This window comes from Lynx canadensis, chromosome C1, assembly GCF_007474595.2.
Source record: "Lynx canadensis isolate LIC74 chromosome C1, mLynCan4.pri.v2, whole genome shotgun sequence".
In the NCBI taxonomy this organism is placed as follows: Eukaryota; Metazoa; Chordata; class Mammalia; order Carnivora; family Felidae; genus Lynx; species Lynx canadensis.
This window is the reverse complement of record NC_044310.1, coordinates 33,616,126-33,754,425: the sequence shown is the minus strand read 5'-3', so window position 1 is coordinate 33,754,425 and position 138,300 is coordinate 33,616,126. Positions and strand designations below refer to the sequence as shown.

General features: G+C 49.8%; 7 protein-coding genes across 17 annotated transcripts in view; 3 read left to right on the top strand and 4 right to left on the bottom strand.

Annotated features, from left to right (window-relative positions):
• Positions 1-19,968: 19,968 nt before the first annotated feature.
• On the top strand, positions 19,969-22,668 carry HYI (hydroxypyruvate isomerase (putative)). Its single transcript, XM_030327710.1, has 8 exons — positions 19,969-20,206; positions 20,297-20,408; positions 21,431-21,545; positions 21,725-21,803; positions 21,892-21,941; positions 22,055-22,124; positions 22,259-22,393; positions 22,514-22,668. The coding sequence occupies exons 1-8, from the start codon at positions 20,008-20,010 to the stop codon at positions 22,585-22,587; spliced, it is 834 nt and encodes a 277-aa protein (XP_030183570.1). The 5' UTR covers positions 19,969-20,007; the 3' UTR covers positions 22,588-22,668.
• On the bottom strand, positions 22,665-74,255 carry SZT2 (SZT2 subunit of KICSTOR complex). 5 transcript variants are annotated; one of them, XM_030327696.1, is made up of 72 exons: positions 74,167-74,255; positions 63,924-64,049; positions 63,208-63,381; positions 62,738-62,908; positions 58,753-58,884; positions 57,874-58,015; positions 57,374-57,480; positions 53,664-53,874; positions 53,262-53,432; positions 52,613-52,847; positions 52,290-52,419; positions 51,397-51,539; positions 51,016-51,168; positions 50,763-50,877; positions 50,331-50,548; positions 50,019-50,234; positions 49,558-49,636; positions 49,219-49,313; positions 48,572-48,740; positions 48,257-48,371; positions 48,029-48,142; positions 47,694-47,864; positions 47,433-47,527; positions 47,062-47,185; positions 46,794-46,958; positions 46,500-46,704; positions 46,098-46,213; positions 45,741-45,987; positions 44,711-44,852; positions 44,457-44,549; positions 44,227-44,305; positions 43,831-44,121; positions 43,537-43,678; positions 43,242-43,349; positions 43,091-43,154; positions 42,683-42,868; positions 42,169-42,336; positions 41,999-42,077; positions 41,793-41,864; positions 41,409-41,610; positions 40,515-40,614; positions 39,705-39,834; positions 37,787-37,939; positions 37,602-37,704; positions 37,407-37,512; positions 37,209-37,320; positions 36,467-36,585; positions 36,198-36,362; positions 35,861-35,945; positions 35,538-35,702; positions 35,282-35,449; positions 34,784-34,923; positions 34,191-34,357; positions 33,968-34,065; positions 33,744-33,876; positions 33,502-33,632; positions 33,298-33,398; positions 33,048-33,224; positions 32,579-32,846; positions 32,418-32,497; positions 32,205-32,330; positions 31,881-32,080; positions 29,665-29,755; positions 29,439-29,519; positions 29,282-29,356; positions 26,617-26,830; positions 26,058-26,211; positions 25,785-25,907; positions 25,271-25,676; positions 25,021-25,137; positions 23,634-23,702; positions 22,665-23,497 (listed from the first exon to the last, which is right to left on the bottom strand). In XM_030327696.1, the coding sequence occupies exons 1-72, from the start codon at positions 74,191-74,193 to the stop codon at positions 23,354-23,356; spliced, it is 10,293 nt and encodes a 3,430-aa protein (XP_030183556.1). In that variant the 5' UTR covers positions 74,194-74,255; the 3' UTR covers positions 22,665-23,353. The 5 variants fall into 5 exon arrangements, with proteins under 5 accessions (XP_030183556.1, XP_030183557.1, XP_030183558.1 ...); XM_030327697.1 differs by having other exon boundaries at positions 33,063-33,224; XM_030327698.1 differs by having other exon boundaries at positions 47,062-47,131.
• Positions 74,256-74,358: 103 nt separating this feature from the next.
• On the top strand, positions 74,359-79,423 carry MED8 (mediator complex subunit 8). 2 transcript variants are annotated; one of them, XM_032594275.1, is made up of 7 exons: positions 74,359-74,403; positions 75,742-75,860; positions 76,545-76,689; positions 77,216-77,356; positions 77,552-77,633; positions 77,989-78,237; positions 79,025-79,423. In XM_032594275.1, the coding sequence occupies exons 1-7, from the start codon at positions 74,398-74,400 to the stop codon at positions 79,087-79,089; spliced, it is 807 nt and encodes a 268-aa protein (XP_032450166.1). In that variant the 5' UTR covers positions 74,359-74,397; the 3' UTR covers positions 79,090-79,423. The 2 variants fall into 2 exon arrangements, with proteins under 2 accessions (XP_032450166.1, XP_030183569.1); XM_030327709.1 differs by lacking the exon at positions 74,359-74,403 and having other exon boundaries at positions 75,281-75,860.
• A 1,065-nt stretch (positions 79,424-80,488) lies between these two features.
• On the top strand, positions 80,489-96,615 carry ELOVL1 (ELOVL fatty acid elongase 1). 5 transcript variants are annotated; one of them, XM_030327705.1, is made up of 10 exons: positions 80,489-82,817; positions 89,051-89,185; positions 89,360-89,416; positions 94,415-94,474; positions 94,656-94,846; positions 95,021-95,101; positions 95,246-95,302; positions 95,391-95,496; positions 95,586-95,722; positions 95,880-96,615. In XM_030327705.1, the coding sequence occupies exons 2-10, from the start codon at positions 89,176-89,178 to the stop codon at positions 96,099-96,101; spliced, it is 921 nt and encodes a 306-aa protein (XP_030183565.1). In that variant the 5' UTR covers positions 80,489-82,817; positions 89,051-89,175; the 3' UTR covers positions 96,102-96,615. The 5 variants fall into 5 exon arrangements, with proteins under 5 accessions (XP_030183565.1, XP_030183567.1, XP_030183566.1 ...); XM_030327707.1 differs by lacking the exons at positions 80,489-82,817; positions 89,051-89,185; positions 89,360-89,416 and adding exons at positions 89,879-91,887; positions 93,128-93,191; XM_030327706.1 differs by lacking the exons at positions 80,489-82,817; positions 89,051-89,185; positions 89,360-89,416 and adding an exon at positions 89,879-91,887.
• Positions 96,616-96,746: 131 nt separating this feature from the next.
• On the bottom strand, positions 96,747-101,355 carry CDC20 (cell division cycle 20). Of its 2 annotated transcripts, none has more exons than XM_030327701.1 (11): positions 100,719-101,355; positions 100,359-100,547; positions 100,098-100,246; positions 99,904-100,000; positions 99,574-99,702; positions 99,278-99,474; positions 99,070-99,164; positions 98,693-98,921; positions 98,417-98,542; positions 97,371-97,488; positions 96,747-97,005 (listed from the first exon to the last, which is right to left on the bottom strand). In XM_030327701.1, the coding sequence occupies exons 1-11, from the start codon at positions 100,846-100,848 to the stop codon at positions 96,827-96,829; spliced, it is 1,638 nt and encodes a 545-aa protein (XP_030183561.1). In that variant the 5' UTR covers positions 100,849-101,355; the 3' UTR covers positions 96,747-96,826. The 2 variants fall into 2 exon arrangements, with proteins under 2 accessions (XP_030183561.1, XP_030183562.1); XM_030327702.1 differs by having other exon boundaries at positions 100,359-100,588; positions 100,719-100,809.
• Positions 101,356-104,716: 3,361 nt separating this feature from the next.
• Positions 104,717-118,154, bottom strand: MPL (MPL proto-oncogene, thrombopoietin receptor). Its single transcript, XM_030325457.1, has 12 exons — positions 118,027-118,154; positions 117,745-117,877; positions 117,260-117,438; positions 116,413-116,711; positions 115,857-116,019; positions 115,476-115,602; positions 110,949-111,127; positions 110,644-110,786; positions 108,861-109,020; positions 108,600-108,696; positions 106,402-106,489; positions 104,717-106,184 (listed from the first exon to the last, which is right to left on the bottom strand). Exons 1-12 carry the CDS (start codon positions 118,103-118,105, stop codon positions 105,789-105,791), a joined length of 2,043 nt encoding a protein of 680 aa, XP_030181317.1. The 5' UTR covers positions 118,106-118,154; the 3' UTR covers positions 104,717-105,788.
• Positions 118,155-130,907: 12,753 nt separating this feature from the next.
• The window catches only part of TIE1 (tyrosine kinase with immunoglobulin like and EGF like domains 1), a 20,212-nt gene continuing 12,819 nt past the window's right edge, over positions 130,908-138,300 (bottom strand). Inside the window, exons 15-23 of the mRNA XM_030325102.2 lie at positions 137,221-137,431; positions 136,948-137,058; positions 136,578-136,768; positions 135,492-135,605; positions 135,319-135,389; positions 134,114-134,154; positions 133,929-134,025; positions 133,745-133,844; positions 130,908-131,491 (exon numbers count right to left, since the gene is read on the bottom strand). Coding sequence (XP_030180962.1) covers positions 131,420-131,491; positions 133,745-133,844; positions 133,929-134,025; positions 134,114-134,154; positions 135,319-135,389; positions 135,492-135,605; positions 136,578-136,768; positions 136,948-137,058; positions 137,221-137,431 — 1,008 coding nt within the window. The 3' untranslated portion in view covers positions 130,908-131,419. The remainder of the gene's footprint in view (positions 131,492-133,744; positions 133,845-133,928; positions 134,026-134,113; positions 134,155-135,318; positions 135,390-135,491; positions 135,606-136,577; positions 136,769-136,947; positions 137,059-137,220; positions 137,432-138,300) is intronic.

The following is a 138,300-nucleotide window of genomic DNA, read 5'->3' as shown; positions in this document are numbered from 1 at the left end:
CAAATGCTGTATGAATATGTGACGAAAGAATAAATAGGTACCTATAGAAAGACTCTGAAACACGCAGCAAGTGAACAAAATGCGGATTGTCAAATAACATGGATAGTGTCATACCATTCGTGTGTGTGTGTGTGTGTGTGTGTGTGTGTGTGTGTTTATAAAGGAGAAATATCAAACTATTATTGGAGAAGGGGATGAGATGTGAATAACTAGAAACAAGTAAAGTGATGGGGGCACCTAGGCGGCTTACTCGGTTAAGCACCCGACTCTGGCTCAGGTTATGATCTCACGGTTCGTGGGTTCGAACCCCGCTTTGGGTGAGCCCCACTTCTCTCTCTCCCTCTCTCTCTGCCCCTTGCTCCCTTATGCCCCCCCCAAAAATGATGTATTTTTTAATTCCTTAAAAATTGATTTTTCCTTTGATGCTTCTGTACCATTTGACAATTTTTTAACATGAGTATTTATTAGTTGTATAGTAAAATAGATAATAAATACTTTTTTAAAGAATTTATTTTATTTTATTTATTTTTTAAATGTTTATTTTGAGAGAGTGTGTGTGAGTGCAAGTTGGGGAGGGGCAGAGACAGAGGGAGAGAGAATTCCAAGCAGACTCTGTGCTGTCAGCACAGAGCCCGACGCAGGGCTCGATCTCACAAAACGTGAGATCGTGACCTGAGCCAAGACCAAGAGTGGGACACCCAACCAACTGAGTCACCCAGGCACCACAAAGATTTTATTTTATTTTTAAAAGTAATCTCTATAGCCGGGACACCTGGGTGGCTCAGTCAGTCTGGCGTCTAACTCTTTCTTGGTCTCTGCTCAGGACGTGATCTCGTGGTTCGTCTTCACCGGGCTCTGTGCTGACAGGGTGGAGTCTGCTTGGGATTCTCTGCCTCCCTCTCTCTCTGCCCCTCCCTCGCTTGTGTGCACGCACGCTCTCTCAAAGTAATAACTAAATAAATTAAAAAAAACAAAATAATCTCTACACCCAACATGGGGCTCAAATTCACAACCGTGAGATCCAGAGTTGCATGTTCTACCACCTGAGCCAGCCAGGCACCCGGATAATAAATACTTTTTATAACTAATAGAAAGAGGTTAATAGTGCAGGAACAGAGTCCTAACTTTGGGTATTGGCAGTGTGGTCTACCACAGATTAGTCCTCTTGCAGATAAAAATGATAAACTCTCATCAAAATATTTTTAAAGATGACTGGAAGGCACTGGAGAATGACAAAAAGCAGGCAGAAGCTTGAGGGGATTCAATTCTTGGAACAAGGCAACGTGTGGGTGAGATCCACATTTATATGGTTTCTCCTCAGAGAGTACTTCCCAGTTGTTGCAAAACATAGGGATAGAGAGAACACAGAAAGCTGTAGCCTGAGTAGTCACAGGGCAGAGCTGGGGGCTGTCAGAGCAGCAGGACGTTGAGGAGGGAAAACCAGAAAGGAGGGAGTTACAGAAGGGGCAGCACTAAAGCTATATATAAGTTTTTCTAAAATCCTTGGCTGATCCCTAAACTACATGAGTGGAGAGACTCCAAAGAGATTAAGGGAGAAAAACAGCTGGAAGCCTAAAAGAGCTGAACAGAGACTTCAATAGCTGCCTACTTCAGGAGAAGCAGTTCTTAAAAACAAGACAATAGGTCCCCAAATGGAGTCACTTATGCAAAGTCCCACATCGCCAAAATGAGACTTAATTACAGTTGGAGCTTCTTCCGGAAACAGAATCTTAAACCAGCCAATCAGGCTGGGACTGGGGAGGTAACCTGTCTGATAGACCCCTGCCATCCCTCAAAGGAAAGTGACGTTGCCACAACCAACCTGCTACTGGCTATTATCATGTCCTTGTCCCACTCCCTTCTGCTGATAAAGGTAAAAAGCCAATGGAATCCAAAGAAGATATACGAATGGCCAATAAGCACAGAAAAAGATCTCAACATCATCCACCATCAGGGAAGTGCAAATCAAAAGCACAAAGAGATGCACTCACTAGGATGGAACTTTATACTTTGCCAGTGGAATGTAAAACAGGTCACTTTGGAAAACAATATAGCAGTTCATCAAATGTTGAAATACGGAGTTACCATATGACCCCAACACTTAAACTCCTAGGTGACACTCAAGAAAAATGAAAGGACATGACTCACACCCACATGTTCATGGCAGTATTATTCATTACAGCCCCAAAGTAGAAACAACTCAGCATCCATCGACTGATGAGTGAAATTCGTATGTCCACGAAATGGAATAAACGAAATGAAGTATTGATACAGGCTCTAACATGGATGAATCTTGAAAACGTTACGTTAAGTGACAGGAGCCGGACCCAAAAGGCCCCCATGATAAAACATTCTGTTTATATGACATGTCCAGGAGAGGCAAGTCTGTGGAGACAGAAAGTAGATTACTGGTTGACTAGGGCCTAGGAGGCGCTTGGCAGCAGAAAGAAGGGAAACTAGAGGGCATGAGGTGTTTTGGGTGGGATGATGACGATGTTTCAAAATTGATTGTGGTGATGGCTGCACAACTCTGTGAATACACCTAAACCATTGAATAGCATACTTGAAAATAGGCGCAGCAGTGTTCAATCTAAGACTAATTATTCCCCACTCCTGGGGCATTCTACAAAATGCTTGAATACTGTGCCTAATATCTGGTGAATTTAGTTTTCTAGCCTAGCCTTGTGTGAGCGCCAGGCACTCTTCCCTCTAATCCTTTTGGATGATTCTTTCTCTAGCCTCAGAGGTTGTCCTCACACGCGTGTGCCGACGGTGACTCTGTTGAATGCTGGAGCGGAGTCCTCTGTCAATCTTCAGGGTTTTCTCTTTGTGCAGCTCTCTACTCTCTTGTATTCTCTTCTATGAACTCTAGCTTCCTTGTCTCCAGACTCTCAGTTCCATCTTCTCAACTCAAGGCATCGCTCATGTTCTGCTCAAGTTCCCCCTATTTATGACATGACCTAGCAGCTCTCCCAAGGCGATAAGTTTGGACAATCATAGGATTTAAGTCATTTGTTTCCCATCTTGCAGGGATCACTATTTTTCTTTGCCTGATGTTGGCTGTCTTGAAAACTTCTGTCCCATGTATTTTGTTTGTTTTCATTTGTTTGTTTCCAGTGAGAGGATAAATCTGGTCCCTGCTATTCTGTCTTGACTGGAAGGGTAAGAAATCAGTTATTGCTGTATCAATATTAGAAAAGGAATATTATCAGAGATAAAGATATCATTCTTTTTTTTTAAAGTTTATTTGTTTCCTTTGAGAGACAGAGAGAGAGAGAGTACGAGTGGGGTAGAGGCAGAGAGAGAAGGAGAGAATCCTAAGCAGGCTCTGGGCCATCAATGCAGAGCCCAATGTGGGGGCTTGATCTCATAAACCATGAGATCATGACCTGAGCCCAAATCAAGAGTTGGACACTTAACTGACTGAGCCACCCAGGCACCCCAAGATATCACTTCTTAGTGATAAAAGGATCGGCCTTTCTTTTTTTTAAATTTTTTTTTTTTACTGTTTATTTTTTATTTTTGAGACAGAGACAGAGCATGAACAGGGGAGGGGCAGAGAGAGAGAGGAGACGCAGAATCCGAAGGGGGCTCCAGGCTCTGAGCTGTCAGAACAGAGCCCGACGTGGGGCTCGAACCCATGAACTGTGAGATCATGACCTGAGCTGAAGTCGGACGCTTAACCGACGGAGCCACCCAGGCGCCCCAGGATCGGCCTTTCAAGAAAGAGGGTGAAATCTCCAGTGATTGTGGATTTGACTAGTTCTCTTGATAGTTCTATCAATTTTGCTTTATGTATCTGAAGCTCTGTTGTTAGCTGCTGTTATGAACTGAATGTTTGTGTCCCCCTCCCCAAATTTATATGTTGAAGCCTTAATCCACAAAATGATGGTATTTGTAGGTAAGGCTTTTGGCAGATAATTAGGTTTAGATGAAGTCATGAGGGTGGGGCCCTCGTGATGAAATTATTGTCCATATAAGAAGAGGAAGAGACACAGCTCTTCCTTTCTCAGCCATGTGAAGATACAGCGACAAGTCTGGCTGTTTGCAAGCCAGGAAGATGGCTCTCACTACGGACTGAATCTGCTCACACTTTGATGCTGGACTTCACAGCCTCCAGAACTATGAGAAATAAATGTCTGTGGTTTAAGCCACCCAGTTGTAGTATTTTGTTACGGCAGCCTAAGCTGACTGATACAGGTACCTATACATATTTCACATTGTTGTCTCTTCTTGGTGATTGATCAAGGAAGCACTAAAAATAGTAAGGATACAGAAAATTTAAACAAAATTATCAACCAATTTGACCTAATCGACATTCACAGAACACTGATTTCAAAACTTCAGAATACATTTTCGGTTCAAGTGCACAAGGAACCGTCACCAAAGTAGCCTATTTTCTAGGCAATAGGACAAGTCTCAGCGAATTTCGAAGGACTTAAACCATACAGAGTTTGTTCTCTGATCACCATGGAATTAAGTTAAAAACAAACAAAAATAAACGTAAAAGCTAGAAAACACCCAAACATTTAGATATTAGAGGACACACTTTTAACCTGTAGGTCAGTAAAAGATTACAAAGGATATGAAAAAATATTTTGAAGTGAGTGATGATGAAATTATACCATCTCAAAATTTGGGGAATGCAGCTAAAGCAACACTTAGAAGGAAATTTATAGCTGTCAGTGCTAACTCTAGAAAACAAAACAATTATCTAATTTTTCACCTTAAAATGTTAGGAAGAGAAGAGCCAATTAAACTCAAATAATAAAAGAGAAAGGAAATAATAAAGAGGAAAGGAGAAAACAATGAAAGAGAAACAGATAATACAGAAAAAAATCAACACACCCCGAATGAGTAAAAAGGGTAATTGATCAATGCAATAACATGGTTTGAATCTTAAAAGTATGTTAAGTAAAGAAGCCAGATTAAGAGAATACATACTGCATGATTCCACTTATATGGGGTTCTAGATCATGGCCCATTGGTCAAATCTGGTCCAATGCCTGCTTCTGGATGACCTTGAGCTCAGAGCGGTTTTTGCATTTTTAGAGGATTGTAAAGGAAAAGGAGGAGAAGTAGTAGTGACACAATCATAAGTGGCCCACAAAGCCTGAAATAGTTGCCATTTGTCTCTTTACAGAAGAGTTTTCCAATGTATGCACCAGGCAAACTGAGCTATGACAACAGATGTGAGAATAGTAGCTACCTCTGGGGGTGAGGGTGTGGGTGAGGGTGGGGGTGACTGGAACAGGGCATGGGCAGCTTTCCTATGTAATGGAAACGGTTAATATCTTGATTGCAATGATACTTGAACGTACATAAATTTTACCTCAATAGAAGAACCAGGAGGAGGTCCCGCCACCCCACCCATGTATTTCAGTCATTGATTAAAATAAAAATGGATCTTTAAAACGTGTGTTTAACTCCCCCCTACCCTAATATCTTTTCTCCTAAGTGGGATTGATATTTGGAACAAAGAGCTTTCTTCTAGAGGTTCTCTTTGATATTTTCACTTGGGTGAGAGCCAATCAACTAAAAAACTGATTATAAGGCTTCAGAAATTATTTCCTTAAAATTGTGCTTCCCAAGTCACAGTTTAACATGATTGAAAATGTAAATGTGTGGGTTTGCCTGGCTGGCTCAGTTAGAAGAGCATGTGACTCTTAATCTTGGGGTCATGAGTTTGAACCCCATGTTTGGTGTAGAGATTACTAAAAATAAGTAAGTAAGTAAATAAATAAATAAATAAATAAGAAAATATAAATTTATGTTGTGAGAACTGCTGTTCTTTCTAAAGTCTGTCTATACGTGAATGGGGCTGAGCAGTGTGTGCTCTCTGCCTATTTTTCAACACACTGTAAATTATTTTGCAACATATTCCGTTTTCCATCCACTGGAATGAATTTGCCCGATCGAAAATTGACTTGGTCTTTAAACTGATATTAAATTCTGTTCCAGTATGATTTTTGGTTTTGAGAATCCAAAGTTATGAATTCTTCCTCCTTTGAAATTTATGATTTTTTTAAAATGCAAAATGATGCTGACCTGTGTTTGCTTCATCTGTATGTCAGAAGACCTGGCTCCCTCTTCCCTCTGATCAAGTGATAAAATTGGATTGTTAGAAAAAAACTTTGTAATATAGATTTTGAGATACGTGTGATTTATTCATAAAGCAATACACAGGAGCAAAAATCCCAGAGCCCCTAAAAGAGTCAATATTCTTACAATTTTTAATTTTGAGGATATTTCACTTAGAAGTAGGTTTCCATGAGTCTTTTAATGTCCTGCCCCAATGAGCAACAGGAAATAGGGATGAAATGTTTTAATTAATTAATTAATTAAAGTTTATTTATTTATTTTGAGAGAGAGAGAGAGAGCAAGCAGGGGAGAGGCAGAGAGAGAGTCTCAGTCAGGCTGTGCATTGTCAGTGGAGAGCCCGACGTGAAGCTTGATTCCACGAACCGTGAGATCATGACCTGAGCTGAAATCAAGAGTCAGACGCTTAACCTACTGAGCCACCCAGGCACCCAGGATGAAATGCTTTAAAAGTTTAAAGGCTACCACTTTTGCGACTGGCAAAGAGTTTGGACGGGAACCCTCTACGTGATGGCGGGATTCCTTGCATGTGAACTAGAGACATGCTTGAACTGGAAAAACATGACTAACAGAAAAAGACAATGAGGATACCCTGTCTCCAAACCTGGGGCCATCCTCACTTGGAAGTGATGCCCCATAACTTCGTGTTAAAAAACCCCTCAAGCCTAAAGCTTAGCTGAAGTGATTTTAAGTTTGTGGTGCCTCCAGTCAGTTGGCAGAAGCAAATACGGAAGAGTTCTCCATAGTGGGACACATTTTCACCGAGGCCTCACCTCCCACAGATATGTTTCCGAAGATATTAAAAAAATTTTTTTAACGTTTATTTATTTTTGAGAGAGAGACAGAGCATGAGTGGGGGAGGGGCAGAGAGAGAGGGAGATAGAATCCAAAGCAGGCTCCAGGCTCTGAGCTGTCAGCACAGAGCCCAACGTGGGGCTCAAACTCACGAACTGTGAGATCATGACCTGAGCCCAAGTCGGACGCTTAACCGACTGAGCCACCCAGGCACCCCTCCAATGATATTTTTAAGTGATCTTTACACCCAGCGTTAGGCTTGAGCTCGCAACCCTGAGATCAAGGGTCATATGCTCAACTGACTGAGCCAGCCAGGTGCCCCTGCATACATTTTTAAAAGCCCTCAAACATAGGAGGTAAGAAGACACTACGTGTGTATCAGCAGAAACAATGCACGGCAGAATCAGACCCATGCATCCGACAGCTGCTAGAATGATCATACAGAGAATAGAATATATGAACTTAATCTCTTTAAAGAAATGAAAAAGACATCAAAAGTTTGACAAGGGGGTAACAGACCATCAAGAAAGGATTAGGCAGAGTTGAAAAGAAACTAAACAGAACTTCTCGAAAGTAAAAGTAAAGTGGGAAGGAAGACTAAAGTCCAGAAATGGACCTGCCCCTATGTGGTCAATTTGTTTTTTTACAAAGTTGCAAAGGCAAATGTGGAGAAAGGATGCTATTTTCAAAAAAACAGCGCTGGGACAATCGAACATTCACACGCGAAAACTGAACTTTGGCGTACACCTTTCACTTTATGCCAAAATTAACTTGAAATGGATTGTAGGCTCAATGTAAAACCTACCACTATAAAACTTCTTGAAGAAAACATGAAAGAAAATGACTGTGTCTTGGGAGTAGGCAAAGGCTTTTTTATATATGACGCCAAAAGCATGATTCATTTTTTAAAAACATAAATAAAAACTTTAATTAAAAAAGTAAATTAGGCTTCATCAAAATGAAACATTTCTGCTCTGTGGAAGGCACTGTTGAAGAATGAAAAGTCAAGTCACAGACTGGGAGGAAATATTTGCAAAACACGTATGTGACAAAGGATATGTGTCTAGAATACGTAAAAAAAAAACAAACCTCTCAAAACTCAGTAATAACAAAATAGCTCAATTTAAAAGTAGGCAAATACTTTTAACAGACACTTCCCTCAAAAAGATATTTGGAGGGGTGCCTGGGTGGCTCAGTCGGTTAAGCGTCCGACTTCAGCCCAGGTCACGATCTCACAGTCCGTGAGTTCGAGCCCCGCGTCGGGCTCTGGGCTGATGGCTCAGAGCCTGGAGCCTGCTTCCGATTCTGTGTCTCCCTCTCTCTCTGCCCCTCCCCTGTTCATGCTCTGTCTCTCTCGGTCTCAAAAATAAATAAACGTTAAAAAGAAAAGATATTTGGATAGCAAATGAGCAAATGAAAAGATGCTCGACATCATTAGGTCTTAGGGAAGAGCAAAGAAAAACACCACCGGACACTGCCACGCATCTTCAGGATGGTTCACGAAGCCAGGAGATCAGAGCTGACAGCAGTCAGTGGTGATGGTGAGACAGAGAGGCTGGGACTCTCCCAGGGCGCCTACGAGCCTGCCGAAAAGGCAGAGCCACTCTGGGAAACAATTTGGTGGAGTGTCTCACAAAGTTAAACACACACTTAACATGTCTCTCAGCAATCACACACCTAGGTATTTTTCTGAGGAAAATGAAAACTTGTGTTTGCACTACAATCTATACACAAACATTTATAGCAGCCTTACTCATGATTATGGAAAACTGGAAACTCAAATACCCATCAACCGGAGAACAAATCAACTGCAATACATCCGTACAATGTAATACGATGTAACATAGCCGTAAAAACCAACTAGCAACGGGCATTAGCAAGAATGAGTCTCAGGCATTAATGTCAGGACAGAAAGCAAATCCCCAAAGAAAACATACAGTGTAATTTCACAACACAGGCTAAACTAAACAATGTGTAGTATTATATGTAATATTACATAGTAAAATATATATAATAAAACTATTGGAGCACCTGGGTGGCTCGGCCCGTTAAGTGTCTGACTCTTGGTTTCAGCTCAGGTCATGATCTCATGGTCTGTGGGATTGAGCCCTGAGTCAGGCTCTGCACTGACAGCACGGAACTTGCTTGGGACTCTCTATCACCTCTCTCTCTGCCCCTCCCCTCACTCGCTCAAACTCTCTCCCTCTCTCTCTTGAAATAAATAAACATTAAAAATAACACCGAGGCACGTGGGTGGTTCAGTTAAGCGTCCAACTTTGGCTCAGGTCATGATCTCACGGTTTGTGGGTTCGAGCCCCATGTTGGGCTCCGTGCTGACGGCTCGGAGCCTGGAGTCTGCTTCGGAGTCTGTGTCTCCCTCTCTCTCTGCCCCTGCCCCGCTCATGCTCTGTCTCTCTCTCAAAAACAAATAAATATTTAAAAATTAAAAATAATATACATAATAAAACTATAAAGAGAAGCAATGAAGTAATCAACACCTATTTGGGAGAGCAATTACCTCTGGGTTCAGGGAGGACACATTTGCCTTCGAAAAGGGGCACATAAAAAACCTCAAAGGTTCGGGGCACCTGAGTGGCTCAGTCGGTTAAGCATCCAACTTCAGCTCAGGTCATGATCTTGCTGCTTGTGGCTTGAAGCCCCAAGTTGGGCTCTCTGCTGACAGCTCAGAGCCTGGAGCCTGTTTCGGATTCTGTGTCCCCCCCGTCTCTGCCTCCCCCCCCCCCCAAAATAAATAAAACATTGAAAACAAACAAACAAAAAAAAGAACCGTAGGCTTTAGTGGATCTGAAGGTTCTACTGTGCCCAGTAGTAATTCTTCCACCAGAAAGCATGGCCATGGTGCTAATGAACTAGAAGCTGAAATGTACTCTGCTCATTTTAGGTTCCTCAGGTCACTACACAGCCAGGGAAGAGGTTCTCTAGCTGGCCTGGGGTAACTGTTCCTGGTCACCAGGGGGGGAGACTGAGTTGCTGCCCAGCAGGGGGCAAGGATGCAAGGCTCTGGTCGGTGGAAAACTGAGAACACAGCTGCTACGGGAAGGAAGGTACGAGTCATTGCACCAGGTAGGGAAGCTCATCCCGTTGAGGTGCTGGAGGAGGGCAAAGCGAACTTGGATGGAGCGTTGGAAGCAGACCGCCGGGATACGATTTAGGCCCTATGACGAGCTACAATCATGTGGACGGTAACAGCTATGCTTCTGTGACTTTACTGTCTGCCCTTGTTTGGTTTCTATGGCTACCTGAGGAGTTATCACGAATACCATTCATTAGCTCACATTCTGGAGGTCAGAAGTCACCACGTTCACCATGCCTGCCTGGGTTCTCAGCTCAAAAGGCCAATATCAGAGTTAGGTTGCATTCTCGTCTGGAGCTCAGGGTCCTCTCTCAGGCGCACATGGTTGTGGCAGAGTCCAGTTCCCTGTGGCCATAGAATTGAGGCCTCCATATAGCCAGATCTTCTCCAGGAAGAGCTCTCACCCTTTCAAGAACTCATCTGATTAGGTCAGGCTCAGCCGGGACAATCTCCCTTTCATAACTGGTTTGGGACCTTAATTACATCTGCAGAATCTCTTTATAGCAGTACCTAGATTAGGGTTTGGTTGAGTATCCAAGAGAAGGTGTGCATACATCAGGGAGCAGGAGTTGGAGAGGCCATTTCCAAATTCTGCTGACACACGCTCCTCACTTTCACCTGATTCCTTATCCAAAGAACATCAGTGGTAGTAAAGTTTTAGCTTTCAGGAGGGCTGATGCCGGGCTGAGATTGTCTCGTGGTAAAACAGTAGCCAATGGGATTTTGTGCATCCCGTTGACTGGGACACTGAATTTTTCACTCAGATGAAGGGTAAGCATGTATCCTGAGGGAGGAAGAGAGACGAACTGGGCCAGATACACTGTTTGTCCCTCCAGAGCTTATTTCCTCCTTGCTCACTGTCCAAGGAGGCGGGCCTATGTTGATTACATCAGCGGGTTCCCTTTGTTCTCTGGCGACGTGTGGTTTACCCAGCCCGGAGGGAAGCGGGAGATTTGAAGGGGAAAGGAGAGCAAGGTCAGGGTGTGCATTTCTCAGGCTTCCACTCTACAGGCTGCTTCAAGCTGTCAGTGTCCTTCAACTGAGGGCTTCTGCAACTTGGAAGGCGGCTATCTCTACATGACCTTTCCGCCAGATTGGAGTCACCACCCCCCCAAACCCTTCACCTTTTCGGGCCTAGGGATGGTGACAGAGCTGCTGGCACCAGCCCTACCTTGCTGAGCTATCTCAGGTATCTCCCCTACACCCTGCCCACACCTTCCTAAATAGTGCCTTTAAAGAAAACTTCTTGAATTATCCTAATTTGAATGTGCCATCTGTTGTCTGTTTGGACTCTGACTGATACAAAAACCCATCAAGAGATAGACACAGGAGTGTGGGACAGATGGAGATACAAATATTACTTTTATGACTACCACAACCGAGGCTGGACAATATGGCTTAGGTCTGCGAGGCAAGCAGGTTTGCTGATGGCCCGCCCTCGGGGGGACCGGCCCTGGGACACTGGTGGCCTGGGCAGACTGGGATGTGTGCTTTCTCACAGACAACAGGGAGGAAGAGACTGAGCTGAGCAATTTGGCTCCTCCTTTGGGCCCAAGTTACCAAGCACATGAGTCACTCCTTCCAGTGGGGAAGACAGAGAAGGTGGGATAGGAGGCCCGGAGCCTTCCCCATGGAGGGCAGGCCTCCTTCTACACAGGAACAGAAAGCTCCGTGAAAGGCAGGACTCCTAAATGTTGCTTTAAATAAAGTGAGAGATAAGCAAAAAACCTGAAGACATAATATCTGGACTTTCTATAAAGAACACCTACAAATCGATGCATTAGGACACTGGGAATCTGGTTGAGAAGTGGACAGAGGCTACCAGTAAGCAATTCACAGAAGAGGGAATAATAATGGCAAAGAAACATCTAGAAAGATCTTTGATCTCAGTAATAATCAAGCACTTGAGTTTTTAAATGTTTCTTCCCTTTCAGGTTGGCAAAAATCTTAAAAACTGATATTCTGGGGCACCTGGGTGGCTCAGTCGGTCGAGCATCCGACTTCAGCTCAGGTCATGATCTCGCGGATCGTGAGATCGAGCCCTGCGTAGGGCTCTGTGCTGACAGCTCAGAGCCTGGAGCCTGCTTCAGATTCTGTATCCCCCTCTCTCTCTGCCCCACCCCTGCTTGTGCTGTGTCTCTCTCTGTCTTTCAAAAAGCGAATAAACATAAAAAAATTAAAAAAAAAACCCTGATATTCTTGAGTGTTGATGAAGATGGAGGGGAACAGGTACTCTAACAGACTGTCAGAAGGAATGTGAATTGAGAAAGCCCTTCAAAGAGCAATTTAGTGGTGAATTAGAGCTTTAAATGTACATGTCCTCTGACACCACAAGTCCACTTACGGGATAGATGCAAGAAAAATATTCATATTTGTACACAAGCAAAAAAAAAAACCCATATACAAGCATGTTTATTGTTTGTAATAGTGACAATTTGGAGGCAATCTTGTCCATCAAGAGGGGAATGATAAAAATCTTCATATTTGGGGGCACCAGGCTGGCTCAGTTGGAAGAGCATGTGACTCTTGATCTCATGGTCATGAGCTCAAGCCCCACATGGGGTGTAGAGATTACTTAAATGAAAACAGAAAAACAAAAAACCTTCATATTTGGGTGGGGGTGCCTAGCTGGCTCTGTTGATAGAACATGTGACTCTTTTTTTTTTTTTTTAAAGTTTATGTATTTATTTTTGGGAGCGAGAGTGCATGCGTGTGAGTGGGGAGGGGCAGAGAGAGGGACAGACAGAACCCGAAGGAGGCTCCGTGCTGTCAGCACAGAGATCAATGAGGGGCTTAAACTCCTGAACCATGAGATCATGACCTGAGCTGAGATAAAGAGTCAGATGCTTAACCCACTGAGCTACCCATGTGCCCTGAGCATGTGACTCTTAATCTAGGGGTTGAGTTTGAGCCCCACGTTGCGTATGGAGATTACCTAATAATGAAATCTTAAAAAAAAAACACAACTTCATATTTTGGAATCAAATGCAGTTGAAAGAATGGCCAAAGAAAGGGGAAGAGAACAGTAAGGAAAACTGAGTTTATTCATATTTTCCTAAAAAATGACTTCCTACATATATTGGATTATATACTGGAAAAAAACAAGCTGCAAAAAATATACACATAGCACCATGAGTAGAATTCATGTGTGTAAAAATTAAAAATTAAACAAGGGAAGGACAGGATTTTGTAGTCAGAGTTACTGAGATTTTTCAAAAATCCAAATGTAAAAAACACTTTTTTGAATATTCACACCTGTACCCTTTGAGTCACATATAGACTGGTTGTATTTAACCAGGTTTAAAGTTTGCACGTGGATGGGTGTGTAATTAGTTAAGACCCCATTAGTTAAGGCTGTCAAGGCCTTGTGTGTTACTGATAGCATGCATATGTAAGAGAAGGGCACAAGAAAGCGTCTGGGTGTGATCCAACCACCAGGAATAGAATAGAAACTAGGGGCACCTGGGTGGCTCAGTTGGTTAAGTGTCCAACCTTGGATCAGGTCATGATCTCAGGGTTTGTGAGTTCGAGCCCTGCATCGGGCTCTGACTGGTGGCGTGGAGCCTGCTTGGGATTCTCTCTCTCTCTCTCTCTCTCTCTCTCTGACCCTTCCCGACTTGCACTCTCTCTCTCTTTCAAAATAAATAAATCAACCAAAAAAAAAAAAAAAAAAAAGAAACTAAAGGGCCAGTTATAGGAATCCCCTTTGAAAGATAAGGGTCTATAACACGAAACAGCAAATATTATAATACTCTTCCAAGAATATTATATGATCACTCATGCAAACAAGTTTCATAAAATGATTCAATGCTGTTTTGTATAATGATGTTATTCAATGTACTGTGTGTACAAGATGATTCTATTTAAATGTGCTGAAATTTTAGCGATAGAGTCCTAATGTAGATGTACCACGGATATTTCTCTATGATGTGCTTGGATACAATAGAAAACTATGAAAGAAAAAATTTACCAAAGATTTAGTTTCCTTCTTGACACAGTCACAAGCAATCATAAATCTGTGTGATATGGACTGTTGCTGGCATACTGAATAAAGCAGGAAAGTTAAGTTCCAAAGCCTTAGCAATACAGACTCAATGGCTCAAAAAAAAATAATAGAGTAACACTTGAATATCGATATTCTTAAATCTAGGCACGGTTGGATGTGAAAACATATAACATGATATGTGGAGCCCAATCTGACCATACTGTGTAAAAGTGATATAAAGACCAGTAGCTCGAAAAAGAAAGTTAAATAGAAATGAAGATGCTCTTGTATTAGAACAAGGTAGGAAAGAGCTTAATGAAGATTGGGTGAAATTGGGGCGCCTGGGTGGCTCTGTCGGTTAAGCCTCTGACTTGGGCTCAGGTCATGATCTCACAGTTTGTGAGTTCGAGCCCCACGTCAGGCTGACAGCTCAGAGCCTGGAGCCTGCTTCGGATTCTGTCTCCCTCGCTCTCTGCCCCTCCCCCGCTCGTGCTCTGTCTCTCTCAAAAAATAAATAAAAAACAACAAAAAATTAAAAAAAAAAAGATTGGGTGAAATAAAAAAACATCAGCATAAACTCATGACTTTGAAAGATTAAGACTCTGATACAGGCTATATGAAATAATATAAATTTAGAAAATGCTATAAATACATAGTCCCAGTACCCAGAGAAACAAGTATTTCCTGAAATGTGCACTATTCTGGATCTTGGGATGAAAGAAACAAGTTAGTTCTGGGATATCTTGTCTTTAGAAAGAGTTACGATGAAGTAGAAAGACCAGCCTGGTTGATTCCCTTACAGTTTCCAAGCACTGAACATAATGCCTCTTGGTTTTTCTTTGCTACTTTGCTCTGTACGTTCGCTTTATCCTTTCTGGCGGGCTGTCCCCAGGAGCTATGGTTCTATTAGGAAGGAGAAAAGACGGAATAGAAGTTGGGTCGGTGACCTACAATGTCTGTAACAGGTTATATGGTTGATCCAACTTGGGTCAGGTGCCCATTCATTGACCAGCTCATGTGACTTGGAGGAGAGAATCATATCAAAAAATGGCAGCACCCATTTATACCTTACGGGGAAGAAATGGTGAAAACTGTTCTGCCAAACCAAGGAACTCATCGCAGAAGAAGAAAGCCATCCTTTATTTGTTATCTATTGCTGCTAACAAATTACCTGAAAACTTAGTGTCTTGAAACAACGAACATCAAAGAGTTTCTATAGGTCAGGAATCCAGGTGTAGCTTAGCTGGTATCTCTGATTCAAACCTTATCTGTCACGAGGCTGCAATTAAGATATTATTGGACGTATAGTCTTTAGGCTTAATGGCAGCAGACTTTCTTCCAAGCTCACTCACATGGCTGTTGGCAGGTCTCAGATCCTTGCTGGCTGTTAGCCAGAGACATTAGTCCCTTGACTTACAGGCCTTTCCATCAGGCAGCTCACAATCTGGCAGCTGGTTTTCTGCAGAGCGAGTGAGTAGAAGAGCGAGAAAGGGCACCCAAGACAGAAGCCACAGCCTTTTTATAACCGAATCTCTGAGGTGACATTGTACCACTTTTGCTGTATTGTTAGAAGTAAGTTGCTAGGTCCAGCCCGCATTCAAGGGGAGAGGGTGGGAAGACTGGGAGGCAGACATCATTGGGGGGGGCATTTTACAGGCTGTCTACCATAGGTTCTAAGCAGGTAACACAATAAAAGACCACTGCACGGAGCAGTGACACATTGAATCCAAAAAAGTGGTGATTATAGTCTATTACAAACAAGCTGAGTCTATAGAAAAAGCCTTGAGGGGCACCCGGGTGGCTCAGTTGGCTAAACATCTGATTGGTGGTTTCGACTCAGGTCATGATCTCAGGGTTGGTGGGATCAAGCCTGCTTGGGGTTCTCTCTCTCTGCCCCTCTCCTGCTCACACACACTATCTCTCAAGATAAATAAATACATTAAAAAAAAGAAAAAGAAAAAGCCTTGAGGTTATGATGATACTACCAGAAGGATGTTAATATAAAATGTGCTAACAGGTGGCAGTAATGCTTACAGAAGTTTTTAAAAAAAATTTTAATGTTTATTTATTTTTGAGAGAGAGAGAGAGACAGAGCGTGAGCAGCGGAGGGGCGGAGAGAGGGGGAGACACAGAATCCGAAGCAGCTCCAGGCTCTGAGCTGTCAGCACAGAGCCTGACTCGGGGCTCGAACTCACGGACCGTGAGATCATGACCTGAGCCGAAGTCGGATGCCTAACCCACTGAGCCACCCAGGCACCCCATGTGTACAGAGATTCTTAAAAATTCATTTTTATTAAATCTGAAACATACAAAATGGTATTTATAAAATATAAGTGAGATATAAAGAATAGTGATAAAATGGAGGTGCGTAGATGCGTGATCATCTCAGCCAGTAAAAGAGAAAGGGGATGGCCATTACTTCTGAAGCCTCCAATGCGCCCCTCTTGCCTCCCCATCTGGGGTTCACCATCATCCTGTATTTTGTGATCATTATTCACTTGCCCTTCTTCACAGTTCTGCCACAGATGCTTGTATCCTTACACAAGATATTGTTTGGTTTTCCTTGCTTTTGACTTTATGTAAATGGGATCACACTCTCTGTATTTTGCTTTTCACTCAAGATTATGTTTCTGAGATGTATCTAGCTGATATGTTCACACTGATGTTTCGAATTTGACCCAAACTTCTCCAAGCTCTTCAGAGATCACTCGAATACAAGAGCAAACTCCATTTTATTATTTGAGCCACCAGCTTTCCCTTCACTTTTGCATACAACACTGAATGGCTATCCTGCAACTCACATGTATACGTATTAGTGGACAATTGGGTTAGTTTCGTATTTTTGCTACATAAATAGTGCTGCCATGATCATCACTGGTTTCCTGGTCCACCCTTGCAAACATGTCTTCAGGGGATATAGCTGGGAAAGGAACTGTGGGATCAAATGTATATAAAGGCTCAGCCTGAAGAGGTAATCCAGATTGTTTTCCAAAGTGATTGTAGTGATTCACAGGTCTACCAGCAGTGAATAAATGTTTCAGTTGTTCCAAATCCAATCCGATATTTGGTAATGTCTGGCTTAGTATTTTTTGCAAACCTGGGGGTACTTGGGTGGCTCGGTTGGTTAAGCATCCGACTTTGTCTCAGGTCATGGGGGTTCTCGAGTTAAAGCCCCAAGTCGGGTTCTCTGATGGCAGCTCAGAATCCACTTCAGACCCTCTGTCCCCCTCTCTCTCTGCCCCTCTCCCGCTTGCTCTCTCCCTCTCAAAATAAATAAACGTTAAAAAAAATTGTTTTTGCCAACCCGGAAGGTGTAAAATGAGTTTCATTAAGGTTTGGATTTGTATTTCACAGCAGGTGTGTATGTGCATGTGTATATAATTTTTTTTTACCACACTGGCAAGTGCAATCCGGTGATCAAACAAGACTCTGAACTCTACACTCAAATTTTCGCCATCATCCATGTAACTATTTACAAATTGTTGTTACCTTAACTCATTGTCATACTGAGTTCTTTGGATAAAAGTTAGATGCATAGAGTCAAGATCTGTAATAATAACCTAGTGTAATACCTGTGTTGCAAAGTGGTATATGGTAGAAAGCCAAATGGTGAATAAAGAAAATAATTTTCATGGGCACCATACTCCTTTTGCGTTTATTTTGATGTATCATAGGAAGGTGTTGAAGAGAATTAGAGGGGAAAAGGAGTCATACACCTCTAGTTTATACATCATTTCTGCTGCCCTAAACAGTACACATGCAAAGAAGGAGTGGACCATTGATGTTGCTCAAATTTTGTTCCTGGTTAGACCCCAGCAGGTGGGGCTTTTCACATACTCAGAGAAGTGTTACAAAGAAGTGTTAAAAAGGAATTGCTTTCCTTAGATGTTATTCTGTATGGTCAACATTGGACTGTAAACATGCTGGAGTTGGGACTGATTAAAATGTTAAACTTAGGTCACATCCTGATTGGACTATACCCGAGAAACACGTTTCAGGACAAGTCCAAGTTCCAAGTATAACAAATGGGCAAGAGATCAGGTGATCATAATAGCTGGTGGCAGTCCGTTCTTAGAGGCAGAGCTGAAGAAATAGAACTTGCTAGCCACATGATTTAACTCTGATGCTGGCCTGGACCCCAGGTGTCTGAGTGGGCCTGACTTGGGGTGGAGGCAAGCAATGACAGAACAGACAGTGGAGGTTGGGTGTGCCTAACGTTGTACTTGGAGCTTCCTTCTCTCAAAGCTAGCACAGAAAACAGACCAAGGTGACTTCCACTCACGTATTGTTGGAATATAACTTACTATATATATATATATATATACATAGTATATATATATAGTATATATATATAGTATGTATATAGTATATATATATAGTATATATATATATAGTATATATATATATATATATATATATATTTTTTTTTTTTTTTTTAAGGAGGGAGGGAAGCGCAGAGAGGGTGGGAAAGAGAATCCCAAGCAGGTTCCACACTGTCAGCGCAGAATCCAACATGGGGCTTGAACCCATGAACCGTGAGATCAGGACCTGAGCAGAAATCCAGTCAGGCGCTTAACCGACTGAGCCATCCAGGAGCCCCTAAACTAACAGTTTTTAAAAGCACTTTAGCAGAGTATTGAGACCTTAATCACCTATTTGCTGACCATGTGAACCTGCCCAATCATTTGGGTTACTGTGGATGAAATAAACGCATTCGAATTGTCTCAAGAAACATGAAGAGGCTACAAATACAAGAGCCCAGCTAAGAGTCAACATCCCAGCTTGGGAAGTGCACAGTCCCCCCGCAGCTGTGGGGTTGGCTAGCCTGGGGAACTCTACACAGAGGTTCTCAAGTTGCTACCTCTACCCATAGTGCTCTAGTGCTTGCTTACCCCCATCTCTGAGCTAGCTTTCCACCTGACTCCTGCTTATTTTGTTTCTACAGCCACAATCATCTTCTGGCAAGACCACCTCTTAGTTGACTTTCTCCTACAAACCTTGAAGAAGAGAATCTGATTGGCCAGATCATCTTCCCAAACCAGTAAAGTAAGGGGTCTTAGACCAGCGGAAGCCTTGGCTGCACTTGGATCAGATGTCCTCCTGTGGCCCAATCAGCTAGGGATAAGGGGGAACTGCCCGTCCATAGCCCCTCAGTGCAGAGACCACTGGTGGGGCCAGTTTTCCTATAGGACTTTGGGCCGGCAAATACTGTAATGGACATTTCAAAGGTACCTAAGAAAAAGATTCAGAGATGGAACCAAGAGATGCTTTAAAGTACTTTTACAGCATACGCACACACAAATATTGAAAAGCCCTAATGACCATCAATAAAGGATAAATTCTGGACTGCCTGGGTATGCGACAATGAGCAGCAAATGCAAGGACTTTTAAGGATATTGAAGTACACGGGGAAATGCTCACAAAATCATATTAAATTAAAAAGCAGACCATAAAACTGTATGTACAGTATGATCAGAAGTCTCTAAGAAAAAAACCTGCACTTAGTTTATTTTTTAATCTGTAAGGGAGAGTTAATGGGTAGCGGTGCGATGACTGGTGATTTAAATGCCCCCGATTTGGTCTTGTAGCCCTCAAACAGTGCGTAAAGAACAGATACAGTGTTTATAATGAGGGAAAATACTAAGTCTTTGCTAAAGCTCACGTTTCTCGAATTTAACTGGGCTCTCTCGCCCCTCTCCGCCGGCTCTCGGCCCAGGAGTCCCAGGCCTCGCCTGCCCCGCGCAGTTGGGGGGCTGTCCCGCCCACTCCCGGACCCAGCTCCTTCCGCTCGGCCCTCTAGCCTCTCCCCGCCTTTCCCCTTCTCCGGTCTCGAAAAACGTCACTTTTCTGGACCATCCGCGGACTTTCCCCCCTCGCTGCTTTTCTAACCTGAAAAGGCAGGCGCGGAGGGCTGGTGGCTCGGCTCGCGGCGCCAGCGCGCCCCCGCTCGGTCGGCCTCCCGACACGCGCCCGCCCCGCCCGCTTCCGCCTTCCGGCCCCGGACTCTGCCCCGCGAGCGTGTCCCCTGACCGCTATGGCTCCGCTCCGCTTCTCGGCCAACGTGTCGTGGCTGTTCCCCGAGCTCCCCGGCCTCCCCGCGCGGCTCCGGGCGGCGGGCAGCTCGGGCTTCGAGGCCGCCGAGGTCGCCTGGCCGTACTCGGAGTCGCCCGAGGCGCTGGCGCGCGCGGCGCGGGAAGCGGGCCTGCGGCTGGTGCTGATCAACACGCCCCCCGGTGCGCCGCGGGGCCGAACCGGGGCGGCGGTCGGGGGGGACGGGGAGCTCTGGGGACGCTAGCCGCAGCTGACGCCCGTTCTCTCCTCAGGGGACCGAGAGAAAGGGGAGATGGGGCTGGGGGCCGTTCCCGGGAGGCAAGCGGCCTTCCGAGAGGGGCTGGAGCAGGCGGTGCTGTACGCCAAGGCTCTGGGCTGTCCCAGGTATCCTACGCTCTTCTCCTCCACCCCCTCCCCTTCTTGCCCTGTCTCCTCCCAGACCCTGCCCCACGTTTGGGGTCTGGGAGAACAGGACGCCAGGTCAGAGAGCTCGGAGTCCGAGCGCACTGGCCTTTCCACTCCTTCAGTCCTGGTCCTTTGTCAGTTGCCTTTGGATTTTATCTGTCGTGTGCGATTCTCCTGTTTGCTACTCTTTCATCCTGGGATCCTGTGCTGGGGGCTGTCTGACCAGGGAGGTAGCCAGGTAAACATACAGAGATCCAGTTGAGGAAGGGTCAGTTCATGGCAGCTGTGGGAGCAGAGTAGGCACCTGTCTGGGATCAGAGGAAGCTTCTTACAGGTAGTGATGTTGAACAGGGTCTTGATGGAAGGAGCACTGGAGGCAAGGATGCAGCGGAGAGAGACCAGGGAAGGCTTCGTTTGCTCAGCAGAATTCCTAAGGTTGGAAATGTGACCTTTTGGAGTTGAGTGTGGCCGAGAAAGATCAGGTGGTAACAGGAGGAGGTAGAAGGCACACCATGGGGTTGATCAAATAAACACATCCCACCGAGTGCAAATGGGCTGAAGTGGAACTGGAAACTCGTCATTACTGGCGAGTGGTAGGGGCAGAAAGCAGATGGGAAGAATCTAAGGAGCAGATGCAGGAAGTGGAGACAAGCAGCATGGAATACTCATGGGAAAGGGTCAAAATAATTTCTAGAAAGGGAGGCTGACACATGTTCACAGCCTGAGGAGAGGACCACTGGAAAGGAGATGGACAGGGAGAGCCGAGTGAGAGGCCTCTGAAGCAGGAAGATGGGGTGTCTCTCAGAAGGTATCTGGGGAAGGGCACGGCCTCAGGCTGACCATGGAGTGTGAGGGTGCCGGAGGGCATCACTGCCAGGTGACAGATCACCAGCAGGGGAGATGGGGGGAAGGCAGCTGGAGGAGATGCCCACAGGGAGCCAAAGGAGGGCCCTGCTTCCAGGACGGACTCCCCAGCCCCCACCAGTGCTGTCTCCCCCCAGGATTCACCTGATGGCTGGCCGAGTACCCCAGGGTGCTGACCGAGCAGCAGTCAGGAGTGAAATGGAGACAGTTTTTCTGGAGAACCTGAGGCACGCGGCTGGGGTTTTGGCTCAGGTGAGAGACCAAGAACAAATGAACACACGATGCTTACACGAATGCCCATGTGTGCAGAGGGGGCACACGGTGGGCAGAACAGATGAGGCACAAGGCCGGGCACTAGCCCAGCTCACAGGGAACGGGGAGGGGCTTCACCAGTGACTGACTGATGGGACACGGGTCCACCATGATGCTAGGAGAGCCTCGTGGGACTGCTGGAGCCCATCAATACCCGCAGCACTGACCCTCAGTACTTCCTGGACACGCCCCAGCAGGGTAGGACTGCAGCCCTGTGCCCCCTCCAGTCCCGTGTGATCCGTGTGCTCTCCTTGTGTCTCACGGCCCCCTCCCCGCTCTCTCCCAGCGGCAGCCATCTTACAGAAGGTCGGAAGACCCAACCTCCAGTTACAGATGGTGAGTGGACGAAAGGGAGTGCTTCACAGAAGGCCCGTGTTCTCCACATCTGGGAAGTATGGGGTGAGGGAAAGGGCCCTGCAGGGCCTCTGACTGTAGTAATCTCTACGCAGGACATATTCCACTGGCAGATCATGGATGGCAACCTGACAGGAAACATCCGGGAGTTCCTACCCCTTGTTGGTGAGAGGGGTCTCTTGGCTCCTTGTTGTCTGCTGTGTTACTCCCTCTATCCTCCCACCCCTTCAGACCCTCGCATCTGTCCCTCTGGCCCCAGCTGGAGCGTGGGGCCCACATCTGCCCACATCTGTCTCCAGGGCACGTGCAGGTGGCACAGGTCCCGGGCCGGGGGGAACCTGACAGCCCTGGAGAGCTGAACTTCCCCTATCTATTCCAACTGCTGGAGGATGAAGGCTACAAGGGCTTTGTGGGCTGCGAGTACCAGCCTCAAGGTGAGGGGGTGCTGGGGCTCCAGGCCTAGGGCTGGGGAACGGAGCTCTGAGGGATAGGTAGCAGACATGGCTGTTTTTCTCCCCACGGGTCGAGATGCCACGGCCTCCCTCTCTCCTCAGGAGACACAGCAGAGGGCCTGAACTGGCTTCGTTCCTACTGGGGTAGGCGGGGCCGCCCACAGGCTGGCCAGTGAGGTCCTGCCCGGCACCCACCTGCCTCTGGGACAGTGCACCAAGCATCCCAAATCTCCTGAATTAAAAGACCACCTGCTGAACGTTTTCCTCTGTGTGTTATTGGGTGGGGGGAGGACACACGGTGTCTCAACTTCTGTCTCCCTGGGTTACTTCCCTCCTGTTGAGAAGGGACGTACAGCTCACACTCAAGTCCTCCAGTCCGTTGTGCCAGTGTCGCTGTGGAGATGGGGGTTTTCAAGCCCAGCTCTTCATTAACACACCAGAAACCACGGGTCCGAGAGCAATGGGGCTTGCCTGTGGTCACAGGGGCTTCAGAAGCAGAGCTGGGATGGGAACCAAGTTGTCATTATCTCAACAACAATGTTCGGCGATGATGTTCACGTGGGAAATGAAGACCAGAGGGCTCAAAATGCAGGGAGGCTGAAAGCAATCAAAGACTTGGGAGGCAGCATTCAGGCAGAGGAGCTCTCAGGGGTGAGTGCTTGGCACCTGGTGTGAATTCCTGGGGAGGGTCCAGGGGCCTGAGAGGAGATGGGCACCTCAGGGAACTGACCTGACCCTCTGGAGCCCTGGGCCGGTCACCCTGGCAGGTGCTCAGTGGGGCAGCTCCTACTGCTAGGCTGCGACTCAGGCCCCTGAGATCTAGTCACAAAGCCTTCGGTGTCCGTCAGTGTCTGGGCCCAGAAGGGTTGGTCAGTCCTGCTTCAAGTGGACAGTCTCACAGATCCATGGTTTGAGTAAGGATGACATTCACTGGTCTGGGCCTCACAGGAGGCGGGTCCAGAGGGTGAAGCAAGCTGTGTTGATGACGGACTCTAGGTGGTGGTAGGTGGAGACCAGCTGGGCAGGAGGGCTCTCACTGTCCTGGGGCTGCACCGGGAAGGGCTCTCGGAAAACCACTGTCAGAGACTGTGGGGAACATGGTGGGGGTGCCATGGTGAGTGGAGGGCAGAGTGGGTACCGGGGGCAGGGCTCCCCAGCCTCAGCAGGCTCCGGGCAGAGCCTCCCACTGGGCTGACGCAAAGCCCCTCCCCCCTGTGCTCACCGTCTTTCCCAAGTGGGAATCCAGAAACACCAGCACAAAACAGTCTGTGAACTTCTGATTCAGCACAACCTGCAATGAAAGACAAAGTGAGTGGGGAGTGAGGTCTGTCTCACCTGAGGCAGCATCCCTCTTCCCTGAGGGCATTCTGGAAGTGGGACCCATTTGAGGAAGGCCTGCGTCCATCACCAAACCTGCGCCCACCCGCATTCCACAGTCACCCAGGACCTTGTCTCTAAACTGAACCTCAGTCCTCGTCCTCACTGACTCCCAGTCAGCCTGACAGGAAGTCTGTTTCAGAGGTCATCTACCGAGAGGCCGCGCACAAAGCCGAAGTATATCAATGAAGGAGAGTTCTCTACACTTGACACGACCCCTCCTTGCCTCCTGTCCTGGGTCTCGTATCTCTTTGACCTCCGCTGGGACTTACGTCTGTCTGTCCCTATGCTCAGCTCTGCAATCCCTTCCATAGGATTCCTTCTACTCCCACGCTTCAGTTCATGTAGATGCTGCCCAGGTCTCCCTCCTGGGCTCCAGTTCCTGGCATCCATATACCTTCTAGAATATGGTCCTGGGAGCGCCTCACGACTTCAGACTCCACTTGTCACCCGTCCCCCAAGGCTGCTCCTGCTTCAGCGCTCCCACCACCCGCAGAAGCACCCCATCTGCTCACACCCCCTGCACAACTGCAGCTAGACCAACTCACGTCCATATCCAAAGATGCCCCTTCCCACCCTGAAACTACCCTTCTCCACAAGCAGGGTTGCAGGACCCCTCTCTACAGACCAACTCCTACTTTTGAAGCCCTCTTCTGCACGTCTCCTCCCCAGAACCACTGCTTTTGTCAGGCCCACCTCTTCAGTCTCTTAATACCCATGCTCTCGTGAACCCTTTTCTACCTGGCCCAGGCAGTGCTTTCAGTCTCTCACATGCCCCTGGGTATCGGGCTAGGAGGCACATTCTGAGTCTGGGGTGGGGCCTGAGAGTTTGCATTCTGGCAAGCTCCCAGGTGCCACTGCCGCTGCCGGCCTGAGGACCACACTTTGGGTAACGGGGCTTTAAAGCTCCAGAGGTCCTTTCTGGGATTCCTGCCCCTAAGACCAACCACTGATGAAGTTCCAGAGCTTGGCCCTCGGGATCTCTAGCCAAAGGTTTGTGTTTTTGTGAGCTTTTGAGGACAGAGCTCTAGGCTGTTCTCACGAATCCCATGTTGAGGGTCAAGTGCTCGAAGGGTTTTACATGGATCCGGGTAGTCCCATTTCATCTAGGCCTCTTTCCAGAGCAGACCTTGTTCAGGCAGGCTGGGGCTCCTTCAGGGGGACACCTGTCATCTCTCTGATGAAGACTTCTGCTGTGTCTCCCCTTTCAGGGGAGGATCAGGGAGACTTACCAGGTACTGAGTTCCCAAGTCTGGGCTCTGGAAATGGCGACAGCTCTGAGGAAAACGGCTTAGGAGAACCTTGATCAGGCTCTGGTACCAGGAGACCGTCATAGACAGGAAGCAGTCCTAGGGGAAGGTCCATGGGGCTGGATCTGCTGTCCCAGAGCCACCTGAGACCTCTGCACCCTCTACCCTGGCTGCTGGTAGGATTCCTAGTATCCAAACCAGCCCCTTCTAGAATCCACAGCTGCTTGCTTACCAGCTGGGGGTCAATGTCCCCAATGGATTTGGCATGGACTGCTTCTAGTAGCTCCTCCAGCTCAGCCAGGGCCAGGCGCCCCCCTAGCCGTAGCCGGTCAGGCCCTGGAGGCTCCAGCAAAAAGAGGCGCTTCCAGAGGGTGTCCCGGCGGCAGTGCCCTCCAGCCAGCCGGACCAGCTGAGCCAGCCGTGCCCGTGCCACGCCCACCTCCGTAGCCAATGGGGGGAACAGGGGAGCTGGTCCAGAGGCCAGGCCAAGCCCTGAGGCCTCCCCAGGGCTACCAGCTGAGCTCCCGGGAGTTTCCGGCTCAGGGGGCAGTCTAGGTGGCTTCCGGAACCGGCGCAAGTCGGCAGTGAGCCTGGGGAAGAGCTCTCGTTGGCTGGTGAGCACCACGAAGAACTGCAGCCTGGGGGGCGGGAGGGGTAGGAATGTGGTGATCACAACAGGAGATGCTCAGAGCAAGGGCACAGGGGAGCTGGACAACGAGCACAGTCAAGGTGGGGGATCTGCTGACCGCAGAACGTGCCGCTCAGCTTCTCCTTGCTCTTCAAAGGGTGCAGCACAGTGACACACAAGCAGAGACACATCAAAGTCATCCTGGTGACGAAGTCCCTCAGAGTCCAGGTAGGAGCCAGAGCTGTACAGTGAGGGTGGGTGAGATGCCAACACTGAGGCTCTAATGAAGCCAACCCCCTCCCTGCTGCTCGAGACTCTGTCTCCCTACTGCCAGGATGGCCTCGACCTCAGCTTCACCAGATCACATGCTGGTGCCCCCTTGCCACTCTACCTGTGCCACGCTGACACCAGGGCATATTCATTATGTTCTGGGCCTCCTGGCCGCGCCATCCGCAATGGCTTCATGTGGTAGGAGCTGGCATGGTCGGCCACGTAGTTATACAGCTGGTGGGCAGCAATGAGTGGTGTGGAAAGCTCCAGGGTCCCTGAGGGGCAAGTTACAGGAGATGCTGAGCCTGGGACAGACACACTGCATGGGTGGGGCAGGAGGTTAGAAGTCCCTAAGGCTCTGATCGACAAGTGGCCTGGCTCTGTTTTTCTGGGGAGCTCCTGTGGAACATCGAGATGGGACAAAAGTGGCTCGGGAGAGACAGAGGGCAGGGTACACATGACACAGGATCTAAACTTTGATGTGAAACAGCGTGAAGAACTTAAGATAAAGACACAAACCAGACACATGGGGACAGGGTCCAAGTGACCTGAGGCGATTAACAATACAAGACAGGAGGTGCAGAGACTAGGTCTGGCCCCAGGAAGTGGTCCCATCGGCCCTGGCTTGGAGACACCCTGTGGTCTATTTCTGGTTCACTGGCTTGCCCTTGGGCACAGACCTTGGTAAATGTGATTACGACCAAAGTGGGGCCCGTCAGGGTGGTGGGCCAGGAAGTGTCGCAGGAAGGTGGTGAGGTGGTAGCCATGTCGCAGCACTAGGTGGGCACCCAGGACGTGTTGGTGCACCAGGCGCAGGTGGAAGTCGTAGCTGAATGAGTGCACGTGCATCAGGTCCCGCACCTTGTCACATTCCTCAGTGAACAGCATGGACAGCTGGGGAGGTGGCGGCAGGGGACTGGGTCAGGATACGGCACACGGCCCAGCACATTCCCATTTCTCTCCCTCTTCCATGGGAAGAGGAAGTTCAAGATTCACCCTGTTGCTGTGGGCCTGGGGGAACCCCGTCTGCCGGAGTAACTTCTATGGGGAGCCCTCCTCATTACGTCCCCTGTTTCATACAGTATCGTGACTCTGTTGATGTGAAACCACGACCATTTTGACAGATGGGCCTTTTCACTCTATCCCAGATTCCAGTAAAGTCTGAGGCAGATTCACTGACGCAAAAAATACTTGTTCAGTGTCTTACTAGGTACTGTTCCGGGTGCTGGGGATACAGCGGGAAACAAGCAAACCCTACCTTCAAGAGCTCCCGTTCTAGTAAGTGGGTAGGTAAGATGATAACTGTTAGGCAGAATAAATGAGGCAGTACGCTAGAAGGTGGGGTTGTGGAAAATCTAGTAAAGCAGCTGCAGTTTTAAACAGGGTGATCCGGGTAGGCCAGGTGTGTAATTTACTATTAGAAAGTCTTTCCCGGCCCCTCCCATCTCTCCAGCTTTACCTTCCATCAAAGCACTGCTCTTCCCAGTACATCATACATTCTCTTCACACTTTTGTAACTGCTTGTTCTCTCTGCCTGGAATGCTGCTCTCCCTGCTCCCCAAATGTGGCTAACTCCTACTCAATCGTAAAGCTTCATCTGGGATATCCTGCCAAGGCTAGGCCAGGGTAGGCCTCCTCTAATTGATCTGCGAATGAATGAACCACGAACGGAGGAAGGAAGGAAGGCAGAGACACAGAGCTGGTGCTTCTCTTGGTGGAAATCACCATCACTGAGAGTGTTAGCAGCTGGATCTGCGGTGCTGGGATGGCAGAATCTACACGACCATTCCATCAGAAGCACTGGGCACAGGAGTTACTAGGAAAGGAAATAACTGGCTGTCAAAGAAGTGACAGCCTAGGGGCCAGGGGAGCTGTGTGATCTTGGCTGAGTCATGGTCTCTCAGCCTTAGTTTCCTCATGTACATGAATATAACGTAAAGGTCTTTGTAAAGCTAGAGAGCTTGTGATAAACTGAAATAACCAAGGACTATGATTATCATGAGCACCAGAGAGGCGGCCAAAGAAATGTCACAGGATGCTCACGGAGGAGGGGAAGAGGAAGAGAGGAAGGCTCGGGGACACTGGTGTCTGGGACATCACTGATTTCACTGTTAGGAAGGCACACGATGATGTGTTACCTTAGGGCTCACGTCCCACAGACCTAGATTCCAACTCCAGTACTGCCACCAACTGGCATGTGCCCAGGCAATTACTTAATATCCATGCACATCAGTTTCCTCAAGTGTGCAGCAGGAGGAAAACTCTCCGCTGAGCACATACTCCACACTTAATAAACAACAGCAACAAAACAATTTACAAATCTAAGTAGGGTCAGAGATTACACAAGTAGGGGCAAAGCGAGCCAAACTGGATGGAAATCAGGGGCAGAGAAGCCACAAGGACTTCAAGAAGCTCAAGAGAGTCATGGGGGTGGGTCTTCCCTGCCAGTACAGCACTACACGGACAGCGTACCTGCTCGTCCAGAGCTCCCTTCATAGCGCTCTGGCCCAGGTAGGTTCCTGCACGTAAAGTCCCCACGCTTTTCTAGGTCACCTTATCTTGTGATGAGTGGACTAGGGATCCACACTCAACTCAAAGGCAACCACCTATGGGCTGGACGTGAGCATTCCAGATATGAGGAGTCTGACTAGGCCCAGTCAGACCTTGATCTCAAACTAGATGAGAGGCACAGAGAAGGTACAGGCCCTCACATGACATGCCTGATGACCTGAAGGAGCTGAACTAACTCAAGTGCAGAGGGCTTTAGGTCCCTGACCTCACTCAATCCTCTGACTCATTCTGAGCACTCCTGAGTTGTGCGGCCCTCACCGGTATAGGGCTCTGCCCTGAGGCCGACAGGGATGTAAATAACAACTAAGGGCCAGGGGTATGCTGTGTGGCTGGGAACTCTGGTCCTCATTCTAAGTGTTAGTGATGACACTGACAAAGTCTGGCTGTCTCCAGCTCTAGATTAGGCCAGGACTGCCCTTGGCACTGGCCTACCCATGTGTCAGGTTACCCACTATGTTCAATTGTGCTAGCTGACCATCTCTGGTTATGGCTTAACCACAGGGCCAGGCTCCTGTCAGTGCCAGACCAGCCACGGTGCTGGACTGCCTTCTGCCTCCAGTGCTATGGTTGAATAACAGCTCCGGGCCATCGACACAGTGACACTGATAGGTGGATGACCCAGTCATGGCACCAGAATGACCACTGACTTGGCCAGCCCACAGCAACAGATCACCACTGGGCCAGACTATCTGTGTTCCTCTTACTGGCCACAGCACACTGGGGATGCGCTGAGTATGCCCGAGACCCCCTATTCCCTCTGTTCCTACCACATACCTGAGAGTTGACAGCTTGCCCCATGGGGATTCGGGAACATTCTAGGGCGAACTGTTTGACACAGAAGTAACAGCCCTGGAGAGAGGGTGAAGATGAGGTCAGGAGGGCAAGAGACAGATGGATCTGGCTCTCCCTACTCAGTGCTCCTCCTGCTCACCTGAAAAGCCAGCTCCATGAGGATGATGCCCCCGGGCAGTGCCCTCTGTAGGTGGTAGGTGGTGACTGGAGAGCCAGTGCTCTAAAGAAAGGAGAAAAACTGGGGTTCAGGGGCAGGGGTTGGAGATTCACCAGCCTCGAACAAGCAGGGGAGGATCAGGGATGCTAGCTTCGGTCTGGGGCCTCATGGGTTTCACCGTCAGTGAAGGTACACAATGATGCATTACCTTGGGGCTCCCGTCAGTCTTGGTTTTAGGGCAGGAGAAGGAGCCACGCCCCTCTGTTCCAAGGACAGCCATGGCCCGCAGCCGGCTGGTGCTGTAGGAAACAGAACAAGAGGATGAGGCAGGCCAGTGGGTAAGGCGGTATGGCCTGCACACCTAGAATCCATTTCATGGGCGAGCAGGGGTAGAAACAGGGCCAGAGAGGGGATGGAGCTGCCTGGGCTCCTGTGTCAGGTAAGTGGCCGAGACCAGAGTTCAGGTCTAGAGCGTGGGGCAGGATTCTCTCCACAGCAGCTGCTGTGGTCAGGGGAAGCCAGAGGAGTACTCCATGGGGAGGGGGACAGCAGGCCTCGCTCTACCAGTGAGAGAAGGAGGGTCAGGTGAGGGTGCGAGAGAGGCTGCTGGGACTGTGGGGAGACACCGTGATGAGAGATGGAGTGTGCGTACTGGGGGCAGTGGGAGCAGGGGGACGGAGAGGCTGATGCACATCTAAGATTTCAGGAGGAAAATTCAAGCACATGCTTGAGGCCGTAGTTAGGCACTTTTGCTGAGAGGGAAAAGGCTTTTTTTTTTTTTTTGACTAAGAAACGGCAGCTTCAGTGTCCCATAGGTTTGCTCAACTCAGAGGCAAGGGGAGCAGAGAAGCAGGGAAGGTACTGTGAAGAAGGGAAATAGCAGGGACCAGTGGGACACACTCATCACTTCAGGAGCTATAAACTGCCAGAGTTCTTGCTGGCAGTCTGGGGTGGGGAGTGTCAAAGCCTCTGGGGAAAAGCAGCGTCTCATTTAATCCTCAAGGAAATTGGGACAAGACTTAGGCAGCGATTGGAAATGGTTAAAGACTGATGAGAAAGGAAGGCCTGACAATAAATTTTGCTCTAGAAATGTATTTTTCAACCCAGTGTCTTTTGTTTTAAAAAGGAATCCAGGGGCACCTGGGTGGCTCAGTCGGTTAAGCGTCCGACTTCGGCTCAGGTCACGATCTCATGGTTTTTGAGTCTGAGCCCCGTGTCGGGCTCTACGCTGACAGCTCAGAGCCTGGAGCCTGCTTCGGATTCTGTGTCTCCCTCTCTCTCTGCTCCTCCCCCACTCACATTCTCTCTCTCTTCGCAAAAATGAATAAACATTAAAAAAAATTTAAAAAATTAAAAAATTAAAATAAAAAAAAAAAAGGAATCCAGAGTTTCAGGAAGAGCTTCACTGAATGGGAAGTATGGACACTGAAGTCTCTCAGAGACACTCCTTTAGGGGGACCTGTCTAGACAGCAAGCAGAGCTCCTGCTCAGTCCCTGTCACCCAGAAACGAGAGGGGTGAGGTCCCAGAGGCGCAGGCCTGTCCTCTCCTCCTAATGCCTGGAAGAGCAAGGGAGGCCTGGCAGCTGGAACGCTGGTTTCAGAAATGCTAAGGAGTTGGAATTGGCTTTCTGGGCCAAGTGGTGTCTTGAGGAAGGAAGTACAACTTACCGGCTTAAAAACAGAGAGGAGGGAGAGAACACCTTGATAAATTCACAAACGTGGAGACCCAAAAGTAACCGTGCCATGTGAAGAGATACGTTCCCATGGCCACTGGGAAGGGGCTGGGAACGCAGACTCTGGAGGCCCAGATGTTGAGACGAACATAAAGCAGGGGCCACGGAAACGGGGATTTGAGATTTGACACAGAACAGGGAAGGTGGCTGTGGATGTTTCATGTGCTCTGAGGAGAGGAAAGGTGATGACAGAAGAGCTGCCTACTTGCCAAGACTCAGGCCTGTCACAACTGCCCACGAGCAGGCCAGACACAGGGTTCCCTGTTGAGAGAGACCGCTAGCTTCCTGGGGCCACAAAGGGCTTCCTGGGCCACGAAGCATGTGAAATACCAGGAGAGGCCCATGCAGGATCTGGCCAGGAATCAGTAAGCCCCAGATTCAGAAGCCTGGGAGCTTCACATGTGTGGTTGTACACCGGCACGTAAGCAAAAAGACGTAAGCGGGCATGAACCCTGTGAGGATGTACACGGCTCCGCATACAAACGTGGCCGCGAGGTTTAGACGATGTGCGGGAGGCCCGCACGAAAGCGTCCAAGATCCTCATGCATGTGTTCAGCCCAGTGGGATGAACGTGCATGAGAACCCAGTTGTTCCAACGGGACCCGTGTGAAGAGACCAAGGGTGTGTGGGGCCTGGCCCATGGCAGAGGGGAGCGGGGGGGTGGGGTGGGGAAGGAAGAGACGGGCTCACCTGCGGGCGGGTGAGGGGGGCCGCAGCGGCACCAGCACAAAGCCCATGCTCTGCAGATACTGCACGTACTGCTGCAGGAAAGCCAAGCTCAGCTCCTTCAGCCAAGGCTCCTCACGGGCACCTGGCGGAGGCACATCTGAGGGCTCGCAGCCTGTGGGGGCCTCGCGGCTCCCGGAGCCTGACTCGGGGCGATGGCGCCGCTGTGGGAGTGGAGATTAAGGGAGGCTCTAGCCGCCGTCAAACACGCCACAGTGGGGGAGGAATGGAGGGCACTGCAGGTAAACGGAGGTCCCGTGGGAGAAGCCCAGGAGTCCCCAGCCTCACCTGGCCCTCGGGGGGCCCAGAGGTCTCTGGGGGCCCATGCAGCCAGGCAGCCGGGTCGAAGAGCAGGGCTGTCGCACAGTAATGCACCAGGCGGGACGACTGCTTCAGGGTCTCCAGCTCCGCAGCCTGGGGACATGGGGCGGTGAATACCAGAACGGTGGCCAGGAGAGGGTCACAGGATGCTCACGGAGGGCACGGGCTCGGGCCACTCACACTGATGGGCATGCTGGCAGGGGCAGAACGCTGCTGCCAGGTCACGAACAGGTTCTCCATCTTCATCTGGCGCTCCAGCTCTGGGGGTTGCAGGCATTGGTAACGGCCCGGGAGCTGTCAGCCCTCTCTCTCCCACATTCTGCCCGGCCCAGTGCCCTCACCTCTGCGCTCGGCCATCTTGATCTCCAGGAACTGTTGTCCATGGTAGGTGACGGGATCAGGGGGTCTGGGCACAGGACCGAGTGAGGAGCTGGGGCGGGCAGCTGTGATATCCCGCAAGGCCTCATCGAAGGGGAATGTGTCCAGGGGAAGGGGGCCCCCACCCCGAGAGGATGCACTCAGCCGGCCCTGTTCACGGCTCAGAGGGGGGCTTGCACTCCGGATGAGGGTCTCTGCTTCCATGGTTGGCAGCAGAAATGGGTTTGGCTCCTGAGAGAGACAGTGTCACAATGGGTTCATGGCCTTTGCCCTCAGATCCTCTCACCCACCCCATGGCCTCCTTTCTCAGACTCACCCTCCCCACTACCTCTGCCCTCAGTCTGTCCCCTCTCCCCTGCTCTCGGACTGGCACTTCCTTGAACTAATCCCTCAGGAACCAGAACTAGAGGAGGGGGCCCAAGCAACGGGCACCTTTTCATCCCGCACCGGGAAGTCCAACTGGCCGTAATGATGGAAGAGCCCAAGCTTCTGGCTGAGGAGGCAGAAGATGAGATGGGCACGTGAGTTCTGCCACTGCACGAGGCGAACCAGCGCTCGGCCCAATGCCGCTCCCAGGTCTGGAGCCCAGTTGTAGGTCAGCAGCTGCAGCTGGAAGTCAGGGGTCAGGGTCAGGGAGATCACCGAACCCTTTCTCAGACCCAGCCGCTGGCCCCACATCTACCTTCTTGTCCACGACCTCCAACAGCAGGAACCTCTGCCGGGGAGCACTTCGCCCGGAGCTCCCATCACCTCCTGGCTCGAAGCGCTGCATGGCCTTGGCGGCTAGAGGGGGGAGCGGCTCAATAGGGGTCTGGAGGCAGATCCCCTTGAGGCCACCCTGACCCCACAGCTATCTGAACTCACCCCCACTAGGCCATGCCCTCACCCTGCTGGGTTGGTCTTCTCCACTGCAAGAAGTTCCTGCCCAGAAGCAGCAGATGTCTCTCAGCTGCTGGGCGTGGGGTTGGGCCCAGTTGTCCAAGGGAGCAAGGACTGAAGATCTCAGGCTCTGAACCCCTGGAGGGAGGGACAGAAAGCAGACCACCCGTGGCCCTATTCTCTGGCCACCACCTCCCAGGCCTAGCCCCCACCTGCCCTAGCTCAGCCTCCATGAGACCCCAAACTCACAAATGCTGCTCAAAGACACGGACGCTGGTGTCTCCAGCCATGGAGGTAACAAGAGCAGTGAACTCAGAAAGGACAGATGGAAGGAGGAATCGGGACACCATGTGGGTGGAGCTTCTGGACACTGAGGCACAACCTGGAACCAGCGCAGAGAAGTCATGATGGGGCTGCAGGATGGGGACCAGGCCATGGGGTTGAGTACAGGGGAGGGGGGCCTAGGGTCTCACCGATCTGAACCATAAACTCCATCCAGCGCTGAGTCACACGAGCAAACACAGGCTGCAGGGTCCCCACCTCGCCCTCTTCTAGCTGTGTGGTCCGGCGTCTGAAGACACAGTAGGAGTGAGACCCTCACATCCATGTCACACGAGTGTGTTTATACAAACTCGATACTCACCTGTGACTTCACACCCTCCCATGACACAACAGGACACCACAACACACACACACCTTTGTCTCTGGGCTCCAGAATCTGGGCCCGGTGCCCGCTCAGTTCCACCTGGAGTCCGAACACTTTCAGTTTTGTGACGCCTCCGGCCCCGGGTGTCTTCTGGCCGATCCAGGACAATGTCATCCGTTGTTTTGGGGGAACCCAAGTCCCCACATTCTGTTTTACTCTGGGGGCAAGGCAGTGAATGAGGAAGAGCCGTCGGGAAGGGGGATGGCATGAAGGATGGGGGCATCGTGGAAAAGTAACAAGAGCCTGGAGGGCTTGGTGCAGGCCCTGGCGTTGCTGCAGGCTCACTAAGGAGCTTTGGGCAGACTACTCAGCTTTCCTGAGCTTCGGCACCCACGTTGGGAAAAGCCCTACTTATCCTGCAGGCTGCTGTGAGGGCCCCGTAAGAAAAAGGGAAGCGAAGGCACTTGATAAGCTGAGGCTCTCTACGTCAGAGAGAACCTGCCACATTCTGCAAACCCCTAACGACAGGATCGTTTATATGACAGGTGATCTTGGGCGAGGTCTGCAGGGGAAGGTAGGGGGGCTAGGAAGCAGGCAAGAAGGTAGATGCCAACTTCACCACTTCTTCCCATCCTCCCATTACCAGCATATCCCAGAAGCTACGCCGGCCAGCCTTGCTGGGGGGAGTCACAGGCTCCCCAGGGCCAGGGCCAGGGCCAGGGGGAAAGGTGCTAGCTCGGCTCGCAGGGCTCTTGGTTTCCAACGACCCGCTCCTGAGACTTCCTGCGGACATCAGACATTACAGAAGCCTGTCACTGACGGTCAATCCCTATTTCCGACAACCTAGCCCCAAGACAGGTATGAGAGGGACTTGTCCCTTACTCTACCTGTTAGTGAATGACAGTATGTGCAACTGATAGCCACACATTTGTGAGCAGATATCCCTCTCTAAGTGGGTGACCAACTGCATGTGTGCATTTTGCTGGCATGTCACCTTGCTGATGCAGGGAAGATAAAGCACAACCGTGAATCTGTATTTTGGAGGGAGCCTCTGTGATGCCTTCCTGGACCCCCATCTTTGCAATCTCACCAGCTACCACTGTCTTCCCGGGGCCTGGGGTGTTCTCTGGACCCCACGTACCTGGAGATGTGTCCTCTGTACACAGCGAGGCTGGCAGCAGCCGCAGCTCCATAATGCCATCAGCCAGGGCCTGGCGAGCTGCTCCTCGGAGCTTCTCCTCTAGCTGTACGATACTGATGTTCCCCTTCTCCCACACATCCAGTCGAAGCCGTGGGGCCCCATTCTGAGCTGAAGGAAAGAATGGAGGTGACCTGGGGGTGCCTCTTGTTCCCAGAGCATTAACTATACACCCCCTCCTCTGACCAAGCTGCCCCACCTGAAGAACTGTCTGGCACGATCGGGCAGCGGGTGACCTGGGTCAGCTGCTCAAATTCCTCCTCTTGCAGTGGGTCTAGGGGCCCCGGAGAGGAGGGGGGCCATGATGCCAGTGAGATGGGGTTCCCCCCTTCATCCACGAAGGCTAGAGTGATGCAGGCAACCCCTGGGTAGAAATCCACAGGAAGGCTCAGGTCTGAGACCTCCAGACATCCTGTTGCCCCCTCTGGATCGCCCTGAGCTGCAAGGCTGGAAAAGGCCCTGTCAGCCACAAGACAAGAAAGGCTTTCCCACAGTCAGCAGTGGCACAGGCCTGCCTCGTACCTTTGCCCCCGGTGCCCTGTCCGCCAGGCTTGTTATACAAGTAGATGTCTAAGTCGGGGAGGCCGCCCTGCAGTGGGAGCGGGTGCTGGGGAGACAAGCACAGAGCACTAAGACTAAGCGGATGGACAGAAGCCATCAGGGGGTGGTGTCCACAGTGGGGGATGGCAGACAGGCACACCCGGGAGCACAGGAAGACAATAAAGGTGCAGGGGGTGGGGGAGGCATGGGTGTATACAGGTCCACGGGCAAAGGTAAGCACGTGACACCTGTAGAAAACGGTTACAACGGCAAGGGGGTGAGTGGGGGCATCTGTGCACGGGAGGGACTGAAACCTCACCTGGAAGTGGTTCCGGCTGTTGCTGTCCGTGTACTTGGGAGAGTGCAGGAAGATGAGCAAGTTCTGCCGCAGGTACCAGGCCAGGGCAGGAAGCCAGGGCCTGCAGGAGGCAGGCAGGGCCAGATGCAGCACTTCTGAGGGGAGACTTCCGGGGGGCTGGATGAACTGCAGAGTGGGAAGGGGAGTCAGAGCTGCACGGAGAGGGTCCAGTGGAGACGGTCCCTATACCCGAGCCTTGGAGGGATGTTGGAGGCTGGGAGGGAGCTGACCTCCACGTCAGCCGGTGTCAGCTTGCAATTCCGAACCAGCATGACTGTGATGACATCCAGCGTGGCCTCGTCCAGGCGCCGACGCAGAACCCGTACCAGCTCATCTGTAATCTCGGGACCTTGACACAGCCATGGTAAGGTGGAGACACTGACCGAGGATCCAGCAACCCCCAGTACGGCCCTTAAACCCCAGCCTTGAACATTCCCCCACACACTGGAGGCAGCCAGAACTAGTTTCTAGAGCTGCCAAGTTCTAGTTTACTGTGTAACTGTGGACAAGTGAGTCTCACCTCTCAAAGCCTCAGTGTCCTCATCCATAAGATGGGAGAAATAATATCTACCTCATATGTAACAGTCTTAGCCCAAGACCTGGTACACGTGAAACCAGCTATAAATATCAGCTGGAACACCCAGTCACCTACTGGATACCCCATGCTCAACATATCCCAAACCGAACCCATCACCTTCACCCCAGACCTATCAAGAGAACACCATCTACACATAGTCACCCAGGCTAGATACCTGATATCACCTTTAACGGTTTCTCTTCCCCAAGCTGCATTTCATTCAGCTACAGGGCCTACTCTCTAAACATCACCGGAGTCTGTCTGTCCCGCCCAGCTCTGGCATGAGGGAAACCCAGAGCACAGCATGAGCTAGAGTGGGAAGGTACCAAAGGAAGTCTCGGAGAATTCCAGAACCTCATCTGGTTACACTCCTGCCCCCTCCTCACAGTGCGTACCTGCCTGTCCTACGCCATGCACGAGCAGCTGGATATGCCTGTCCACCTGGCCCACAGGTCGAGCAGCATCTGAACCACGGCTAGAAGCCATGTCCAGGGGAGAACGAGGACCCTGCAGGGAAACTTGGTCAGGGCCCGGCTCCAGGGGGTAGAGTATGAGGGGAGCACAGGGCACCAGGATATGGGGGTGATACATGCCGAGGCTTCCTCAGAGTAGATGGGCTCCTGGCTTCGGGACAGAGCTAGGGAGGGGGGCAGGGCATCACCTTCCCAAGGCCGCTCACTGCAGGACGTCTCCAGGAGTCTGGAAAAGAGAGGCAGAGTCTTTGGACATACCTCCTCTGCCTCCGTCCTTGATCCATGCTTTGCCCTGTCTTCCCAGGACCCACATACCTCAGGTAGTACACAGCCTTCGTTGCTCGTTCCTGATAGACAAACATATTCTTCCGGTTCACCACAGAGAAGGCATTGAGCACAGAGCGCAGGGCCTGGATGGCTGTGCGAGTAACAGGGGCTCAGGACGCTCCCCTCTCCACATTCCCTCCCACTCCACCTGCCCTCTCATGCCCATCACACACCCCGAGAGACCCCCATGCTGGGCCCCATTTTCAGGCGCGAATGGACTCGAATCACGGTTTTCCACACAACGTCACAGGAGAAATGGCCAGGGACAAACTGCATGGTGGCTGCTAGGTACCCTCGGGGTGTACAACTCTCGTCAGCAGCGTAATCTGGGGAGAAGGGAGACACTGGATCAGAAGCGGGACATGGCCCTCTGCCCTTGCTACTTCACACTAATGAACTGCCTACTTGTCCTCACTCCCCAGGACTCCTTGGCCCTGTCTATTAGCCCGCAGGGGCAAGACGGTCATTCTGGGCAACAAGGCAGGACCATGCTCTTGGGAAGCCAGGTGACAGCACAGAGGCTCTCGGGAGGTGTGGAGAAGGAGCTAAGAAGAGGCGTCAGGTAAGGCAGAGCACAGGAAAATCCCAAAGATAATGCCAAGACACTCTGACTGTGTTATACTAGAACATGTTATAATCCATCTGTGTGCTCACAGGGAGTGGCAACAAAAACCCCATTAGAACGGAGAGGATGTGAGTGCTGACACACGCTCACAGCAGAGTCAGGGAAAATGCTCTGGAGGACAGCTATCCCAGGGAACCCCTACGGCGGTAGGACACAATGCAAGAGCCCAAGCACACGGTCCAGTGCCTCGTCAGACCCCTGCCAGGTTCCCAGGTTGATGTGGAACCTCCCAGTAGGGCCAAGGTGGCGATTTGGTTTCTCAGAGAAGCTGCTGCCGGGTGTGAGCGGTGTACGGGCCACACAGGGGGCTGCAGAGTTTGAAATGGAATGCTGGTTGCTAAGACCTTCGGCAAAACCACACGGAGAGACTATAACGAGGAGCAGCCATCTCTGGGCTCCAACTGGTCTTACATCTCAGGCTGCTAGAAGTCATTTTGAAGCGAAAGTACTTGGCTGTCCTGGCTCATGCTCAATTTGTAGAAGATGCCATCAACTCCCTGGGAAGTCCGCTAATTAGGGGACTTCTGCTTTGATATGGAGCACATCTCAGGATGTGCAGAGAGATGCAATGTCCAGGACTGTTAGGGACATTTGCCCACAGACTTGTGGAGAATGTTAAAATTAAGAAGCGGTCTGATTTTACTTTTAAACCAGAAGGGAGAACTGCAAAGGAATTCCATGATGTGGCTTTCCCCTCTGAGCTGGGGTGAGAGGTCATCAGGAGTAAGAGAAGACTGCAGAAGTGTCAAGACTTCAATTAGCATCTCGAGAATTACCATGTTTCCCAACCATGACCAGAAATCTGAGGAATCCCAAAGGGATCTCGTACCTGCCTGTCTGGAGGGACAGCCAACTGGAAGACACATCCTCCTGCTGGGCCTTGGGCTCCTCCCCTCTGCCCTTCTCCCCCCTGTGACTTGGCCTATAAGTCCACACTCCCTCACTCCATTCTTCGGCCCTGTCTGTTACCCAAAGGGGAAAGACGGTCATTTTGGAAAAGAAGGTGGGGCCAGGCAGAGGCACGCCCTCAGGAAGACAGGTCACAGCCGGTGCCCCTTCCACAGTCCCTTTTCTCCTGTATTCTTCAACCTTTCCTTCTCTACTGGCTCTTTCCCTGTGGAACATAAATGTGTGAGTCTCTACCTCACTATCAAGTTCCTCCGTTGCCTCCCATCTTCCTCTAGTCTCCACCACTTGAATGAGTAGCTATTCTCTGCTCCGGCTGTATAATTATCTTCGCTTCTGTTTCTCTGGTCCCTAGTCCCACCTCCCTGCTGAAACTACTTTCACTGACAACACAGAGGAACTCTTCAAGAGTCCAACTCAGCAATCCTTTTCTGTCCTATCCTCCCTGCTCTCCTGGCACTGGTGACCAGGTCACGGTGCCTCCGCCCTTGTCTTTTCACCCAAGAATGGATACAGAGAGGGCAGCAGCCCGTGAGGGAGGCTCCTGGGTGGGGTCTCACCATCACTGGGCAGTGGTGCCCGCTGACGGGAGTGGAAGGGGGTCTCGCTGCGCCATAGATCTTCTTCACTCTCGGCCACCAGAAGAGAGTTACACACGTGACTGTCATGGAGGTCCTGCAGAAGCAGTCGCTGGGAGAAGGAGCAAGGTATGAGGGAACCGAAATATTTCTCATAAATTGGTGGTGGTGGTCAGGGATGATCAAAGGCCAGAGCTGATGCCTGTTATTACTGGGGGTCAGTGGTCAGCAGAGCATCAGTAATCACTGGGGTGGGGGTCGGGGTGGGGGGTCAGAGATGTGCCCCATAGTCACTGGGCTCTGAACCCCCGTTAGAACTCATCCCTCTTCTTTGCCAGAACGTGTTCCCCATCCTTCAGGTCTCAGCTTAAAAATCAACTCTTCCCCTGACACTTCAGAAGGTCAAGACTGTCATTTGCTCTCCTAATTCTTCACAATTGTAATGGATACAATTCATACAATTCAGTTGTTCAATGCCTCTCTGCCCCACTCGACACAAGCTCCAGAGAGTTTTCCCTGTGCTGTTCACTATTATATCCCTAACACTGGCACAGTGCAACTAGAAGGGACAGCTCATAGTCAGGGCCTGGGAGAGTAACCCGCGTTACTGGGACGAGTGAGGGAGCGTTCCCAGTTTGTAGAGTCCGTGGAGTAACAGTACCCCGGTAACCAGGTGTCAAAGAAAATGGCCAAGATGGATCAAGAGCCTGTGAAGGTCAAGTTCCTGGAAACTCCTTCCTCATCTGAACAGTGTCCCGTGCCTAGAGAGCCCTGCCCCCAGCCATCCCTTACCTGGTTGACCTCCCTGCAGATCTCCCCAACTCGCCTCACCAGGAGCTGCTGCAGGTGGCGACACTCGGTGCCTGGTCCCCCATCCTCCCGAATCAGGCTCCTAGAGGGGAGGGATGGATCAGACACACTTCTGGGGTGGGGGTGGGGAGCTTGAGAGCTGAGGCCAAGAGAAATCACGAAAAGGGAGTAGGACTGGACAAAGAGAAGCAAATGGTGGGAAAGAGGAGAAACAGAATTCTCGGTAGCAATTACGGCAGCATAGGCTCCACGCTTGCTTTGTCAGCCCTCATGTGGGCAGCACACCAACCCCAAGGCTTCCTTCACACGGTGCACCTCTTCTCCATTCTCCAATCTTGATCAGAATGGCGGTCTTCCCTTCTCAAACCCCCTCCACTCTGTGATGAGAGCCATATTTAACCAGAGGCCTACCTGTGAATTCTGGCTCTGCCCTTTACTGTGACCTTAGGCAAGTATTTAATTTCTCTGTGCTTGAGTTTTGTCATCCATGCCATAAGGAGAATAATACTTTCGAGGACTATTTCATAGATGAAAGGAGCTGATCCAGGTAGAACCCTTAGAACACTGTCTGCTGCATAATAAGCACTTGTGAAATATTACCTATTATTCCCATATCAACTTCTGAAGCTGCTGTGAACTGTAGATGCTCTTAATGCTTGACGAGGAGCCCAAATCCTACCAGCTTTTTACCTCTGTTAGGAAAGCAAAGAGTAACCTGCTTTGCTATATATAGGCTGTGGGAAGTGGTCAGGACCCCCCAGCCTTAGAATACAAACCCTCAGTCCCAAGTTTTACTTTTGAGTGATATTGGAGAGGAGTGTTGTGGGACCAGGGGAAAGCAGCTAACCTCAGAGTCAGGCGCAGGACCCTACTTACCGCGCATGTGCATACACTTCTACACGATCCTGTAGTATGCGGACGATGAGCCAGAAGTCAGGCAGGCAGGGCCCAGGGAGGCCTGAGAGTGAAGGCTGTGGAGGTGCCTGCCCAGGTGGGGTCCGCAACGTGAAGGGAGGCTTCTCCCCCAGAGTCTCATTGGGGCCCTCGCTGTCTGAGCCACTGCTGCCACCATCATAACCTGTTTCAAATGTACCGAAGTTCAGCCCCGTCCTTTGGCTCATCTGAGCCTCCGGGCATATCAGGCTTGATGGGCCCTTCCATGTTAGTCCTTTCTGATGCCCCCTGCCCAGTCCTTCTGCTGCACAGCCCTGAGTCTGCTTCCTGTCAGCTCAGAGCCCTCTGCCCATCGCCCCGGCTTACCTAGGTGGTCAGAGTCCACACTGCCCTGACTGGACATAAGGCTCAGCCCCCGGCTAGGCCCAGGCTGTCTCCCTGGGAAGAGAAGGAAAATCCTGGAACGTCTAGTGATCCTGTTTAGGACCACCCTCTGAAAATGGAAGCAGGGCCAGGGATCTGCAAGTCCCTGGTCCTAGCCCCCAGACTTTGTTGCCCAAGTCTTCTCTTACCTCCCTGTGGCAGGCTGAGGAGGGGCGTGCCATCAGAACCCTCTGGGGAGCCAGGGGCTTGGGGGCTGGCTGTCAGGGCCTAAGGTTAGGCAGAAAGTCAGGACTGAATACAGGCCCCACACACCCACCTCCACTCCCTCCATTCCCAGGTCATCCCAGGAAAGGCTCACCTCCGCTTCGACGCCTTCGGCCTTGTCCTCATGGCTGTGCCAAGCCCAGGCTGCTGAAGGGAGCTCCCCTTGGGACCCTCCTGGCTGTTGGCCAACTGCCACAAAGAAGAAGCCACTGTCAGGATCTTCAAGAAGAATGTGGCCAGGGAGGTGAAGGCGGCGGAACTCCTGGGGAGCAGGAGCCAAGGTCACAGTTTAGGCAGAGGCAGCCCTCCCTATTCACGCCCTCCCCCTCCAACCCCCCGCTTCCTCAGCAGACCCCCACAATCATCTGGTAAAGCAGACACCGGCATCCCCATTGCTGAGGTATACAGAGGTTCAGCGAATTGCCTAAGGTTCAACAGGCCTAGTGGCAAGGAGGGGAGTCGGGTCTCTTCCCACTCTTCCCAGGCATGGGGTGAGGGACAGTGTGGTGAGGAGGCTGTTCTGGAGGGAGGCCAGTCTACTTCCGTATCTGGAGTCCAGGGAAGAATGGGCCCCAGGATGACCAGGGGGTGTTCTGAGGGTAGCATACCTCCTTGAATTGTGTGAGGGAACGTTCTGGCCCAAACACAAAACTCAGTGGCAGGGTCTGGCGAAGGCAGGTGGAGCGTCCAGGAGAGCTATGGATGTGGGCAGCTGCACGGTGCAGGGTAGGGCTCTGGGGGATGCCCCCTCTTCGGAGGGCCGCTACCATCTCGTCCTCCAGCAACCAGTGGATCTACAGTCAGAGAGAGATCAGGGGAGTGGCCAAGGGCACCTCCCTCGCTGCCTGGCACATCACCTCACTCCCAGACTAGAAGGTACTCTGCCTCACAGATTGAGGGCAGCCCTACTCTGATCCCAGAATAAAGGGGCGCCTTAGCTTACTCATATGAGGGAGAGGGTATCGGTTACAGTGCTGAGGGGCTGTCAGTTAGGCTGGGGGAGGGAAGGCCCTCACCTCACTCATGGTGGTCTCAATAGCCAGTCTGTGGGGTGTGGCCAAATTGGACAGTCCAGGGTGCCTAAGTGGAAGAAAGGTTTAGATGTTGGTTTCCAGAAAACAAAACTGACAGGAAGTGAGGAACTCTGAGAGGGACAAAGGGAAGTACCTGTCTTCTTCTGGGGGTGGCATTGGGGGCCCCAGGCCATCATCCGACCTTAAAGATGATGGCTGCCCCGGGGATCGTGGGAAGGAAGCACTGCTTTCAGATGTGGACCTGAATAGAGTGGGAGCGAAGGTCAAAGATCAGCAGCTACGGCAGCTACTCTCCTCCTAGGGCTTCTTTAGCACTCCTTTCTTGGACTCTTTAAGGGGTCCTAGAGCCCTCAAGTACCTCTAGATTCCTTTAAAGGGCCCCTACCCAAACAAGGCCCCAGATCCCCCCACGAGACTTGCTGCCACACCGGTGGTGCTGAGGGTCCGAGGTCGGGGGAAGCTCCACTTCCAAAGGCAATGTCAGCACAAAGACGTCCAGCGTAATACTGAGGTCCCTCAGGGGCACGCGGCCTCCAATGGGGGGGCCCTCCAGACTGGAAAGGACCTGGCCTGGGAGAGGGGGAGAGTCAGGGGTTGCTGGAGCCTGGGGACAAGCACAGACTTCAAGTTCTCAGTGCTAATGAGTTACGTCCACCCACAGACAGACAGGCAGGCAGGCTGTACTGGGACCTGTGGCCTTCCCTTGGGCACCCCAAACTCACCCAGGCAGGTGGGCAGGCTGCACACAGGTACTGAGCTGTGCTGCCCACGCAGCCGCACGGAGCACGTGAGGTGCAGGAAGAGAGGTGGCAGGTCATGTACCAGGCCCTCAGGCCCGGTAGGCGAATCACCCCCCAGGATACTGAAGGAGTCTTCATCAGGGTTCACAGTGTCCGCATCTGACAGCGAGGCAGAGTCGAGCCCAGCTGGCCCCAGGTCTGGTTCACGGCTCTCACGATACTCCACCTCTAGCTCTGGGTCACTCTCAGTGACCACACAGCAGGCTGTGTCTCCTAGACGTGGACGCATGTCGTGTGGTTAATGGGAGAGGCTGGCAGTGGAGGGCCCTGAATCCTGGCTTTAAGCAGCCTTCTCATCTCTATCCATTGTCCACACACCTTCTTCTCCTAGGAGTTCAGCCTCCGAAAACTCCAGGTCACTGACTTTTCTGTCTACTGTGTCCCGGGGGCCTTCATCCTGAACAAAACAAAGAGAGCTTTATCCAACGCAGGACAAGAGCCACATCTGGACCCCAGGGAGCCAAGCGTCAAGAGGACCTGGGTGGGCCCAGTGGGGCCTCTGGGCTACAGGTCGGGGGTACGAGAGAGGAAGGGAGGAAGCCGCTCACCTCTCGCCTGCTGGATGGAGGGCAATAGAAGAAGTAGTGGGGATTGGAGGGCACTGTGCGGAAGTAGAGACCACTGATCTCCAGGAACTTCTCCTGTTTTGGGGTTAGAAAGAGGCTGTTATGTCAGCCAGCCCTCAGCAGAACACTATCCCCTACCTTAGAATAGACAGCTACATACCCCCACCCCAGGAGAGAACACTGCGCCCGGTGCAGGCAGGGCTCCACCCCTCTTCTGCCCTCACCAAGCGTCCCACCTGGATGAGGCTATGAAGGGCATCATGTGCCTCTCCTCGGAGCTGGCAGACGTCTGTCAGAGAGATCTCCAGGCTAGGGTCTGGAATCCCAGGGACACGGCTGCTCTGAAACTCAGGCTCGCTGAGGTCCTCAGTCTCTATGCTGAGTGGTCAGGGAGGGGGTGAAGGGTGTGTTAAGGAGGTGTTAAGAATCAGCGAGCCCTAGAGGAGGCTGCTTCCCTACTAGGCGCAGCCCACACCTGTCTCTAGCAAGCGTGCTCAGCACACTGGCACGGGCAGTGGAAGAGGCGAGGAGAACAAGCCGACCTATTTTGGCTCGAACCTCCATGTTTGTTAACGACCGGACACTGCTGTGACGCAGAGGAATGAGTACAGGTGACTCCCAGTTTTCTGACTTAGACCACTGGGTGGAGGGTGATCTCACTCACCACGGAAGGAGAACAGGTGGAGAAGCAAGGTCTGGTGGGAAGAAGATGCACTGATTTCGGGGCATGAAAGGTGGGGGATCTAGGGCTCCAGACAGGGAACTGGCTGGAGTGCAGACCTGGGTGTCATCAGCACACTCCTCCCTCTGTGTCTGCTGCTTCCCCGATGCTAATATGCGGCAGGCACGGCAGGATGGCAGGTGCCAGACACAGCCGTCTGCCTGCTTGCCTTTCTCCCTTCAGGGACCTGCTGGGCCCGAGGTGAGCTGGGGACTCAGCAGTGAGGGCAACACTCTGCGAAACTCACAGGTAGTTCCAGAGAGTATTACTATTGTATGAGCATCCTCAGAACAAGCTTCTACTTTCACTGATGGCGAGTGGCAACTCCCTACTCCTAACCCAGCTCAATACTCCACACCAGAACAGAAGAGACGGGGAGGAGACTCGGGTCTATGCCAAATGGGTGGGAGCAGGAAGCCAGTGACGAAGCAACTGCCTCCTTGGTGTGTGGGCACGATCGTGCATGGCCATTCCCCCAGATGGGAAGGTCTCTGTTTACAGGACCTTTGTGCACCCCGGACACATCACTAAGGGACAATCCTAACCTGGACTCAGAAGCCAGGACAGCTCGTTCCCGAGGCTCGGGGCCCTCCTCGATGCTGCTGCTGAAAGGCCCAGGGCTAAGAGGCCCAGGGCTTGGGGGTGCCTGAGGCAAAACCCGAATGTGGCCACACAGTGCAAGCAGGAAAGGGGTGATGTCTACTTCTTGTAGTAGCTCCTCGCAGGCATCTACCGCTATCAGCAAGTCCTGTGAGGTGACGCTCTGTGCTTGCTGCAAACTCCGGAACAGTCCTGAGGAAGAGGAAGGGGCCACGACCGGAATGGCCTCTCCAGTTCCCATCCCCGTAATCCTGCGAAGCCCCACTCCTTCCTGAGGCTCCCTCAGGCGGCCCCCTCCTCACCACGGACGTAGCATCGCTGTGCGTGCTCCTGTAGCAAGGCACAATGATTGGCTGCCTCCTTGTGCCTGGGCTCCATCCAGACTGAGGATGGGGAGGGCTGGTCGAGGAACTGAGTCCTAGGAATGGGAGCAAAGAGAGAGCTTGGCCAGCTCTCCTTAGTGACATCTCTAACTCGCCGTCTACCCACACTCCACTGGAGGGTCGGTACACCTCTACTGAATATATTCACGGCCCAGCAAGTTCACTTGATTTGCTGAAGGAAGCTGAGCAAGGGGCTGGCAGGACCTGGCTAAGAAACTGAGTTCTGACCACTGATGGTCAGCCTGTCTGTCCGTGCCCTGGACTATGGTCATGAGCCTTGGCTGGCAGCCACGGTTGGGGGAGGACCTTGAGGGTACTCACCGGAAGATGAGGTCTCGGGGTGCCTGAGGGGGCTGCAGGCCAACCATTTGCTCCTTCAGTGCTTCCAGGGCACAGCTATAGACGTAAACAGGACACCGGGTCCGGGGACCATCTGCACTCTCTGTCTGTGGAGCCTGACGCCCGGCGTAAGCCTGTAAGTCCCGACGGAAAGGTGGGCTTAGGTCTCCTGGAATCTGGGCAGTGTCTGTGGGAAGAGGGTCACATGGTCTCCAAGCCTTCTATTTGTTCCCAATCCTGCTCCTGCTTAACTGACTTCAGAGTCAGCCACCTTACCTCCAGCTGGAGTGACGCTGAGTGTGGGAACCTGGGCCTTTGTAGCCCTCACCCCAGTTCCTCCCAGGTCTTTCAGGCTGGGGGCCCCGCTCCCATCCCCAAACTTAGGCTTTGTCTCCTCTTGAGAGGGTCCCTCCAGGCCACAGGCAGCCAGATGTTGGACATCTGAAGACGAAAAGAGAGACATAAGTTAGAGCTGCCTGGTGGGCTGGTGAGGGAGAAGAGGGGTTTGTATCTGAGGCCAGTGATAAAGGCCATTGGGTGGTACCTGAGAAGGTAGCTGGGAGGAAAGTCAGAAACACATGCTGGGGAGTCACAAGCCTTGCATAGCAGCGCCACTGAGGGGAATGGGTAGAGATGAGAGGCTTGAGAGTCTCAGGAGGGCCTATAACCTTTAAGACAGAAAATCAGAACAATCTGTAAGGGACCGCCCAACCCCTGCTCCCTCCCTCCACCCTGGAGCGCAGCCTTAGGTATAGAGTGCAAGATGCAGGGCAAAGAGGAACTCAGTACCCTGTCACTGGCAGGAGGCATTCAGTATCCCCGGTGATAGAAAGCGGGGGTAGGGGGGGCACGAATATGTGGTAATAGAAGGAGGTCAGTGTGAAAAGGGGCTGAAGGAGACACATCAGTGCTGACCAGGGGAGGAAGCGCTGAGTCTCCAGCGGCCTGGGCGCTGCTGACTGCTTGATCCTTTAGGATCCCGTGGCCCCCCACGGGAGACTCCTCCGGACCTACGATGGGGGTAGAGGTGGGTGGAAGAGGGCAGGGCCGGCAGAGAGGCAGGGCTCTGAGGTGAAGAGAGGGGGAGACCAAAACCCAAAGACAGAAGCCCCCCTGAGGGGTGGGGAAATGGGGCTGGGCCAGAGCGTGCTGTTTGGGAAAGAGGCAGGAGCTCACCTGGACCGTGGCAGGTCCGCCGCAGCACCTCACTCAAGAAGGTGGCCTGGTCAGCAGTGGTCAGTGGGATCTCCCGGTCACTCAGCTCCTGCCCCAGGCAGCTGTGCAGCAGGCACAGCACCATGTCGTTGGTGGGACAGGGCCCCTCGGCGAGAGGGACACCCTCTGGTTCTGCCCGACATACACTCCGCTCAGCACCAAGAGCCTCCTGCCGGCCAGCCCCCTGGCTCAGCCCTGACCATGGCAGCCCTCCTGCGGCCTCCAAGCCTCCTCCTGCCCCAATGCTCCCACGCATGCTGACCCTCTACGTATGGGTAAGTACGAAGTTCACCCACCTCTGGAAAGCAGAAGGAAGAACATCTGGAGCTGCTGACACTGAGGCAACAGTCCCATTAGGTCAAAATGGAAAGGGATCTCGTGGACACAGGTATCTCCTCCCTGGTCCAATCCTAGGAGGCAGGGAAGGAGGACGATAGCCACAGTGAGACCCGGACTCCCCAGCTACGGTTGCCTTCTCCCCACACACTTTCCTGTTCCATCCCAGGAGCCCCTTCCCCACTGACCATTAGAGATCCTCGGCTCTGGGGGCAGGGGACTCCATTCCTTGCTCTGGCACAGCTGTATCAGGTATTCAAAGCTCAGCATGGAGCCTATGCAGGCAGCGTCCCGAGGGTGGAGCTAGGGGACAAACAGCAGAGGTCAGGGGTCAGCCTGTCCTAGCCCAGAGTACTCTGGTGTCCAGTTCTCAAGGAAGCCCACACAGTCACAGACATGCAGAACACAGAGATTCAGAGGGACCAGGAAGCCCACAGCTGTGGTACTCCAGAGGGACGGCAGCTAACCCGGTAAGGTGTGGGGGTGCTTCAGAGGTCACTCACAGCTCGAGGGATCTCAGAGTATGTCAGGTCCCGCAGGTGCTTCCAGCTCTCGGGGCCAGGCCCCACTCGCCCATACTGCGGCTCTACCCACACCTCGGTGACCAGGTTGAGCTCTGAGTCTCCTTCCAGGGCCTCCACCTCCACATCGTTGTCATCATCTGTCGAGAAGCTAAAGGAGGAGGAGCCCTGAGCCTGGCAGAGCGGAGAGTCCGATCCACAACCGAATGGCAGGGGGTCAGTTCACGGAAGACACACAGGTTGAACACAACTTGCGCGTGGCCTCTCTGGGCCCGTGTCTGCCTGAGGAAACGTCTAATAGGGCGCCTGGGTGGCTCAGTTAAGCATCAGACTCTTGATTTTGGCTCAGGTCATGATCTCACAGTTTGTGAGATCGAGCCTCACATAGGGCTCTGCACTGACAGTGTGGAGCCTGCTTGGGATTCTCTCTCTCTCTCTCTCTCTCTCTCTCTCTCTCTCTCTGCCCCTCCCGCCTCCCCCCAAAAAACTTAAAACAAACAAACAAACAACAACAACAAACAGCACCCTTACCCCGACTCTCTTGCAGCCCGGAAGACAGAACTTCAGGGGTAGTAGGGAGAAGGGAGAATGTGGAGAGAGGCAGCTCTCCAGGCAGACCCGGGTCTCACCTGTCTTTGGTGGAGGTAGAGTGTGGGGGGAAGAGGATGTACTGGACAACACATGTGTGCCTCTCCTCGCCTGCAGCCTGCCCCAGGGGCTCATTCTGGGGGCAGAATGGGAGATCTTGGGTAAACCTCAGCCAAGCCAGAGACTTGGCCCGGCCCAGCTCTGGTCCCCAGAACTCTAGCCCCTTGCCACATTGTCCTGGGACTGGCCTCAGGCTCTGGGTCCTCTGACCACAGGGTCCCCATGAGGCACCGTTTCCAGCAGCCTCAATGCAGCTCAGAGGCAAGTGTCCCTCCAGTGACAGACCTTGTTGGGGAGGTGTCACAAGGGACGGCACACACCTGAATTGGAAGCTCCAGGACCATGTTGATGATTCCTTCCCCACTGCAGGCAAAGTGGAACCCTTCTGACAGTCGGACTCTGAAGCCCCGTAAAGGTGGGGGCGGCGACAGGATGAGATGGGAGAGAGATGCTCAAAGTCCGTCCCCCCACCCCATGCCACTTCCATACCCACCTCCCAGCAGCCATCCAGGCAGACCCGTGTGCTGACAGCCCTGCTCAGACTACTGGTGCCTCAGGTGCAACAGCTCTAGCTGCACAGGCCAAAGTGAACAGACCTGGGGGAGGGGCAGGGGAGGGCAGTGGCAGGCGCTGCTCTGCGCTAAATCCTGTGCAGAACAGCAGTGGCTCAGAGGCTTAGAGATGGACGGGCTCTGACTCAGGCTTCCTGCCAGCGGCCACCCAGAGTCTATGCTTGCTCTCTCCCTGCCCTGAGCTGCCCGGCCAGGCTTGGGTAACATACTCAGTGAGGACAGAGAGGAGCTGCGCGATGGCGCTGAGTGGCAGTGCGGGGACCAGGCCCGATGGGATGCTCCAGAGCCAGCGCTGGTGGTAGAGGTAGCGGGACAGCGACGCTAGGCTAGAGGAGGCTGAGCGGCCTGACACCAACGGCAGTGGCCCTGGTGGCTCCAGCGTCAGTAAGAAGGGTGCCCGGTAGTCCAGGGGTAGCTTCTCATACCTGGACAATGGAGGCAATCGCTTGATCTCCGCTCATTCCCAGCTACGCCCCAGGCCTCCCACGTGCCCTGGCCTGGGCCCCAGCCTTTACACCAACCTGATGAGTAGCTTGTCCAGGGGTTTATGCAGGACCACAAGGCAGGGCCGGTCAGACAGGGCCTGCTGCGGGCCCAGCATGGGGGGGGACTTGGAGGGAGAGCTGCCCCCACCAACACCCCCCAGCCCTTTTCGTTTGACCTTGGGTGTTGGCTCCTTGCTTTGCACCCGGTGGGGGAAACGCAGCCGCAGGATCTCTTCCCGCAAGCCCGACACAATCTGGGAAGAAATGTGATCAGATCCTCCTAACCCTGTCTCCTATAGATCTGGGAGAAGGGGTCCCCAGATAAAGTGATTCAGCCCTCTACTCCAAGCATTCCTTGGCCTGGGGGCTCCTTTCTCCACTGGCCCTGGCCTTGTGCAGTTTGTGGGGAAGGAGCTAGTCTACTCTACAGGGCTCCTAGGTCTGGGAGTCAGGCAGTGCCCAGCTTACCTTGTGCCGGGCCTGGGCTGGTGTGCCGATGGGAAAACCCAGACGAAGAACCATGCATGGGGCCTTGGAAATGATGCGGACCATGTAGAAGGAGGAGGGGGGCTGGTCTGGGGCACTAAGGAAAAATGGGGGTGAGTGAACAGCCCTAGACTGGGAGTAAGTGGGTTGAGAAGGAGGGGGGAGGTCTGGGGTCAGAGGAAGAGACATGGGATGCAGTGGAGGGGGAGGAGTGAGGGGACATCATTTTGCCCACCTGGAGAGCAGCTTCACATAGGAATAGCCCTCGACCAGCACGAAGCTGCTCCAGTCCCGGAGCAGAGAGGTCAGCGAGGAGTGAGAGATCCTGCACTGCACGGTGCTGTAGCGCCCATTGCTGCCGGGAGTGTGCAAGTGCTTGGGAATTGGTCTGGAAGACGGGTGCACAGAGGTCACATCTCACAGCCCCAAGCTTGGGGACAAAAACCAGATAAATTGCTACTTCTCTCTTCTGGGTGCTATCTGAGGATGTGGGGGTGGACGAGCAGGAAGACCAGGAAAGGGTCATCGTTTTTCCTTGGCTAAGGTTGGTGAGGGCTCGTCTGCTGTTCCCCTTTCCCATCACCCCCTGTCCCCTCAGCCCGCGGAGGGTACCCACGTGTCGTGCTCCAGGATCAGTACTAGGCGATGCATGTGCAGCCATCGCTGCCACGAATTAGCATCCATGGACAGCACTGGCTTCCAGTAGGCAGCGAACTGGGCGTGGGATGAGTCAGATCCGCTGTGCTGCAGGGAGAGCACCTGGGGACAGGAAGGCCTGTCCTATAGAAGCACTTGTGGACAAAGAGGGCACAACCTCCAAACAGCGAACAGGACCACGGGGCCCAGGGGTCGGAGATGGCAGTGGTTTACGACCAAAGGAACTTAGAGCCCAGCCTGAGACAGAAGCGAAAAACAGAGGCCTCTAGTATGAAGGCCAGATTAGGATGAGCTCAGAAACAGACCGTGTAGCCCTTTAGAGCTAAATCCAGGCAAAGGATGGAGCCTGCCACGTTTCCGTCACTGACTTAAGAGGAATGCCGCTAAATGATGGGAGGAACTCGGGATGAGGCCACCACACGCCAGCATAAACCCCCCCCATGGTTCAAGGCTGACAACTGTGGGCTGAGTGCGAAATAAGCACAGGACAAAGGAAGCTATGGTCTTCAGGAGGCGCACAGTTGAGGGTGGTTGGCACTGGTGGAAAATGGAGTTGCCAGAGAAAGCCAGAGTATGTCACATGGAGATGGGGCGAAGGGGCTCACAGTCAGCTGGGATGCCACCACCTACACGACACCCGTGGTCTGTCGAGGACAGCCTCTCTCTACAGACCCTTCTCTGCCAGGAACTTGGAAGGAGGGAGAATTGCTCTCAAGGATAAAGCTTAGAATTCTGGTCCAGGTGCCTCAGACACGAGGGAAGGAAAGAGAAGGTGGTTCTGGGCTCCAGAAGCTGTGCCAGTCCAACACGGGCGGGCATGAAGCAGGGATCCCGAGCATCAGGGCCACTCACCGGGGTGGTGGAGCCAGGAGGGATATAGAAGAGCGGCACCCCACTCTTGGTGCTGTCAGGAAGCGTGAAATGTTCTGGGACCGAAGAGAAGGACTGAAGGTGGGCTAGCATCTGGTCCGTCTGGTTAATGCTGCAGAACAAGGGCTGGCCCTGAGTCACATCTGACTGTGGCGGGTACGGAGGAAGGCAGCTCGGGGGGGCACCTGGGACCCTCGACATGAGCCTGGTCCTCAGGGGCACTCTCTCCAGCTCCCAGTTTCACACCTCTGTCCCTCCCACACAACAAACGGCATCGCTCACTGAGTGGTGGTGACCTCACTCACCTCTGCAACGTGTTCCAGAACCGCCGGATAACATGGGTACGATATAGTGAGCGAATGGGTTGCCTTAGCGCACAGGACACATCATGCAGAATGTCATAGCCGCCTTCCATCGTCACTTCCACCCGTGTTCCTCGAGGGCCCTCCGGCTCCAGGGGCCAGGGCGCCACAGCCACGTACTCAATGCGCATGTTGTGTTTCCACAGCAGCACCAGCTTCACCTCCAGCTGAGACCCTCCTTCAGGGGAAGCAGGAGGCTACTCAGGGGAAGAAGGGACAGGACTCCAGCCTGGGACTGAGTTCTATCCGAAACCCCCACCTACCTCATGGAACTCTAGCCTGGCTAAAGGTTCCAAGCATGGTTCCAGAGATTTCAGGCCTAGGGCCTGCCAACTGCCACAAACAGAACTTTACAGGAGTGATCTGAAAACAGAGCCAAGTTCGGGACACCACACCAACCTCAGCTGACTTCTCTCTGGCAAAGGAGATGGAACTGGGAAGCTAAATGCTAAGAAGACTAATCCCTGAAGGCAGCTCAGAACCCATGTGTCTCAAATGACAAGCAGAATCTCATGTGTGATACCGAGGTGGCTTCTGCTTTGCCCAGCAGGTCTGACCCTTGTATGATGTGGCAGGACCTAGTGACCCTTACCTTTGGCCAGGGTGACTTCTCGAACACTGTAGCCCTCTCGAAGCCGTACAGACACGGTGCTGACCAGGTCGGCTGGCACCTCCTTCTCAGTGTGCTTCTTCCGGCGCAGAGCCAAGGCAGGGTTGCTGCTTGCGGAGACCAGGTGCTCGTTAAATAAGCGGTGCTGAGAGCCTAGAAGACCAGCAAGGATGTGCAAGAGGCAGGTGGTTCTCTGTGAGCCTACAGAGATCTAGGGGGAGGGGCTACGCTGAAATCCCGGGGAGAGAAGAGTGTCAGAACAGCCAGCCCCAGGCACGCGCTCAATCTCTCTAGGGACCAGAACTCTCAAACCATTCCCGAATCACCTCTGGGTCCGTGCTACACTCCCCTGCCAGCCCCCTCTTGCCCCAGTCTGATCCTCACCGCAGTAATACTCAGGGTTCAGGGCTTCCCCACTGCGCAGGAAGGAGTAGAGGAGAAATGCCCGGTGGTAGACAGTCAGACCCAGGCTGCCTGGTTCTGGCTCAGGACAAGTGGACAGGTAGGAACCAAACGTGGCCATTGCGATGAACTTCATCAATTCCACATTGGGCACGTGGCCAAAACTGCAGTCATAAGAGTAAACTCCTCCCACCTAGAGAAAATGAGGAATTAGAGGCACCAAAAGAGGCACCTGAGAAGGAAGTACAAAAAAGCAGAAGAGACTGGGCTGGGTGGCTGCGCCCATCTCCCAGATGACAGAGCGGGAAGAGGGTCAACATTCTCCCAGGAAAGACCACTGCTCTGCAACTTTCCTTCCCTGGGCTCCTGTCTGCAGCCCATTCCATCTGGCCATGCTCTTTTTCAGAACATCAAACACCAGACTGCACCACTCACTAAAGATTGTGAGAAATGGTTCATTGGCTTCCTGTCACCATCCGAGAGACGTCAGCGTCTCTAACAAAATGCTCCTCAAACCTTAGGGTACAAAACACCTGGGGAATCGCTTCTCGGCCTTTTGGCTAAGATCAAGTGCAAAACACCTGGGCATATTGTTAAAGTGCAGTAGGTCTGGGAAGGGCCTAAGATTTTCCATTCCTAACAAGCTCTGTGGTGATGCCAATGCTGCTGGTCCATGGGCCATATTTTGAACCCAAAGCCTGTAGATCAGAGATTGGCAAACTATACATAACCTGTGTGCCAAATCTAGCACATCAGCCATTTTTGTAAATAAAGTTTTATTGGAACACAGCCATTCCCATTCATCTTGTCTATGACTGCTTCGATACGGTAAGAGCAGAGCTGAGTAGCTGCCACAACCGTTTGGCCAGCAAAGCTTAAAATACTGACTAGCTGGCCCCTTCAGAAAATGATGGCAGACCTATTCTAGAAGGTTCATTCAAATCCCTGGCCTCTCAGAGTTCCTGAACCCTCGTCTCCAGAAACTAACTCTATTCCACTCACTTGCCTGCTGGCTACATGCTGGCTCTTAGCTTCACTTGGAACCACTTCATTTTTGCAATTTCAGTTGCCACATCCTACTGATTACACACAATTTTATCTCTTTGGATTCCTTCCATCCTCCTTCTCCTGCTGCTCTTTGACCTCATTAAGACTGCCAGCCCTCAAACCTCTACTCTTTCCAAGTCTATCCCTGGCCCTCTTGACTTTACTCCTCTTCCCCCTTAAAAGCCCAACTAGGATCACAACCTCTATACCTGGGTCCCAAATGGAGAAAAGTGCAATGGTGTATAGGCTGACACCACATCAGAACATATGACACCCAACCCAGCAAGTCCTTCAGGGCTGTCCTCAATCCTGCTCTCCCAACTCTGGCCTCCCTCACAGTACTCACCCTTCCCTTTTCCTTCAGGGAGAGACCAGTGACCCTTAGCAGAATTATCTACATCTTCACTTCTATCCACTCCAAAAGAGTCCCTTGATCTACTTCTTGAGCCAACACCGTCCTGTCAATGTAGAGACTTTACTCCATCAGGTTTCCTTTTCTTTCCCTTATTTTCAAACCCTGCTTCCTCACGGTTCCTCAGAAACATGCTGGTATCTAGCTTAAAACAACAAAACAACAGGGGCGCCTGGGTGGCTCGGTCAGTTAAGCGTCCGACTTTGGCTCAGGTCATGATCTCACGGTTCATGAGTTCAAGCTCCGCACCGGGCTCTCTGCTGTCTGCACGGAGCCCGCTTGGAATCCTCTGTCCTCCTCGCTCTCTGCCCCTTCCCCGCTCGTGCTCTTACTCATGTTCTCTCTCAAAGATAAATAAACATTTAAAAAAACAAAACCAAACAGAACAGAACCAAGCATCTGTCTCTTCCACCCTGCACTTCCCTCTGGCTACTGTTCTCGCTCTTGTTCCCCCACTTGATCTGAGCAGCCAAATTCCCTGTTAACACTCTTCCATCTACTGCAATCATTTCCCTGGCCACCTCTTCACTGAAATGACCTGAAAAAGATCCCCGTGACCTCTTAATCACCAAATCCAAAGGGTACTGTTCATTCCTCATTTTACACGATCTTTCTGCTGCCATCTCACACTGTTAACTACTTCTTTCCTCCCCAAACTCTGACTTCTTTGACATGAGAACCTCCTGGTTCTTGTCTGATTATTTCCCTTCATTCTTTGCTGGGTTCTCTTCTTACAAAAGACCTTTAAACACCGGTATTCCCCAAGGTTCTTCAGGGACCCTCTTCTCTTCTCAATCACCATCTGTAGGCTGACAAATTCTAACTCTCTCAACTAGTGCTGTCTCCTGAGTACCAGATCTGCATCTCCAACTGCTAACTGCTATGAATAGCAGCCATCTATTACATAATTATGCACTCTGCTGAGCACTTTAAATGCATTGTCGCACCCAGTGAAGTAGGCACCATTATAATCTCCACTTACAAATGAATCCGACCAAGAATCAAGTGATGTGCCCAATGTCACACAGCTAATAAGCAGAGGCGGGATTCAGGCCAAGTATGCCTAACCCCGAAGGTGATGCTTCCAACTGCTATCCCAAGGATCCATAAGCGCCTCAAATGCAACATGCACAAACCTGGGCTCATCATCTTGTCCTCACTCCACCCCAGCTGCTTCTCCTCGTTTGCTCTGCTGGCTACCCAGCCACCATTGGAGTCACAAACTTAGAGACATCTTTAACCTCTCTTTCTTGCTCACCCCTCACACCTTGCTAATCACAAGTCATGCTGACTCCACCTCTTCATTTTCTCAATTCTAGCCCCTTGTCTCTTACCCTTTATCCCCCTAATTTAAGCCCTGCTCCTCTCTCACACTGACCACCACAATTAATAACCTCCCGGCCTCCACTCCGGATTTCACGCAACAGCAAGAGTGACATTTATAAAACATAAACCCAACTAGTGGCTTTCCTTATACTTACCCACGTCACCCACAGAGTTATGCTGAAATGCCGTAATACAGCAGAACCAGCTCTTCGTGTTCTGGCCAGTGCCTACCCTCCAGCCTTGTTTCCCAGAGTGCTTTGCCTCCCACCCTACAGTCCATCAATCCAAACTGGCCGTGGTTCACTGAAAATTCCTATTCCTTCCTTTGCTCAAGCTAGTTTTTGGGTTTTCTGATCCTTGCAATGAAAATGGTAATCACTCATCTAATGGGGGAGATGAGGCTGGAAATGGCTGTCAAATTTCAAAACCTGCACTCTTTTTACTATAACATGCTGTTTCCCCACACCCTGAGGACAAAGATGAGAGTCCTCTCCCACCACTGCCATCTATCCTGTTCTTTTTTTTTTTTAATTTTTTTTTGTTAACGTTTATTTATTTTTGAGACAGAGAGAGACAGAGCATGAACGGGGGAGGGTCAGAGAGAGGGAGACACAGAATCCAAAACAGGCTCCAGGCTCCGAGCTGTCAGCACAGAACCCAACGCGGGGCTCGAACTCACGGACCATGAGATCGTGACCTGAGCCGAAGTTGGCAGCTCAACCGACTGAGCCACCCAGGTGCCCCCATCTATCCTGTTCTAGACAGGACACCTATTCCCCCCACCGACACACAAGCAACTACGTTATTGGCTTTATGTGGGAAATCATCCCCTGTAAGAAAGTAACCAGGCATATCCAACTTTGTGATATACCACACTTCCCTCTCATCCTTTCTAGAAAGTCCTCACCTGCACAAAGGAACAAGCCACGGTGCCACTGCGAAGCTGGTTCAGCAATGTCTCACAGACAGCAACATCAGGGACACTGGTCACCCCATCTGTGATCACGATGATACCTGGAGCAGGAAATATCAGACAGATCTGGGGACAATGACCAGATCAAAGCTACAGGGGGGCATCCAACTGATGGGGCCCTTCAGACCTCAGTGTCTACCGACTGATGTGTTTTATGATCCACACCCTTCCCTTTTCCCTTCCCTCCTGCTTCTGCCTCCTGAGTGCTGGACCCCAGTCTCCGAAGTGATGTCCTTGGAGCTCGACTCCCTCCCACTAGGGTCCTGGATGGTTGTCAGAGCTGGGGGTGCTTGAGAGAGATGCTCAAACACACACACAAGGAGACAGATCTTCTCTGGGGCCCACTGATCCCCTGGAACCTGTATCTATACTGCTAATGCCCCCTTCCCGTACCCTTCTATTTCCCCAGCCCCACCAAAGGTCCTTCTACTGACCTGCACTAGAGTTTGAGGGGAGCAACTGCAGTGCCAAGATGCCCTGACGAATCATACTGACCAACCCAAGGTCAGCTGTCACCATGGAGACTCCCACCTTCCGGCCAGGGGGCTCCCCCGAGTCTGGGGACTGGTCTTCGGCCTGGCCCGAGTTACAGATGAGACAGAATGGGTCAGAGAGAATTACCGTCCCTCCCATCCACAGCAAAGCCAGAATTTACAGCCCAGCACTGCCCAGGCCTGACAGGCCTAATCCTGTGAGGACCTCAACCCCTTGCCATGCAGCCAAGTCCTGACTGTGCTTGCTCTCCTAGCATGTGCTCAGATGCTGACAAGGAGTCGGACACCAGATGAAGCACCAGATTACACTGGAGCAGGCTTCTCCACCTTTTATGGCCCCTTTCCCATCACGATTATGAAATATTTTATACATCAATCGAATTAAGTCTTCAGACATAGAGCACTCAATTTGCTTGGCTACTTCTAGGATATCCAAAGGAATGAGCCAAGTGCATTCTAGTGAGTTCAAGCAGCTTTATCCCTGACTGAACAAAATCGTAGCGATCAAAGCCACACACAATCACCTTCTCAGATCCACTGGGGGAGGAGATCTAGGACTGAAAAAGACACCAGCACACAGTCTTCACGTTTTCTCCCGGCAAGAATGTGTGTCTTGGGAATGTATCTGAGCCCTCCTCCTCCAGCAGGGAACCTGTTGCGTGCACTCACCAGCACTTCTAACCTTGGCTCACTCTGGCTCTTAGCCCCTTTCCCTGACCTCTCTTCCCTCTGTACTGGGGCTTGTCCTTCCTCTCTCCCCTCTGTCCCTTAAGAGCTCCTCTTTCTAAGTGGTCTCCACCCACTTTCTCTCCCACATACCTGACTCTGAGGGTCATACTGCTGCTGCAGCATGGTGGCCACCTTGTCCTCAAAGAGACAGAGCTGTTCATATACCTGCTGCAGGAACACCTCCCGCTGGGAAGGGTCCAAAAGGCAGCCCTGTACCAGCACCTGAGAAGCACAAGGGAAAGACCAAGACATGAAGGTCAGGGGGACACTGGAAAGTACTCTTCTGGTCTGCCTATGTATCTCCACAGCTCTCTCTAGGCGCTCCTGACTTCTCACGCAAGCAGGGTGACTAAATCCACAGCCAGTTCTTCTCGTGTCAGATCATCTACTCCACCGGGGACACCAGGCCGTTAGTTATCTTCATCTGGGTTCACGACCTTCCTCTGCTTACGGTCCTGCACACTGGGTTTCCCCAAGCTCCCACATGGGGGTGCCATAAGATCTTCCATCTTGGGTCAGCAGACAGCCCCACCTCAGCCTGGCAAAGCCTTTCTCATTCCGACTCATACATTTTTATTCTTGTTGATCTCCAAGCACTGCACACAGAGGCAGCTCTGGACCTTTTTTCTTTTAGGTACAACATCATCTTCCCTGTGAATGCTCCTTCCTTCCTTTTCCCCTCAGCAGGTAACTCCTACCCCCTCTTCTTCATACAGAAAGGAAACCAGTCAGCAGGAACTCCCTGCTTGCCTTAACCCCAGGGGGGTACTACTCTCCAACCACCGAAAACACCCACAATATTTGCTCGAAGTTTGTATCTGTGTCCTTGTTCTTCTTTTGAAGCTCTGAAGAAACGATTCCTCATCCTCTTCTGTTTCCCAAAAGCTAATCTCTCCAACTAATCTTGGATCTCTTGCCTAATGCCTTCATTCTCTCTCCATGGGGTTCCTTTCCTCCTCCTTTCAACATAAATTAAGTGCCCCCATCCTAGAAATTTCATACAGGCCTGGTGGGCCCTGGGAACTCTCCTTTCAGACTCCTACAACCTTTTCACAGGCCCACTACTCCCCTACCCCTGCCCTCCTGCATGACAACTACTTCTTCACTCCCTATCCGGAACTGGGGAAATGGGTGGTCACAGCCGGGAGAGGGGGACTCTGTAAGTCCACAGGCCTAAGAGAAGAAAAATGGAATCAGAGGAATAGTAGGGACTGGGGTTATAAGGTGAGAAAGATGTTCACAGCTATATTGTTTAGGTGTGAAAAGTGGGTCAGCCCAAGAATCCTACACTAGGGTTTGGCCAAATATATAATGATAAATTGTGATGAAATATCAAACCAAGCAACAATTAAAAATCATATTTTCAAAGAATACTTAGTGACCAGGAAGAATGCGCATATTATAGATTTAAAAAGCAGCATGTAAAATTATGTGTCTGGAATCAGCCTGATAGTTTCTTCGCCTCTCTTTGGATGGTGGTGGTGAGGGAGGATAAACAAGTACTCAAAGGCAAGAAGGAAATTCCATAAAATGTTAATTGTAGTTACTTCTGGGTGGTGTATTATGGGTAAGCTTTGTTTTTCTTTATATTTTATGTATTTTTCAAGTTTCCTTCAATGGACATACATTATAAAGGTGATTTAACTTGTTCTGTTTTTTGTTTTTTTAAATGTCATTTGAGAGAGAGAGCACGCGCACGCACGCGCATGCGTGTGAGTGGGGGTAGTGGGGCAGAGGGAGAGAATCCCAAGCAGAGTGGGCTCCGTGCTGAGCTCAATCCCATGACCCTGGGATCATGACCTGAGCAAAATCAAGAGTTGGACACTCAACCAGCTGAGCCACCCAGGTGCCTCTTTTTTTGTTCTGTTTTAAGGAACAGTAGAATACATCTTGGGGAGCTTTAGAGATGGTGAGGAAGCTAGCCCAGAGCTGACAAGTGGCCCTGAGGGCTTATACTGAGTAAGCCTGCTCCTTCTCCATAGCTGTTGGCCTTGTTCAGGGCTCCCCTCCCCTCCTGTACTGCAATAATCTTCGGCCTGTTCTTCCCAATGCAGAATTTGCCCCCCAGTCCATCTTCCTTCCTGGCTACAAACAAGCCTGATCTTCCCAGTGTACAAATCTGATCTCATAACTGTCCACTTAAAAACCTTCCATTTTTAACAGTTTGAATAACAATGAACAGTTTTAATAGCTAACTTTTCCGTGTTTTCTATGGGGCAGGCACTGTTCTAAATGCTTGATATATATGAACTCAGTCACCACATAATATTGGTACTGTTAATCTTCCCATTTTGAAGAAAAGACAGATGTACAGAGAGGTTAAGTTATTTGCATAAGGGCACACAGCAAGCAAATACAGGGGGTGTGAATCTAGATCCAGAGCTTGTCATCATCACCACACTAAACTCTCCTATAGTTCTTAGCCATGACATTCAGGGTCTCTCATAATTCTGCCTCTACTTGTCTCTCATCTCCTCTTTACCACCACTCCCCACCTCCACATTCAAATACTACCGTGTCAAACAGAATAATGTGTAGTCCCCTAGAGTACCTGTGACCAAGAGCACAATCTCACAGCTCTGCAGCTTTGCTTTTGCTGGCCCCTCTGTCTGGAAAGCCCACTCCCCTTCTTTGAAGGGCTAACCTCAATCCTTCCTTCAACACTCAGTTCAAATGCCTCTCTGTCCAAAAGTCTTCCCTGGGCTTGGCTGGCTGCTCCCTCTTGGTGCTCCCACGGCATTCGAGTCATTACTTAACTAGTGTCTTTATCACTTTCGACCGAAATTACCTCCTTCAATATCTGTCTCCCCTACTAAAATCTCAAGTCCTCCCATCAGGACAGGGACAGTGCCTGATTCATCTGTGACTGCAGGACCTAGCCCAGGCCTCGCATAGATCAGGCTTCAGTAAGCGTTTGCCGAAATGAACCAAGTGTGGAGTGATTACCTAACACTCATGCTTTCCCAGTCTTGGCCATCAGTGCCTGAGAAGCCCGGCCTCTGTCTGGGGATGCAGGCCAGAAGCAACAGTCCTAACAGCTGTGCTAGGAGAGCACTTTAATCCACAGCAGTGGGCTGGGATCCAGACACGCACCGACTGCCTTGTAGATCTCGGGTCCTCGGGAGCTGTTCCTTGCATCCTTATCTCAAAGCGAGTTTGACAGCCAAGGTGACAACATGGCCATTAGGGGCAGTTTCAGGGTAAGCCCCTAACAGTGAGTTGAAGGTGGTTAAGAGCAGATGAGGGGAAACTGGGCCACTGCTTATCTAAGCCAAAAACAGATATTCCAGTAACAGACCTGGCCATTCTCCAAAAGGAGTGTCTTGTGATGGCCTGTTTGGGTGTTGGATAAGGCTCGTAATTATCTGTATGGTCAGCATAACACCCGGCACTTCACAGGGCCCTCAGGGAAGATGACCCTCCTCTGTCCTTGGAAGAAATTATGGTTCTGGGCATTTGTTATATTTCAAAATCATAAAATTATTCTAAAAGATCATCTCCTAGAGGTAGTGCCAGGAGTCAGGATATAAGCAAACCCTCTAATCAAATTAAAGGGGGGTGGTAGTGGCAGCATGAAACAGACATCCAGTGGCCAGAACCACAACCTTGCGGAAGGAGTGGGAGAGGCATTTGTCCAATCAAGGCCAACGGACCTAAAGCCCGTGAGAAGGCTCTTTTTTAAAAAAAAATTTTTTTTAACGTTTATTTATTTTTGAGACAGAGAGAGACAGAGCATGAACGGGGGAGGGGCAGAGAGAGAGGGAGACACAGAACCGGAAGCAGGCTCCAGGCTCTGAGCCATCAGCCCAGAGCCCGATGCGGGGCTCGAACTCACAGACCACGAGATCGTGACCTGAGCTGAAGTCGGCGCTTAACCGACTGGGCCACCCAGGCGCCCCGAGAAGGCTCTTTAAGAGCTGAGGAATGGATCCTTCTCAAGAGGAGACAGACTCAGAGACGACTGGTAAACAGGTTGGGACTTTGAAAATAGACAGTAGAGACAGAATAAGGACTTAGTCAATGGACTACCAGAAATGAGGTCTGAGGGTACAAACTTGGAGAAAGGATGGGATACCTGGTGGGCCTGCAGGCCAATGATTGAGGAGTAGGCCTGGATAGTTATGTAGATCTCAGGCTGGAAGTCGATGCAAGATCCGGGCACTCGGAAGGGTCGAAGCAGCCCGCCTAGGCAGCGGGAGAGCGCATGGAAAACTTCATCAAACAAGATCTCCCCTGTGGAATCATCCTGAGGGCAATGCAGAGAAAGATCTCTCGAATGTGAGCAAAAGCAGCCCTGAGCAGAGGGCAGAAACAAGCAGCTTCCGTGGGTCAGTGGAACTCCCATCTTAAAGTTGGTCACACCCCCAAATACAGTGCCACGTGTGGAATGGGACGTCTTTAAACACTGACCATTTAAAAGCCTGTTTCCTTTCCACGATGGTAGACTGGGATCACTTTTCACATCTCTGAGGCCTCTCCCTCTCCTCCTCACCCCCTACTCCATCCCTTATTCCTTCTTCCCACTGTCTCCCTCTAGTCCCTTACCACAATGCCAGTAGACGGGCTAAGGTCGAGCTCAATGACAAATCGGTACTGCCAAGCCAGGAAGGTAACCCGGGTAGAAGGTACAAGGAGGAATGGCCTTGGGACCACTGGTTCATCTGGCTGCCACCCAGGGGGCAGGACGCTGAGGACTTCCAACTCCTGCTCAGACTGGAGCTGATAATTAGGACAGAGAGAAAAGGAAAGGGTCAGGGAAGAGTCACCCCTTTATTTCCTGGACCTGAACTTCTTCTTCTTCTTCCTTTTTTAAAAAAATTTTTTAAAATGTTTATTTTTGAGAGAGAGAGAGAGAGAGAGAGAGAGAGCGTGCACCAGAAGGGCAGAGAGAGGGAGACACAGAATCCGAAGCAGGCTCCGGACTCTGAGCTGTCAGCACAGAGCCCGACATGGGACTCAAACTCATGAACTGTGAGATCATGACCTGAGCCGACTGAGCTACCCAGGCGCCCCGTCCAGGACCTGAACTCTTGTATCCAAAATGGCAAACCACTGGTTCTATCTCCTGCAATCCAACTATATACTCTTCCTATTTGGAAAATTAAAATTTCCTGGGTGGAATCATCTTCTGGGAAAAGTCACTTGCCCCTTCTAGAATGAGACCTCTTAGAGTTCGTCTCCCATCCTGTTTCTAGGACCCCCTTAAAAAAACAGATCCTTCTGAGCCAGCCCCTCCCATCCTGTAGGTTTCTGGGCCTCACCAGCATCTCCTGAGGTGTAGCCTGCACAGTTTGATGCAGGTGATTGAGGAACCAAGCCAGGCGGACATTTCGGGAGATTCGATAATCTTTTTTCATCAACAGGAACACCTGCCCAGCTTCTTCCACCTGGAGACAAAGAGACATTAGAAATAATCTAGAAAAATTCACTGAGTTCCTGGTATACATAGATCGCTGTGCAAGTGACTTGTCCAAGGAGTTCACAACACGTAAGGGAGAGGCAAGGCAGCAGAGGAGAAAAATTAGCTCCCCCCTCAGGGCAACGTGTTCCCAAGGACTCAGTTCTCTGGTCCCATTCCCCTTATGTGGACTTCTGTGTTGACCAAGTGCCCTTTTAACATTATTGAATGTGTAGGTGTTTTTCCTATAAGCTATAAGCTCGTTAAGGGTGGGGATTGTGTCTTGCTCTATGTGTGTCCCTATGCTTGGCAAATTGCTGACAACAAAGCAGATACTCAGTAATGCCGGACACTTCCTCCTAATAAGCCTTGACGACAGCGGCCCCTAAAGGACTCTTCACTGGGTGACTAGCAAGCCCGCTGAATGCCTCAAAATTAAACTCCTGTGGGTCACCACCCACATTTTCCCCACCCTCCACACTTCTCAGTGGTCAGTGCTCCAGCTCCTTCCCACCACTGCCTCAGAGGCAGCTGGCTCCGCGGTGTCCTGACAGGCATCAGTTCCCTTACCCATGTCCTTGTCCTTCCACTCATGAGCCGAATCTTGGCTTGGGATGAATTCGACGCTCTCCCTCATCCACACATATACCATGCCAGTGGCACTCTGACAGAGAGAAACCTGTCACTTTGCCAGGGGCACCAGTTCCAGCAGGACTTTACCTATCCCTTCACTTCTCCCTGGTGAGCAACCTCTCCCATCCCCTTCAGAACTTTTTCCCATCTCTCAGCCCCTGGGGGCCTGGCAGATAAACTCACCCACTGTTTCACAGAGAAAATAAGGGTCCACTGCCCTGAACTCCCCCAACATTTTTTCCTGACCAATCTTTACCTGAAATTCCTTTATTCCCTTACTCTAGCCTCCGATGAAAAGACGACTCTCCTTCTGGCTTAGACAAATTGCAAATTTCTCCCCCTGGGTCCCTGGCCGGTGAGGGGAAGGGCCAGGCGGCGAGGACTGAAGAGGGTAGTAGAAATAAACAGAAGCCAATAACTGTTAAGAAATGTGGTACTGAAAGGAAGTGAAGGTTTCTTCTCCCCGAATGGGGAAATTTGAATAAATAGAAAAAGCCCTGGAAAAGCAATAACGAAGGATGGTTGATGGCAGAGAGGAGTGTGGAAAGCAGACACAATGACTAAAGATGAAGAAAGCCATTCTTCTTCAGGACAGAAGGCCTGCTTCAAAAGACACAAAACAGGGGCACCTCGTGGCTCAGTTGGTTAAGCATCTGACTCTCGATTTCAGCTCAGGGTCACAGAGCCTGCTTAAGATCTTCTCTCTCCCTCTTCCTCTGCCCCTCTCCCCTGCTCATGCTTGCTCTTGCTCTCTCTCTCTCTCAAAAAAAAAAAAAACAAAAAACAAAAAAAGACACAGAAACAGGTACTGGGAAATGGCATAGGTGGAAGCAGGCAGGAAACTCCCATTTCTTGAGCACCTGTAATATATTCAACAGTCCCCTGGAGACGCTAAGTGCAAGAACTTCAGTTTCAGACGGCCTGGTGTGAATCCCAATTTGGCCTCTTTTTAGCCTGTGAGATTGGGGAAAAGGTACTTCATTAACCTCCTTAAGACTCAGTGCCCTCATTTGTAAAATGGATATAATCCTAATACCGATCTAACAGTGTTGTTAAGGGGGCTAAGCGAAATCAGGTATAGGAAGTGCTCAGCACAATGCCTGGCGCTCAGAAAGAATATTATAAAAGTGAACTATCACCAGGTTATTACCGGGCATAATAGAAGGCTCTTCACACTCGTACACTCAATCAGGCTTCACATAAAGCACTTAACAGAAACAAATGGAGGTCCAAAAAAGTGAAATGATTTAACACAATTAGTAGATGCAGGGTCAGAAGTCAGACCCAGGCCTCATGAGCTGCAAAGCCCAACTACTGAAGAGTGACAAGAGGATAAAACTGGGGGTTTAAGAACAGAAAAGATTTGAAGTGGTCCCGAGAAGGAACACGATGGGTCTCTACAAGCATAAAGGATGCTCCGCCATAATCAGAAAAACAAAAAGACAACTGAAATATCGATATAGGATTCAATATTATTTTGTGTTACGTCTCTATACTACCTAAAATCACACTATTCTCTATTATGCTGCTTCTGTACGCCAGGCTAAGGTAGGTGTTGGCCAAGGATTTTTCCCAAGAGTTGGAGCAAGCTACTGAACTTTTTTTTTCACAGAGCTATAATATTTTATCTGCATTAAAAAAAAAAATTCCCTCTGGCTACCACGTGATTCAGAAAGATCCCCTGACAACCAGGGGAGATGGCAGTGGCCTAGACCGGAGCTACTCATAGTAGCCATTCTGTGAACTGTTTGAGACTGGTCTCCGATGAGACAGCACTTGTGCCAGAATGTAAAGCCAGTACTGCCTTTCATTGACAAAGCCTGGTTTTACACACACACATGCGCACGCGCACACACACACACACACACACACACACTCAGCTAACGCAACCTTCAAGACAAGTGAGCTTAGCTGCCATTTTAAGGACCCTTTAGAATAAGACAACAATCTGATTAATTGGAAGCAGTGGGGAGGAAGGAACAAAACTGTATCAAGGACGACTAAGATAGCCCTGGAAACTGGTAAATTGCAGAATGATTTCCAAGTTAGTGAGAAAAATCAGATACAGGTATTTACCATCATTTCTAACCACCATTCCCCTCAAAAGGTCCCTTAAGATTGTACACCCTTATCACCAAGATGCTAGAAACAGCAAAGGGTCTACCGGCCAAGAAGGAATGTGCAGCAGTCACCTGCCCTCTGCTTGACCTTGGTCTCGGGATGGGATGCTCTCCTAAACCAGTCAAGCTCTCCCTCAGGACTGGCTGAGCTGGTGTGGGTGTGAGATTGATGCCCACTCTTGTCTAACTGATGGTGCTGGATCCCTGCCAAGGCTCTTATCTAGGAAAGGATGGGCTGGGGCTGGGAGTACTATCAGAATAGGAAGGATACCTGCATTCAGCAGTCCTTTGTTTATCATTCTATCTTCAGAGCCTACAGCAGTGCCTGGCACATCAGATGCTCCATACAATTTGCTGAATAAGTGAATTTGCCATATGTTCTAAGCAAAGCAAAGTTGATGTTTAAAACTAATAATCAGTACAACTCTTTTTCTCTACAACTCTTCTCAAGGTGACATAATCTTAACACTAATCTCAGTACTATATTCCTCTGGTTCTTCTTTGGTAGTTAGTAAAGACTTGTTTTCCCCCAAATGCCAGCCTGTTTCAGCTATGCAAGAAAACACCATAGGAAGGAATCTGGGCCCATACTGAGCTGGGTTAAACAGAGGAGAACACACATCCATGGGTCAGCACCATAAGAACAATTGGGAACACTTGGTCGCTCCACCTTCTAGGTCTAAAATGTTGGTGATTCTGGGTTTCACGAATGAATCTATGATCCCCTGCACTATGTTAGGCATGACAGGTTTCACTTCTGTCGCACAGTCACAAAGCAGTTTAGAATTCTTCATGGCACCCACCAGTTTATAATGAAGAATTTGTGTACTTTGTAAATTTTGTTTCCCCTGCAAGTCTAGAAGCTCTAAGGAGGTAGAAGCTTTTGTCTATATGTTGTCCTTTGCTCTATCCCTAGCAACCAGCACAATGCCAAGACGTACTAGGTGTTCAAATATCTGTTGACCGAATGTGTGAGGGAAATGGCTCTCACAAGCTATGTTTCTTCTGTTTTGAGCTATGTTCTGAATTTCTTACCACTGATTCCCAACTTTTCACTTTTAGCAACGTCTGCTCTGTGTTGTCCAAGAGATCCCATCCTTCCTCATCCACTTTATAGAAAAACGAGCCTATTTTATGTCTGGGTTTTTCTTTTGCTCCCACCAAAGTTGTTTTTTACCAGGTTTTCACTACTATTTTCTTTTCAAATATTATCTCTTTTTTACAGTTCTTGGAATCTGGGAAAGGGCTGTGGGTGTGAGTTCTAATCGATTTGTTTTGAAAGAAAGTGTGATTTGATAGCTGAGCCTCTGGTCTTGAACTTTATTTTCCTCCTCCATAAAACACTACCATGTATCCCAATGGCATGTGAAAGTATAATGCGTGCATTAGTGTAACAAGTGAAAACAAGCAATTCATTGATCAGTTGCTGCTTTGTGTCTGGAAAGAGTCCCGCATAGCCATTCACTTCAGCTCTTTTGCTCATCCCCATTTACCTGGCATAGCTGGACATTTCCTCACACTAAGCCAGAATCTGTCTTCTTTTTTTTTTTTTTTTTTAATTTTTTTTTTCAACGTTTATTTTATTTTTGGGACAGAGAGAGACAGAGCATGAACGGGGGAGGGGCAGAGAGAGAGGGAGACACAGAATCGGAAACAGGCTCCAGGCTCTGAGCCATCAGCCCAGAGCCTGACGCGGGGCTCGAACTCACGGACCGCGAGATCGTGACCTGGCTGAAGTCGGACGCTTAACCAACTGCGCCACCCAAGCGCCCCCAGAATCTGTCTTCTTGATATAATCTTGACCCATTCTTGAGATCTGTTCTCTTGAAAACATCTAACCCATTTCTGGTTTTACCCCTGGATAAAACCCAAAGGAAAGTCTGACCCTCTGCCAAAGGATAATCTATCAAACATCTGATGGCAGCCCTGAGTCTCTGTTTCTCTGTAATAAACATCTCCTGAGTTCTTCAGGTAAATCTTAAAGAGCATTGTTTCAAGTTTCCCCACTATATCTTAGATCATATGCCTGTGAACTCTGGCTGGTCTGTTTTTCAACTCAAAATGTGGGGGCTAGGATGGAACACAATACCCAGGTGAGGTCACAGATTCAGAGTCTCCTAAGTCCGACTGACTTTACCATACTGTTGGCCCAGGGAACCTCCATAACTTTTTCACTTGTGTTGCTGTTAAGACACATCCTCTGTTCTGTCCTCATGCAGCTGGCTTTTTGGGACACATCCAATTATTCAATTAGTCCTGTTATATTGGATAAATTCAGTCTATTATTCTATTGTGAAACATAGAGTGCTGTTTTGTCTTTTAGCAAATCTCTGTCCAGCTTAATTTCCCTGCTAATTTCATCAGGATGCCATCAAGTCCTCATTCCTGTCCAAAGAGGACAAAGACAAGGTGAGTGTGCATTCACTGATCGGTCAACAAATTTATGGAGGGCCAGCTACATGCTAGCACCAGGCTAGGTCCTAAGGATACCACGAAAAGCAAAAACTGGCATTCTCTGCTCTCGTAACAGTTACCCTGTAATGGAGAAAAAATTAATCAAATAATCATCCTACTAACTATATGATTACAAACTGAGTAAGTGTGCCAAAGGAAAAGAAAGTGGTTCTATGGCAGCATATAACAAAGTAACCTGACCCAAGCTAGGATCTTAGGAGAAAGTGACACTGAAGGTTGAGTGGGGTTTGCTAAGTGAAGAGGAAAAGGGGAGATAAAGCGGATGGAAGACACAGATGGGTGCTGTGCTATTAGTAAACGTTCTTTAGATTATTAGTAGACGGCTTGATTTCACTACAGTATAGCTTCCATTTCTCCACCTTGTCTTGGAAGTTATTTTGTCTTTTTTTTTTTTTAATTTTTTTTTCAACGTTTTTTATTTATTTTTGGGACAGAGAGAGACAGAGCATGAACGGGGGAGGGGCAGAGAGAGAGGGAGACACAGAATCGGAAACAGGCTCCAGGCTCCGAGCCATCAGCCCAGAGCCTGACGCGGGGCTCGAACTCACGGACCGCGAGATCGTGACCTGGCTGAAGTCGGACGCTTAACCGACTGCGCCACCCAGGCGCCCCTCTTGGAAGTTATTTTGAATGACAGGGGTGCTGGGTGGCTCAGTCGGTTGAGCGACTGACGCTTGGTTTTGACTCAGGTCCTGATCCCAGGACTGTGGGATCAAGCCCCTGTGTCGGGCTCCTGCTGAGTGTGGAGCCTGCTTGGAACTCACTCTCACTCTCTCTCTCTCTCTCTCTCTCTCTCTGCCCCTCCTCTGCTTGTGCTCACACATGCTCTCTCAAACTAAAACAAACAAATGAAAGTTATTTTGAATGATGGACTGTCCAAGGCCAAGTGAAGCTTACGTAGTTAGTTCATCAACCAGTTCTTACAGAATCCACTCTCTTGAAACCAGGAACATTGGCCCAACTTAATCTTTCTCACATTTCTCCCTCAAACATGACCCTTCGAAGTCAACAGCAACATGTTCAAACCATCACCTGGAAGTTTGCCTCACGTTCAAGATGTAATTGATCAGAACCAGAAAACATAAGAATTAATTTAAGCAGCTAAAATAGTATTTTTCAAAGTGTGATCCAAGGACCAGGTGCATGAGAATGGTGAGGTGCTTTTTAAGATACAGACTCCTGGGCCCCAGCCAAACCAACTGAATTCGAGTTGACAGGACTCAGGAATCTAAATTTAACAAGCTCCCCAAGTGATTCTTCCGCTTTGACAAACCCTGAATTAGCTGTATTCTCTCGGTATCCACACTCACATGGAGCTTCAATGCCCTAATATGTAATCTCCCTGAGTCTGAAATGCATTACTCTTGGGACTAATCTGGCAAAGAGAAAGCAGGGTTTCAGAGTCAGAGACCTGGATTGAAATCTGGTTCTACTACTTGCTATCTATGTGAGCTTGAACAAGTTACTTAATTTTTTCCAGGACTCAGCTTCTTCATTGATAACATGTGGGTAAGAATACCTACTTCATAAGGATGTTGCTGCAACTAAACATGAGAATGAGAACAATGGTAGAGGAAGCCTATCATTCTCTGGAACATTTATTGAGGCCTACATACCATTTACAAGATGAATAATACATTATTAGGCACTGTACTGCATACCATATATATCAGGACGACGGAAACATCGCCCATCTCAATTTGGTTTTTGTTTGTTCTTTGCACCTGTCCCTTTGTGGTTAAGGTATAAATAATTTTTGAAGCCTTTTCCAACCATGATGCTGTTTTCTAACAGAATCCCATGAGGAGCGCCTGGATGGCTCAGTCGGTTGCATCCGACTCTTGACACTGGCTCAGGTCATGATTCCAGGGTCGTGGGATTCTCTCTGCCTCTCTCTGCCTCTCTTCCCCGCTCACGTGCGCTCATGCTCTCTAATAAAAAAAAAAAAAATTAAAAATAAAGAATCCCATGAAGTAATGTAGACATTTTCTCCCTTGAACTGTCTGAAGGCTCCTTACCACTGGACTTATACCACGTAAGTCCTGAACCTCTAGCATGGACTCAGCCTGAATCTTCTTCTCATCTCTTACTCATCTCTTGCCAATTTAGAGGACCTAGAGGGATCAAACGTTGGTTCTGTTGCTGCTTATTAATACAAGGCCTTGGTGAAGTTACTGTGCCTTAGTTTCCTCATCTGTGCCATCAGGAAAATAATAGTGCCTATTTTGTGGAGATTTTACAAGGATTAGGTGATACTTAGTAAGCACTCTGGAAGTGTTAGCTGTTCTCATTGTCACATTGCACCCACACTAGCAGCTGCTGCTTCTGTTCTCTGAGGGCTCTACGCTCCTTCTCACGTCAGGATTTTCACTATTGCCTCTGCCTGTGATGCACTCTGCCTCTTCTCGTGGCCAACTTCTACTTGGTCTTCAGGCTGAAGTGTCATTTCTCTGAGAAGGCATCCCAAACCACCCCCGCCCCACACACTTCTTAACAAAGTCGGTTAAGAACCTCTTTTAAACACTCATTCATTCTGTAGTTTTCCTTTGCAGCCCTTATTATAATTCAATGTTTGTTTACTCTATTAAAATAGAGGACATGTCTGCCTCACACTGCTCGGTATCCACCCTGATACTTAGCACGATTCTGAATCCACAGCACTCATAAAAATATTTTAAATATTTGATGAATGAATGATTTCTTAAATCTGACTATGCCCAATTTTCTCTCTTCGGATTGTAACAACCTCTCAAAGTCAGTGACTTTTCTGCCCAGGGGCAAACTTCACTCCCTTTACTTTCTGAGATAAAATTTTCAGAAATGCAAATCAAGAACTTAACAGATGCTTCACTTTTGGCTGAATGAGACTCCCACAAGTATGTGTCTTGACTCCAAGCTCCTATAGATCTGTACTGATCAATATGGTAGCCACTACCAAATGGGGCTACTGAGAACCTGAAATGTTGTGAGTCCAAAAGTCCAAAATGAGATGTGCTAGAAGTGCAAAACACACACTGGATTTTTAAAGATTTGGTACAAAAAAGAATAGTAAGTAGCTCATAGTTTTTAATACTTATTACCTGTTGAAATAGTATCTTGGAAATATATATAAATAAAATACATTATTAAAATTGATTTCTTCTGTTTCTTTTTACCATTTTAAATGTGTCTACTAGAAAATTTGCATACATGGCTTGTATTAGATTTCTATTGGACAGTGCTGTTTTACACCACCTGCCTGAAAGGTATGTCGTATTTTGCTCCAACATCCCATTTCCTCTCATCTTTGCTGCTGTTGTTTTGTAAATGTTTATTTATTTTTGAGAGAGAGAGAGAGAGAGAGAGAGAGAGAGAGAGAGAGACCAGAGAGACAGAGAGAGCAGGGGAGGGGCAGAGAGAGAGGGAGGCACAGAATCTGAAGCAGGCTCCAGGCTCTGAGCCGTCAGCACAGAGCCGGAGGCAGGGCTTGAACTCGTGAACTGAAAGATCATGACCTGAGCTAAGTTGAATGCTTAACCGTTACCTACGGAGCCACCCAGGTGCCCCCATTTCCTCTCATCTTAATTCTTACGGAGTACTCCAAATTCTTTCATAGTCTTTCTCAGTATTGACATTTCAGATGCATGGCTTCTTTGTGAACATGTCTGATTCTTTAAAATAGGGTAGAGTTTCCTACTTAATCTTGGGTTTCATAACACCAAATTCCAACAAACTGGAGACTTACCATCCTGTGGCTATTTTATTATTTATACTATAATCGCTATGGTTAACAACACAAGGTCTGGGGCCAGGCCACCTGTTTTGGGAGTCCTGGCTCCCCTACTTACTAGCTGTGTAACTATGCTGCAAGGATCTCTGTGTTTCAATTTCCACAACTGAAAGATGGGAGATGATAAAAGTGTCTAGGACAAGAGGATTAATTGATATTGGCAAAGCATCTAGAATGGTGCCTGGCATGCAGGACTCATTCAATAAATGACTTCTATTTATGTCATTCTACACATCCTTGACCCTTCCCACCTACTCATATATTCTCTTACATCACTGGGCACCTGTTCTAGTGTTCCGTTTTTTCCAAAGCTGAGAGATTTTATGCTCAGATCTTCTAACTTCAACTCTGTTACTCCCCAGCTGAGAAGCACTTGGGTAAGGTACTTAACCTCCCTCACTTTTCAATTCCTTTATCTGTAAATGAGAGCGGATACTGCCACATTCTTCGCCTAAGTTTTAATAACGTAATGTATGTATGAGTTCCTCGCGTGGTCCTTGGCACCCAATCAATGCCTCCTGTGCATTTTCTGGTTTAATACGTCAAGTCCTCACAACACACCATAAGACAGGTATTTTATGGAGAAAGAAACAGGATCCTGGAAATCAAGACTTGCTCAAAGTTGCACAGACAGCTAAATGGCAGTGCCAATGCTGGACGAGGTTTCACTCCGAGTCAAATGTTTTTTCGCGAAACCAAAGCCGCTCCCCAAATGCACGAGCGCCAGAACTAAATTAATTCATGCTGTCTACGGCATTCCGATGTTTGGAGAAATGCATAAACCATCGATGTCTACTGCCGTGCTGCCCACGGAAACTGCAGCAGAAAATCAAACTACAGATTTTGTTAATAGCATTATTAAGATCAAAGAATACGAAAGCCCCAGAGTCAGCGACGTGTCTGAAATTTCAGTAACCAAAACAAAGCGACGGGTTTCTGCTCCAGCCCCCCGACAAAACTGCGGGTCGAGGGAAGGAGGTTCAATGGTCGGGCCTACGGGGCAGGGCCTCCCCCAGACGAGGAGGAGGCCACCGCCGTGCCAGGCCGCCGGATCCTCCTCCTCGGAGCTCGGGGCCCAGTGCCCAGCGTTGCACCCGCCCGCCCCTCACCTCCGGCTCCGGGCGCTCCGAGGCCATCACACAGCCCTCCCGCGCCGGCCCGGGCCAGAGAAGATGCTCCACTCGTGACCCCTGACCCGGCTACAAGCGTCCCGCAGGAACCGGAAGTGAGTGGGAGGACCGAGTTCTGAGTTTCCTGATTGGGGGACGAAGACCTCTCAGCGAGGCTCTCGGACTAGGAAACCGGAAGGGGAAGTCGTTGCCGCCTACACTGACGCCGCAATGCAGGTGAGAGCGGGGTTGGGACTGTTGACCGCTACCTGGTTTCGGGTAGCGGGGTCGATAGTGGGCTGGCCGAGGGGAGGGTGAGGAGTTAGGGCTGAGAGGAGGGGTTAGAGCCCACAGCTGACGAGTAAGGGACCCCGGGACGGGAGGCGCGACCGACTGGAGAGGTGGGGGTGGGGCCCGGACTGCCGAGTCGTGTGGAAAGAGGCCCCGCTGACTTGCTGGGGTGCGCGAAAGGGTCAGGCTGTAAACTGGCAAAGTTGAAATGCGATCCAAGGAAGATGGCTCAAGAAGGAGGCTTGTTGGCTCAGGCCCCGGCCTAGGTCGTTGGATGGACTCTGTTGGATGCAGACGTAACAGGGGATCTGGAATTGGAGAGCAGCCCAAGAGGTGAAGGAATTGTTGGGCGGAGGGCAGTGGCCAAAAGCTAAGCTAATTATAATCTGAGGCTGTGGGTGGAACCCAGGATCCAGGCCCCTGTCTTGCACGTTGGCGAGTTTGCAAGACAATTTTGCATCTTTCTTCCCAGCCTGAGCCGGTTAGTTATTAAGGATGGAGAAATGAAGTAAAACTGAAGACCCCAGATGGGAGGAAAACGCTTTGCGAATACCCTAGCATTTAAAATTGTTTCTCTGGTGCTCAGGAGCATATGCATTTTGTTTTGTTTTGTTTTGTTTTGTTTTGTTTTTCACTTGCCACTTACTTTCTTGCACCTGGTCCGCTGTCAGTAAATGTTGTTCAGTTGACTGAGCTTGTGAAAGAGATACAGAAATATTGGCATTGAGAAAAAAATGGGTGCCGATTAATTCAGCAAGAAGAAGCTTGAAAACATCAAATGCTGAGGGCAAATGAAGAGTGGGAGGTGGGGGGGGGCGGTGGTGGTACAAGCCTGGTATTCAGGGAAACCTTCATGTGTAGGTAGGTTTCCCAGGGATTGTGTCTTTGGCAAGACTGCCACGCTCACAAGGCAGGTTCTAGTACAGGAGAAGTTGGAGTACACGTGCTGCAGGGGTTCACAAAAGATTATAAAGCCCAGGCATTAGGTCTAGTGAAAATGTCTCAGTGAGAGAGTATAGAGTGTATCTAACACGGAGAAAAGCCAGACGTGAATTAGGAGACGATGAGAGAAAGGAGGAATTGAGGTCAGGCGAATGGATTGAAAGGTCTGAGGGTTGATGCTGTCTGTAACCCAAATACCAAAGATAGAAAACCTGGCTCTCCTGTGCCAGTGAGATCCTGTGTTTCTCGACTGGTGTTGCACACTGTCACCCTGGCTCTTCAGCCTTCCTCTGTATGTGTCATACACCTATCTGGGTAACCCACCTGTTCCTGTTGGTGCAGAGGGAGGAGAAGCAGCTTGAGGCATCATTAGATGCACTGCTGAGTCAAGTGGCTGATCTGAAGAACTCACTGGGGAGTTTCATTTACAAGTTGGAGAACGAGTATGACCGGCTGACCTGGTAAGGGTTGCCAGGGTAAGCCAAGGAGGGCTCCATGGGTGGGGGGCTAGGCCTCCTGGTGGACCGGGTATCTCCAGTGATATCACAGTTTATCACTTTGCAAACATCTTTTGGTTTGGTAAGAGCTGGGTTTCCCAACATTTAACAAGTGAAATTTGGCTTAGGGCCTCTGTGGCAAGGAAGTAGAGAAATGCCTAGTTTCCCAACCCAAGGTCTTTCTAGCTTTTGATTCTCACCCTTTGACATCTCTGGGAGGAGGTACTCCCTCAGTAATCCACCCACTATAGTAAGAATGCAGTGTTCATCCTGGGTCTCTTACCACAGTTGCTGCTGAGTCTTTTCAGGTCCAACCTACTATGGAAGTGTGGATCCTATTTTCAGGCCGGAAAGGAGAATTTTACCCAGTTTCTGAGTTTTTAGTGATAAGTATAGCCATGGTTCTTATTTTGCCACTGGATCTCACCCCATTCAAGTAACAAACTGCCTTATTTCTCCATCTCTGCTAGAAACTGAAAGTATGTCCCTCTTTCCTAACCCCACAATCCCCGGGAGCCAGTCTGGTACCTGCGCAGTCCAGCTGTAGTGCAATGAGTCTTTTTGGGGTGAGCCTGGGTGTTCCTAGTCTGAAGGACCCCTTCAAGGCTACTTGACTGAGACATTCTGACGCTTCCTTATCACCACCAGGCCCTCTGTTCTGGACAGCTTTGCCTTGCTCTCTGGACAGTTGAATACTTTGAACAAGGTCTTGAAGCACGAAAAGACACCACTGTTCCGTAACCAGGTTATCATCCCTCTGGTGTTGTCCCCAGACCGAGATGAGGATCTCATGGTAAGAGGAGGAGAAGGGTACAGTGTGGGAAATTAAATTCTTAGATGAGAACTTAGAGCATAATTGTTGCTGGGTTACTTTAGAAGTTCTGAATGAGGAGTAGTTTGTGGCAATAGAAAGCAAAGGCTGCATTTTGGAGGCCTTGCTTTTTGTCCCTCTAGAGTTGAGGAGCCACTCCCCAATAGTACCAAATAACCCTGAGGCTTATGTCCCCAAGGCAAAGATCTTTCTTCTCCAAGACCTATCTTGAGCAAGAGGTATGTTCTATTGTGATTTTGTCTATTTCAATCTTTTATTAAAATGTAGCAAAGGGAAACTTGCCCCTGGGTCTGGTAGAAACCTGTGTGAGGAGACAGAAATGAAGCATGGAGTAAGCGGACTAGTGTCCTGGGAAGCTAGGTATTGGAAGTGTCAGGTGAAGTCTTCCCTGAAAATGTACTATTTGCCTATGGAAGGAACTATATATCGGGCCAGATCAACTCTTCGTGAATTGCATAGGAGGATCAGTAAAATCTGTGTGTTACAGCGGCAGACTGAAGGACGAGTGCCTGTTTTCAGCCATGAGGTGGTCCCTGACCATCTGAGAACCAAGCCTGATCCTGAGGTTGAAGAGCAAGAGAAGCAACTAACAACAGATGCTGCCCGCATTGGTGCTGATGTGGCTCAGGTTGGACTGAGTCCCTGCCCTGCTGCCCCCTAGCGCCCCGAACCCCATTGTGAGAAGCTAGGATTTACCGTGTGCGCCTGGTAGGGATGCATGGTTTACCCATAAATTGCCCCTGGAGGAGCACAAGGAAGAAACTTCACCGTCATCATTTCTGGTCAATGGCCTGATCTCTGCACAAATGTATGTTTGTTACAGAAGCAGATCCAGAGCTTGAATAAAATGTGCTCAAACCTCCTGGAGAAAATCAGCAAAGAGGAGCGGGAATCAGAGAGTGGAGGTATGGAGGGACTGGTGGCAAAATGGAGAAGGAAAAGGAGGATAGATCACTGGGATAGGAATGGTGGTTTGGGTAGTGGCGAGGTGAGGACGTAAGAATGAAGTGCTTAGGAAAGGGTATGCTATGTTCTGTTAGCTTTTTGTAGTTAGGGCTTGCCCTAGAGCAGGTGGAGGGTGTGGGTAAATGAGAAGGGAGAGCTCCGAGATAGTTGTGGGGGTCTTTTGGCTCTTCCTCGGGGCTGCCATTGAGTGTGGACGCTGCTCAGGCCCTGGTGCCCATATTGGTCTTCCTGCTGCTACGTTCAGTCCAGGGTCAGAGGCGAACCTCAGGCTCCTCGCTTAACCTTTTTCTTCAGGTCTTCGGCCGAACAAGCAGACCTTTAACCCTGCAGACACCAATGCCTTAGTAGCAGCTGTGGCCTTTGGGAAGGGGCTGTCTAACTGGAGACCTTCAGGCAGCAGTGGTCCTGGCCAGCCAGGCCAGCCGGGAGCCGGCACAATCCTTGCAGGAGCCTCAGGATTACAGCAAGTGCAGATGGCAGGAGCTCCAAGCCAGCAGCAGCCAATGCTCAGTGGGGTGCAGATGGCCCAAGCAGGTCAAACAGGTAAGGTGGGCAGGGGATGACCTTGAGCAGGGAAGTAGGGATAAGCTGGATGGAATGGGCCCCCGCCATCTCAGAGCTGGAGATTTTCTCCTTTTCTTTTTGAACTGTGACCCAGAAAACACTTTTCAGGAGTAAAAATCTCATTTGCGACTCTGTAGCAGGCACCAGAGAAAAGAAGAACTTGGAGCAGCAGAGACTGCACCTCCCATCCCCATTATAGAGTTCTGTCTCAGATACCTTTCTGTCCCATTTACTCTGGGTATCATGTGTGCCGTCAGGGTCGTTTCTTAAAGAAAGCAATGGTCAGACTTCAGTGGAGACCATCTGGTAGGTGCACTGAGGATTGACAAATAGGCAACACGTACTCTTCTCTGTGTCTTGTCTTTCTGCTACCAGTTAATAGTTGCGAGAACAGGGTGGGGGAATTCAGACGTGAGTAGCTAGAAGAGGCATTTTCTTTCAAAGCTGTCTAAGAAAAGGAACAATTACAATTAGAGAGAACATACTCGTCCACCTGTGACATTAAATGGGGTCTAGCTGTTTTGTCTGGGAGTAGCTGAGCAGGAGACTGCTGGGGTGTGCTCTGACCCCTTCCCTATGAGCACCTCCCTCCCAGACACCTTCAGGGAGAGGGCTGGTCAAGAACCACACCTCTGATCGTTGCTACCTGGGGCTGCAGAGGTTCTGAGATGAGAGTGGTGGCAGAAGGGAACTTGAGAGACCACCTGTCTGATTTATCATGAAAATCTTACTGTGCTTCAGGTATCTTTCTTTGTGTTCCTTTTAGGAAAAATGCCAAGTGGAATAAAAACCAACATCAAGTCAGCTTCAATGCATCCCTACCAGCGGTGAGTGTGGCTGGCAATCCCCACTCCCAGGTGCTCTTTGCAGAGGTGGGCAGTGAAATCGCCTTTTGCCCAAAGCTGAACTAGATGTGTACAATAAAAAGAACGTGAGCTTTCAGCACCAGACAAATCCCAGCTTCACCACTGACTGACTGTGTGACCTTGGGCAAGTGACCTAATTTTTCTGAACCCGTTTTCTTGTTTATAAATGGTGATACCTACCTCATAGGGTTGTTGTGAGGATTAAAATGAGAAAATGAATGTAAAACACTTAGTACAGTGTGTGAAATAATGGGTATTCAATAAATGATAGGTTTTTTTTATTTTTATTTTTTTATGTTGAGAGAGAGAAAGACAAAAGAGCGAGCAGGGGAGGGGCAAAGAGAGAGAGAATCCCAAGCAGGCTCCGCACTGTTAGCATGGAGCCCAACGCGGGGCTCAAACCCACAAACTGTGAGATCATGACCTGAGCCAAAACCGAGAGTCGGATGCGTAACTGACGGAGCCACCGAGGCGCCCCAATAGCTTCTACAGCCACATCTCCCCACTGCCCTCCTCAATCCTCGATCCAGAACTTAGGGTGATGTGATAGTGCTTCGTGTCAGTGGTGAGGTGCTAGACACAAGGTCATGGACTGCTCTGTTCTGTTTGAAAGCCTGTGCTGATTTTGTGCTCCCGGAAACTGTCACAACCTTTATGTGTCCTTAGAGGCACACTGGCTCTGTAGGCTTCCCTGCTCAGCTTCCATCCTGGCCGTCTCTCCAACCTGCAGGCAACAAGTCTTCTGAACTGGGTCTGACGGTCCAGCTGCAGCTCTGGTGAAGCTTGGGCCTGCTCTCCTCCTCTCCTCTAAGAAGCCAGTTCAGCTGTTCCCTGGGAGCTAGTTACAAAGTCCCCTGTCCTTTACCCCACTCCGTACACATGAAAGATTTTCTTACTTTGGAGGGGGGGGGGGAATTACACTTCACACCATGGTTCATCAGGGGTTAGTTATCCTCATCATAGTACCTAATTCCTGGACTCCAGCCAGGATGGCTTTCCTCCAGTCCACTGAAACTGTGATCAAACCTGAGCCAGACTGCTGGTGGGTGGGAACAGCCACCAGTACCTTCGCCTGCTTTTATAACGCTGAAGAGCAGAGTGAGTCAGGTCTGTAGCCTAAGGGGGCTCCTTTGCAGGCAGGGGCAGGTGTTGAGTCAGCAGAACACCAAAGGGTTTCTCTGAATAAAATTATTAAAATTTTCTTTTTTAACGTTCTTCATATTTGAGAGACAGAATGTGAGCAGGGGAGGGGCAGAGAGAGAGGGAGACACAGAATCCAAAGCAGGCTCCAGGCTCTGAGCTGTCAGCACAGAACCCAATGCAGGGCTCGAACCCACGAACTGAGATCATGACCTGAGCTGAAGTCGGCCACTTAACCAACTAAGCAACCCAGGTGCCCCTGAATAAAGTTATTTAAGTTGATGGCCATTGTGTCAGTGTTAGCCAATCGCGATTTTTAAGAGAGCTATAGCGAGGTCAGAGACTATATGTCCGAGACTTTCAAAGTTGATGCAAGGCAATTCTAATTTGTTCTCTCTCAAACGTTTCCTTAGCTCAGATTATCTTTGATCTAAAAGTCCCAAGAGGTTTGAGGAGAGCCTGTTCATACCTTCCAGCTGCCTTTTTTCTGTTCTCTTCTGTCGCACACCAGTACTCTGGCATTTGTTTGGTGCCGGGCAGAGTTCTGCCAGGCTGTGGCAGCAAAGTACTGGAAAAGTGGTCCCTGATGTCACATCCATTCCTGTACCATCAAGACAAGAAATGGTACCCATAAAGCGCACTAATCGTAGCACACAATAGCTCGGGGAGTCCTGTTACCAGCTCTAAGGCAATGCCGGACCTTTCCTCCATTTCAACAGTACTGCCTTATTGCTCTGTCAGCCCGCTCGGGTGTTCCTGATCTTACCTTTTCCCTTCCTGCTGGAAGTCTCAGAGCTAACTATCATGTTGAGTGGAGTTCAAGTTGTACTTCTCCACAAGCCCTGGATCATCTTTTGGTGACTGCTGTCCTTAATTCCACCAGAAGATTCCCTCCTGTTGAGAGGTACCAACCCAAAGTTTCTTTGTTGTCCCAGGTAATCCCACCTTCATTTTCAACATTTGAAATGGGTTCTTTGTCCTCCCAGAGTGGAAATATCCTCCTGCCCCAACGGGAACACATGCAGGACCTCACCTACATCTGGTGACCTGAAGCACACATTCTTTACTCCGAAGGCACTCACATCTCTATATTCTGTACTCTGGAAGCACATGTTCTCATTTGCAACTCCCTCCCACTCCCAGATCCTCTGGAGTACACACACCTACGTAGCATCGCCAGCTTCAGGATTCGGACAGCCCAGTAAGCGCCTCAGTGGATGGTATCTCCCTCCGCTCACACACTCATTCCCTCAGGAGGGGATATATATGGAATTCCCTTTGAAGAAGAGGACAGGACCTGCTTACTTGTTCAGATGTAGGATTCGTAAAAGATGGCTCTCTTGCTCCACTTTGATGGTGTTCCTGTTTCTGGCTGCTCTGTTTTGCCTGGGGACTGTTTTCTCCTACTCTTGGGGCCCCTGGAGAACGAGATTAGGTCATTGTACCCCAGGTTTATGCCTAGGATGGAGAAAGAAGCTACTGTGAAACCATGAGATCTTACTGCAGCACAGAGTTCACCCTGCTTAAGGCAGAAGCTTACTTAATCCACGCTGACATGACAACCATTGTCTAGGACTGCTTCCTCTCCAGGTTTGCCCTGTGGCTGGCATTCTGTCATTGTGGATCCTCCTGTTTACTCATTGCTCCAGTCACCCTATTCTCTTTCTCTTACGATGTCTATTGCTGCCCTACCTAGCCAACTTTACCTGACCTTGTACCTTCTTGTGAAACAGCTCCTTCCAGCTCTGTAAGAGATTCTGGCTTTAGGACTGAACTGGAAGGGCTGTATTGCATACCTCCTGTGCCGCTGTCAGGCACGAAGCTGAACTCTGCAGGAATGCCCTAGTGCAAGGCTGGGCCCTTTTCCCACTCCATTCTCACCTCCCCCAGGCAGCTGGGAACAACCTCTCCCTTTGTCTGAGCTTCTTGTACAGAATAATCCCCCTTAGGGACAATGTATTCTCTGTGCCCTGTGGACACAGGAGCCGTGTGAGCTGATCCCAGCACCGGGCAGGACGGAGGCTGAATCCTTCCAAACGCCCACCCTGGGTCAAATCCTGATTACTATCCAGAGAAATGATTAAGGGATGTACATTTTCTTCCATCTGTTCCAAATTTGGGAGGATAGCCTATTGAAGTTTAACAATGGGCCAGAGACTGCGGTCCCTTTTCGGATCACTCCTGAGAGTTCATCATGCCAACCCATGGAGGCTTGATGTCGCTCTGGCTTGATGGCCTCAAACACGGGGAACACTCGGAAAGAATTTGCTGCTCTTCACGTGGGGCTTTCTAGTTGAAACAGAAGGTACCCTCTCCAGCCCATCTGATGGGGGCCATGGCGCCCATCCCTTCAATGTGTGTATGTGTCCCACAGGACATTCTTTTTCTCTGCCTCTCTTTTCCCCTTTAACTTCTCTCTCTCTTGTTCTTGAACTCCTGTGAGTCACTGAGGCAGAGCTAGATCTCTATAATGGTCTCTACATGAGATCACAAGCTCTCAAGTGCCACCTACCATTTGGACATGGCAGCTTCCCCAAGTGCATTATGGACAAGGTACCTGACTTCCCTGCATCTCCGTTTTCTCACCTGGCTGATCCCAGATATCCTTCCTAGCTTTAAAGTCTCTGGCCATGATTCCCAAGCCTACCTGTCCTGTCCCCATGCATTTTGATTGTTTTCCACATTGCCTATGTTATATAAGATAAACTGAAATTTTCCTAGCTCAGCCCCTGAATCCTTCAACCCCCTACAAACTATTCCTGAAGCTCCCTCTCCATCACCTGCAAGTTAACATTACCAACCTCCCTCTAGACCACTTCCCTCAATTGTTTTCTAGCTTGCACTGGTTCTCTAGTGAAAATTCATCAAAGAGGTGGTAAGTTACCCCAGAGACACATGGATGTATGTCAGAATTTACCTTCCCACTGTCCAGCATCCCTCTCTATCCCCTGGGCAAAATCTGTGTACCAGAGAGACTCTTCCAGTGAAAGCAGTGACTGACATTTTCCATGGGATGATAGCCTGTTCTACTGAATCAGAACCTGATCAGAGTCTGGGCTGCTCCCCTCCCTGCCTGCCCTCTGCCGCTCTACCACCTTCCCTTGTTCTCACCTGAATCTCCTGTCTGAGGTCTTCTCTTGCCCACGCCCCTGCACGTGCGCTACCTGTGGTTTTTTTTGTTTGTTTTTTACTACTTTCTTTGGGCTGCTCCCATTTTCATGGCCCCCATTAGTGTCCTGTGTCTTTTCCATGTTACTCCTTGACCTCACCTGTCTACTCACTGACTCACAGCCAGGCTCTTGATATACAGGGCTCCAATCACTGCCTCTTCCTCCACCCCTCCCATTCCTTCTACCACTCCTCTGGAACTCCTCTTCAGACATCACTGTTGACCTCATGGCTAAATCCAGAATTATTTTCAATGCTCATCTTACGTCATCTCCATGGTGTTTGACAGTGCTGACCATTACCTTTTCATCTTTCTCCCCACTTGGCGCCTACCTCACTAACCATTCCTTCTCTGCAGCTTTTGGCCTTCTGTCCTTCTGCCTGCTGTCTCTGTGACCACTACGTTTTCTGTATGTAACTCAAATTAAGTTTTATTTTCAGCTCAGAGCTCTCTGCCCCAGGATCCATAGGTACCTCAGATACCACACGTTTAAGTCCAGCCATCCTTCCCTCTGAACCTGGTTTTTTTTTTTTTTTTTTTTTCATTTCCTGGGTGTGACCTAAGCCAAGTCTGTGGAAGCCATCCTAAACCTTTCATTCTCTCTGTTGTCCCTGGTCCCCCCGTGACCCAGTCAGTTACCAAATTCTGTCCATTCTGGCTCCCCAATATCTGTTCATCCCGCCCTGCAACTTAGGCCTCTTTCCCCAAAAGAGTTTTTCAGACTCCCTGTCTCCCACTCCAACGCATATGCCTGGTTGCGTTGGCTCCCGGGTAAACTGTGGATCGGATCACATTGCTCCCTTTGATGAAAATTCTTTTTTTTTAAATTTTTTTAAATGTTTATTTATTTTTGAGAGAGACAGAGACAGAATGCGAGTGGGTTAGGGGCAGAGATAGAGGGAGACACAGAATCTGAAGCAGGCTCCAGGCTCTGAGCTGTCAGCACCAGAGCCTGACGTGGGGCTTGAACTCACGAGTTGTGAGATCATGACCTAAGCTGAAGTTGGACACTCAACCGACTGAGCCACCCAGGCGCCCCTGATGAAAATTCTTTTGATAGTTCCCTCCTTGTGTTTCTTAAGCTGGAGTCCACATAGCTGGCAAGTTGGTGGGGCAGTGTGGCCAAGGCACAAAGTACCAGGATCAAATCATCCTGGTACACTCCTTTTCCTAGGAGTAATTTAAACAGACAACACAAAACTATCATGTATGCATTATGAAGAAAAAATATACTTCAAGGAAGTCCTACTCTGAAGGGATTCAGAGTAAGCTACCAGATTTCCTAGGATTCTTTCTTTCTTTCTTTCTTTCTTTCTTTCTTTCTTTCTTTCTTTCTTTCTGTCATTACATTTACTTCATTGGAAAGGTTTGAAAAAACAGCTCACATTTCCTGGAAAGGCAAGTAAGATTCTATGTGATCTAGCCCCCTGACTGCTTCTCCTGACTTATTTTCCATATTGTCCTGCCATCCACCCTATTTCCAAGCCGTACAAACTGCTGGAGATTTCCTGAAAGTGACAAACTCTTTCTGGCCTCCATTCCTTTATTCCCACTGATCCCTCTGCAAGTAACACTTTGCCCCCATCATTCTGTCTGATGAATACCCAATCATCTTTCAAAACTCAGCCAGTGAGCCATTCCTCTGTGAAGCCTCCTGACAACCCACTGTGTGCACAACTCAGCACCACGCCAACTAAGTAAGGTCAGTTACCTTCTCTTTTATGCTCTTTATTGTCCCCCAAGTTCAAGCAGACTGAACTGTCAGCATTTGAATTCCAGTTCTTCTACCTGATAGCTAGCTGTGTGAGCTTTGGCATGAAATGTATGTGTCTGGCACACTATAGCATCTGACCCATCATAAACGCTATAAATGGTAGCCGCTGCTATTATCAGTGGTATGATGATTTGGTTGACTTTGGAGAGAGAGTATAATGTAGCATTTTGGTTAAAAGAGCAGGTTCAGGGGGGCCTCGGTGGCTCAGTTGGTTGTGTCTCACTCTTGATTTTGGCTCAGGTCATGATCTCGTTCATGGGATTGGGCCTGTGTCAGACTCGTGCACCAATGGCATGGAAGTGGCTCGGGATTCTCTCTCCCCCTCTGTCTGCCCCTCCCCTACTTGCACTCTCTTTCTCAAAATAGATAAATAAACATTAAAAAAAAAAAAAAAAGAACAGGTTTAGACTGCCTGGATTCTAATCCTAGCTGTGCCACTTACTAGCTGTTTGAATTTGGACAAGTTAATTTACCTCTCTCTGCCTCAACTTCCTTATTCCTGGGGATGATAATATTAGTGGCTATATTGTAGATTTGCTGTGAAGTTTAAATAGATGAATACGTACAAAGTGCTCAGAACGGTGCCTGACAATAGAAGCTCAATAAATATCCACTATCCTCAGGGTAGTGTCTAGAACTCTAATGTCCAGAATTGCTGCTTGAACCAGTGATTCATGAGTCCCTTTGGTGAGGACATAACTTCTCCCTCCTCTGCACCTTGTCTGTGCTCACACCATGCCTGCCACCAGGAGCTCCGCCTCCTGAGAGATCCTCTGTGCACATCTGATCTCCCACCATGTCTCAGCTCGTGCAGAGCAGTCCCTGGAACATTTTTACATTGGTTTACCTGGTGTGATAAGTCATTTTTGAATTTACTTTAGTGAATTTTCTTTCTCCCCCTTATTTGACACCTATACTCTCCCACTGTATACTTTGATTTTGATTTGAGACCAAATGACAAGCTCCCTCACCTGAAATGTTCTGTGTCCTCCCTTCTAAACTGAATCTCTTCCCTGTCCAAACCAGCTGAAGACTCAGTCCACAGTCTGCCTACATTCTGACCCTACCGGGGGCCCTACTTCTCTCCTAGATGTCTCTGTGCAGGTGTGATGAGTTCCCTCGTCATCTGTCCACGCTTAACTAGGTCTGTGCTCAGGTCTTCCTGGGCTGCTGTTGTCTTCCCCCCGCCATCCCCCCCCCCCCCCCCCGGGGAATCGCAGTCCTGAGCTCCTGCTTGCTTCTCTTCACACTCCCACCAGATCCACAGGCCTTGTTTTGTCACGGCAACTCCACTGTTCTTGCCGATACGCTGGAAGTGCTTCAGCTGGGCCTTGACCTGGGAGTCAGGTGCTGTCTCATACCTCCACAGCTTGCACATGCCCTACCCTCTCCTTGGACTGTCTGCCCTCTCTTTTTCCTGCTCCAGGCCCCCTTGTTCATGTAGTGAATAACTCATCCTTCCAGTGTCCCCTCCTCCTGTCGTCTACCACCTCCTGACCTGGACACATGTGTTGTGTGACCTTAGGCAAGTTACTTCACTTCCAAGAACCTCAGTTTCCACCTCTGTAAGATGGGATTATAGCACAGACCTCAAAAGCGTACCTGCAACTGAACATATTGAAAATTAAAGTTAAAACTTTAAGTAGCTCTTGCTTTTCTACAGGGTAAGGTCCAAACTTCTTAAAAGGGCATAAAAGGCCATTTGGGTATAGAGTCAGCATTCAAATGCAAACTCCTATTCTCTTCCCTTACTCTCTCCTGAGGAATTTCATTTTTATTGCATCATGGCCTGTTAGACTGCTTTGGTTACAGCACATTAAAATTAAACTAGCCTAACCAAAAACAAAGGAAGGGGGTCCCAATTGTGTTTGGGTTATGTGGATGGGAAGTTGAAAGGTGACTGGCTGTAGGTGGGCTCAAGGGTCCGAAGTCCAATGGATGTCCGATGTCCGAGGCTCTCTGTCTCTGTGTTTTTCCACTTGACAACAGTAGGGGCTCATCTCACCCAGGAACTCTGATTATTCTTGCTGGGATTCTGTGCCATGAGGAGTTTGGATTGGGGGAAGTGGGAAGAACCACGATTCCCAGGCCAATGGAGTGGGGCAGGGATTCCCTAAAGGAAATGAAAACAAGGGGGTGGGGGAAGTGTCTGAGCTCCCACAGTCCACTTTGTGTGATTTCAGAGAATCTTTGGATGTTTTTTTTCTTTTTTTTGCCTCGAGCCCCACCTGTTCTTCTAAACTTACAGAACTGTATTTAAGATTGTGCAGTGTGCAACCCTCCCTCACAATCCACGTGTCCCCAAAGGCATTCAATTCCTCCACCCTGCTCCACCTGAGTTATCCCACACAACCATCTTACTGTCAATTCTGGGTCTCTCTCTGCTCTGTCTTCTCTCCCTGCTCACTCACCTTACTTTATTTATTTATTTATTTTTTTATTTAAAAAAAAAATTTTTTTTAACGTTTATTTATTTTTGGGACAGAGAGAGACAGAGCATGAATGGGGGAGGGGCAGAGAGAGAGGGAGACACAGAATCGGAAGCAGGCTCCAGGCTCTGAGCCATCAGCCCAGAGCCTGACGCGGGGTTCGAACTCACGGACCGCGAGATCGTGACCTGAGCTGAAGTCGGACGCTTAACCGACTGAGCCACCCAGGCGCCCCGACCCTCAGCTCCTATTGTCTTTAACCCACGACTCCCTGTGTCTCCATGCTCTGTCCCCCTCCACTGCTCCACCTGCCCGCCCCCCCCCCCCCGCCACACACACGCGTGCACGCACAGGCACGCCTTTTCCCATTTGTTCCTCATTGTTGTTCCTGCTTCTTTGACCCCGCTTCCTTTGCATTTTTCTGTTGGAACATGTAAAGCCTCAGATAATCAAGGGAACTGAGTTGTTAGCATCCACACGGAGGGTGGTTTCAGATTGAACCCTTGCAGAAAGTACATCAGTGGTTTATCTTCTGGGGAATGAGGATGGAGAAGGGCCCCTGAGAGAGTAGTGAGTGAGGAGTGAGTCAGGTCGGGTGGGACCCTGGGGGAAGTCACCTTACTTCCAATTAGGAAGGCCGCATGAAGGAGGGGGAGTTGTTAGACAGCTCTACTGGGCATTCTTCCCCCCACACCCCTTCCTCACCACCTGGCCTTCATCCTTATCAAGACTGAGTTCCCGGACCCCTTCAGTTTCTCCAGTTCATCAGCCTGCCCCTCATGCTGGTAACCTTCCACCCAGCTTCTCTGCAGGCCCCAAACAGCCTCCTTCTCTCCCAGTCCCCTGAGAGTCCCCTGACGTGGCCATCTGTGAGGTGTTCCCTTTAGCCAAATGCTAATCCCTCCATGTGGATGCTGGATCTTTCTCCATATAGCACGTAAACGTGCTCAAGCCGCTTCCCATTAAAAACAGCCATTAGAAGGTGAGAGCCAGACGTTGATATTTTAAAAGCTCCCCAGGTGATAGACAGTGTGCAGCCAGGGCTGAATAACACAAATCCAAACTTCTTACCCTGGCATACAGGGCTTTTTATAAACCAATTCCTGCCCATACCTCTATGTCCTCTGAGCTTGAGCCACATCAGACTATTAGAGCTCCCCAAACCCACCACATCTCCTGCTTCTATGCCTTCACATACTTGCTTCCCTCTGCCGGCAATGCATTTCCTTGCTTTAGAACGTGTCCTTTAAGGCTCAGCTTTGGTGCCATTTCTGTGAAGCCTTCAACAACTCACCCCCACCCTGGGGTGAGGTGCCCCTCCTCGTGCTCTCGTAACTCTCTGGGTTTATCTCTGTGGGAACACTCACCACATGCCACTATAATTGGTTACTCAGACATCTGTCTTCTCCTCTAGACCGCGAATATTTTGCAGGAAACCCAGGGCCACGCAGATGCCATTTGGTAGGACTTGGGGCTAGATGATCTCTCTCAGATATTGGAAGATGCTTTCTCCTAGGACCGGGACAGGAACTGTGCGAAATGAGCCTTGGTGCGTGTTCATTCACTTAATCTGTCAACATTGACTGGGGGCTTGCTGTGGACATGTACCACGGGTGAATAAATGATAGTTGTAGTCTCTACAAGTGTCTCTACTATGTTTGACCTCTGGGACTGTTACATCATCCCTGATAATCTGCTTTGTTTGTTTCTAATTCGCCTCTAGACGGACGCCGAATCCAAAACCCCTCCAGTAGTGCTCTCAGAATGGTGTGTGCACACGGTACGCATGTAGGAAATACTGGTTACACAAATGCTCATGAATATGCATACGATATTGACATATTGGTTATTAATATTGGCGTATTCATTTTTAATGCTTTTGTTATTTTATTTTTGAGAGAGTGTGAGCAGGGGAGGTGCAGAGAGAGAGAGGGGGACAGAGGATCTGAAGCGGGCTCCATGCTGACAGCAGAGAGCCCAATGTGGGGCTCAAACTCACAAACCGTGAGATCATGACCTGAGCCAAAGTCTGACACTTAGCTGACTAAGCTACGCAGGCTCCCCTCCTCCTCCTCCTCCTCCTCCTTCCTCTTCTTCTTCTTTTCTCCTTCTAAGTTTATTTATTTATTTTGAGAGAGAGGGAGAGCACAAGCAGGTGAGGGATAAGGAGAAGGAGAGACAGAATCCCAAGCATGAGCCTGACACGGGGCTCAAACTTACGAACCGTGAGATAATAACCTGAGCCAGGATCAAGAGTTGGACGCTTAACCACCTGAGCCACTCAGGTGCCCCTATATTGGTGTATTCTTGATGTGCTAGTTGCTCCCCACCCTATCTATGAACCAGTGAGAACAGAAACAGTGCTAAGCGCTTAACGTGACCTCACTCCTTTAATCTTCGCCATAGCAAGGTAGGCACTGTGGCTCCCATTTCATAGAGGTTCGGCAACTCGCAGAAGGTTACGCATGTACTCCCTGGAAGGTTTAAACTTGGGCCTGTGGAGTCAGGTGTGACCCCAAAGCCACTAGAATATACCTGGAACATATTAGGCTTTCAACGAGAGGTGGAGTGATTTACTACCTTGGGAGAGCTGTTTATACCTTGTATTGAGCCAGGGGCCAGGCCTGGAGAAGTGCGCGTGTGTGACAGATGTTGACATCCTTGGGGAAGGTAAAGCACAGGATATGCACAGGACACAGGTAGAGTGGGAGACGGGGCCAGATCAGGGAGGCCTTAATGTAACAACACTAAGAAATTTGAGCCTTTTGAGTCCTTCTGCTATTTCCTTTCCAGGGCAGTTACTAATGGGCTGGATCATAGCTATTCTTTGGCTCTGACCTCTTACCTCTAAGACTAAACTTTCGCACAGATACGTTCCACCATTTATGCACTACTGTTTCTTCCAAACCATTGTTTCTTCTGAATTCCCTTTCTGTCCACATTTACACCATCCAATCTGACAAGTAGTTATTGGGTCACTATATGCAAAGGACTGCTCCAGGAGCTGCCAGAGATATAGGTTTCATTTTGCTAAAACTTAGCCCTTATCCCAGTTCAGTCTAGTAGGTTAGTGTGTGGAGCTAGGAGGGGAGAGTGCAGGAAGGCGGATGGACAGCTAAGTATATATAGAGAGTGCACCTGTCTTGGGACATCTCCAGTGTCTGCCTCTCCTATCCCATCAGTTTCCAAACCTTCTTACATCAGGCTGTCTTCTCTCACCTGGGCTGCCTCAATAGCCTCATCACCCTGGCTGCCAGAGTGAAATGACTCAGCTAGAGGCAAACCCAAACCCCATGCAGGGACAGCATCTGCCTGGTTCATTGATGTGTCCCCGGTATTTACCACAGTCTCACACACGGTAGGTGTGAGATAAATATCAATAAATATCTGATAATACAAGCCTCATTGCAGCCTCCTCAGAAAGCTTCGCTGTTTCTCCTCTACTTCCAGAATAGAACCAAAGTGCCCTGGTTGGCCTTCAGGCCCTACGGCATTTCAGCCACAGCTGGCTTCACTTCCTTTCGGCCCCCCCCCCCCCTTTTCACTACCCTCAAGGCCAGTTTAGCTAGTGATTCACTGTTCCCACCTCGGGGCATTTGTATTCTCCCATAGCCAAATCCTCCTAGCAGTCCCTAATGCTAGGGTTCATCCAAGTTTATGGGCTCCCAGGGAAGGCTTCCTTACACAGTTGCTCCCCCTGGCTGAGACCTCCCTGCCACCGCAGGTCAGCCCATAGAACACACACTGCCTCGGTCCAACCCTCCCATCACCCTCTGGAGTGAAAGCTCAGGGGGAGAGGTCTGCTTAGTCCTGGAACTTTCCTCAGGGTCCTAAGCTGGGTGGGCCTGCCACAAACAGAGGATGTGTTGGTCACGTGGGTGGGCAGTCACCAGAGGGCCCAGAATAAGACTGAGGGTCGGGAAGAAGCAAGGTGCACCTCTGGCGGGCCAGGGCCGGCCCAGGGCGACCTGATGGAGGCGAGCGGCAAGATGCCGAGGGAAGGGGTGGGGAGTCCGGGCTGGGCGTGCTTCCTGCCCCGGAATCTGGCGGCCCGCCCCTGCGCCCGCCCCTCGGGCCGAGCCCAGTCGGGGCCAATCAGCAGGCGCCCCCCGCCCGGCCCGCCCTGTCCCCCTCTGGTGACAGAAAGTCGGCCCAGCAGATGAGGAAGTGGCAGGCAGGCTGGCCCTGGGGACTTCTCTCTGGCCCTGCTCCTTCCAAGCCCTCCACTCCTGCCCGCCTGGCCCCCCACTGGTGAGTCTGGACCTTCCACGGGCGGGCTGCCCACGTGCCCGGGCACCCTGCCTAGCTGGCCCTGCCCTGCCCTGCCCTGCCCAGCCTGTGGGCGAGGCTGTTCCCGGACCGTGGGTGGGAGGTCCCAGCTCTCTGGGGCCGGCCCTGGCCGGCAGGCTCCCTCCGATCCCGACTCCCATTTGCTCAAACCTAGGCCTTCTTCCACCACCTCTGGGTCTCGTCCCTCTGTGCCTCTTACCCTCCCTCTCCTTGGCTCCCTGCTCCTCTCTTCTCCCTTCCCCTCCCCCTTCCTTTGCCTGTCTCCTTTTCCCTTCCATCCATCTTAAAGGAAGGAAGCACCCAACCGAGTTCCCCTACCGGAGACACACCCAGTGCTTCTCAAGCTTGGGGAGAGGTCCTCTCCGGAGCCTAGAGCCACTCCTGACCTTCAGGGCGCATGAGTGTTTGTGGGAGGTGAACTTGAGTGGTGGCTGAGAGAGAGCGGGAGAGATAACCAGCTGGCAAACTCACATGGGTCAGGGAGGAACTGTGTGTCTGAGTGCAGGCCTATGCCAGGTAGGCCCTACCACAGGAGAGGCAGCGGACCAACAAAATCTGGTTGTGAATGAATGAATGACGAAGGTCATCCATGAAAAGAGACCTGTATGTATGACCCAAGGCAGGTGTGTGTCTGCGTGCGGTGTGGGTGGTTTTATGTTCATTCACCTCAAAGTGGAGTGTCCGAGTTTATGTCTGTGACCACATTTATCTGTGACTCACATACGTGTGAGTAAACCCGTAAACCTGCGTGTGGGCCGTTTGCACATGGTGATGCAGGACCAACGAAGAGTGTTCTGGGTGTGTTGCCAGCGTGAATGGAGTGAGGAGCAGGTCTGAGTATATCAGGAACTGCATGTCGAAGTCCGTGGAGGCTTGTTTGGGTGGTGTGTCAAGAGGAGGGTGGTTGTCACCAGCAGGAGGTGTGAGGGCTCCGTGTGTACATATGTGCGCTGAGGGGGGGGCGGGCGGTGGTCAGTCTGTCGATGGTGGTGGTGGGGAGAGCCATGCTAGAGGCGCTCTGTGCATACAGGGGGACTTGGGGCCTGACGGTGGTGGGGGCAGCTGGGGGTCGTCACGGAGGCTGGGGGAGCATCTGTGAGATGTGTGCCCCGTGAGTGTGGGAGGGGCAGGGGTGCAGCCTCAGTGGATGTGTCAGAAGGTGTATTTTTCACTTGTATTTTTCACGTTGTTGTCTGGACAGAGGGAACCTGGCAGACTGGCGGGCAGGCAGCTCGCAGAGCATCTGCTGCCCTGGCCGTTTTAGGGTAAGGCTCGTCCCTCAGGGACCGCCCCGGCATCCCAGGCTCTCCTGGGGACCGGCCGGAGCTTTTGTGTCCCAGGGCGCCCTCCCCCGACATTCCTTCAGGCTCTGAGGGGGAGAGGGCCTAGCTCATTAGGACCCTCCCTAAAGGAGGGGAAGATTCCTGAGACCTCCCCCACTCACCCACCTCCTCACATGCCACTGGCTTCCCTGCCCCTCCCAGGGAGAGAAGGGTGATTGCACCCATTCTGAAGCAGGACAAACTGAGACTTTCTGGCTAGTTTAGGAGAAGATGCTGGGTGTGGGTTTTCAGCAGTTCTCTTGGGGCCAAGGTGAGCCCTGGGCTGGTCCCGTGAGGTTTCTGACTCAAAACTAAGCTAGAGCTTTAGGTCATCTGGCTGTCCAGGGTGGGTGGGTGGGTGGGTGGCGAGCCCCATGCTTTACTTGGCTTTCTCAATCCTGGTGGGTCCTGCTCCTCCGGGCCCTGACCTGTGGCCTGGCCCCACCCTCCACCTCATGCGCAGTGCAGCGGGGGCGGGCGGAGGGCGGGCCTCTGCCAGATCTAGTCAGACAGGTGGAGCCGGGGCTGGAGTCTCAAAGGCTCCTGAGTCTCAAAGGCTCCAGAGTGGAAGGGCTGGAAGGGGTGCCGGAGAGGAGGGGAGCCAGGAGTTGCGAGAGACGCTGGAGGTGAGAGCCCGGGAGGGCAGAGGAGAGGAGGAAGGGGCAGGAGGGAACCGGCGTCCCGAGAGACCAGCATCCCGAAGGTGGACCGGAGCGGTTGAAGGGGAGGATCCCTGGGGAGAAGACAGAACCAGAGCTGGAGAGGTGGGAGACTGGTGGGGAAGGGAGAAGCGGTCATTCCGGAGAGGAAAGGTAAGACTCTCCGGAAAGAGACCGGACTTGGAGAGTTCCCCTGCAGAGAAAGAGGGGAGGAGAGGTCTGGGGGTGAGAATCTCTGGAGGAGCAGAGAGTGAGGGGAGGCGAGTGAGGTGTGGAGCGGAGGGCGGGATCTGTCCTTCCCAGCAGGCAGGCGGGATGTGCGGGGAAGCGGTGCCCTGGCCAGACGGCTTCCTACCCCCAATCCCCAGCAATTCCTTCCTGTCAGTCTTCTGTCCTTTATGCAGGGAGGTTCCGGGAGTTGTCTCATCTGGTCTGCTTCCTGTCTGTGGGTCAAGGGTGGGATGGGGGCACGGTCAGCCCTGACACCCACCCTCCATACCTCCCCAGAATCCTTAGCCAGGATGGAGGCAGTTGTGAACTTGTACCAGGAGATGATGAAGTATGCAGGTAAGATGCCGTCTACCCTTCTTTTCTCCTGTCCTGGGATCCCTGGATCTAGGGCTGTCTCCTAATGGAGAGTCCCTGTGAACCCGTTGACCCTTTGTGACCTGGCCCCATGTCTGTACACCTGGTGGGCACCCTTTGGGACCCCGTGACCCTTTCTGACTCCTTGACCCTTATTCTACAGATCCTCGGGTCCAGGGCTACCCTCTGATGGGGTCCCCCCTGCTAATGACCTCCATCCTCCTGACCTACGTGTACTTCGTTCTCTCACTTGGGCCTCGCATCATGGCCAATCGGAAGCCCTTCCAGCTCCGGGGCTTCATGATTGTCTACAACTTCTCCCTGGTGGCGCTCTCCCTCTACATTGTCTATGAGGTGGGCCCCTGGCATGTCTAGGTTTTAATTCCTGCTGGCAGGATAAGGGGCAGGCCTTGTGGCCAGAGCATGGCATCTCCTTTCCAGAGAGGCTGAAATCCATTTCTTCAGCTAGATAGCAAGAGGGATTGGGCAGGGTGGAACTCTGGTGGTCTAATCCACACCCCTTCCTAGTTCTTGATGTCTGGCTGGCTGAGTACCTACACCTGGCGCTGCGATCCTGTGGACTATTCCAACAGCCCGGAGGCACTAAGGGTAAGTAGGGACAGGCGTAGTGTGGGGTGGGTAGGTTATAAGCAACCTGGGGATAGGAGTTTGGGTGTGACTTGGGCTCCTGGCCCAATTTAGGGAAGTTTTCGGAGTAGCATGGGTGTCCTAAGGCTGCCTGACTTCTTGCAGATGGTTCGAGTGGCCTGGCTCTTCCTCTTCTCCAAGTTCATCGAACTGATGGACACGGTGAGTGGTTATAGGAGAGGTGAGAACCTGTAGGGAGAAAGGAGAGGCCCTGGCTCAGAAACCCCTTTCCTTTCCGCACTCTTCTCAGGTGATCTTTATCCTCCGGAAAAAAGACGGACAGGTGACCTTTCTCCATGTCTTCCACCACTCAGTGCTTCCTTGGAGCTGGTGGTGGGGGGTAAAAATTGCCCCAGGTGAGTGGTGAAGTCCACCGGGGGAAGAGGGGCAGGCATTGAGGACCAGCAGCTCAATGCTTCTGACCTTGTTCATTGTCCCCTCACAGGAGGAATGGGCTCTTTCCACGCCATGATCAACTCCTCTGTGCATGTCGTCATGTACCTGTACTATGGGTTGTCTGCCCTTGGCCCTGTGGCTCAGCCTTACCTGTGGTGGAAAAAGCACATGACAGCCATCCAGCTGGTGAGGGGCCTGGCCCATAACTGTCCCAACCTTCTGGTCTGGATCCTACCTTTATCCAACCTGCCTTACCTTTGACCCCATCCCTCCACACTCCACATTCAGTCTTTCTCTGCCACCTCTCACTGTTCCCTCTGACCCTTGCCTTCCTCCATTCTAGATCCAGTTCGTCCTGGTCTCCCTGCACATCTCCCAATACTACTTCATGCCTAGCTGTAACTACCAGTATCCAGTCATTATCCACCTCATCTGGATGTACGGTACCATCTTCTTCGTGCTGTTCTCCAACTTCTGGTATCACTCCTACACCAAAGGCAAACGGCTCCCCCGTGTACTTCAGCAAAATGGAGCTCCAGGTACTGCCAAAGTCAAGGCCAACTGAGAAACATGGCCTACCTAGGCGCCCACCTAAGTGCCTCAGGACTGTGCCTTCGGCAGCATCTGACATTTTTCTTCCCACCTATACCCGTGACCAGGGCTTATGTGGTCAGGACTGAGCAGGGGACAGGTCCTCCCCTCCCCACAGCTGGTACACAGGGACCACAGCTTCCGTTCCTCACCCACTTCTCCTGGCCAGCTCCAAGGATGTGGCCTCATTGCCCTCTGCCACTCTGGAGCTGGGGGCTTGAAAGGGCTGGATACTTATTTCCCCCTCCCTGCCTTAAACTTGGGAGAGGAGCACTCAGGACTGGCCCTCAACCAGGGTCTTGTGGCCTTTTTCCTCACACTGAAGAGGTCAGCAATAATCTGTCACTGTGGACCCAGGATCCCTCCTCTACCCACGCTGAAGCAGAAGCTTCTTGGCCAAAGGTCAGGGTGGGTGGGGGGCCTGGGAATACAGCCTGTGGAGGCTGCTCCCTCGCTTATGTCTCCATTAAAAGTGACAGAGAAAACCACCGAGGCTGTGTGTGTACATGTGTGAATGAAAGAGGTGCTAGCCTTATTATCTGCAAACAGGAGGGATGGTTCTGGCTCTCTGATGACAGACAGCAGAGAGGAGGCTCTGGGAAGGCTGGGACAGAGGTCATGCAAGGAGAAGAGAGAGAGACATGACTTTATTAGAAAAATAAAAAACAAAAACAAAAAACTGAGGTGATGAGTTGGTCCTCAACGGATGCCTTGGTGAATGAGGCTGCTTTTGGCTGCACTGGCTTTCTCCCGCTCCCGCCGCCGTGCAGGGTCCAACTCAAAGCAGCGCCACAGCCTCAGGGTCTCATCTGCTGCTGCCGATGCCACCGTGGCCCCGTCTGGGCTCATGGTCAGACTTAGGACCCGGGCAGTGTGACCTGGGGCATGAGGATGAAAAAAGTGAGAGTAGAGCATAGGAATGTAGACATACCTACAGCCTCCAATATTGAAGGCCACCTACCTTTTTTTTTTTTTTTTTTAACACCTCTGAGGTATTTAATTCACATACCATAAAACTCATCCTTTTAAAGTAGGCAATTCATTGGCTTTTAGTATTTCCAAAGTTGTGCAACCATCACAACAGTAATTTCAGAACATTTTCATCACTCCTCACCACCTTCTCCCCATAGCCCCTAGCAACCATCAGTCTGTTTTTATTTCTTTGCATTTGCCTCTTCTGGACATTTCAACAGTCATATGATATGTGGCCTTTTGTGTCTGGCTTCTGTTATCTGGAACCTACCTTTAAGCTCAGCCACCTTGGCCATGGTTGGGTATTTCCAAATAACCAACTGGTTCTGGGCAAAGCCGTGGCCCGAGATGAGCTCCTTGTAGTGGGGAGACCAGAGGATGGAGCACACCTGTGGAGAGAGAATGGCATGTGGGCTCAACAGAGCCGATGCTACTCAAATCAGAACTAACTCCATTCGAGCATTAGGCACCCTGCCAGGTGCCACAGACTCAGACTTGAATAACCACAGTTCTTACAAAAGTTTTTTCAGAGTTAAAAAATTGTTATCCATTTTACAGATAAAGAATCAAGCAGAAGGAACTTCAGCAAGTTGCCTAAGATCACATGCGAGTCTAGAAGGTGACAGAGCCAGAATTTGAACTCTGGCTCCAGAGTCAAAGTCTAGAATGAAGGCTGCATGGGGGAGAGGAGGGTAGAAGAGGAGGAACCTGGAGTGGGTGGGAGACCCACCAGCAAGGGCTTCAAATTTCATTCCAATGGATGTGGATTAAGTTGCTGTAGGTGATAGGGAGCTACTGCAGGGTTTTAGCAGTCACAGACCACCCAGACCCAGTGCAGAGGACAGACTGCAGGAGATAAGAAAAGAATGCTGTGAGACCAGTGCAGGGGGCCTCCAGTGAGAAGAAAAGTGAGGCTTAGGGGAGAGACACATGTGAATGATATCCTGAGGCAAAAATGATGTGTCTTGGTGACTAAGTGAAGATAATGAAAGATTCTAGGAAGTTCTCCAGATTTCTGAGTAAGTTCTATCCCTCTTAAACAATTAAGAGGAGGAGGAACACATTTCAGGGAAATAAGAAGTGACAAATTTAATTTAGGGCATATTAGGACGGTGCCACCTATAGGACATGAGGTTGGAGTTAAGCCACAGACAGAAGTGTGGCCTGGAGATCGTGAATGAGAGCGGAGTCAGAATTTTGGAAACCATCGGGCATAGAGTTGAGGAAGCCACTGGAAGGAACACGGTTGCCCACGGAAGACCACACAGAGTGAGAACACCTTCTGGGAGGGAGGGGCTGGAACAGGTAAAAGACTACCTGGGATTGGGCATCCACAGCACTCAGACAGGCCCCAGAGCAGACGTTCCAGATGCGAATGTGCCGGTCACTGGTACCCCCTCCAGTTGCCAGGACGTTGGACTGCCAGGGACACCAGGCTACAGCCTAGGTAGGATAAAGGTGGGGTCAGCAGGTACTAGAGCTAGACACTGGTCACAGGGTAATCCCGTCTAACCCTGCTGTCCCATCTCCCCTTAACAGTCCCCAGGTTCTGGGTGAGGGTAAGCAGAGGACCCAACCTAGCCCCATTCTCACCTTGACAGCCCCTTGATGCTGGGTGAATGTCTGCAGGGGAACCCAGCCACCCTCTCCGGGAGCACTAGGCCACACATTGACCACGTTATCGTTGCCACCACTGGCCAAATGTCGTCCATCTGGGGCCCAGCGCAGCCCACACACCTCCTGGCTGTGGCCAGTCAGTGTAGCCACATGGTGTTCTGCTACCCGAACATCATGGTGGTGGATATGGCCAGAGCGTGAGCCACTGCAGGAGGGAAGAAGGGAATCAGGTTCTGTGGCAGGGCCAAACACTGCCAGCAGGACTGAGCTGCTTCCATTCAGAGGTGTACATCTGGGGAGAGCTGGCAAAAATCGCACATTGATTTTGCAACAGACTAGCTAAAACCACTAACCTGGACAGGATATAGCTGTTCCAGCATAGGGAGCCCACTCGAGCCGAATGACTGGTCATGTTTCGAAGCCGCTTCTGCTGCTGCACATCCCATAGCTAGAGAGAGAAGGCTGCTAGGATCAGAGATTGCAACTTGCCATTAACATCCTCCTGCTGGACAAGCCTCCTGTCTGGGCACAACAGAACTGCAGCACAGGGATAAGTCTCACCTGCACCTCGGCACTGCTGGTGCCCACAGCTAGGTAGTTGCCCTCTTTTATCCAGGCCACAGAAGATATATAGTCCCCAGGCTGCTCCATTTGCAGCAGCTGCAAGATGTCACCAGAGCTAGCACTCCACAAGTACACACTGTTGTCCAACGCCACAGCCAGTACATTCCCAGAGCTCCAGTCCACAAGGTTCAGGTCTGCCAGAGCAGGGAAAGGGAGGAGAATGAGCTTCCTTGTTTGTCTGGTCCCCAGGCCCTCTTCCTCTGTCCAATGGGCAAAGGGAAGGCTGCACTTACAGTAGTCATTCCGGATTTCAGGGGCGTCCAAGATACGGTCTGGTAGGGAAGGAATGTAACGGCAGGTCTTCCGGCTGGAGCCAGGCGTGGCCTTCTGGCTATAAAGCACTTTCAGTCTGTTCTGGTAACCTGTGGCAACCGAATACGTCTTGACAGTGGGAAAACTGACTCCAGTGGGAAAACTGACTCCTCCCCTGCTCCTGGCGAGGAAGGCCAGAGACGCACCTCCCCTCCCTTCAGTCTTAGGTGGGAAGAGCAGACAGGCATCTCCCCTCAACCCTGGGAATGGGCCAACACCTCCCTCCAAGAAGGAAGAACTTCAGGTCTTACCCTCTGGGGCATTTTGTGGTTTTCCACTGAGCCGAAGGATCTTGGCTTCCTCCACATCAAAGCCGTTCAGATTCAAAGCCCAGGCTTTCTGATGTTCCTGGCACAAAGGGTGGTGGTGAGGCAGGATGGCATGATCCAAAGCACGCAGAGTACACAAAGTACACTCTTGCCTTAAGCCCCTCTGGGCCACATACCTTCTTGGTGGGCGTCTGGCTATTTTCAGGCTGGTTCTCCTTGCTTAGGAGGAAACTGGCCACTTCCATCTGGGAAGCGCTGCGATGGGGGATATAGCGGTCACCACCAGGTTTGCTGGGAGTGGTCTGTGCCTTGGAGCTAGATTTGCCTGGGCCGGGGAGAGGGAAGCCAGAGTCTGAGCAGGCTCCTGAGAGAGGAGGCCTGAAGGCCGCTCTCAGCCGTTCCCTCTTCCTCCCCGTGTCCCGCCGCACCCCACTGACCGGGTGTTCGGCTTGGGGTCCTGCCTGCGCTGTGGGATCGGTTGGCGGCCCGCATGGGTGAGGGGGCCGGTCCCACAGCTTCCTTAGCTTTGCGCTGCCAGCGCGCAGGGGGTGCATTGGGGATGGGTGCATCCAGCTGCAGCAACGAGTGCAGGTCACTCTCGAACACGAACTGCGCCATGGGAGCGTCTGCAGGAGGAGGGGTCCTTGGAGTGGATGCCCGCGGAGCCCTGAGGAAGAGGCGACCGTGCTCTGCCTGGGACTGCCGGCCACACACTCAGAACCAAGCCGGCCCCAGCCCGTCCGGGTCTCGGAGCACGGGCTGCATACCCAACCCAGCTCGACCCACACGGCCCTTACCTCCAGCTCCGACTAGATTCCGATCCCAGACCGGTCTCTGCAGTGCCGGCCTCCGCTTCTTAAACTCTCCGCTCTGAGCACTCATTGGCTCCTTCAAAACCCAACCGTCGCAACCGTCGCCTTCACCCATTGGCCTTTCACGGGACAGGAGGCGGGTCTTCCGGTGCAAGTCACAGGTCTCACGAGAATCCAGTCGTGGAGCGTGATTTGAAGAGTGAGAGAGTTGAGGCCTGTCTCCAGAGAACTGGTGTCGGAAAGAGAGAGGGGCGGGGAGGGGCGCGCCTGGGGGCGGGGCCTGAGCTGCCACTGCATTCCGGAGTCGCTTCCATTCATTCTTCAGCTTGCCCTCTTCGGCCCTTCATAGTTAAAGCGTCCATGTGGACGTATTTATGATGCAGAAGTGCAGAAGTGACCTAAAGCACTTGAGCCCTTCAGAGAAGGGAAAGGAGGCAGGTGGGTAGGGGTGGGGAACGAGTTGGGAAGCTTAGGAGCAGAAAGAAGGTCAGACCTAGTTAGTTTGGTGCCTGTAGGAACACTGCCAGGAAGGACGTAACCTGTGTGGGGTTTTTGTTTGTTTGTTTGTTTGTTTGTTTTTGTTTTTTGAGAGGGGGCGGAGGGGCAGAGGGAGAGGGAGAGAGAGAATCCTAAACAGGGTTTCTCTGAGGGAACCGGATGTGGGGCTCTATCCGTAGACCCTGGAATCTTGACCTGAGCCAGACTCTCAACCGACTGAGCCACCCAGGCGCCCCACGTGTGTTAGTTTTAAAAAACTGTGTTGTTGTTGTTTTACAAACAGGGAAAATGAAGCTGAAAAAGGGATGAATTCCTTAAGGTTAAGAAAAAAGATCAGGATTCAGACTTGCCTGTCTGGAGATAGGATTGAACTGCCTTCTGAAAGACATTGTGGCTTTACCCCCATGGGGCTTTAGAGGTGTCAGGAATTTTGAAGATCCACTAGGCTAACTTGTGCGTGGTGCATCCTCCCCATTCTGGCAACATACCCCTATTTTACAGACGGAAAAACCAAGGCCCAGGGAAGGGATTTGCCTGTGACCACACAGTTTGTGGGAAGCCAGGTTTGACTCCCATTCAGTCAAATCCGCTAATAATGACTTGAATGAATTGTGTGAATGTGCTTAGAGGTGAAGCGGCAATAATAAAGATAATAATGGGTACCATTTATTGGCCATCTACTAACGACTGTGTTTAAACAGTTTACACACATTATTGAGCTTAATCCTTAATCCCATAGGGCAGATACTCTATCTCCTTTTGATAGAGAAAGAAACTGGGTCAGAAAAAGGTTAGAAATGTGCCCAAAGGCATATAGCCAAAAATAAATAGTGGAGCCAAACTATCTGGCTAGCCCCTGCACTCCTAACCAAATGCTATACTGTCCCAGAGAGAGGCTAGAAAAATCATGTTTTCAATCATTACCTTAGGTCAACTCTGATGATGATAGAGAAAAATCTAGGGCTCTTAGCCCAAACTTACTATCATTATTATCTTTGACTTTGAAGCATTCCTGTTTGTTGTTGTTGTTGTTTATTTTCAATTACCTAGACGACTTGGGGTTGGCAACTGGGAGCCCCTGAAACCCAGAGAAAAGGCTATCTAGAGTCAGGCTGGTCAGGGCCTCAAATGTTAAGCTAAGGAGTTTGAACTCTATCTGCTGGGCATTGTGGAATCAGTGAGTTTCTGTATCGGGAAGGGCCAAACAAAACATATCTGAATGCAGGACAGGGCCAGCAAGCTTCTGGAGTAAGGGAAACTGTAGAGAAAAAGGAAAGGGTAAATAAGGGGACAACCTTGGGGAATTCATACATTTTAAAATAAAAGAATGAAAGAAGCCAGTGGAGATTATACTGACATGGACCTTCAAGGGGGAGGAATTTCATATATGCAAAATGGTCAAGAAGAATGATGACAGAAAAGGCCGGATTTGGCCACTGACATATAAGTCATCAGTGACCTGGGAGAGAGCTGGATCAGAAGAATGCATGCTTGGGGAAGGGGCGGCAGAAAGAAGGGTGGGGGTGGGGACAGTGTAGAGGCAGCAAGCATGGGGTACTTATGTGAGAAATTTGGGATTGAGAAAGGGGCGGAGCATGGGAACTTGAGGGAACCAGTACCAACAGGCCTATGCATATTTGAAGGTGAAGGCAAAAGAGCCAAGGAAGGTGAAAGAAGTCAGGCAAGGGCCAGCCGAGAGAACAAGGTGCCTGGGTTACCTTACCCAGGAAGAAGTGGGATAGAAAACACAGGGAGCTTTCCAGTCTAGGAAAGAAAGAAAGAAGACTTTCTAGTCTACCAAAGGTCACTGCTCCTGTCAGGCAGCCCTCTCTTAGAGCTACTCTCTCACAATCTAGTAACCACACTCCCCTCCCCCCTCCCTCCTTGATGCCTAGGGGTAGTCCCACTCCCCACCATTGCTAGTGCTGGGGTACTGCACTAGTCTTAGGCTGGAGGGAAGGAGAACAAGGCTTTAAAGAAGGATAATTAGAGGCCAAGTTGCTGATTAGATGGGGGAACTCCCACCTGAAGGACTTGAATCTAGGAAACCAAAGGGTATGGAAGGAATAAAATTTGGTGACATCCAGGGGGTAGAAGAGCCCAGTTGGGATAATAAAAATAGCTCAATAAACACTGAGTATTTACTATGTGCTTTGCGTTGTGTTAACACTTTTAATCCTAATGTAGGGAAACACTAGAAGAGGAAGAGATCAGGTTCTGAAGAGTGAAGCTAAAGATTTAGAGGTATGGAGTGGGATGAATAGGAAAGTCAGTCTGGAGGTAACATACAGGTTGGGTTTAAGGAGAGATACTGGAGGCAGAGATATTCGTTGGAAGGCTGTAGCAATAACTCAGTAGAGATGGAGGAGATGGACCCTAGGAAGTAAAAGTGGTGAGGACATGATGGCTGAGTGGGTGTAAAGGTGAGAAGTTTAGTGGTTTGGCTCTCAATCTTAGTCTTGAGTCCCTAGGAATAGAGTTGGAGCCTTGACCATAGCTAGTGGAAGGAATTCTGGAAAACAAGTATACTGGATGTCATCCATTTGTCCCATTCAGACCCACTCTTTGTCCCTATCTACCATGCGCTGTACCCTGTGAGGCTGATTTATATGGCTTACCTCAGTGGATTACCTTGGGCTTTGGTTTCTGTTTGGGTTCCACAAATGGGAGGATACTATGGATTAAAATGTGTCTCCCCACCCCCCACCAATTCATATGTTGAATTCCTAAGCCCCAATACTCCAGAGTGGAACCTTATTTGGAAATAGGGATCATTGCAGATATAATTAGTTAAGATGAGGTTGTTTCAGTGGGCCCTAATCCAGTGAAACTAGTGTCCTTATAAAATGGGGAAGCTTAGACACAGATACACACAGGAGAATGCCATGTGAAGATAAAGACAGAGTTGGGGGTGATGCTTCTAGAAGCCAAGGAAAACAAGATTGCCAGGAAACCCACCAGAAGCTAGGGGAGAGACCCGGAACAGATTGTTCCTCACAGCTCTTGGAAGGAACCAACCCTAATGACACCCTGAACTTCCAGGCTCCAGAACTGTGACACAATACATTTCTGTTGTTTAAGCCACCAACTTTGTCGTACTTTGTTACAGCAGTGCTAGCAAACTAATACAGAGGAGAACAGAGGATGGGGGTAGAGTGAGCATGAGCTATTTATTCCTGGCTCCCTCCCTGCCATGTCCCTACAGGTTGGTTGTATCTTTCTACCAAAGGTCACTGCTCCTGTCAGGCAGCCCTCTCTTAGAGCTACTCTCTCACTATCTGGTAACCACACTCCCCCCTTACCCCTTGATGCCTAGGGGTGGTACCAGCTCCCAGTTATTGCTAGGGCTCAGGTGCTGCACTAGTCCTTGATGGTTTTCCTAAATCCTGCCTTATCTTTATAACTATGGCCTTTATTAAACTCATCAAGATGCCCAGTTCGAGTGTGCTCTTTCTGCCAAGACCCTGACTAATACAGTGGGTATGTTTGGAGCCAGCAAAAAATACCATTTATTTGTGAATTTGAATGAGTCAGGGGAATCTATAAACAGAATGGCCTAAGCACATTTACTGCTGAAAATGAATGGCCTAGAGAATGAGGGAGCTTGGCATGAGGTTAAGGGGGCATTGTCCAGAAAGATTTTCTTCATTTAGAAAACATTTATTGAAGGCCTACTCCCATGCGCCAAGCACTGCTCTAGGTGCTGGGGGGAAAAGACAAATAAATCACATTGCTTGCCTTCAAGGAGCTCACAATCTAGTAGTGGGAGACAAACATGTAAACAGTCACTTGCATAAAGCATCACAGGTACTGTAGTAGAAGTCAGGGCTGCAGATAAGAACTTTGGAATGATCAGCTTATAGGAAAGTCAATAGACTCTTGAAGAACTATAATAATTAAGGGGTGGAAAACATGCCTGGATAAGAGAATAATAGGAGGAATAATTACAATAGTTCAGATATATTAAACACTTACTATGTCCTAGGCATTGTGCTGTGTTTGGATTATCTCAATTCTCTTCACAAGTCTGTGAGGTTCTGTCATTATCCCTATTTTAATAAACAAGAAACCAAGGCTCAAAGACTTTAAGTTATGTGCCCAAGGTCACACAGCTAACAAGTGGGTAAGAGAGGAATTGAACCCAGTTCTGATTCCAGAGTTTATGCTTTCACTACTCCAATACTCAGAGCCAGGAGCGATGGCAATATTATGGAAGTCAAGGTAGGAGAGAATTTAAAGAGGAAATGAGTAGCTACCATGACAGATGCCACAGAGAGATCAAATAAATTGAGGACTGATAAGATCGTAGTTGATCTTGCAATTTCATGGTTTGAAGTGAACTCTGCCAGGGTAGTTTCCTTAGCAAAGTAGGGGAACTAACTAGTCTGAAGAGCAAATGGGAAGTGGGGATGTGGAGATGTCTTTTCAAGGAGTCCAGCATTAGAGAGGAGAGAGAAAACAGGTGAAAGTTAGAGCAGCTTGGTCAAATGAGCCTGGCGTGAGAAGCGAGGGTCCTGGCTTTATGTCAGCAGCAGTACCAAAGGTCGTCATCAGTGGTCAGTGTCGTGGAGCCCAACTATGAGGACAGACAGAGGGGGATGGACGTGAGGTCTGAGAAGTTTGTGTTGTGGGGTTGGAGTGGGTAGGGAGGTTGGGAAAAGAGGTCTGGTGGGTTTGGATCTGTCCAGGGTACTGGGAGAGAGGGGCCTGCCAGCAGCTTAGAGGTAAGTAGGAATGGTTGGCAATGTGAGTGGTACAATAAGACCCCATCTCAGCCATTGGTGGGCACACAGACAGAGGCATGGTCCCCAGGCAAGAAGGAGGCAGTCTTCGGTAGTCCATCTGGGCCTGGGAGGAACACAGGGCCACGGGAGTCTTCTCTGAGGACTTGGGTAGAATTTCAAGGGGGCTGGGTTCCACTTCCTCACAGGCATCTGAGACTGCAGTCTTGGGCTGGGAGAGATGGGCGGGGTGGGGGGGGGGAAGGAGTCCAGATTAGAGCAGGTCCTGTGGGAGGAAGACCTGGATTGTGCAGGAAGGAGGGTTAGGCTGGGGGTAGAGCTTAGGGATGGTATGCTGGTGGGCAGGGGTCTTGGAAAAGCATACGTGGGGAAAGGGTCCGGGTCCAGGCAGGGCTGGTGGTGGGGAGGGTGGAAGGGAATGCACTCACTGGACTCAGTGCTGCAGTATCCCTAAGGTACTGGGCTAGTACCCGGTGCAGGTCTGGAAGTGAGGGCCACAGGGCATGCTTCAGACTCCTTGGGGAGAAGGAAGAGAAGGAGACTGAGTTACAGGAGTGAATTAGGAGGGAGGAGGAGACCACTGAGGTGGGCGTGCAGCTGAGATCAGGGAGTAAGGCTTGGAGAGGTAAGAGTGTAGTCAAGGCAATAAAGGAAGGTAGAGTAGCATAGGTGAAATGGAGGGAAGGGCAGTCAGTGGTGGGGAGTTTCAAAAAAGGGGTTTGAGTATCCTCAAACACCCCTGCTTCAGCGCCTTTGTACTTGCCATTTTCTCTGCCTCTTGATTTGTTTCCTCATTTCATTTGGGTCTCTGCTCAAATGTCATCCTGTCAGAGAGGCCTTCTCTGACTGCCATGTCTAAAATACTATCACCTCCCTTCCCCATCCCTATGTCCTGCTCTGCTTTATTTTTCTTTATAGCACTTATTGTATATGTATTATATTATTACACATTTTGCCGGGGGGGGGTGTCTGTCTCACTCCACTAGAATATAAACTCCATGAGCACAAAGAGTTTGTCTATTTGCTCAGTCCTCCAGGGTATAGAACACTATCTGGCCCAGAGTAGGTGCTCAAAAAATTAGTTGAATGGGTGAATGAAGAGAACCAGGGGGGTTTATTACTAAGTCACTGGGGAAGGTGGTCTCTCTGGGAAGAGTACGGATTAAGGTATGTTGGGGGAACCTCCAATTCTTCCGGCTCATATTTCCACCTGGAAAGACTTTAGCTGAACATTTCAGGCTTCTTTTGCTACCTCATTCGTATCTCTCCAAGGGGAGGAGTGATTTATCTGGCAAACCGGGGACAAGGAACTGAGTATGCCTGGTTCAGCAGCATCACCTTCCTCCTCTCCCCCAATTTTTTTGTTGGATCTGATTACCTGCATAGAGACTACAATCTGGTCTGCTCATACATATGAATGGATTAAAAATGCAAAGAAAGACTTGTATGTTCAAGGAGAGATGGGAGCACAGAGGAGGGACATCTAACCTAGCCTAGGGTCACCAAAAGAGGCTGCTTGGAGGACTTGTCTTTTGAGCTAGGCCTTCAAGAACTGAGGGATGTTACCAATGGAAGGACTGAAGCGTAAGGATGCTATCCTAATGTTTTTGTTTGTTTTCTCTACCTTTAGTTGTTTATAACTTCCAATGGCATTTCTTCTCAGCCTTAGTCTTCCCATATAAACAAGTCATTAATAATATTTACTTAAGGATGTGCTATTTGGCAGGCTTTGTGCTGAGGATTTAAAGATGCCCAAGTAAGGTAGAGGGAAGACATATAAAGAAATTAATACCGTAAAATGCTACTGGTACTGTGATAGAAGTCTGTACTGGGCACAAAGAGAGTAGCCAAGAGGCGAGGGTTAGGAAAGTTTTCTAGGAGTTGGTGGAGAAAGTTTATTTAAAGATAAAAGGGTATTAGTCATCCAGGGAGGGTATTCCTGGCAGAGGGGACATCATATTCCCTGCACTGAGAAGTAAAACCACTTGATTTGTGGAGGAAATCACCAACAGTTTGGCAAGGCTGAAGCACAGTGTGGGGGTGAGGGGGTGCAAATTCTGGCAGGGGCCCGATTTTACAGAGCCTTGCTTGTCATTCCAGAGTCTGGACTCTATCCTGGGGAGCTAGTCATGAGACTTAAGGAGGGGAGTAGCCAATCCATGTGTGCATTTTAAAGAGACTATTTGGGTGGCTGTGTGAGGCTAGATTGGAGGGAGAAGAGGTTCTGTTTCAGTGAGCCCGGTAGTGTCTGTAGGGCTAGAAAAAGGGGGCCACTATTTGAGGGAGGTTTAGGAGGTGGAATGACCAGACCAGGCCAGACTAGATAAAGGGGAGGGAGGTGTCCAGTGTTCTGGTCTGAGCGATGGGTGGACAGACAGAAGCCTGGTTGCTGAGATGAGGAGCCAGGAGGTGGGGTTGTTTGAGGTGTCCAGGATAGCGGGCATGTTAGAGTGTAAGCAGGCGGTGCGACTCCCAGGGGAGACGTGCAGGAGGTGGCTGAAGCCACAGGTGTGGCCCTGCGGTCCTCGGGAGGGCGGGTGTCATTGAGAAACCCTGGGATGCTTGTTTAGAGGCTTCTGCCCCCACCCGGACCACGGTCCCGTCTCCCGCGTGACCGGGGCGGTACCTGTAGTGCGCAGGAAACTGCCACCTCAGCAGCAGCAGGCCCAGGAGGGTGCTGAGGCCCAGCACCACGAGCAGAGCGGTCACCAAGGAGATCCAGGCTAAGGGACGAAACCAGTCAGACCTCTGCCGCCCCAGGCTGGAGCCCCGCCCCCAGGCCGGCCAGACCCCGCCCCGGCCCCGCCCCTCACGGCCCGCCCCTCGCTGCGCCGGCACCCCTCCAGTCGCGCAGACGCAGAGCGCCTTGCCCCGGCCGGGCCCTCACCAGTCTCGGAGGCAGTGTCTACGCTCACTGGATCTGACCAGGCGCTCCAGGGGCCTTGGTAGGTGGGGCCGTGGAGCCTGGCGCGGAGCTGTAAGCGGTAGCGGGAGCGCGGGCGCAGCTCCAGGGTCTCTCCCCGGGCGCCGAGAGGCGGCTCCAGCACCTGCGCGGAGGGGGAACGAGCCGGTGGGCAGGCTCCGGACGGTGGCCTGCCGGCGTCGCGGCCGCGAGAGCCTGGCATCCTTTTGGCCAGAAGCGTACAGCTTTGAATCTTCGGGGATCTCCCTCCCTCCCCTCAACGAGCCTCCTTGACAGAAAACATGCATCCTGGCGGAGAGCCTCTCCCTGACAGCGGTCTCGCCCTCCCCAGGCACGCCAGGCCTTAGACGCGCCCCGACACACACGCTGGCACACAGACCTCGTTGCACGGAGAACTAACTACTCATCCTGACCCCAGAGCATACACACACTGACCAGGACACGCGGACATCCCGCCAGAGGTGCTCACCAGGGTCCAGGTCGGGCGATGGAAACCCCGGGCACATTCAGATACTCAGGGCCACACAGATTGTTCACAAGTAACACGCATCCAGGAGCGGATGCTAGGTGCTGGGGGCACAAGGACAGATTCCAAACAGAGAGAACAAGCGTCGTGTGGACAGGCAGGGAGACTAGCAATCATGTGGCGAACACTTAGGAACTGCTGGTGATATGCCAAGTGCTGGGCTGGGCACTGGGGAAAAGGATGAATGAAACATGGTTTCTCACAAGTCTGATGAGGAAGACATGCAAACCAGTAAATTATTACAAGTAATTAGTGCTATAATGATGATATAAGTAGGGGACTATGGGAACATGAAGAAGCATGTCAGGCTGCCTGAGTTGCTTGGTTGGGGGTTACAGAGTAGTTCTGTGTGCTAAGAGCATGGAGGGCCAGGCTGGGTGGTCAAAGATGAGGCGAAGGCAGTGGTACTAGGGATGTGAGGACTGTCGGTACAATAAACTCAACTTACTTGTTGATAAATGGAGGGAAGGGACAAGGGAAAAGGAAGAAGAGTCCAGTATGACTCCAGGCTTGGACAACTGGGTAAGGGGTAGTGCCATTGTCAGATAGGGAACAGAGAAGTAAGTTTGAGGATGAAATACTGTATGGTTCCATTTTGTTAAGTTCAACAACAGCGAAAACTTATCAAAATAGTAGTGGTGTCAAAATAGTAGTTGCCTTGGGGGGGTGTGTGACTGTAAGGGGCACAAGGAACTTCTGGGATGCTAGAAATAACCTTTATCTTGATCTGGGTAATAGTTACCTGGGTGTATACATGTACAAATTAATCGTATATTTAAGATCTGTGTACTTTACTGAATGTAACTTATACCTCAATAAAAAGGTAAAATAAGCTTGGGGAGGAAGATGAGTTTAGTTTTGGATATACTGGGTCTGAAATGCCCCTGGGGGCTTTTATGTAGAGCTGTCTGGTAAGAAGTTGTATATACGTGTGGTTAATGAGAATGAAAGTAGGAAAGAGTGAGATGGCTCAGCCAGAGAAATAGTATGAGAATCCGGAGAAACTGATCCCAAAGGCAAAGGGAAGGCAAAATTTTAAATGGCAGTAGTCAACAGTGTCAAATGTCAAAGAGAGATTAAGATACCAGTTGAATCAGATAAACATAGATCTACAAACCCAGACATAGATACATGGACACCTTCACTCTTGATAACAGATCCAATAAAACTCAGGAACACCGTGTGTAGTGACGTCTGTGGGCATTTTCCCCTCGATCGTACCTTCCAGTCTTGATGGCCTTCTCCTGTGTATCGGAGCTGATAGCAGGTCTCTCGGGCTCCCCACGATGATGGGTGTTGCCATTCCAATTCCAGCTGCCCGCTGGAGACCTCCCTCCAGTGCAAGTTTGGAGTGGGGATGAGCACTACAGAGATGCCAGCAGGGACTGGCCTAAGCCCTTCTGTGCATGAGATATCATGCCACCAGGGCCATGGGTCAGAAGTACCAGAACTGGTGATGCTGGGCAAGGGGTCAGGAGTGGTTGGGGCAGGAACTATGTGGGAGGAGAAGGGAAGAAAGTTCTTACCAGCCTGGCGGATCCAGAAAGGGGAGCCCAAGTAACTGTGAACAGCACCCTGGGCTGTGGTCACCTCCACAAGGATGTGAATAACACTGTCATTTCGTGACTTGAAGTGGCAGCGAGAGAACTGGGAGGGCTGTAATCCTGGATTTTTCTCCTCTTCACACTTCTCCCAGATGGGGTCCCTAAGAATCATCCCCATAGAGTTATTGAATCAGGCCTGCATCAGAGACTAATCCTGATAATTCCCATCCCACAGGGGATATGGCCTGTAGGGACCATAATGTGACTCCTCCCTCAGCTTCCAGACCTTTCTCTCTGTCTTCCTGCCATGGTGTTATGTTTTCTGAATTTTACTTTGGTGTCCAGCCTCTAACTCTTAGGGAAAGAGCTAGATGATACATGAAAATAGCATGAGCTATAGAGTTCATGTCTTGGCTTATTGGTATACAACTCTGGTAGATTGTTTGATTGATCTCTGCTTCCATTTCTTCATCGATAAAATGGATTAATAACACCTACTTCACTGGATTGTTTCAAAGAGACTTCATCTGTCTGGTGGAAACATACTTATGTTTTTAATCTGTTGTACAGCAGCTCTGTTAGTCACCTCTATATATTAGTTTACTATAACATTATTACAACATCCTCCCCAACTGGCTTTACTGCCTCCATTGTCCACTCCTTTCAGTTTGTTCTCCACATAGCTACCAGAATTTCCTTCCCAAGTGTTGATCTGCTAATGTCCTGCATATATCACAAATCTGTCCACTTACTGAAATCTTTAACACTGCCACGTGAGATGAACTACCTCTGTCTCCTGCCTGGATTAAGGCAAAGTTCTAACTGGTGACTCTGCTTCTGTCTGTACTTCTTTATAATTTCACAGAGAAATCTATCTTTTTAAAATGAAAATCACATCATGTCACTCTTCTGCTTAAAATCCTTCAATGGCTCTCTGTCCCACCTTGAATCCAAACTCCATACCGGGGACCACAGGGCCCTATATGATTTAACTCTTTCCTACCTGGCCATTCTCCTATAACTCTCACACCCGTTTACCACCCTTCATCCACATGGGCCTTCTTTCTGTGCTATGGATATGCCACATGTACTGCCTTTGCACTTCACCTTGCCCTGGGTTGCTCTGACTCTAGGTCTTCATGTGACTCATTCTTTTTTGCCACTTAAGTGTGGTCTCTAGGTTCTCTAGACCATAAAGTCTAGATTAGCACCCACCCCCCACCACACTTAGTCTCTACCATATAACCTTGTTTCTTGATTTCTTTACTTCTTTGTCACTCCTTCCTTTCCCCCTGACTAAAATGTAAACCCCAACATTGTGGAAACTTCTGTTTCATTTGTTACTCTATTCCAATGCCTGCCACATAGTCACCCTCAATAACTGTTTATTGCACAAGTGAATCGTGTCTCCTTCCTGATTATAATGCCTAAATGGCTAGCTGTTACTAAAATTATTTATTAATATATTTATATGTTTACTTCTTTATTCAACAAATAATTGATACCATGTGCCAGGCACTGTGCTGGGCACTATGAATACATAGAGGAATAATCAAGGAGCTCTCATTCCAGTGGAAGAGGCAGAAAAACAGACAGTTGGTATTTTTCTGTGGTGTGCACTGGCTGGTTGGGGGGGCATATCAAGGAGGATAATCTAACCCAGACAGGGAGGGTCAGAGAATACTTCCTGGACAAGGCAGTGCTTAGACTGCATCTTGGACCATAAATAGGATAGGCAGAGGGGACAAAGAGACGTACCAGGCACATGCTTGTGCACAGATAAGAGATACAGTGCTTTGGGGGAAATTAGAAGTGTGCAGAATGCTCTTAGCTTAGAGGGCCTGGTGGCGAGTGGTAAATGGGAGAGGGCAGACTAAGGTCATAGATGGCCTTATGACCTTTGTAAGGAGCTTGAGCTTAATCTTACAGTGATTATGGAGACATTTAAGACTTTTAAACTGAAAAATTGTCATAATTAGCATTGTACTTTGGGAAGATCACTGTAACTGCAGGTCATAGGAAAGAATTCGTGAGGGCAGACTAGAAGCAGGGAAATCTATTAGGACACTTTTATGGTTTCCATGTATGAGGTGATGAGGACCTGAACTGGGGTTGTGACAATGGGGGTGGAGTAAAATATATGGATTGAGGGGATACTGAAGAGGTAGAAATGATAAGACCATTTCTGATTGCATCTGGAGGGTGGGGAAATGGCAGAAGTCCAGAGTGATTCCCATGTTTCAGGCCTGAAAAACCAAGTTGATGGTAGGGTGGAGGACAAAGAAGGAGGAGCAGCTTTTGGTAGAAGAAATGATGATTTCAGTTTTGCTCCTCTTTAATCCATTCATGGCACTTCTAGACTATGGAAATCTGTGCAGTTATTTAAAAGAATGAGTTACATCTTTTTGTAATGGGCTCCAAGACATATTAAATTTTTTTTTAATGTTTATTCATCTTTGAGAGAGAGACACACACACAGCATGAGCGAGGGAGGGGCAGAAAGAGAGAGAGAGAGAGAGAGAGAGAGAGAGAGAGAGAGAGAGAATCCCAAGCAGGCTCTGCGCTGTCAGCACAGAGCCCAATGTGGGGCTCGAACTCATGAATTGTGAGATCGTGACCTGAGCTGAAGTTGGATGTTTAACCAACTGAGCCACCCAGGCGCCCCTCCAAGACATATTTTTAAGTAAAGAAAGTAAGTTAGCAAACCACAAATATAATGGGATCCAACTTATATTGAAAATTAAATGTTGTGTATAGACATGTTTAAGTACATAGAAAAACTGGAAGAATTCATTAAAGCTGTTAATGGTGGTTATTTTCAGTATTCATTAATTTAACATTTGTTTATTGAGTACCCTCTATGTTCCAGGCACTGTGGTAGGTGAGAATACATTGGTGAGTAAAAGCAGACATTGACTTTGCCCTTAGGGATCATGTATAGTCAAGATCAGCCTTTCTCAGTTGGAGTTCTGAGAAAGAGTGATATTATCGGTCAAATAACTCCATAAAGTATAAATGTAAAATTGTAACTATGATAAGTACTTAAGAAGGAGAGGTGTATGGTACAATAAGTATGTATAATTGGACCCAATGGGGAGGATCAGGGGAGGGTTCCCTGAGGAGGTGACATTTGAGTTGAAAATTGAAGGGTAAGTAGAAGTTAAGACAGGAGGGCTGGGTAGATAGCAAGTGCAAAGACCCAGAGGCAGGAGAGACTAGGGCAGATAGCAGGGGACCAAAGAGTCAGAGAGGAAAAGACAGCATAATGTAAGGTGAAGCTGAAGGCATAGGTAGGGGCTAAGTCTTTCGGTACTTTATAAGGCCACAATAGGGTTCTTCCTTCCTTCCTTCCTGCCTTCCTGCCTGCCTGCCTGCCTTCCTTCCTTCCTTCCTTCCTTCCTTCCTTCCTTCCTTCCTTCCTTCCCGAAGATTAGTGGGAAGCTATTGAAGACTTCAAAGCCAAGAGTGTTATATTCATGTTTGCACTTTAAAAGATCACTCCAGGGGCATCTGAGTGGCTCAGTTAGTTGAATGTCTGATCAACTCTTGATTTTAGCTCAGGAGCCTGTTTAAGATTCTCTCTCTCCCTCTGCCCCCCTCCTCTGCTCACTTGTTCCAGCTCTCTCTCTCTCTCTAAAAAAAAAAAAAAAAATCACTGCAGTTCCTATGTGGAGAATGATTTGGAGGATTCAAGAGGTGCCCAGTTAATAAGTCTTCCTGGTAGCCCAAGTGAGCTAGGGGAATGGCAGTGATGAAAAGCAGGCAGGTTCTAGAGATATTTAATAGGTAAAATCAATAAGACATGGTTTTAGATTGGATATGGGAGGAGTGACAGATCAGTGAGGTGCCTGGTGGTAATTCTTTTTTTTTTTTTTTTTTAAATTTTTTTTTCAACGTTTATTTTTATTTTTGGGACAGAGAGAGACAGAGCATGAACAGGGGATGGGCAGAGAGAGAGGGAGACACAGAATCAGAAACAGGCTCCAGGCTCTGAGCCATCAGCCCAGAGCCTGACGCGGGGCTCGAACTCACGCACCGCGAGATCGTGACCTGGCTGAAGTTGGACGCTTAACCAACTGCGCCACCCAGGCGCCCCTGCCTGGTGGTAATTCTTGAAGGCGAGGTTTTGATTGGATTTGATAGATAATGGAGGGCTGCAGTACCTATTTGAGTAGGGGAGACCAACTCAAAGGAGTTTGTTAAACTCCTATTTGAGTAGGAGTTTAACAAAGGTCACTCTGTCAGCAGCATGAGGGGTAAATTGCAGGTGAATGAGAAAATAGGCAGTTGCAGTGGTCCAGGTGACATGATTAAATCTGAACGAAACCAAGGCATTCCAGTGGGGATGGAGGGAGATTAAGAAGGTAAAGTATCTATCCGAGGATTAGGGCGTGGAGGCCAGTTGGCTTTGGGATAAAGGAGGGGAGTGAAGAGAACCACGAACAATCTCTCTCTGTGTGATTGTCTCTCTCTCACTACCTCAAGCTCAATCAGCAGTTCAGCTCTCACCTGTTTCCGGGACAGCACCGCGCCCTGCTGTGGTAGAAGAAGCCTTGGGAGCTAGTGTGGTTCTGTTGCTGCCACTGACAGGTAACATTCTTCAGGTTCAAGGTAAAGCACTGCAGTCCAATCTCCACTAAGTTAACAGAAGGAAGTCCCATCAGGGCCACCACATTCCCGCTCTACAGAGCATCCAGATCATCTTCACACATAACTTGGAATATTTACTTTCATTCATTGTTCTCTCCCTGAGTACAGTACACTCTGTCCAGTGGCAAGTTTGAGGTCATCAGGAAGGACCATGGCTCTCAGAGCTTCCATTTCCAGTCCAGGCCTCTCTAGAGATCTTTTCCATCTCCTCCCCATCTTCCCATTCTTTTGTCGACTCACCTGCATCTCCAGGCAGGTCCACAGTTGCGGGGAGGGACCAGGATCCCCAGGAGCCATGGAGGGAGACCCCGTCAGGTTGGCTGCGCAGCTGGAGCTTGTAGGATTTGCCAGGCTGGAGCCCTGAGATGAGGCAGCTTCCACTCATCACTGTCAGAGATGAAGCCTTGGGAGAAGAATCCCAGCCTCAGAATCTAGGTCTGCCTCTCAACCAAGACAGCCTCCATCTCTTACATTTGAAGCCCCACACTGTACCTGTGGAGAGATGCCCAGTTCCCCACTGGATAGATATGCACACAGACTAGGGGCCAGGTAGGTGGGTTTCAAGTGGTGTTCAGAACTTTTAGGGAAAGCCCCGTGACCTCAAAGGCCTGAAACACTCAATTTTGTTGGTATGAATGACCCAAAGTGGGAGATTCCTAAATAGACATGGTTCCCACGCCCATGCTAACTCCCCAAAGACCGACCCAATCTGGAATCCCTGAAGTACAGCCTGTCCTTTCTTGGGGCAAAATTAGGGGTAGGAGATAGGAGGTAGGGCAGAAGAAGGCCAGGATACTTCTCTAGTTGGGGAGGTCTGCTCTGGTCGATCCTGTTGGGGCATCATGGGCTGAGCACACGGAGGCTGGTGCAGAGCTGGGGCTGGGTTTAGTCTCTGCAGAGCTGGACAGCAGGTTTCTGTGGGCAGCAGCTGCATGACTGTGAGAGCACTGGAATTCCTGGGATCCTTGGGGCCATAGCGGAGTTCGTGCCTCAGGAAAGCACTGATTTCGGGAGCTGGGGTCTCCCAGCTGATCTGAAGTTCCCCTGGTTGGCTCCCGCCCACAGCCTTAATGATATTTGGGGGAGCTGGCAGGCCTGAGGGCAAGACAGGGTACATCAGAACTCTCTGAGTGCCACAGTCTATGGTTCAACCCATGGACTGTAGAGGGAGGAGCTGGAAGCTGGATTGCAGGCAGCCCCTGGGTTCTAGAGGATCACAGACCATTGCTCTCCTGGAAGCCAGGGCAAGGAAACTCCTTATCCTTTCTCCTTTCATCACTAGAACAGTGGCCTCTTTTCAGGTTTGTTAGACTCAGTGCTCCTCAAGAGCAGGGATCTCTTCGTTTCTGTATCCTTGTCACCTAGCACAGTGCCTGGCACATAGTAGGTAGTCTGTAACTGTTGAATGAGTAGATGAATAGGTTAATGATGGGGGGTGGGGCACAGGTTGTCTCTGGTGTGAAATGAAGTCTAGTTTTGGATGCCAAGTCTGGAAAGAATGATAAGGGGATCTTGAGGTGCCTCTAGCATCTGGTAATGAAGGGCATCCATGTTGCCCAAAGAGAGCACAGACCAGTCTGATCCTAGGAGCTGGATGAGGGCATCAAATAGAGGGGCCAGGGTGACAGGAGGATGGCCCTTACCCACACTATCCACAAAGAGCACCCGCTGGGTCACAGTCTGGTTCAGAAACATGTTCTTCACCCAGAGGTGCAGTGGAAAGAAGAGGCGAACTTCATCCTGGGCTGGAAACTGGCACACATATCGAGTTCCAAAGGGCAGCACATTCTCAAAACTAAGAGGGCAGACACGGGGCTTCTCCCTGTGGGAGTAGGAGAAGTCTGTTCTACCTACATTGCCACCATGACAGGCTCTGAGGACCCAAGTCTGGGCCCAAGCCCAACTTCTATTTCCATTACTGTCATTTTTGTTCTCAGTGCCTGGGATAAGTGGGATTGGGGGTTATGCAGGGGCTGAACTGGTGATATCCAAAGCACATCTGTTCTTTAAGTAGCTACTGAGGTCATGTCCCCTTATAGGGCCAAAGGCAGGGAAGGTACAGGGGCTGGGTTCAGCTGAGGTAAGTACAGGACAGATACAGAGGAGTGTGGCATAGCCCAGCACATACCCTGGATAAGCATACAGCAGCTGGTATGTTCCATTGGGTGCTGCTTCTTCCTCATCCCAGAAGCAAGTGAGGTCCTCAAAGGTTTGAGAGAAACATTTCAGGGGCTCTGAATCCGAGGCCAGCAAGGAGGTATCTGAGGAACAGCTGGTGAGTTGGGCCCTGGGTCCTCCCAGGCATGTTTATGGGCAAGGGTAGGGGACTAGTGGGAGCCTCCTACCTTGCACCCCTCCCAGGGCTCCCTCTTCCTGGGTACAAGTGGTCTCCACCCTCCACACACCTCACCTTGGCTGCTGACTTGTGCCAGGTTTTGGGGGGCCAGGAGGAGGCAGGAGGTGACCACCAGGAGGGCCCAGGAGGGCATCTTCTCCGGCACTGTGTGCCTGCCTTAGCCCATCCTCCTCTCAGGAAGCCGGGCCCCAATCCCCTCCCGGGCCAGCCCCTCAGGTTCCTGTCAGATACAGCCCCACGTCCTGTCCCTGTCCCTGCCCCTGTGGGGCCCATCCAGACCACACTGGGGCCAAGGGCCAGGGGAGGGAGAGTGGGAGTGGGCAGGAGGGTAGGAGGAATTTGAAAGAGAAGATACAGGCCTTTTGGGAGGGAGATGGGGGTTACATTTTTGACTGTGTACCAGGAGGAGACTAAGCCTCTGTGTGTTTCTATGTCAACTGTTATAGAAGGGCGTATTATCAACAAGAATAGCAACATTTACTGAGCACTTACTATGCTGTTACGTGCTAAGGACTTTATATCTATCGACTCAGCTCATCCTCACAATAGTCTTATTTCCATTATAGAGATGAGGAAACTGAGATGCAGGGAAGTTAAAAGATTTGCCCAAGATCACAGACCTACTGAGAGGTAGAGCTCAGGAGGTCAAGCTTCAGAATCCAAGTGCTTAACGACCACACCACGCTACTGGAAGGTGTAAATCCACCGGGAAATGACTGCCTCACAACCATAACAAAATGGTGGCTATTTCCACTTTAATGGGTTCTGTAACTTTGTGCACACATTCTCCCTGAAACTGGATGTGCACCCTCCATTGTGTGTAGTCTCCACTGCTGCCTCTAGTCCTTTGCTACTCAAAGTATGGTCTGTAGACCAGCAGCAACAGCATTACCTGGGGGCTTGTTAGATATGTGGGATCTTAGGCCGCACCCTGGACCTACTAAAACAGAGTCTGCACTTTACCGAAATCCCCAGATGATTCAAATACATATTTAAGTTTGAGAAGCACTGGTATCAGTGGCTCAGCTTGTGATTATCTTCTTCACATCAGTAGCAAGAGAGTAGGTATGATGCCTTGTCCAAAGCCCAGGCAGGGACTGCTCTAACTATGGGTGGCTTTTATGCCACCTCTCAGGAGCTTCGACTCTTGCAGGGGTAGAGGGGAGTGCAGGTCACATTAACTCCCATATTTAGCCCCTCTGGGGCTACCATTGCTGGCTCTGCAGGCTAAGTGGCCTCAATATCACCTTTCTCTCCTCCTCCTGAATTAATGTTACTTATAGAGAGATGGGAGGGGCAGGATGGGGGGTTGGAGGGAGTAAATGGAAATCCTTTAGCCCTCCTGTGAGGGCTTAGTTTCTCTGGCACTGTTTCTCTGCAAGAAGTCCCTGAGGCCAGGTTTGTTCTGGTTCCTGTCCAGCTCTCAGGTTACAAGGACCAGCTTCCTCTGTCCAATGGGGATGACTTCGGATGCCTCCCCAGCCCCCAGTCAAGGGCCACCCAACCTCTAGGTCAAGTGAGAGGGGAAACACATCTTTCATGTTCACAGGGTCCCAATGCTTTGATGCTATGTATATGCCGATGACTTCAAAAGTAGTATTTCCAGCTGTGACTTCCTCTGGGCCCCAGGTTGGATTGCCAACTACCTACCTGGCATCTCTACTTGTGTGTCTAATGGGCATCTTATACTTAAGTTGGCCAAAATAAAACTCTTGATTCTGGTTCCCACCCCTAAGCCTGTGATTTTGTTTCTTTTTCCTCTAGTCTTACCCACCTCTATAAATGGCACCACCGTCTACTCAATTGACCAAACCCAAAAACCCCAATACTCCTTGATTCCTATCTTTCTCTTACCCTACATTCAGTTCACTAGTAAGTCCTATTCAATATTCTTTCAAAACGTACCGTGAATCTGAACACTAGTTACCACTTCCCACCATGCTAGTCCAAGCCTGGACTACTGCGGTAACTTCCTACCGCCTTCCCTCTTACCTGGGGGCCGTCCGTCCTCCAGTCCTCCACATGACAGAGAGAGATGTTTAAAATGCAATTCAAACTTCTTCATTCCCCTGCTTAAACCCTCTGATGATTTCCAACTGTGCTTAGGATAACATCCAAACACCTTCTAGCAGCATACAAGGTCCTGCTTGACGTGGGCAAGCTTACTTAAATCTTATCTCCTACCACTGTCTTCACTCTCAACCAGCCACAATAACCTCATTGTGTCTCTCCTCTCAATTCTTATCACACTCAACCTTTCTGCAACATTTGATATTCTCCTCCTTCCTTGCCTTCTACAATGTACCACATTCTCCTGGTTTCCTCCTACCCCTGGAACATTCTCTCCCAGTTTCTTCCTTTCTTTACTCTTTCTCTTAAATGTTGTTGTTTCCCAGGTGTCCTTGCTTTGCCCTTTATTTCCCTGAGTGATCTCATGGCTTCGATTCCATCTACAGACCAATTACTCCCAAGACTGTACCACTCTCTTGAACTTTGAATTCTCAGTTACTTATTGGATGCCTCTGTTTGTTGTACCATAGGCACTTCACGTAAACTCACCAAGTCCCAAATGCAAATATCTCTAACTCCCATACACCCTTTTGGATTTTCCCTTCCTATGTTCTGCATCTCACCCTAGGCTCCTGGCATCTAAGCCTGGAACCTGAAAGTTGTCCTCAAATCTTCATTCTTCCTTCACTCCAGCATCCAAGCCTTACTGTGTCTGTGACCTCTCCAGTGAGGCAGTGGTTAAGGATGTAGAACCCGCAAGACAAGGGACTTTATCTGAGGATCGAGATGGGGGCTTTGTGCTCCTGCATGAAAGGAGGTCCAGCTACCTGTCCCTGTCGCATGTCCATTTTTCTCTGTTTCCACACAGCTGAACTTTCACAGAGTAGGGAGTAAACTTCAGACTCAGTATTAGGCATCACCGGTGCCTTCCCCAGTCCTTTGCTTCTTTAGAATATCGAGCAGGAACTAGAAGAGTCCTGGGTGAAAGGAGACTGCTTAGGTTTGCCTGTTCTTTGGCCAAAGGGTTCCAGTAGGCTCCTCAAGGTCCGGCCCTGGTCAGCAGGCCTAGGCTTTTCTGTTGGGATATAAAGCCAAAACCCCAGCTTACAAAAGCCTGGATTTGATCTCTGTGTAGCCATTGCTCAGAGAATTTAAGGGGTTGCTGGATGAGGCTGGGCTCACGCGGCAGGGTGCTGTTAAACCACTCTCTGGGGGCAGGAAGGAGCCCTGTTTGGTAGCATTTACAGCTTTTTTGGTGCAAATATTCCACCTTGGCCAATTTCAAGCTGCTAACATGATGTCGCTGAATAGTGAACTGGGAACAGAAATAGCTCTCATGATCCCATACCTGTATCCCCCTTTTCCAAGATTTCCAGCACCAGTGAGACAGTCTGGGATAGGTAGCTCTAGGCCCCTGGATTCTCCATTTCTCCATCACTTTCCCAGCATCACCAAGCTTCTCTCCAAAATGATTGTTCTACTTGTTCAATTGTTCTAGCAGTGGGTCAGAGCACTGTCCACTGTCAGAGCATTTTCTCCACACTTTTGTCGATGTTGTTTTAAATTTGCTATTCTGATAGTTGATGAATGGTCCAATCTCCTTATTCAGTGCCTTTTCTGAACCTCAAATTTGCTTTTATTCTTTCCCTGCTTAAAATCCTTTCATGGCTCCACAGGGTCCTTTGGATCAAGACTCTTCTCTCGATGCTGGAACATAAAAGGCCCTTGTACCTTTTATCTTCCCCTTCCTGGAATCTCTTCCCCACAATGCTCTCTTCACTATTTTCCAAACCCAATCACTTTCCACCACAGGGCTTTGGTCCCTTGCTCCCCCAGACACAAGGACCCTCCAATCTCTCAGCCTGTTGGAACTTTCTTTGTGATTCAAGAACTGACCGTAAGTCATGACTCCTTGGGAGTCTTTTCTTATCCCCCAACTATATGTAACAGAGGAGAAAGGCTAATTAAAAAAGAGAGAGGCAAATTCATATTCCTTCCAGAGGCCTTGCATCTCTTTTGTGATTATGAACAACTGAGTGAGCCTTTGGGCATGGCCTTGATAAGAGGGAGTGAGAGAGCTAAATTTGCTGAATATGAAATTGGTGGGAATTTTGGAGCATATTGTGGTAACTCCAGAGAAAAAGGAAGAGTGCTAGGAAGTGAAGGACGGCAACCTGAGGAGAAGAGAGCCTCACCAGTGAGATTTGCAGTCGAAGGACTGTCGGAGGAAAGTTCCAGAACAGTGATGACTAATACTCAGTCTGAAGTTTATTCCCTACTCTGCGAATGCTCAGAATCCCTAGAATACCCTCAAAACATTCAACAAAAGTGTCCTCTACACACAACCTTAATTCATGGTGTTTTAGGAACAAAGGGAGAAAATGACACCTGTGGAGTGGAGAGATAGGACGGCAGCCGCAGAATTCAGGTTGAGAGGTGATCCTGAGGATGTGAACCATGGGAGGGGTCCTAGTAAAAACAGGAGGGTGTGGACTTCCTGAGGATGTGGAATGGTGACTGAGCTGTTCTAACTGGATATAAATGGAAAAGGTGGTCCCAAAGGGCTGCCTTGAGGACATTTGGGTGGCCTATGAACAATCTTTCCTTCCTCTGGCTCTCTCCAGAGTTTTGTGCCTCTGTCGGGCTTCTTTTATATGTGAACATCTGTGCTGGGCCTCCATCTGAGCTAGATGAGCTGAGAACCCTGCCAAAGGGGAACTGTCCTCCTAACTCACTCCTCCCGGGGAAAAGCTGGCTGGGAGTGAACCTGCCTCTTCCTCCCTCACCCCCTATCTTAGCATTAATCAACACCTAGTATTAATCAACACTAGCTATTTGTCAGCACCATGCTATTGCACGGTCTCATTTCTTCACACCATGACTCTATCAGGCCCTTGTCCTTACTCTCCAGAAGCTAAAATGCAAGCCGAGATGGGTTAAATGAGTTGTCCAAAGTCACTCTTAAGGGGCAGAGCTGAGATATGAATTCAGATCTGTTTGATTCCAAAGCCTGTTCTTTTAGAGACTACAGAGGCACTTCTCATTAGGACCACTGTTTCTTCTGTCTCATTCATTTATTTAATAGTATGTGCCCGGCACAGGGCCTGGTGTGAGTCTCTCCCGCAGCAGGAGGCTGAGTTCAAAACAGGCATCAAGAGAGGCTTACTTCAGGTAAATGGAAAAGGACCAGTATTTGTCCAGCAGTGACCCCAAGTGAGAGGGCTGCAGGGGACCTGGTCAGGTCAGCCCTCTGTCCTCCATCCTCCACGAGACATCCTGGCTCCTGACCTGCCGGGCTCTCTTTGACCCCTGAGTCCACGTTTCTTGCTGTGGGAACAGGCAGACCAGCCCCTGCAGCCAGCCCCCTAGATGGCTGGCTCTGCCCTGGGAGAGGGCCTGGGTGAGATAAGAGGACCCACAGCCGGTGGGAGGAGCCTGAGCTGGCTGGAGGGCGAGGCAGGAAATCACCCCTTCCTTGGGGGGCCAAGAGGGAATGACTCAGGGCTGACTGGCGGGAGTTCCGTTTTTGTGGCCTGGATGGGCTGCAGTGGGGCCTCTTGGATAACGTGCTCAGGGAGGCCTTCCCCAGCCGTCTGCCTGCTGAGGCTTGGAGAGGTGTGCCTTTTCTCTTCCCTTTCCCACTATTTCTCTGGAAACAAGTTTGTGCTGCTGGGCTGGTCTCTTGCTCCACCCCCTGCCCAACCCAGGCCGTCCCCTGCAGGAATACAACCACTGAGGGAAACAGTGAGGACTGAAGCCAGAACAGGTGTGGGCAGCCGAGGCTGAGAATCTGGGTGCTCTGTCCCGCAGATTGCCGCCTTGTCTGTAGCGGGGCTCTGGCTGCTAGGAGGCCACAGTGGAAATGTGGACCCGGGACCCGGGGCATGCCGCATACGATCAATGCATCTGTGTTGAATTTCGAAGTTGTATTCTACCCCAGTCTGGCCCCTTTCCACTGTGCTAGAGAAGCAGCATAGCATTACGTCTTAAGAGAGAGACCCTGAAATCAGAATAGCTAGGTTTGAATCTAGCTCTGCTATTTCCTAGCTGTCAGACTTTGGTTAAGTTACTTACTGTCTCCAAGCTTGTTTTCTCTCCTGTAAAATGGGGATGATAATAGTGGTGCCTACCTAAGAGGGTTGTTCAAGATTGAAGGAATTCATATGTACAAAGTGCCCGGAACAGCCCCTGGCAGGTAAGTACCATGTAAGCATTAGCTGCTGTTTTTTTTTAGTGACTGGTAACTCCATCAACCCAGTCATCTATACAGAAGCTTGGCAGTAATCCTAGATTCTTCCCTTCCCCTCCCTGCCATAGTCAACCCCCTCCCCTGATTCTTCCTCCTGTGCATTCCTTCTCCGCCCCCCGCAACCCCCCCGGCTCACCACCTCTTGTCTGCACTACTGGAACTCACTGATCACTGATCTCCCTGCCTTCACGCTTTCTTTCTTTAACACTTTTATGGAGATATAATTCACATGCCATAAATCTACCCACTTAAATTGTGAATTTAGTATTCACATATATGTGCAGCCTTAGTCAATTTTAGATCTGATCTTTTTTATCTCCTCAGGAAGAACTATGAAATTTTGAGCTCTTGCCCTCCTACTTAGCCCTAAGCAGGCACTCATCTACTTTCTACCTCTATAGATTTGCCTATTCTGGACATTTCCTATGAGTGAAATACAAGAAAATGCAACATGTGGTCTTTTGTGCCTAGCTTCTTTACTTAAGATAGTATTCCCAAGGCTCACGCATGTTGTAGCATGTGTCAGTACATCATTCCCTTTTAATGGCTGTATAATACTCCACCATGTGGATAGACCACATTTTGTTTATCTGTCATTAACCATTTGAGTTCTTTCCACGTTTTGGCATTACGAATATGTTTCTATAAACATTTGTGTACAAGTTTTTGTGCGGATATATGTATTTTTTTAAGTTTATTTATTTTGAAAGAGGGAGAGAGAGAGAGAGAGAGAGAGAGAGAGAGAGAGAGAGAGAAAAACTGTGAGAGGCAGAGGGGCAGAGAGAAAGGGAGTGAGATAATCCCAGGCTGTCCGCACAGAGCCTGACGCGGGGCTCAAACTCAGGAACCTCAAGATCATGACCTGAGCCCAAATCAAGAGATGGATGCTTAACTCACTGAGCCAGCCAAGAACCCCTGGAAACTTATGTTTAATTGAGGAACTGCCGGACTGTTTTCCAAACAGGATACACAATTTTACATTCCTGCCAGTGGTGTATAAGGGCTCTGATTTCTCCTTGCCAACACTTGTTATCTTTTTGATTGTAGCCATCCTGGTGGGTGTGAATTTGTATCTCCTTATGGTTTTGATTTTCATTTCCCTGATGACTGATCATGTCAAACATCTTTTCATGTGCTTATTGGCTATCTGTAGATCTTGTTTGGAGAAAGATCTATTCAAATTCTTTGCTCATCTGGGGTGCCTGGCTTAGTTAGTTGAGTGACCGACTCTTGATTTTGGCTCTGGTTGCAATTCCAGGGTGGTGGGATCAAACCTCATGTTGAGCCCCGTGTTGAGCTCCATGTGGAGCTTGCTTAGGATTCTCTCTCCCTTTGCCCCTCCCCAACATCCATGTGCACGTGCGTGTGTGCAACCACACACACACTCTCTCTCTCTCTCTCCAAAAAATAAAGAAAGAAAAAAATTAGGGGCGCCTAGGTGGCTCAGTCAGTAAGCATCCGACTTTGGCTCAGGTCATGATCTTGCGGTCAGTGAGTTTGAGTCCTGCATCGGGCTCTGTGCTGACAGCTCAGAGCCTGGAGCCTGCTTCAGATTCTGTGTCTCCCTGTCTCTCTGCTCCTCCCCCACTCACGCTCTGTCTCTCAAAGATGAATAAATGTTAAAATTTTTTTTTTCTAAATCCTTTGCTCGTTTAAAAATTGGGTTGTCTCTTTATTATTGAGTTGTAAGTCTTCTTCATATATTCTAGATACAAGTCCCTTATCAGATACATGATTTGCAAACATTTTCCCCATTCTTTAGGTTGTCTTTTCACCTTCTTGATGGTGACCTTGGATGCACAAGTTTTCTATTCTGATGAAATCTAATTTATCTACTTTTTATTTTGTTACTTGTACTTTTGTTGACCTAAGAGTCCATTACCAAATCTGAGGTCATGAAGATTTACTCCTATGTTTTCTTTTAAGGGTTTTATAGTTTAGCTTTTGCATTTAGGTCTTTGATCCGTTTTGAGTTAATTCTGTATATAGTGTTTGGGTAGAGGTCCAACTTCATTCTTTTGCATGTGGCTATTCATTTGTTTCAGCAACATTGTTGAAGACTATTCTTTCCCCATTGAATGGTCTTTGGTGCCTTTGTTAAAAATCAGTTGACCTTAGACACATGGGTTTATTTCTGGACTGTCTATTCTATTCTATTCTATTCATTTATCTGATATTTGCTGCTTTGTAGTTAGTTTTGAAATTGGGAAGTGTGAGTCCTGCAACTTTGTTATTCTTTTTCCAGATTATTTTGGGTTTTCTGGATCTCCTGCAATTCCATATGGGTGTTAGAATCGGCTTTGTCAATTTCTACTAAGAAGCTAGCCGAGATTCCGATGAGGATTTCATTGAGTCTGTACATCAATTTGGGAAGTATGATCACCTTAATAATATTAAGTTTTCCAAATCATGAACATGAGTTGCTTGTCCATTTATTTAAACTTCTTTTAATTTCTTTTAGTGATGTTTTGTAGTTTTCAGAGTATGAGTTTTGCACTCTTTGTTATATACATTCCTAAGTATTTACCTTTTTAAAAAATTTTTCTTTTTTCTTTTTTTTTAAATTTACATCCAAATTAGTTAGCATATAGTGCAACAATGATTTCAGGAGTAGATTCCTTAGTGCCCCTTCCCCATTTAGCCCATCCCCCCTTCCACAACCCCTCCCGTAACCCTCAGTTTGTTCTCCATATTTATGAGTCTCTTCTGTTTTGTCCCCCTCCCTGTTTTTATTTTTGTTTCCCTTCCCTTATGTTCATCTGTTTTGTCTCTTAAAGTCCTCATAAGTATTTTACCTTTTTAAATGCTATTATAAATGGAGTTGTTTTCTTCATTTTTGGATTTTCCATTGCAAATGTGTAGAAGAAAACTGTTTTGTGTGTTGATCTTATGCACTGCAAGCTTGCTGAACTCACTTATTAGTTCCCATAGTTTTTAGTGGATCCCTTAGATTTCTGATATACACAATCATGTCATCTGCAAATAGAGATAGTTTTACTTCTTCCTTTCCAGTCTGGGTGCTGTTTATTTCTTTTTCTTGCCTAGGTGCTTTGGCTTGAATCTCCAGTACAACATTGAATAGAAGTCGGGAGAACAGATATCCTTGTCATGTTGCTGATCTTAGGGGGAAAGCGTTCAGGCTTCCACTACTAAATATGATGTTAGCTGTGGGTTTTTGAAATGCTCTATGTCAGGTTGGCGAAGTTTCCTTTGATTCCTAGCTTGTGTTTTAATCATGAAAGGGTACTGGGTTTTGTCAAATGGTTTTTCTGTTTTGAGATGATCTATGTAGCTTGAAATTTTTTATTCTATTGATATGATATATTACATTAAATGTTTTTAAGTTTATTTATTTTGAGAGAGAGAGAGAGTGGGAGAGGGGCAGAGAGCTTAAGGGAGGCAGAGAGAGACAGAGGCAGAAAATCCCAAGAAGGCTCTGCACTGTCAGCACAGAGCCCAATGTAGGGCTCAAACCCATGAACTGTAAGATCATGACCTGAGCTGAAGTCAAGAGTTGGACGCCTGACTGAGCCACCCAGGCGCCCCACATTAATTGGTTTTTGAATGTTAAACCAACCTTGCATTCCTGAGATAGATCCCATTTGGTATATAATCCTTTTTATATGTTTCTGGATTCTGTTTGTTAATACAGATGGCCCTTGAACAATGTGGGGATTAGGGGGCACCAGCCTCCCACACAGTCAAAAATCTGCATATAACCTTCCACTTTAACTACTGATAGCCTATTGTTGACCAGAAGTTTTACTGATAACAGTTGATTAACACATATTTTGTAGGTTATATGTATCATATACAGTATTTTTACACTAAAGTAAGCTAGAGAAAAAAAAGGTTAAGAAAACCATAAGGAGGGGCGCCTGGGTGGCGCAGTCGGTTAAGCGTCCGACTTCAGCCAGGTCACGATCTCGCGGTCCGTGAGTTCGAGCCCCGCGTCAGGCTCTGGGCTGATGGCTCGGAGCCTGGAGCCTGCTTCACATTCTGTGTCTCCCTCTCTCTCTGCCCCTCCCCCGTTCATGCTCTGTCTCTCTCTGTCCCAAAAATAAATAAACGTTGAAAAAAAAAAAAAAAAAAAAAAGAAAACCATAAGGAAAATAAAATACATTTCTAGTACTATAAATTATTGAAAAAAGTCTGCATATAAGTGGACCCCATGCAGTTCAAACCCATGTTGTTCAAGAGTTAACTGTATTTTCTTGAGAAATAAGAAATATTCTTCATATCCACATTCATAAGCTATACCAATCTGATGTTTTCTTGTGATGTCTATGCTCTAACTATCAGGGTAATGATACCGGCTTCACAGAATGAATTGAAAACTCTTCTTTCCTAGTTTTTGGACAAGTTTGTGAAGAATTAATATTTATTCTTATTTTTTTTTAAATGTCTATTTATTTTTCAGAGAGAGAGAGAGACAGAGTGTGAGCCAAGAAGGGGCAGAGAGAGAGGGAGACACAGAATCCGAAGCAGGCTCCAGGCTCTGAGCTGTCAGCACAGAGCCCAACGCGGGGCTTGAACCCATGAACTGTGAGGTCATGACCTGAGCCGAAGTCTGGCACTTAAGCGACTGAGCCACCCAGGCGGCCCAGTATTTATTCTTCTTTAAATGTTTGGTAGAATTCCCCAGTGAAGCCACCTGAGTGTGAGTTTTTCTTTGATGGTAGTTTTAAAATTAGCAATTTAATCTCCTCACTTGTTATAAGCCTATTCAGATTGCCTTATTTTTTCTTGGGTCAATTTTGGTAGTTCTTTTCTTTCTAGGAATTTGTCCGTTTCATCTAAGGTATTTACGTTTATGGGCATACCTTCACCTTCACTCTTTGCTCCTCTGTAATCCATTCTCCACACAGTGGCCTGGGTGGTCTTTTAAAAGATGCAGATCTGATCAGGGCACACCCGGCTATTCAGCTCTTCTGTGGCTGCTCTCTGCCCTGAGGATAAAGACCCCCCTCCTTGACGCTGCCTGGAAGGCCCAGCATGGGTCCCTTCACAGAGCTATGTTCTCCCTTTGCTCCAGTGACACAGAACTCTTTGCAGCTCTTGAACATATCACATGTCACAGGTGCTGTTTCCTCCGCCAGGATCTTACCGCCTGGCAAACTCCTTTTTCTTCGTGGCCTAAATTAAGAAGTCACTTTCTCTGGAAAAGTTTTCTGACTCTACCTCCCTTCTATGTGTTTCCCAGGCCCCCTCCCTCTCTGACAACTGCTCTATTTACACTGCTCTATTTCATTGTTTATATACCTGTCACCCCACAGGGTCACCTTTGTTTATATATTGGTCTCCATCAAGGACTTTTTTTTTTTTTTTAAGTAGGCTCCATGCCCAGCATGAGGTTTGAACTCACGACCCCAAGATCAAGAGTTGCATGTTCTACTGACTGAGTCAGCCAGGCACCTTCAAGGACAGCTTTTGAATCCCTACATCCTGGACCTCAAGATATCCCTGAAGTAGATCTGAATTTCATTGTAGCAAATTCTACCTCCCCTGTCCTGCATAGCCTCCCAATTACTCCAGTTCATTTCTTCTTAACTTCAGTGCTAAGCTCCAACCATTCAGGTCTTCTTGGAATACAGATTCTGATCATCACAACCACCCCTTCCAAACTCCCTGCATTTGTACATAACATCGGCTGACACTGAGTACTTACTATGTACCAGCCTCAATGCAGCCCGTGCCCGTGTGATCTCAGAGCTAACAACAGTAAGGCAGCTATTACTAACCCCATTTTTCAGAGAAGAAAAATGAAGCTCAGAGAGGTTAAGTGACTCCACCAAGGTCACGCAGACAGTAGGTGATATAGCAGGAAGGTGGACATGGGTCTGTGGGATTCCAGAATCGTGCTCTTAAGCAATGCCACATTGTGCTATGCCTTCTTTGATTTCATCTGATTCACTGGAAAAAAAAAAAAGTGAGCAGCAGGACAAGTCTTGTTTCTTTTTTGTTTTTGAGAGAGAAGGAGAGAGAGAGAGAGCGAATAGGGGTGGGCAGAGAGAGGGAGACACAGACTCCAAAGCAGGCTCCAGGCTCTGTCAGCACAGAGCCCGACACAGGGCTCGAACTCACAAACTGTGAGATCATGACCTGAACTGAAGTTGGACGCTTAACCGACCGAGCCACCCAGGTGCCCCCAAGACAAGTCTTGTTTCTTAAGGACCAGTGGGAGAGAAATCTGAGGACAGCAGTGGCAAATCCAAAGGAGAAGCAAACCTGAGGGCCACCCAGCCTGAGGGAGCGATGCGGGCCTAGCTCGGAGGACAAGGGCGCCTCCCGGCACACTATGAGACCCTGAGGAAGGCAAAGGAATCCTACTGTGGCTGGCTGAAGTTCGAAGTGACCTCTGCCTTCCTCCTTTGGGGCCCACAGGCCGGCCAGTAAGGTGGCTACCAAGCCTTCCTACCAGGGTAGGCCACCTGGAGACGTAAGGAGAAGTCGGAACCTGTGTGGCGCCGAGGCGTCAGTCTGAGTCACCCCTGGCGTGCAGTTTGGACCCAGCATAGACTCCTAGACTGGCAGCTACGGCGAGATGTAGGGAGCCCTGCTGGTGATGGGGAAACGGCTTCTCATAGCACAGACACGTGGGTGGTGGGGTCTGTGTAAAATGGGTCTTCCACAGCACCCCCATCATGGAGAGGTGACCCCAACAGAGGGTTTGGGCCTGCGACTGTGCAACTCGGGACAGCGTTTCTTAGTCCAGTTGCCCTCTGGTTCGACTTTTCCTTGGGATTGGCCAGCAGTCGAAGACGTGGGCTGGAGTTTCTCAGAGCATTTATTTGTTTTGGGATTACAAAGCTGGGGGCTGGGGGTGGGGGGTGGGGACGTAGCCTAAAGGGGAATGTTAGTGGTGTGGGTGCCGGCTTGGGTGGAGGAGCTGCGGGGGGGGGGGTGGTTGAGCGTGGGGAGTGGCAGAAGAGGGTTGAGCAGCTCAACTAGAAGGAAGGGTGTGAAGGGTCGCTGTAAGAGTAGCTGCACGTGGCCTGGGAGCAGCTGCGAGGGATGAGGACCCAAGGCCCTTACGCCCACCCCACCCCAGGGTCCCTTCTTTTCTTAAGTTAAAAAAAAAAAATTGCTTGAGGGAGTTCAGGTCAGAGGCTGCGAGGATCCGAAGTCACAGGGTGGACAGCGGAGCTTGCTCTGGCCAGCAGAGCCCGGTTCTGGCTCGACAGCAGCTCAGGCCTCCTCAGCTGTGGCGTCGATGCCCGCATAAGTGAAGTTCTCAAACAGCGACATGTTCACATAGGCCTGGGGGGCAGAGCAAGCTTTAGTGGGGGCCAGGGATGCGGGCGACTCTGGCCTGGAGCTCCCTGACTTCCAGGTGCTGGGGCACTTGAAGAGACACTGAACTAGATTCAAGATGGCCCTATGGCTGAGGGCAGCCCTCACCAGCCAGAATAGACCACAGCTCTGCATTCAGGTGAGAGGCCCTTGACACAATTGTTCCACAGGAATTTTTTTTTCTTTTTTCTTCTTTTAAAAAACTTTTTCGCTGAAGTGTAGTGGACGTACGATATTGTATTAGGTTCAGGTGTACAACATAGTGATTTGACAGTTACCATCTGTCATCGCACAAAGTTATTACAGTATTATTGGCTCTGTTCCCTATGCTGTACTTTCAGCCCTGTGACTTATTTATCGTATAAGTGGAAGTTTGTACCTCTTAATCTTCACCGATTTTGCCCCCCTTCCCCCTTTGAGCAATCACTAGTTTGTTCTCTGTATTTATGAATTTCTGTTTTATTTATTTTTTAGATTCCACACATAAGTCCTATGGTATTTGTCTCTCTCTTATTTGACTTAGCATAGTACTCTCTAGATGCATCCACATTGTTGTGAATGGCAAGATTTCATTCTTTTTATTATTTTTTTTAAGTTTATTTATTTTTGAGGGGGGGGGGAAGAGTTGTAGGGGCGCCGGGGTGGCTCAGTTGGTTAAGTGTCTGACTTCAGCTCAGGTCATGACCTTGTGGTCTGTGAGTTTGAGCCCCATGCCCGGCTCTGTGCTGACAGCACAGACAACCTCAGAGCCTGATTTGGATTCTGTCTCCCTCCTTCTCTGCCCCTCCCCTGCTCGTGCTCTCTCAAAAACAAATATTAAAAAAAATCTATTGGAAAGTGTGAGTTGGGGAGGGGCAGAGAGAGAAAGAGGGAGACAGAGAATTCCCATGACAGAGAATCCATGCTGTCATTGCAGAGCCTGATGCGGGGCTTGAGCTCATGAACCATGAGACTCTGAAATCGAGAGTCAGATGCTTAACCGACTGAGCTACCCAGGCACCCCTTGATTTCATTCTCTTTATAGCTGGGTAATAGTCCATTGTATACATAATTGACTCTTGACCAACATGGATTTTAACTGTATGGGTCCACTTACACCAGATTTTTTTCAATAAATGTGGTACAGGACTGTCAGTGTATTTTCTCTTCTTCATGATCTTTTTCTTTTCTCTAGCTTACTTTAGTATAAGAATACAATGTATAATACATATACAAAATACATGTTAGTTGACTGTTTACCTCATCAGTAAGGCTTCCAGTCAAAAGTTCAGCTATTAGTAATTAAGTTTTGGGAAAGTCAAAAGTTATATGCAGATTTTTGACTACATAAGGGATCGGTACCCCTTAGTCATACATTGTTCAAGGGTCCACTGCATATATCTCATCTTTCGTATGCTACATCTTAGTTTTTTTTTAATGCACTCAACAAGTGAATTTTTTGTTCATTCATTTATTTATTCATCAGGGCATTTTTGGTGATTTAGCCATTTATATGGTTATTTGGTCATTCCTTACTTTCTGCTTGCTTTTTAAAAATATTTTATTTTTGAGTAATCTGTATACCCAACATGGGGCTCGAACTCACAATTTTGAGATCAAGAATGCTCCACCAACTGAGCCAGCCAGGTGCTCCTGATCATTCCTTTATTCTTGAGACAGTTTGTGAATTCCTATAGCTATTTAGTCATTAGTTTAAACGAAGAACTCTTTTTGCATTTACTCTGATAGGTTTCTTCATTTATATTTATCTGATAATTTATTTATCCACATGGTTACTAGAGTCAGTTATTTATGTATTTATTCATATGTTTATTACATCATCCATCCACTAATTCTTTCCATTCATTCACTTACTGTATCATTCATTCCTCCATCCGCCCATTTGGTTGGTTGGCCATTCATGCGTTGTCACTCTGGCTCTGTGCCAGGTGAGGAGAGGTGGCCCAGAGGAGAATGGGCTGATAGCCCCAGCAGAGGAAGATGGGTAAACAGTTGGGAGCTAGGGGAGGGATTTGTTGCTGGGGCCTCAGAAGAGTTAGGAGAGCCTCGTGTCCAACCCATGGGGCACTGGAAAGGGGGGGTGGCATCCAGAGGTCCCGCCTAGCTGTCCTGCAGCAAGTGGTGGGGACAAGGACATAGAGGCTGCTGCTCTCTGGCTCGTATGAGAGGGCACCCCTGGAGGCTGATGAGCCCTAGTCCCCGTCACCCCAGCCTCCTCACCTTCCTGGCTTCCAGCATCCGACCCAGCTGCAGTGCAATCTGGGCAAAGGGGGGTCGCTCGTATGGACGGTCCCGCCAGCACTGACGCATCAGCTCGTACCTGCAGATGGGGGCATTGCTGAGATGAGGGGTCAGGGCTAGCTGGGGTGATGGGGTCACGGGGCTCCAGGCTGAGGAGACTCACACTTCATCGTCACAGTTACGAGGCTGCTCCATGCGGTAGCCCTGAGGCAGCTTCTCATACAGCTCAGCACAGGTCATGCCACAGTATGGCGTGCCCCCTGCAGGAGAGGACAAAACTCTCTCAGCCCAGGGACCGAGGTGGGGGTAAGGAGAGGGCACTCTGGGGGGTGGGGGTCAGGGACTCACCAAGGCTCACGATCTCCCAGAGAAGGACCCCAAAGGACCAACTGAAATGAGAAGGATGTACTTAGTGATCTTCTAGACCCCGGGGCCCAGCAGTTCAGCGTCCACCTACCCCAAGGGTGCCGCCCCTCCCGCCCCCTGCGTGTGTCTACTCTGCAAGTGTCTGCCTTGGCCAGCTGCCGTCTCTGTCCACTCAAACTCCTTCATAGCCACTCCCAGGCTCAACATCATCATAGCTAACATTTGTATCACACACTTACTATGGGCCAGGCACTCATCATTTAACATATATGTTAATTCATTTAACCCTCACACCAACCTTATGATATAGGTACTATCATTCTCCCCATTCTATAGATGGAGACACTGAGGTACTGAGAGATTAGCTAGCTTTCCCAAGGTCACACAGCTAGTAAATGGTAGAACTGGAATCAAACCCTGACAACTTGATTCCAAAGCCCTTGCTTTTAACTGCCTCTTATGCTGTTGCAACCTCCATGCAGGTGAGACCAGGGTGGGAGTTCTAGTCAGGGGGAGGGGACCTAGGGGGTTTGGGGGCAGAAGCAGGAAGCAGTTGAGTGGTGGTCAGAGGGGCAGTTGGTGTGATGGACAGTGAGCAAGGCAGGCCAGGCCAAAGGGCTGGTGGCAAATGGGCAGAGCCAGAGCTGGAGGGATGGGCAGCCAGGTTCCCTGGAAAGAGGAGCAGAGGTGGGCCACGATGGTCATATGGGGGTGAGGAGCACAAAGAGGGGGTCTTGGGGGTTATGGTCTGGTTAGGTCCTCAGGTGGGGATGATACCACCCTTCAGAGACGAAGGTGAGAACATTTCTGGGGTGGTCTTTCCATCCACCTAGGCATTATCCACCCACATTCCCAAACCTCTCCAAGGTATCTCCCAGTCTCTTAGATGAGCACAGCCCTAAACTTCCCTACCCCAATCCTACCACTGAAACACCTTCCAAGACCACACCTCCTTCTAACTAGCACCGCCCCCCCACTCCTCTCCGCCTTCCCACTAAGATGCTGAGCATCGCCAAGGTATATCCAAGGCACACTTGTGTCACACCTGTGTCACGCGTGGAATATACGTTGGGAATGTCCCAATCGTGCCTTGTACTATCTGAGACGTGTCTGAGGCGTGTCTACGTTATGTCTGTGTGCATCCCTGCGGGACCATAAGCCCTGCTCCTTCTGAGCCCCATACTCACACATCACTCTTGGTGGTGTAGACGCTGTAGTTCAGAGACTCAATGGCCATCCAGCGCACGGGGAGACGCCCCTGGGAGAGAGTGGGTTTGAGGGGTTCGGCGAGGAGGAGGGACCGGTGTGTGGGGCTCTGGGGGGCAGGCATGGAACCTGAGGCGGGGGGACTAAGACTTACCATCGTCTTCTTCACATAAACTTCCTCCCCCCGAGAAAGGCCAAAGTCGGCAATCTTGGAGGCCAGGTTCTCCCCAACCAGCACATTTCGGGCAGCCAGGTCCCTGTGGATGAACTGCAGGCACGGTCTGAAGTCAGGGAAGACTGGGGATGAGAAAGGCCAGGACTCCTCGACCAGTGAGGAGTCTGGCCCCACAGCTGGCCCTCCATCCCTGTAAGAGCCCCTCACCCTTCTTCCCAGTCAACCAGGCCTTATCCTGGACCAGCGACTCCTGCCTTAGAAAAGTCACACTGCTGGTTGTCCCTTCCTCCCTATGAGCTGCCCATGGCCAAGCTCAGGCTGCATCCCTCTTCCTGGGACAAGGGCGGGCTTGTCCTTGGTGACCACACCGCATCTCCTTCTCTTCACTTGCTCCCTTCCCGCCCCGCCCCGTTTTCCTCTCCCCTCATTGAGGAAAGTGGGGAAGGCCCTCCTCTTGCCCAGAGTGACCTTTCCCTTGAGTCCCAAGTCTTCCCCACAAGGTCCTCCAACCTCCTCAGAGACTTCTCTCCATCAAACCCTCCCTCTCACTGGCCCCTATTCCTCTGCTTCAAAGACCCTCAAAACTCCACTAACTTTAAAATGTCCTTCCTCAGCATCATGCTCGCCTCCTGCTACTGTCCCCTCCTTCCTTCCATTCAAGCGGGATGTCCTCACCCTGGGGCTCGGGCCTCCACTCCCTGCTCCACCTCTACCCTGTCCTGGTGGGTCTCACCCACTCCCTCACCATGAGATTCATCCACCATCTGTGGGATGACAGCTTCCAGATTGTTGTTTCTGGCCTAGCTCTTTCTCCCGAGTTCTAGGCCGGCATCTGTAACCGCCGACTCAACATCTCCACCAAGATGTTCCTCCGATGCTTCAAACGCAACACCTCCTCCAGGCCTGCTTCTCGCCTTGTGCTCTCGCGTACTTAGCCAGGCCAGCAGCTCAGGGTCACATCCTTCTCTGTGCTCCTCGACCCCACATCCAATGACAGCCTGCTGACTCTACCTCCTGCAGTTGACCCAGTGCCCCCTCTGGCACGCCTTCCCTCCCCACACTCACCTGCTTCTCGCTCAGGTACTGCATGCCGTTGGCAGCATCACTGGCAAAGCGCAGCAGCTGCCGGGAGCTGAGAGTGGAGGCAGTTCCGTGTTCCCGGGCAAAGGCTGGGTCCGTCTCCAGGACCCGGCTCTTCCGCAAAAAGTCTAGCAGGTTCCCGTAGGGGGCGTATTCAATAGCGATGTACAAGTAACCTGAGAGGGAAGGAGACAGGTACAGGGTGAAGGTTTCTATGCAGGCAACCTGTGGGCAGCAGGCACCCAACGGTGGCAGACAGGGAGCCTGAAGCTCCGGCAAGCTAGTGACGTGGACAGTGGTGATGGCTGTCGACAGGGTTTTGGAAGAAGGGGCAGGTGATGAGCTGGGGGCTCACCTCGGTTTTCACAAGCCCCCAAGAGGTTGATGATATTGGGGTGATGTCCCAGTTTGCACAGAACTTCCAATTCTCCCGCAAAGTCACGATGGTCATTTTCAGAGGCATACTCTGTGGAAAGAAGCCAATATCACTTTTGCCAGAAATAATTCTGGAGAAGAGACATGGGTAGAGAGGGCTGGGGTCAGTTGCGGGAGGGGGCCAGGTAGGGCCTGGGATCTGTGGGACAAAGGAGGGGGGCAGGCCTGGGGTCAGGGGTCACTCCCAGGGAACCTTTCAGCATCTTGATGGCCGCATTCATCTTGAGCCCATCCTTCTTGATCATGGCCCGGATGACCTGGCCAAAGTTCCCCTCCCCAATGAGGTCCTCAAAGGTGATGTCTTCCCACTCCAGCACTGGATAACTCAGGGGCTCGGGCTGTGGTTTTGGCCGCCGGGTTAGCGTCAGGGTGCCTGAGCTGAACTGGAGGATGGTTTCTTCACCCTTCATAGGATGGGACAAATGGGCAGACAGTCCATGCAGCAGACACGGGGCCGGCAAAAGGCACAGACAGGCATCAAAGAATAGCTAGACAAATGGAAAGAGACCCACGCAGAGGGCACTCTGGTGGTCAGCCAGGAACAGACATGCAGAAGACACATACTGAGACAGTATCATAGAAGACGAAGCCATCAGTGGGGCTGCTGGGTGGACAGATGTCCAAGAAGAGAGATGCAGAGGCCACAGCCTGGGGAGCAGGTAGGTATGTGGGGCTCTGGAAAAACAGGTGTGGGGGGCTTAGGGTTGCTGGAAACCATGAAGCCATGAGTCAATGGAAAGAGGATATTTCTAAAAAATTTTTTAAGTTTATTTATTTACTTTGAGAGAGAGAACTGGGGAGGGGCAGAAAGAGATGGAGAGAGAGAATCCCAAGCAGGCTCCACACTGACAGTGTGGAGCCCGACGCCAGGCCTGATGTGGGGCTCAAACTCATGAACCATGAGATCGTGACCTGAGCTGAAATCCAGAGTCGGGTGCTTAACTGACTGAGCCACCCAGGTGCCCCTACATTTCTAACGTTTAGAACAGGAAAGAATTGGAGTGAGCTGTGATGGGAAGTGGTGAGCTTCCCATTGTGCTGATGTCACAGCCAGGCTTTTCTGCCATCAAGGATACTCTGGAGAGGATTCTAGCCTTGGGCAGTGGGCTAGGATACATTTATTGAGCACCTATTACAGGCTAAGCCCCAAGCTGCTGGCAGTCAGTGGAGGGGTTTTCTCCACAGTGGCAGAAGCAGACCCACTTGGCATCCGTTTATAGCTCTAAAACCACCCAGGAGCTGAAGATAGAAAGACTGTCACAAAGAGGAACAT

Coding starts and splice junctions, on each gene's coding strand:
- SZT2 (XM_030327696.1), bottom strand. CDS start 74,193: ATGGCCTCGGAGCGCCCGGAGCCGGAG. Junction 53,875..57,373: donor TGGCTTGTTCCTTTGTGCAG/GTGAGGACTTTC, acceptor CATTTTCTCTAG/GTGGGAGGAGTTTACTCTTA. Junction 35,946..36,197: donor ACAGCCGGAACCACTTCCAG/GTGAGGTTTCAG, acceptor TTGTCTCCCCAG/CACCCGCTCCCACTGCAGGG.
- HYI (XM_030327710.1), top strand. CDS start 20,008: ATGGCTCCGCTCCGCTTCTCGGCCAACGTGTCGTGGCTGTTCCCCGAG. Junction 21,942..22,054: donor CCAACCTCCAGTTACAGATG/GTGAGTGGACGA, acceptor ATCTCTACGCAG/GACATATTCCACTGGCAGAT. Junction 22,394..22,513: donor CTGCGAGTACCAGCCTCAAG/GTGAGGGGGTGC, acceptor CTCTCTCCTCAG/GAGACACAGCAGAGGGCCTG.
- MED8 (XM_030327709.1), top strand. CDS start 75,694: ATGTGTCATACACCTATCTGGGTAACCCACCTGTTCCTGTTGGTGCAG. Junction 76,690..77,215: donor ACCGAGATGAGGATCTCATG/GTAAGAGGAGGA, acceptor TGTGTGTTACAG/CGGCAGACTGAAGGACGAGT. Junction 77,357..77,551: donor TTGGTGCTGATGTGGCTCAG/GTTGGACTGAGT, acceptor TGTTTGTTACAG/AAGCAGATCCAGAGCTTGAA.
- ELOVL1 (XM_030327704.1), top strand. CDS start 94,306: ATGCAGGGAGGTTCCGGGAGTTGTCTCATCTGGTCTGCTTCCTGTCTG. Junction 94,475..94,655: donor GGAGATGATGAAGTATGCAG/GTAAGATGCCGT, acceptor CTTATTCTACAG/ATCCTCGGGTCCAGGGCTAC. Junction 94,847..95,020: donor CCCTCTACATTGTCTATGAG/GTGGGCCCCTGG, acceptor ACCCCTTCCTAG/TTCTTGATGTCTGGCTGGCT.
- MPL (XM_030325457.1), bottom strand. CDS start 118,105: ATGCCCTCCTGGGCCCTCCTGGTGGTCACCTCCTGCCTCCTCCTGGCC. Junction 117,439..117,744: donor CTGCTGTATGCTTATCCAGG/GTATGTGCTGGG, acceptor CTACTCCCACAG/GGAGAAGCCCCGTGTCTGCC. Junction 115,603..115,856: donor GGACCTGCCTGGAGATGCAG/GTGAGTCGACAA, acceptor CTGTTAACTTAG/TGGAGATTGGACTGCAGTGC.
- CDC20 (XM_030327701.1), bottom strand. CDS start 100,848: ATGGGTGAAGGCGACGGTTGCGACGGTTGGGTTTTGAAGGAGCCAATG. Junction 99,703..99,903: donor ACCACAAAATGCCCCAGAGG/GTAAGACCTGAA, acceptor CGGTTGCCACAG/GTTACCAGAACAGACTGAAA. Junction 98,543..98,692: donor AGCATCAAGGGGCTGTCAAG/GTGAGAATGGGG, acceptor TATCCTACCTAG/GCTGTAGCCTGGTGTCCCTG.